The sequence below is a fragment of the Somniosus microcephalus genome, chromosome 31, assembly GCF_052327205.1.
Source record: "Somniosus microcephalus isolate GS21.2 chromosome 31, FLI_Smic_1.0, whole genome shotgun sequence".
In the NCBI taxonomy this organism is placed as follows: domain Eukaryota; kingdom Metazoa; phylum Chordata; class Chondrichthyes; order Squaliformes; family Somniosidae; genus Somniosus; species Somniosus microcephalus.
Window position 1 is genome coordinate 33,251,770 of NC_141017.1, and position 144,179 is coordinate 33,395,948.

Consider the following 144,179-nt stretch of genomic DNA (forward strand, 5'->3'; position numbering starts at 1 on the left):
GAGAGTAGTAAATCTATGGAATTTGCTACCCCAGAGAGCTGTGAAAGCTGCAACATTAAATAAATTTTAAACGGAGATAGACAGTTTCCTAGCAGATAAGGGAATTAGGGGTTACAGGGAGAGGGCAGGGAAGTGGACGTGAGGCTAGATTCGGATCGGCCATGATCCTATTGAATGGCGGAGCAGGCCCGAGGGGCCGCATGGCCTACTCCTGCTCCTACTTCTTATGTTCTTATGTTCTTATGCTGAGGGAAGGGTACAAATTGCGAAGGTGCTGCCCACAATCTTCCAGTCCTCCTTAGATACAGGGGTGGTGCCAGAGGACTGGAGGATTGCAAATGTTACACCTTTGTTCAAAAAAAGGGGAGAAGGATAAACCTGGCAATTACAGGCCAGTCAGTTTAATGTCAGTGGTGGGGAAGCTTTTAGAAACAATAATCCGGGAGCCATTTGGACAAGTGTGGACTAATAAAGGAAAGCCAGCACGGATTTGTTAAGGGCAAGTTGTGTTTGACTAACCTGACAGAGTTTTTTGACGAGGTAACAGAGCGGATGGATTAGGGCAGTACAGCTGATGATGTGTATATGGGCTTTCAAAAGTTCTGATGGCTTAACCTTCAAACAACAACTTGCATTTCTAAAGCGCCTTTCACTAGTCGAGGATGTGCCAAACTGAGTTGGGTAAATATGTCATTAAGGATGGGACGGTAAAGATAGAAATAGATGATCAAATGCTGTGTGGAACATCGTTATCTACATGTATCTGGGACAATAAAACTTAGGAGCATAACTGATAAAGTTGATTTTCTGGAAGGACGAGCTCAAATGAGCCAAAGTTCACAAGATAGGTTCTGATGAAAAAGGCCCTTTGATCCATTTGAACTCGCACTACCAGAACATCAACTTGGGCGTATGACAGATGTCGGCTTGATAATACAAGGGAGAATCAGGCTGAATATAAAAAGTGTGGCGGAGAAGTGAAAAAGGAAATAAGAGAGGTAAAGAGACAGTACGAGAATAGACTGATGGCTAACATAAAAGGGAATACAGAGGTCTTCTACAGGCGTATTAACAGTAAAAAGGTTGTCAGAGCAGTGGGGCCGATTGGGGACAAAAATTGAGATTTATTGGTGGAGGCAGAAGGCATGGCTGAGGTACTAAATGAGTATTTTGCATCGGTGTTTGCCAAGGAAGAGGACTTTGCCAAAGCTACAGTAAACGAGATGGTTGTTGGGATACTGGGTGGGATAAAAATAGATAAAGAGGAGGTAATAGAAAGCCTGGCAGTACTTAAAGTGGATAAGTCACCCAGTCCAGATGGGATGCATCCTAGGTTGCTGAAGGAAGGGTACAAATTGCGAAGGTGCTGCCCACAATCTTCCAGTCCTCCTTAGATACAGGGGTGGTGCCAGAGGACTGGAGGATTGCAAATGTTACACCCTTGTTCAAAAAAAGGGGAGAAGGATAAACCTGGCAACTACAGGCCAGTCAGTTTAATGTCAGTGGTGGGGAAGCTTCTAGAAACAATAATCCGGGAGCCACTTGGACAAGTATGGACTAATAAAGGAAAGCCAGCACGGATTTGTTAAGGGCAATAGCAAAATGCTGCAGATGCTGGAAATCCGAAATAACAACAGAAAATGCTGGAAAAACTCAGTCTGGCCAGGCAATATCCGTGGAGAGAAAATAGAGTCGACGTTTCGGGTCGAAACCCTTTTTCAAAACTGGAAAGGAAATGAAATCGATCGAAAGGCAGGGCTGGGAGAGAACAAAAGACGTGAAGAGACATTAAGAGGTATTCAAAATGAGACGAGATGGTGATAGGACTAGTGGAGACAAAAGACGGCTCTAGATTAGGTGTGAAATGAGCTGGCAGAATGGGAGACAGCTGCCATGTGGGAGAGAAAAGAAAAAAAAGCTCGAGGAACAGCACCTCATCTTTCGATTAGGCACTTTACAGCCTTCCGGACTCAATATCGAGTTCAACAATTTCAGATCATAACCTCGGCCCCCATTACATTTTTGCTTATATTTTATCCACATCTTTGTTTTGCCCTTTCCCCCCCCACTTTCTTTTTTTTCTCTCTCCCACATGACAGCTGTCTCCCATTCTGCCAGCGCATTTCACACCTAATCTAGAGCCGTCTTTTGTCTCCACTAGTCCTATCACCATCTCGTCTGGTTTTGAATACCTCTTAATGTCTCTTCACTTCTTTTGTTCTCTCCCAGCCCTGCCTTTCGATCTATTTCATTTCCTTTCCAGTTTTGAAAAAGGGTTTCGACCCGAAACGTTGACTCTATTTTCTCTCCACGGATGTTGCCTGGTCTGACTGAGTTTTTCCAGCATTTTCTGTTGTTAAGGGCAAGTTGTGTTTGACTAACCTGACAGAGTTTTTTGATGAGGTAATGGAGAGGATGGATTAGGGCAGTACAGCTGATGATGTGTATATGGACTTTCAAAAGCTCTGATGGCTTAACCTTCAAACAACAACTTGCATTTCTAAAGCACCTTTCACTAGTCGAGGATGTGCCAAACTGAGTTGGGTAAATATGTCATTAAGGATGGGACGGTAAAGATAGAAATAGATGATCAAATGCTGTGTGGAACATCGTTATCTACATGTATCAGGGACAATAAAACTTAGGAGCATAACTGATAACGTTGATTTTCTGGAAGGACGAGCTCAAATGATAGATTCTGATGAAAAAGGCCCTTTGATCCATTTGAACTCACACTACCAGAACATCAACTTGGGCGTATGACAGATGTCAGCTTGATAATACAAGGGAGAATCAGGCTGAATATAAAAAGTGCGGAGGAGAAGTGAAAAAGGAAATAAGAGAGGTAAAGAGACAGTACGAGAATAGACTGATGGCTAACATAAAAGGGAATATAGAGGTCTTCTACAGGCGTATTAACAGTAAAAGGGTTGTCAGAGCGGTGGGGCCGATTAGGGACCAAAATTGAGATCTATTGGTGGAGGCAGAAGGCATGGCTGAGGTACTAAATGAGTATTTTGCATCGGTGTTTACCAAGGAAGAGGACTTTGCCAAAGCTACAGTAAACGAGAAGGTTGTTGGGATACTGGGTGAGATAAAAATAGATAAAGAGGAGGTAATAGAAAGCCTGGCAGTACTTAAAGTGGATAAGTCACCCGGTCCGGATGGCATGCATCCTAGGTTGCTGAGGGAAGGGTACAAATTGTGAAGGTGCTGGCCACAATCCTCCAGTCCTCCTTAGATACAGGGGTGGTGCCCGAGGACTGGAGGATTGCAAATGTTACACCCTTGTTCAAAAAAAGGGGAGAAGAATAAACCCAGCAACTACAGGCCAGTCAGTTTAATGTCAGTGGTGGGGAAGCTTCTAGAAACAATAATCCGGGAGCCACTTGGACAAGTATCTCTATATATAAACCGGTAAGTCTCTCTGTCTGTCTGTCTGTCTGTCTGTCTGTCTGTCTCTCTGTCTGTCCGGCTATACAATCAAAAGTTATAGAGTGTACCTACACGTATGTTATATCGAAAGAAAGCTTATCATTAGGGGACTCTCGTAAGCATATTTACTTTTTCGTCAGACAAAAATTGTTTGGACACTATACAAAAAACGTTCAAAAATCCTCAAAAATCCACTCATTAGCGGTTGACCAATCCTACCTCTCATTAGCGTTGAGTGACATACTGCTTGACCAATCCTACAGTTCACTCACCTGATGGTTGACCAATCAGTGCATCACGGGCGGGTCCTAATCCTCCAGTCTCCCTAAACTTCGCCGCCATTTTTTCCATCCCCACAGGGACAGCATCAGCCAAACAGACCCCCACATTGCCACTCCGGGAGCTTCAGGTGAGTTTCCACACAGCGGGCGGGTCATCGGCAGCGGCCGACCGTCAACCGCACCACCCGCGGGGGAGCTCAGCTCGGGTCCGTCTCGCCCCGACAGCCCGGCCGGGCCTCAAGCGCTAGGCCCCAGACATGCAACGGGTGCGCCAACTGCAGCCGCCGGCCATCAACCGCGCGATCCCCTGGGGAGCCCAAACAGAGGGGACAGACACGGGCAGGGACACCGCGCGGCCCAAAATTTCCCTGGCAACGCCGGGCACCCCCTGTTAGTGGACTAATAAAGGAAAGCCAGCACGGATTTGTTAAGGGCAAGCTGTGTTTGACTAACCTGATAGAGTGTTTTGATGAGGTAACAGAGCGGATGGATTAGGGCAGTACAGCTGATGATGTGTATATGGACTTTCAAAAGTTCTGATGGCTTAACCTTCAAACAACAACTTGCATTTCTAAAGCACCTTTCACTAGTCGAGGATGTGCCAAACTGAGCTGGGTAAATATGTCATTAAGGATGGGACGGTAAAGATAGAAATAGATGATCAAAATGCTGTGTGGAACATCGTTATCTACATGTATCTGGGACAATAAAACTTAGGAGCATAACTGATAACGTTGATTTTCTGGAAGGATGAGCTCAAATGAGCCAAAGTTCACAAGATAGATTCTGATGAAAAAGGCCCTTTGATCCATTTGAACTCACACTACCAGAACATCAACTTGGGCGTATAACAGATGTCGGCTTGATAATACAAGGGAGAATCAGGCTGAATATAAAAAGTACGGAGGAGAAGTGCAAAAGGGATAAGAGAGGTAAAGAGACAGTACGAGAATATATTGGCGGCTAACATAAAAGGGAATACAGAGGTCTTCTACAGGCATACAGACTAATAAAGGAAAGCCAGCACGGATTTGTTAAGGGCAAGTTGTGTTTGACTAACCTGATAGAGTTTTTTGATGAGGTAACAGAGAGGATGGATTAGGGCAGTACAGCTGATGATGTGTATATGGACTTTCAAAAGTTCTGATGGCTTAACCTTCACGCAACAACTTGCATTTCTAAAGCACCTTTCACAACTCGAGGATGTGCCAAACTGCTTCACAGCCAATTACAGGAAACTTTTTTTTATCTGGCACGGACGGGACCGACGTGGTGCCGGTTCATCAAAAATTCCGGATAACCGAAAGCTATAGTAAAAGATACGGAGAGCTGAGAGCTCCGTATAAAGCAACAAACCCTGTTGCTTAGCAACAGGTTCAAAACAATGGCCACAAGTTGCAAGCGTCTCTGTAGCTTAGCAACAGCTGCAGCCACACCCTTGCACAGCAACACATGGAGGAAGGCAAGTAATAAAAGTTACCTGAACCTACTCCTGAATTTTGCCGGTTAACCGAGATTTCTGGTTATTTAGGTGCCGGTAAATCGAAAGTTTCCTGTAAGTACTTTTAGAAATGTAGTCACTTTTGTAGGTAAATGCGGCAGTCAAGTTTGCGCACAGCAAGGTCCAACAAACAGCAAAGAGATGAATGACCAGGTAATCTGTTTTTCACTGGTGCTGTTTGAGTGATGAATGAGTCATGGGATCTTTTACATCCACGTGAGTAAACTCACTTGCCCAAAGATTCACATCTAAGATTGGAAATCCCCCATGTGGTGAGTCTTGGGCTTAAACCTGTAAAGATATATCACTTTGAAGATGATAATTTAGGGACATTCCCTTAGTACCAGTGTCAATGCTGTAATTAATCAATGAGTTAGATCCAGATTGAAGTCAGTTAATCGGCAAGAGTTTGTAAATTAGCAGGAGGTGTTGAATGGTGTTTGTATGTAAGGTTGTATAAACTTTAATACGTCTATTCCTTTATCGTTCAGATATTGGATCAACATGAGAACAAAGCGAAAGTCATATCTATGGCACGAAATCCAGCATTCAATGTTAAACAAGCAGTACTCGTTAACAGAAGCAATTCATTGTTGAAAATGGTGTCAACTAAGTTTATTCTTTTTACATAAATGTGAATTACAGGTCACAATCTTGGAATGCCAGCACTATGGTGATATACCACAATGATAGGGATTGTCTTGGGATTCATTTGAAAGTACTTTTGTAAATTTACAAAATTATTGGAACAAGTCAGAGTTTTCTCGGTTCTGACTCATATCCCCCGAGGCCCCTGTACATCTGGAAACTCTGCTTCCAAATAACAAGTAGTTGCTCGTTCAGGTGATAGAAGTCCATTCCTATAATACTGTGGGAAACCCTCTTGAATTATTACATAACTTTTCAGTGTAGATTACTCCTTGGCTTCTGCCCAAGCAATGCTTCAGGACAATCTTTAAGAATAGACAATAGACTGCCATCAATGATGTTCATTATCTTTCCGAATGTCTCCCTTTTTTTTTTAATCTCCTCCTCTTCTGAAGGCGCTGTCTTTTTGCAGTTTCTGTGGCTGTGTGTGTGCCAGCAGACCTGCAGTACCTCAGCCAAGTGGCTTATCTCCATGTCTGGGCGTGTAACAGCGAGCGTCAGAAAGGTTAGTTAACCCAGTCCCGCACTCGCCTTTCAGCTGGAGCTTATCCTCAGGCCGTCTGCATCACAGGCTTGACTGGCATTTTATTGCCCATCCCTCGTTGTCCTAACTGAGTGGCTTGCTCAGTGACTTCACAGGGAAGTTAAGAGTCAACCACGTTGGGTGTGGGACTGGAGTCACATATAGGCCCAGACCCGGGTAAGGACGGCAGGTTTCCCTCCCCTAAAGGTCATTAATGAACCAGATGGGTTTTTACGATGATCTAATAGCTTTATGGTCACTTTTACTTATAATCAGCTTTTTATGTCCAGCGTATTTTTGTAACTGATTTCAAATTCTTAAACTCCCATGGTGCGATCGGATCTCACATTCATTGGAGTTTTAGTCCAGGACTTTGGATTACTGGTCCAGTAACATAACCACCACACCACCGACCCTCTGCAGTTCACAGTAATCACCGAGGCTGATATTTCTCGTCCTCCATCCTATGAACATTAAGGTGAACTTAGGGTTGCCAACCCTCCAGGGTTGGCCTGGAGTCTCCAGGAATTAAAGGATAACCCGGTGGAAAAATCATAGGGGCAATAAAAAAAATTGTGTCTTAAAAAAAAAAATTCTTTGAAAGCGTTTGTTTACTAGTTATAAAAGTATTGGACATGGAGAGAAAATGGCTGTTTGATTGACAGTCAAGAATCACCCCATGGGGTAATGAAGAGTCTATTCGCTTTTCAGTTGGCCGTACACCGCGAAAATGGACATGTTGAGTGACCGATGGCGGAAGTGTGAGGGCAGGAGATCCACCAGCAAAAACTATCCTTCAGCGAAACACAGACAAGTGCTTTGGTGGAAACAGCACAGCGTGTTGTTACCATTGTGCCACTGCAGTCACACGACTTGGTTCCCCCTGCTTGCCCTGATTTGTTGAAGGCTACATCTCCACAGGTGCCAGCAGCCCTCTGCCAAATCGCCTGTGAGGCGGCTTGAGCCCAGACAAAGAGCGGCAGCGCACTATTCGACTGCGGAGGGCATCGGAGCCTGGTTCAATTCCGTCCTCGCCCAATTTTCACACCTGTGCACTTTCCAGCGGTGGTCACTGGGCTGTGACCAGGAACGGAGACCCATTAGTTAATTTCCCAGCCCCCCCTCCGTAGCTCAAGGGCGTTTCCCCCACTGCTGCTCTCGCTGAGAGAGGCTCAGTCAGCATCGACTGGGTAGCTCACCTGGGACCTTCTGGTTTGTACAGCTTGGTAGAACACCAAGCATTTGATCACTAAGACATTGGAGGAGCTTGGAAGAGAACAGATTTCATGGTTGTGTGAGATCCGACGTTCCCGGGGGGGCGCGGAGGGGCAGTACCGGGCACTCATGGGGAGTAAGGGTCAGGAAATCACGGAGCTGCAATTTCCTGAGCCTTTTTTTGAACAAAATGTCAAATGGCAGCAATCCAGATATAAATTTACATCATTGGGAGACTGGCATTGCTCACAGTAAGTTGGAAGACATGTTGACGGAAAGGTCTTCAATTTGCTGAAGACACTGGAAATTAAAATCAGCGGTTTCTATAATGGGCGGCCGATTTGCAACGCCAGTTTTATGCCCCGGCTGGCAAGTTGAAGACTTGCCCCGTTGTTTTATAATGGCAGTGGCAGGGGGCTGGGGTGCAGGGTGCCTTATAAACAATTTAACGCACAATGTATTATTCTGTTGGGTGATTGGGCAAAAGCATGGCAGATGCAATATAACGTGGATAAATGTGAGGTTATCCACTTTGGTGGCAAAAACAGGAAGGCAGATTATTATCTGAATGGCAATAGATTGGGAGAAGGGGAAGTGCAACGAGACCTGGGCGTCCTTGTGCACCAGTCGCTGAAGGTAAGCATGCAGGTGCAGCAGGCGGTTAAGAAGGCAAATGGTATGTCGGACTTTGTAGCGAGAGGGTTTGAGTACAGGAACAAGGATGTCTTGCTGCAGTTGTACAGGGCCTTGGTGAGACCACATCTTGAGTACTGTGTGCAGTTTTGGTCGCCTTATCTGAGGAAGGACGTTCTTGCCATGGAAGGAGTTCAGCGAAGATTCACCAGGCTGATACCTGGGATGGCAGGAATGACGTATGAGGAGAGATTGAGTCGATTCGGCTTGTACTCGCTGGAGTTTAGAAGAATGAGAGGGGATCTCATTGAAACTTATAAAATTCTGACAGGACTGGACAGACTAGATGCAGGAATGATGTTCCCGATGGTCGGGGAGTCCAGAACCAGGGGTCACAGTCTAAGGATAAGGGGTAGGCCATTTAGGACAGAAATGAGGAGGAATTTCTTCACCCAGAGAGTGGTGAACCTGTGGAATTCTCTACCACAGAAGGCAGTAGAAGCCAATTCAGTAAATACATTCAAGAAGGAGTTGGATATATTTCTTAAGGCTAAAGGGATCCAGAGATATGGGGAGAAAGCAGGGACAGGGTACTGAATTTGGATGATCAGCCATGATCGCATTGAATGACGGAGCAGGCTCAAAGGGCCGAATGGCCTACTCCTGCTTCTATCTTCTATGTTTCTATGTTTCTGCTGCTAAGATGTATCCTGGTCCGTCCCCTTTAAGGTCGCAAAGTTTAATTGCTGTAAATAGGCACCCCCTGAGGGCAATTAAACGTCAATTGCTTGTGACGCTTTGAAGTGCAAAGCCCGAGGTGTAATAGACACGAGAAATATAGATCTAGATTTGGCAGGGAGAGATTTGTCACGCGCAGATGTAAAATTGTAGCCATGATAAAGGAAAATGTTTGCTTTTTCCCTTTTTGTCATTTTTTAAAATAAGTGCTTTGAAAAAAATTGACGTAATTAAAATGATGTTTTATGATTTGTTACAGGCAGGATCTTTATATCAGTTTTTTTTGGGAGCGGGGTGAGGAGATGAGGAATGCGAGCACTGGGGAATGGGACACTTTTCCACTCTGGGCACCCTGCGTCAGTAGCAGATACTCAGCACTCCTATGTCCGATACAGCAAGTCAAGGTTCAGAATAAACGTCTCTTCTCTCGTCTACTTCCCAACGTTATGCCCTTAACCCAAACCGAGAAGCAAATCCCATCCCACAGTAGTGTGAATTTCTGGCAGTTCCTACAACTGCTAACCAATACATTTTCTTTACTGGAATAGCTAGTTTAGTGCCATATTGTGGGAGCTTTGTGACATGGATTTACATCCACAAGAAGCTGAGTTACGATTGCATAGACATTCTATTTCAGACCATTGCACTCAATGGAGCTTCAATCAGCCTAGGTTCAGGGCTGGTTTGAATCTTTGATCCAATGTGACACTCTGTTACCCTGTCTCTATTTTATTGCAAACATTAAGTGCGCTGCTCTTTAAGAGCCACTGCTTTTGTGGATTTGTGATTGCCAAACGTTTCCTTGCTATCAAAGCCAGATCCCGCATTGACTTTGGATTTCTTTTTTACACACAATTTCCTCCCCTTCTTACAGTTTCCACAGCCATGGCAACACTCTGTTACCTCAGCCAAGGGGCTATTCTTCACGTGTGAACTGGGGACAGGGAGTGTCGGCAGGCTATTTGACCAACCCAAATCTATGCTCAATCAATGAACATCTGCTGCCCCAGCTCGGATCAGTTAACTTAACACCGAATGGGCGTACAACCTGGGATCTTCTGTTCTGTACGGCTCGCTCAGTATCTGTGCAGTGCATTTACTTACAAGCCATGGTGGGAACTGGAAATGTCATATCCAGTTGCTCTTGTTGGCTATTTGGGGTCTTTCCTCAATCCTCTGAGCTGTTGCTACCAGCCATGCTGCCTTATGACACCCCTCTCAGGCTCTGCATTAGTTCGGTGAAGGGCAAGTGACCTAAAGTTGTGCATAGTCGGTAGTCTTTGATGCTTGTAGGCACTCACAATGCTGATCACCATCTTTATTATTTTGCCATTATATTTGGTTCTCCTTCTACCAGACCCTCTTCATCCGCGAGTGCCCATTTCCAACAGAGGAAATTGCGACTCCGAGGAAGTGCAGAATTATTATCACTCACTCGTCTCAGCTTTGGTAACTGGCATGGTGCAAATATGTTGACCCCCAGTGACTGTATCATCATGTCAAACCATTTACAAGCTTGAATTTTCTTGCTTTGACTTGGGGACTTTGACAAATGAATTGAACAGCGTCAAACTTGCAGTGAAACTGTACAATCATGGATCATGTTTTCCATTGGGTCCAATTCTCAGTCGAACCTGTGATACTCAGAATGGTTCCACTAAAAAATAGGCTCCAAAAGAAAACGTAGTCCATTCAAAAAAAAGGTCGTATTTATTTGTTACTTCGCCTGCTATTGTGTGTTGCCCTTCCTTTCTCACTGGCTGTAAATGAGCAAATCTCATTCTATCTATGCACTCCTTCAATCTTCAGATTTCTGAGGATCTTGAAACCTTTGGTCCCAAGCCAAAAACGTTGAGCGTGTTTCTGTCCTATGAAAGGTCTACGTTTTCAAATTAGACATGCTTGGCATGGAGCATTTCAATCAGCAGATTGTTGCAAGGCACATCTCCGTTCAAGTGCTTGAGGTAGAGGTACTCCTCGGCCTGCATGCTGATGGCTCGTATCTCGGGGAGCCTCAGGAGAAGCTGTCCAAACTGGTCGGCCTGCTGCGGGAAGCACATGGTGTAGTCCATCAGAGCCCTGTTTACTTTTTCCTGGATGCTCTCGACAAAGGGGCGGTTTTCCAGGTTCTTCACATCTGTGGAAGGGAAGAAGAATTGGCGTGATAACTCAATAAACTGCATGCCGGCCCACAGCACTGACTGGGCAAACTCTTTTTAATCAATTCCTTAATGCCTGAATGATTTTTCTCCCCGGGTGTTGCTCGCTGCAGTTTCCTGGAGATTAATTCCTGGAGACGCCAAGGAACTCCTGGCGGCTTAGCAACCCTACCACATCCCAAGGGCATGAGAAACTGGCTAAAAGGAAGGAAATCTCTGGTCACGTTTTCATGGCTTACCAGGGCTGAAGAGCACCAAGAACTTCAGACAGACAAACTCGTGCCGGTCAGTCTGCAGGGAGCGAAGCTTGGCCACCAGCTCCTGCGTGCGGGTCACCAGGTTATTCAACGTGGCTCCTGATTGTGAAGCGATGGTTGAAAGATCGATCTGAGAGGAGAGGGACATTAGTTAATCACCACACACATATTGTACAGGCAGAAATGTAACAATTCTGGCCTCTTACGCATCCCCGATTTTAACCGCTCCACCATTGGTGGCCTTGCCTTCAGCTGCCTGGGCCCGAAGCTCTGGAATTCCCTCCCTAAACCTTTCCACTCTCTCTCCTCCTTTAAGACGCTCCTTAAAACCGACCTCTTTGACCAAGCTTTTGGTCACCTGCCCTAATATCTCTTTATGTGGCTCGGTGTCAAATTTTGTCTGATAATCGCTCCTGTGAAGCCCCTTGGCATATTTTATTCCGTTAAAGGCGCTATATAAATGGAAGTTGTTGTTGCTGTTGTTACAAAACTATCCTTTCCACTCTGGGAAAACTGATGCACTACCCTGCCCCTGGTACTATGCCAGTCTTTAGATTTATTCCTTACAATTAGCTGGGAAGTCATCCCATAGGCTGAAGGGAGTCGGGACAAGCCGGGAAGACGAAGCGGTCCCAAAACAGGTACGTTTATTTTACTTATTTACTTAACTGGTCATTAATCGCATTGTTATTTATGGGATCTCGCTGCATGCATTTGGCTGCTGTGGTTGTAGGGGCCAAGAGGAAGAGGAGCTCTCCTCCAAGCCCCACAGTGAAAGTGGCACCCTCCCCTGCAACCCCCATCCTTGCCACGAGACCCTTGGCGGAAGCCCAAGTGTACCGCCATGCTGGTGGGTGACCAAGGGTTGCCTGAGACCAGCAGCTGCTTCTGGCCCTTTCCGGCAGCAAGTAGGTCAGCAGCACGGTAATGCGACCCGCCTCTGAACTCGTTCTCCTGTAGGCGGGCGGGGAATTTACCTCACCGGAATGCACTGCTAGTTAAAATCTGCCCCGCTGTCTTTCGGACGAGACGTTAAACCGAGTGTCATAAATCTCATCATCGAGAAACTACCTATGAAATAACACTGGATGGCCAGCTGGTGGCGCCGTCCAAGGAGTATAAATACTCGGGCATCGGCCCCAGCTTACCAGGGACATTTTGTAAGACAAGGAACTAGTGAAGTACAACTAGATCTCCATGTTCTGAAACAAGTTGATTAAAGCCTTGCTTTATACTCAAACCAAGTGCGTAGTGAGTTTTATTACGTCACCGAGGGTGGGTGTTAAAGATCCCACAGCACTATTTCGAAGAAGAGCAGGGGAGTTAGAAACATAGAAACATAGAAGATAGGAGCAGGAGTAGGGCATTCGGCCCCTCGAGCCTGCTCCGCCATTTAATGAGATCATAGCTGATCATCCAAATTCAGTACCCTGTCCCTGCTTTCTCCCCATATCCCTTGATATCTTTAGCCTTAAGTTCTTCCAGAGTTCCAGCCAATTCTATCCCTCAATCAACATCACTAAAAAGGCAGATTAACTGGTCATTAATATCATTGTTATTTATGGGATCTTGCTGCATGCATTTGGCTGCCGTGTCCCCTACATTACGAAAGTGACTACACTTCAAAAATAACTAATTGGCTGTGAAGCACTTTGGGACATGAAAGTCTCTATATAAATGCAAGATTCAAGAAAATACGGAAAGCTGGCAATCTACGGCAAGATGAGAGTCAGCTATGCGTTAGTGTCCCATAAGGAGACATGGACCATGTGCAACAGGCACCTCAAAGCACTGGAGAGGTACCACCAACGCTGCCTCCGCAAGATCCTGCAAATCCATTGGCAGGATAAGCGCACCAACATCAGTGTTCTCGCTCAGGCCAACATCCCCAGCATCGAAGCTTTGACCACGCTCGATCAGCTCCAATGGACGGGTCACATTGTCCGCATGCCCGATACGAGACTCCCAAAACAAGCGCTCTACTCGGAGCTCTGACATGGCAAGAGAGCCCCAGGTGGGCAGAGGAAACGCTTCAAGGAGACCCTCAAAGCCTCCTTGAAAAAGTGCAACATCCCCACCGTCACCTGGGAATCCCTGGCCCAAGACTGCACAAAGTGGAGGAGAAGCATCCGGGAAGGTGCCGAACACCTCGAGTCTCTTCGCCGGGAGCAAGCGGAAGCCAAGCGCAAACAGCGGAAGGAGCGCACATCAACCCAAGCATCCCCACCCACCCGCCCCTTCAACCACCGTCTGCCCCACCTGTGACAGAGACTGTATGTCCCGCATTGGACTCATCAGTCACCTGAGAACTCATTTTTAGTGTGGAAGCAAGTCATCCTCGGTTCCGAGGGACTGCCTAAGAAGAAGGAAGGTGGAAATGGATTCAATAGTAACTTTCAAAAGGGAATTGGAAAAAATGTGCAGGGCTGTGGGAAAAGAGTAGGGTAGTGGGAGTAATTGGATAGCTCTTTCAGAGAGCCGGCACCGATATGATGGGCTGAATGGCCTCTTTTTGTGCTGTATGGTTCTATAAACAGCTTGATAGGCTGTAGTCTCTCCAACAGCGAAAGACAGCATGCTGATATACTAAACGGACAGCACTGATCTCAAAGGTTTGCAGAACTCCCCTTCCAGAGCCCTAATGTCCCTACGTAAAATCACCAGAGTTTCATCAGTTCCCTGACGAGGCACCAGAAGAAACCCCTCACAGCAGGGAAGCATATCTCTGAGGGAGGGAAAGGAAAATCAGTGGAGAATCTCATCTCACTCTCCTATCAACCAAGGTATAGAAGGAAGGCCTCAAGGCATCTGTGGGCTAAAGAATTCTGCCCTGAAGGCAAAAGGAAGAGTGCACACAGATGGAAATGAAACCAGGGGATAAAGTAGGGGAGGGGTACAAATGATTTAGAACACAAAACAAAACTAGCTGACAGAATCTGAGCAAAAAACTGTATAGCTTTCAGCTTGCTAAGAGCAAATTTCAAGACAGTTCCCCTTCCTGGACTACTCTAATAGGATGTATCCTGACCATCCTATGGCAGATGCAATATAACGTGGATAAATGTGAGGTTATCCACTTTGGTGGCAAAAACAGGAAGGCATATTATTATCTGAATGGCAATAGATTGGGAGAAGGGGAAGTGCAACGAGAACTGGGTGTCCTTGTGCACCAGTCGCTGAAGGGAAGCATGCAGGTGCAGCAGGAGGTTAAGAAGGCAAATGGTATGTTGTCCTTCGTAGCAAGAGGGTTTGAGTACAGGATGTCTTGCTGCAGTTGTACAAGGCCTTGGTGAGACCACATCGTGAGTACTGTGTGCAGTTTTGGTTGCCTTATCTGAGGAAAGATGTTCTTGCCATGGAGGGAGTGCAGCGAAGATTCACCAGGCTGATACCTGGGATGGCAGGAATGACGTATGAGGAGAGATTGGGTCGATTGGGCTTATACTCGCTGGAGTTTAGAAGAATGAGAGGGGATCTCATTGAAACTTATAAAATTCTAACAGGACTAGACAGACTAGATGCAGGAATGATGTTCCCGATGGTCGGGGAGTCCAGAACCAGGGGTCACAGTCTAAGGATAAGGGGTAAGCCATTTAGGACTGAGATGAGGAGGAATTTCTTCACCCAGAGAGTGGTGAACCTGTGGAATTCTCTACCACAGAAGGCAGTGGAGGCCAAATCATTAAATATATTCAAGAAGGAGTTAGATATATTTCTTAAGGCTAAAGGGATCAAGGGATATGGGGAGAAAGCAGGGACAGGGTACTGAATTTGAATGATCAGCCATGGTCTCATTGAATGGCGGAGCAGACTCGAGGGGCCGAATGGCCTACTCCTGCTCCTATCTTCTATGTTTCTATGTTTCTATATCAGTTGCAGAGATTTAGGAAGACGGGGTTCACGTTCGGTCATCTTATCCAACAGAAAATGACTGTGTTTTTTTGGAGGTGGGGAGTAGGTCGGGTTGCCAACCCTCCGGGATTGGCCTGGAGTCTCCAGGACTTGAAGATTAATCACCAGGACACTGCGGCGAGTGTCACCCAGGAGATAAAAATCATAGGGGGCATTTAAAAAAATCATATTCTTTCAATACTTTTGTTTATCAGTTATAAAACTGTTGGAATTGGAAAAGAAGAGGCTGTTTGACTGACTGTTCGCTTTCCAGTTGGCCGTGGGAAGGTGTTGCCCCGTGAGAATGGACATGTTGGGCGACCAATGGGGGAAGAGTGGGGGAGGGGGCAGTTGGAGGGAGGAGGTCATGTGATGGAACCTCCAGGAAGAACAATGAGGTTGTTTTTCATACAGACCCCAGCATCTGCAACATTTGACCCCTTGTGACCCCCACCTCATTGTTCTTTGATGTAATGTTTTCCTGACTGACTTGTTTGGACACCATTCACACCTTTGATTGCTGTGATTATCTCTCTGCTGAGGTGGGATAAAGGGCAGTTAGAAAGAATACCTGTAATCATCTGGCAGTGTTCTCTGACTATATATGCTGTGCCTATATGCACCTCTCCGCATCACCTGACGAAGGAGCAGCGCTCCGAAAGCTTGTGATTTCAAATAAAGCTGTTGGACTATAACATTGATAGAAACATAGAAGATAGGAGCAGGAGTAGGCCATTCGGCCCCTCGAGCCTGCTCCGCCATTCAATGCGATCATGGCTGATTTAAAATGCATTTCACTTTGCTTTTGTCTAAAGAACTCAAAACACATGAGACTGGTGGTTGTGCCCATGCTTAAAAGACGTACAGGTAGGTTTTCTTGCTCCTGCACCCGGGGCCTATTTTGATAACCTGCTTGCAGCCAAATACAGGAAAATTGGTCAGGCTCCCTTCCGGACGTGCGCTCTTCTCTGCTGCCAAAGTGATCCAATATGTCCAGATACGGGATACAAGGAAATACTAAAATAACAACAGCAAATGCTGGAAGCACTCAGCAGACCAGGCAGCATCCGTGGAGAGAGAAACAGAGTTAACGTTTCAGGTCTGTGACCCTAGTCAGAACTGGAAAAGGTTAGAGATGTAACAGGTTTTAAGCAAGTGCAGAGGCAGGGAATCTTTTTCCAGTTCTGATGAAGGTCACAGACTTTATCACAAGGAAATACTACCCCACTCTATTCTATCAGTTGGGTATATTTGGCATTACAGGAAACTTTCGATTTACCGGCACCTAAATAACCGGAAATCTCGGTTAACCGGCAAAATTCAGGAGTAGGTTTTACTTCATATTGTATTTGCCTTCTTCCATCTGTGCTGTGCAAGGGTGTGGCTGCAGCTGTTGCTAAGCTACAGAGACGCTTGAAACTTGAGGCCATTGTTCTACAGTTGTTGCTAAGCAACAGGGTTTGTTGCTTTATACGGAGCTGTCAGCTCTCCGTATCTTTTACTATAGCGTTCGGTTATCTGGAATTTTTGATGAACCGGCACCACGTCGGTCCCGTCCGTGCCGGATAAAAAAAAGTTTCCTGTATATAGAATTACATAGAATGTACAGCCCAGAAACAGGCTATTCGGCCCCACTGCTCCGTGCCGGTGTTTATGCTCCACACGAGCCTCCTCCCACCCCTCTTCATCTCTGATGCGCTATCAACAATACCAAAGACTACGAAATGGACTTTGAAGTAGGCTTTTATTGACTAAGAACTAGAGCATGCCTCTGCTAGTGAATCCATCCTAAGAGCTCCCGGGGGAAGGGTGGTGAGTCACCTTTATACCCGGGCTTAGGGGTGGAGCCAGGGGCTGAGACATGCCTAGACTTGTACAGGGGTAACAGTGGTTTACCACACAGGCATGTACAGGTTAACAGTGGTTTACCACAATCTCACCCTAGCAACATAACCTTCTATTCCTTTCTCCCTCGTGCATTTAACTAGCTTCCCCTTGAATGCATCCCTGTAAAAATATCCCAATTGCTGGAGGCTTCACCATCTACATTTTTGGGCAGGGGGAAAGGCTTCACAGACAGTAAAGAAAGAACTTGCATTTATAATACACCTTACACACTTTCCAGCACATCTCATACAGCTCCACGACCAATGAGTTGAAGTGTAGCTACTGTGGTTACATAGGCGCACAGAACCGCCAGGTTGTGCCCAGTACAATTCCACTAACAGCAATTGGATGAATGGTCAGTTAATCTGTTTCAGATGGTGTTGGTTGAAGGAAGAATGGTTAGCAGGAAACCTGGAATGTTCCTTCCTCTTCTTCATAGCATCGCTAATGCCCACTTAAGCCATAGAACAGGCTAATGGAGCCTCAGCTCAAGAAAGATGGTACCTCTGACAATGCAGCATCCTCTCAGTATTTCACTGGCAACGGTCTTGAGCCCACAACCTTGTAGCTCAGAGGCAAGAGTGCTACCCACGGAGCAAAACTGACGTAAAAGAGCAACCTCTTCTGTAACCGCACCAGCCAGCTCCAAGTAAGATTGCTCACTTAGTGCCAAATAAAACTTGTTTAAACCTTTCAGAGATTGAATGTGCGTGAAGGTTCTCCTGATCATGCTGATCGTAACTGCCGGAAAGTTGGCAGAAATACTTTTCTCTAGAAAAGAGAAGGCTAAGGAGTGACCTGATAGAGGTCTTTAAGATTATGAAAGGGTTTGATAAGGTAGACGTTGAGAAGATATTTCCATTTGTGGGGAGACCAAAACTAGGGGACCATAAGTATCATAGTCCCTAATAAATCAAATAAGGAATTCAGGAGTAATGTCTTGAGAGATTTTTCACACAGTGGTGAGAATGTGGAACTCGCTACCACAGGGAGTGGTTGAGGCGAATAACATAGATGGATTTAAGGGAAAGCTGGATAAACACATGAGGGAGAAAGGAATCGAAGGTTCTGCTGATAGGCTGAGATGAAGAGGGGTGCGAGGAGGCTCGTGTGGAGCATAAACACCTTCATAGACCAGTTGGGCCGAATGGCCTGTTTCTGTGCTGTACACTCGATGTAACGTTATGTCAACACGAGTCACATCTACCTGTTGCCCGGTCACCAGAAGGATACTTGACTCCTTCCCATGAGACACCTGTCTGTAGATATGGTCCATCACCAGAAGTTCACTCCAGCAGCTCTGGAGAAGTTTCATCTGATCGTCAACCTGTTAAAACACACGGCAAACAAAAAGCGGTCAAAATCAGTTCAGAGATCGTGGCTGGGATCCTCTGTTTCAATTTTCCTGGTGCACCTGGGAGTGTGTATCAAAAAATTGCACCTCGCCCCCAACCTGTGTCTTTCTGACCAAGCAAATGAATGAAAGGAACATCCCAAGCTGGATATGTCCAACCTCCCGATATGCCCACGCAGAATGCACCAGGGGCCCTGAAGCGGAATAGCCCAAGAGGGCTTTCCAATCAGATTAATTAGAGATGACCTTTGCAACTGTAATAATCTCCAGTCAGGTAATATGGGGGAAAACTTGGTTCGCGTTTCTTTTGGGGCGCTAACTTCGCAGGGGGCACTAAAAGTAGCGCCCTGAAAAAGTTAGTGCCCCCCACGCCTGAAATTGAATGGTAGTGCCCCAAGCAGGAGGCACTCCCCACTACTGGAAGCGCTCCCCCTCCCTCTTGGGCCGCTCCCATTGAATATCGCGGCGCTACGTGCAACAGCGCCACCCGCGTCGGCAGGTAGCGCCGCGGTACTGCAGGCCTCCCTCCCCTGATTAAAGGGGAGGGATCTAGCGCAGCGTGCACCGGGGCTCTGCTGGACCACCGGGGAGTGGGGTGCCGGGAAAAGAGCCCGGCACTCGAGAGGATGGATGAGCTGACCGATCGCGGCCAGCACCCCACAAGAGGAGGCCAGAGGGGGCAGGTGTTGGCCGGCGGTCCAAAAAAAACGGCCGCCCGGCACCTGCCCTTTAATTTGCACCGACCCGTCTGCAAAAACGCCCCCCTGACCCTGTCGGACATGGCCGAAGGGCACTACCAGCTACCGCCGTTGCTAACCTCCCACTGAATTTCACGGGAGGTGTTAGTGGCGCCGCGCCCGGGCGCTAGAGGCACTAACGGGAGGCGCAAAGCTACTGAATTTTTCCCCCATCTGTCTAAAGTCAACTGTCTTGATATCCTGGACTGTTAGTTGTTCTGCATCTTTTTCCTACAATGCTTCAGCTGAAAATACATCACCTCAATCAATACCGTTCAGCCATTAGACTAGGTCAGGCCACCGTAGAAGTAGATAGATTTCTTTCACAAAATAATGGCCCCGAATTTCCGATCGGAGGCTTCCCGCGGGCGGATGCCTCCGATCGGAAAAAAATCTGCCAACCTACCTGCTGGTTCCGTAGATCCCGAGGCTCGCGATCCTGGGCCTCTCCGGGTCCGCGCGGGCAGAGGCCCAGGTATCCCGGGGCAACCACCCCTGGGATCACGTGCGCCAGGTGAACCAATCAAAGAAGGGACTCCCCCTTCGTACATTTGACAGGTCCGTACGCACAGAACTGTCAAAAGCATGAATGGGGATCACATTTAAAAATGCACTAAAACATTAAATACATTTTTTAAATAATTACATAATTAAAATTAATTAAAATTCCATTTAATTAAATAAAAAATAAAACATTTTGGAAACTTTTTTAAATGTTTTATACGGGGCTAAAATAAACGTACCTTTTTGAAGAGTATTTTTAATTTATAAATGAGTTATCAAATTTAATTTTTCTATTTTTCAACACTCTTAATCTGGTAAAAGTAGCCCTTACATAGAAACATAGAAGATAGGAGCAGGAGTAGGCCATTCGGCCCCTCGAGACTGCTCCGCCATTCAATGCGATCATGGCTGATCATCCAAATTCAGTACCCGGTCCCTGCCTTCTCCCCATATCCCTTGATCCCTTTAGCCTTAAGAAATATATCCAACTCCTTCTTGAATATATTTAATGAATTGGCCTCTACTGCCTTCTGTGGTAGAGAATTCCACAGGTTCACCACTCTCTGGGTGAAGAAATTCCTCCTCATCTCTGTCCTAAATGGCTTACCCCTTATCCTTAGACTGTGACCCCTGGTTCTGGACTCCCCCGCCATCGGGAACATCCTTCCTGCATCTAGTCTGTCTACCAGGCTTTTACCAGGCGTAAGAATTCTATGGCCTTTCAGCGGGCGGAAGTTGTGCAAAAAGCGGAACTCTCCACCCGCGGAGACACTTTTTCCGGACAGATCGCAAGTGCCGGGTTTCAGCGTGTGCGCTTCGCCTGCCTGAAACCGACACCTGCAAGGCCCCTACGGACGCGTACACACCTCGTACGCACCCTTGGGGGGGTCGCAAAATCTGGCCCAATATTTGGGGATACAGTGGATGAATATCTTGAGACATGAGGTGTGGGGAGTGCAGCGAGGCTCGGGAGGAACGGGTGACTCTGGACCTCTGGTTCCCAAAGCTCTCCGCCACTGGGGGTTTTCCTCGCCTCGTGTCTGGGTCTGTTGTAGACTCATCGATAGAGATCGATCGCTGTGATTGGTCAACAACTCCATTAGCGCTGGATCATGGGACTCCCAGGATGGGAGAAGGTGAACTCAATGAACCTAGGTCATTTTTTGTCCAGCACGCCATATCTTCCTTAATAACCTGTTCTATCTTACAGCTGAGCCATCAAGACACTGCTTTTAGTTCTAGAATATTTTTTGGGTTATTCTATGACTATTCCATGTGGAATCTGGCTCCTGAGTAGTTTGTACATGGCTGTGTATTTCACTTCCTATCCAAGATGGAGATATCCATGCTCTGAAAGTATCCATCTGTGATCCATCTGAGAATCAGTGAAATTTACAGATAAAATGTTGCTTAATTTGAATATCGGTCAAGACTAGCATTTGAAGTATGACCCTCTGAATGGCAAACCAACAATGTATTACAAGAGCTATTGGACACATTGAAGCACACACTGGGGATAATTTGGATGTGACCCCAATCATCGGGCTGGAGGGAGCCCACAATCTGTGTTGTACTCTGTAATTTGTGCTGTACTGTGTAATCTGTGTTGTATTGTGTAATCTGTGCTGACCTGTGTAATCTGTGTTGTGCTGTGTAATCTGTGTTGTACTGTGTAATCTGTGCTGTACTGTGTAATCTGTGTAGTACTGTGTAATCTGTGCTGTCCTGTGTAATCTGTGCTGTCCTCTGTAATCTGTGCTGTACTGTGTAATCTGTGCTGTCCTCTGTAATCTGTGCTGTACTGTGTAATCTGTGTTGTACTGTGTAATCTGTGCTGTACTGTGTAATCTGTGTTGTACTCTGTAATCTGTGCTGACCTGTGTAATCTGTGTTGTACTCTGTAATCTGTGCTGTACTGTGTAATCTGTGTTGTACTCTGTAATCTGTGCTGTACTGTGTAATCTGTGTAGTACTGTGTAATCTGTGCTGTACTGTGTAATCTGTGTTGTACTCTGTAATCTGTGCTGTACTGTGTAATCTGTGCTGTACTGTGTAATCTGTGTTGTACTGTGTAATCTGTGCTGTACTGTGTAATCTGTGTTGTACTGTGTAATCTGTGCTGTACTCTGTAATCTGTGCTGTACTGTGTAATCTGTGTAGTACTGTGTAATCTGTGCTGTCCTCTGTAATCTGTGCTGTACTGTGTAATCTGTGCTGTCCTCTGTAATCTGTGCTGTACTGTGTAATCTGTGTTGTACTGTGTAATCTGTGCTGTACTGTGTAATCTGTGCTGTACTGTGTAATCTGTGTTGTACTGTGTAATCTGTGTTGTACTCTGTAATCTGTGTTGTACTGTGTAATCTGTGCTGTACTCTGTAATCTGTGTTGTCCTGTGTAATCTGTGCTGTACTCTGTAATCTGTGTTGTACTGTGTAATCTGTGCTGTACTGTGTAATCTGTGCTGTACTCTGTAATCTGTGTTGTACTGTGTAATCTGTGTTGTACTGTGTAATCTGTGCTGTACTGTGTAATCTGTGCTGTACTCTGTAATCTGTGTTGTACTGTGTAATCTGTGCTGTACTCTGTAATCTGTGTTGTACTGTGTAATCTGTGTTGTACTGTGTAATCTGTGCTGTACTGTGTAATCTGTGTTGTACTGTGTAATCTGTGTTGTACTGTGTAATCTGTGTTGTACTCTGTAATCTGTGTTGTACTGTGTAATCTGTGTTGTACTGTGTAATCTGTGTTGTACTGTGTAATCTGTGTTGTCCTCTGTAATCTGTGTTGTCCTGTGTAATCTGTGCTGTACTGTGTAATCTGTGTTGTACTGTGTAATCTGTGCTGTACTCTGTAATCTGTGTTGTACTGTGTAATCTGTGTTGTACTGTGTAATCTGTGCTGTACTCTGTAATCTGTGTTGTACTGTGTAATCTGTGCTGTACTCTGTAATCTGTGTTGTACTGTGTAATCTGTGTTGTACTGTGTAATCTGTGCTGTACTGTGTAATCTGTGTTGTACTGTGTAATCTGTGTTGTACTGTGTAATCTGTGTTGTACTCTGTAATCTGTGTTGTACTGTGTAATCTGTGTTGTACTGTGTAATCTGTGTTGTACTGTGTAATCTGTGTTGTCCTCTGTAATCTGTGTTGTCCTGTGTAATCTGTGCTGTACTGTGTAATCTGTGTTGTACTGTGTAATCTGTGCTGTACTCTGTAATCTGTGTTGTACTGTGTAATCTGTGTTGTACTGTGTAATCTGTGTTGTCCTCTGTAATCTGTGTTGTCCTGTGTAATCTGTGTTGTCCTGTGTAATCTGTGCTGTACTGTGTAATCTGTGTTGTACTGTGTAATCTGTGTTGTACTGTGTAATCTGTGCTGTACTGTGTAATCTGTGCTGTACTCTGTAATCTGTGTTGTCCTGTGTAATCTGTGCTGTACTGTGTAACCTGTGTTGTACTGTGTAATCTGTGCTGTACTCTGTAATCTGTGTTGTCCTGTGTAATCTGTGCTGTACTGTGTAATCTGTGCTGTACTGTGTAATCTGTGCTGTACTCTGTAATCTGTGTTGTACTGTGTAATCTGTGTTGTCCTGTGTAATCTGTGCTGTACTGTGTAATCTGTGTTGTACTGTGTAATCTGTGTTGTACTCTGTAATCTGTGTTGTACTGTGTAATCTGTGTTGTCCTGTGTAATCTGTGTTGTACTCTGTAATCTGTGCTGTACTGTGTAATCTGTGTTGTACTGTGTAATCTGTGTTGTACTCTGTAATCTGTGTTGTACTGTGTAATCTGTGCTGTACTCTGTAATCTGTGCTGTCCTCTGTAATCTGTGCTGTACTGTGTAATCTGTGTTGTACTGTGTAATCTGTGTTGTACTGTGTAATCTGTGCTGTACTGTGTAATCTGTGCTGTACTGTGTAATCTGTGCTGTACTGTGTAATCTGTGTTGTACTGTGTAATCTGTGTTGTACTGTGTAATCTGTGCTGTACTGTGTAATCTGTGGTGTACTGTGTAATCTGTGCTGTACTGTGTAATCTGTGCTGTACTGTGTAATCTGTGTTGTACTCTGTAATCTGTGTTGTACTGTGTAATCTGTGTTGTACTGTGTAATCTGTGTTGTACTGTGTAATCTGTGTTGTACTGTGTAATCTGTGCTGTACTGTGTAATCTGTGCTGTACTGTGTAATCTGTGTTGTACTCTGTAATCTGTGTTGTACTGTGTAATCTGTGTTGTACTGTGTAATCTGTGTTGTACTGTGTAATCTGTGTTGTACTGTGTAATCTGTGCTGTACTGTGTAATCTGTGCTGTACTGTGTAATCTGTGTTGTACTCTGTAATCTGTGTTGTACTGTGTAATCTGTGCTGTACTGTATAATCTGTGCTGTACTGTGTAATCTGTGTTGTACTGTGTAATCTGTGTTGTACTGTGTAATCTGTGCTGTACTGTGTAATCTGTGCTGTATTGTGTAATCTGTGTTGTCCTGTGTAATCTGTGCTGTACTCTGTAATCTGTGTTGTCCTGTGTAATCTGTGTTGTACTGTGTAATCTGTGTTGTACTGTATAATCTGTGTTGTACTGTGTAATCTGTGCTGTACTGTGTAATCTGTGCTGTACTCTGTAATATGTGTTGTCCTGTTTAATCTGTGCTGTACTGTGTAACCTGTGTTGTACTGTGTAATCTGTGCTGTACTCTGTAATCTGTGTTGTCCTGTGTAATCTGTGCTGTACTGTGTAATCTGTGCTGTACTGTGTAATCTGTGCTGTACTCTGTAATCTGTGTTGTACTGTGTAATCTGTGTTGTCCTGTGTAATCTGTGCTGTACTGTGTAATCTGTGTTGTACTGTGTAATCTGTGTTGTACTCTGTAATCTGTGTTGTACTGTGTAATCTGTGTTGTCCTGTGTAATCTGTGTTGTACTCTGTAATCTGTGCTGTACTGTGTAATCTGTGTTGTACTGTGTAATCTGTGTTGTACTCTGTAATCTGTGTTGTACTGTGTAATCTGTGCTGTACTCTGTAATCTGTGCTGTCCTCTGTAATCTGTGCTGTACTGTGTAATCTGTGTTGTACTGTGTAATCTGTGTTGTACTGTGTAATCTGTGCTGTACTGTGTAATCTGTGCTGTACTGTGTAATCTGTGTTGTACTGTGTAATCTGTGTTGTACTGTGTAATCTGTGCTGTACTGTGTAATCTGTGTTGTACTGTGTAATCTGTGCTGTACTGTGTAATCTGTGCTGTACTGTGTAATCTGTGTTGTACTCTGTAATCTGTGTTGTACTGTGTAATCTGTGTTGTACTGTGTAATCTGTGTTGTACTGTGTAATCTGTGTTGTACTGTGTAATCTGTGTTGTACTGTGTAATCTGTGCTGTACTGTGTAATCTGTGCTGTACTGTGTAATCTGTGTTGTACTCTGTAATCTGTGTTGTACTGTGTAATCTGTGCTGTACTGTATAATCTGTGCTGTACTGTGTAATCTGTGTTGTACTGTGTAATCTGTGTTGTACTGTGTAATCTGTGCTGTACTGTGTAATCTGTGCTGTATTGTGTAATCTGTGTTGTCCTGTGTAATCTGTGCTGTACTCTGTAATCTGTGTTGTCCTGTGTAATCTGTGTTGTACTGTGTAATCTGTGTTGTACTGTATAATCTGTGTTGTACTGTGTAATCTGTGCTGTACTGTGTAATCTGTGTTGTACTCTGTAATCTGTGCTGTACTGTGTAATCTGTGTTGTACTCTGTAATCTGTGCTGTACTCTGTAATCTGTGCTGTACTCTGTAATCTGTGCTGTACTGTATAATGTGTTGTACTGTGTAATCTGTGCTGTACTGTGTAATCTGTGTTGTACTGTGTAATCTGTGTTGTACTGTGTAATCTGTGTTGTACTGTGTAATCTGTGTTGTACTGTGTAATCTGTGCTGTACTGTGTAATCTGTGCTGTACTCTGTAATCTGTGCTGTACTCTGTAATCTGTGCTGTACTGTGTAATCTGTGTTGTCCTGTGTAATCTGTGCTGTACTCTGTAATCTGTGTTGTCCTGTGTAATCTGTGCTGTACTCTGTAATCTGTGTTGTACTGTGTAATCTGTGCTGTACTGTGTAATCTGTGTTGTACTGTGTAATCTGTGCTGTACTGTGTAATCTGTGTTGTACTGTGTAATCTGTGTTGTCCTGTGTAATCTGTGCTGTACTCTGTAATCTGTGTTGTACTGTGTAATCTGTGCTGTACTGTGTAATCTGTGTTGTCCTGTGTAATCTGTGCTGTACTCTGTAATCTGTGTTGTCCTGTGTAATCTGTGCTGTACTCTGTAATCTGTGTTGTACTGTGTAACCTGTGCTGTACTGTATAATCTGTGTTGTACTGTGTAATCTGTGCTGTACTGTGTAATCTGTGTTGTACTGTGTAATCTGTGCTGTACTCTGTAATCTGTGTTGTACTGTGTAATCTGTGCTGTCCTCTGTAATCTGTGTTGTCCTGTGTAATCTGTGCTGTACTGTGTAATCTGTGCTGTCCTCTGTAATCTGTGTTGTCCTGTGTAATCTGTGCTGTACTGTGTAATCTGTGTTGTACTGTGTAATCTGTGCTGTACTGTGTAATCTGTGTTGTACTGTGTAATCTGTGCTGTACTCTGTAATCTGTGTTGGTCAAGGGAGCTCAGAAACTATGTAAAGATTGGACAAATTCAATAAAAGGAGGAACTATCTAACAAATAAAACTACAGTTTAATTTATGTCTCTAGATTCTCCTATAACAGGAGCCACACAGCCAAGGTGACGGACATCAAGGAGTTGACGCTCGTTCAATTGAAACAAGACATGTGAAGTACGGCGGGATTTTCTCCACACCGTACGAATTTTTTATCCTTCTTCCCTGCACTTGGCCCGCTACCAACTAAACTCTCGGTGCAGCTCGCCGGATTGAGGCCTCAGGATCGGGCCAGACTGGCCGTCAGCGAGGTAAGTTACGGGTCGGTGGGAGCAAGGGGGCGGGGGATCTGTGAACGCGGAGGGCGGGGGGTTCCCCGGGACGGCAGCGACCCAGGTTGTTTTTTGCGGGCAGGCCTCTTTGGTTCCATCGCCCGTGGAACAGGTTCTGCCCGAAAATACCAATCGGTGTCCCAATTACGTCACAGGGCCCTGATTCCCCACATTAAAAGGGGGTCTGTCGCCTCGAATGGGCGGGCGCTTTGGACAGCTGCCAGTGGGGCCCCCTTTCGAAATGGATCTGGGTCCGCATCGCCGGTGTGAACGGGGACAGTGAAGCTGCCGAGCCCAATGCGAGGCCGTTACTGCCCCTGTTAACGCCAGGCAAAGGAAGTGAAAAATCGACCCCACCCTGTCAGGATACTACACCGGACTACGGGCAAATCACCACCCATTTTCCTCAAACAGTTATGGTTGGGGCAGCGCTGCTATATCTGTAGAAGCCGATATAAGTGATGAATTAGAGGTCTATTGGGTAAAGGCATTGCCCAGTGTGTTACTGAGCCCCGAGTGCTTCGAGTTAGAAGCCGCACCCCCACCACACGCACCCCCCCCCCGCCTCCACCTCGCCTCCCCCCCCCCACAACCCGGGCAGCACTAGGGGGGGGCAGCTAAAATTGGCCTCAGCCACCCACCCTGAATGAAAGAAAGATAGCAAGAGAGAAAGGCTTGCATTTCTATAGCGCCTTTCACCACCTCAGGACGTCTCAAAGCGCTTTACAGCCAATGAAGTACTTTTTGAAGTGGAGTCACTGTTGTACTGTGGGAAACGCGGCAGCCAATTTGCGCACAGCAAGATCCCACAGACAGCAACGTGATAATGACCCGGATAATCTGTTTTTAGTGATGTTGGTTGAGGGATAAATATTGGCCCCCAGGACACCGGGGTGCCTTTCATAGAAACATAGCAGGCACTCAGTGCTTGAAATTAAGGCGGGGTGGGGGAATACCAACATACGGTCACCTATCACGTTCACAATGAACTTCGTCCTCCTGCTGTTTGAAGAAAGGCTGTTTTATCACCTCTTAAAATAGGGAAGGAAGGAGTTACACACTGACGTGTTAAGCGTTTGCTCACTGGTAGCCCACAGCCTGATTTGAAGGCCTCGCTGTGAAGCCTGGTCACTCAGAGGAGGCAAGAGGTGGCAGGTGGTGGGATTGACTACCCGCAAAAAGGTCAGCGCCTCCGGGAGAGGACAAGCGAGGAGAGCAAATGATGCCTTGAAATCTTACACTTGGCTGTGTCTGAGACGGGCGGAGGGAGGGGGAGGAGAGGAGTTGTGGGGGAGCAGGATGCGATGCTGAATGATTTATTGCGGGGGTTTTTCCTGTATGACTCTCCCTGGATTTGTAAGGAAGTGAGCGCCACGTTCTGACATCAAAACACCAAAACGTCCTATCAGGAAAACGTGGGCATTTTCCTGTCATTTTCTGCTCTCAATGTGATGCGTTTCCACCATCCTGTCTGACATAATCTCTTAGATAACACATTCAGTCCATAAAAGGGACCAAAATAGTTTGGTCTGCCTGGAATGACTTATTACAGCACTGCCTGTAAACATGTCATTAATGTGCTAATGAGTAACGGATTGACAGAACTTAGTAACTGGAAAACAATTCATTAGTGACCAAATTGTAGCAAATACGAGTGTAAAAATGTTGACTGTAAATCATTCAGCATCTTGTCCTGTTTCTCCAACTCCTCTCCTCCCCCAACTTAAAGACATTCTGCTTAAAGTATCAGTTATCAAAGACAAGCTAAATGTTTAAAGAGTGTAGGCTCACTCTCCGTGATCTTCTAACGATACTTGTCAATGGGCATTGGGCTCTCTGACATACTGGACAATACATGTTACAGGAAACTTCGCGATATCCGGCACCGACGGGACCGAGCTGCTGCCGATCTATCAAAACTTCCGGATAGACCAGCGCTAATGTTGAAGGATACGGAGGTTTTCATCTCCGTATCTGACAACAAACACTGTTGCTTAGCAACAGCTTGTAAACACTCGGCCCATACCTTGGAAGCGTCTCTGAAGCTGTTGCTAAGCTACAGAGACGCTTTCCAGAGCCTGACTGTTAAAAAAATGCTAGGAGAAGAAAAAAAACCTAACCAAAACGGCTGCCGATTTCTGCCGTTAGATCGAGGTTTCCGGACATACAACCTCCGGATAAACCAAAGTTTCCTGTACTGAGCACTGGTCTGCTCTCTCTGATATACCTGACAATACACTGGGGCATGGGATTCACTGGGAACCGTGGAATTCACTGGGATCATGGGATTCACTGGGAACCGTGGAGTTCACTGGGATCATGGGATTCACTGGGATCATGGGATTCACTGGGATCCATGGGATTCACTGGGTTCGTGGATTCACTGGGACCATGGGATTCACTGGGAACCGTGGAATTCACTGGGATCGTGGGATTCACTGGGAACCGTGGGATTCACGGTGTTCATGGATTCACTGAAGACCATGGGATTCACTGGGAACTGTGGGATCATGGGATTCACTGGGAACCGTGGAGTTCACTGGGATCATGGGATTCACTGGGATCATGGGATTCACTGGGATCCATGGGATTCACTGGGTTCGTGGATTCACTGGGACCATGGGATTCACTGGGAACCGTGGAATTCACTGGGATCGTGGGATTCACTGGGAACCGTGGGATTCACGGCGTTCATGGATTCACTGAAGACCATGGGATTCACTGGGAACTGTGGGATCATGGGATTCACTGGGATCCATAGGATTCACTGGGATCATGTGATCCACTGGGATCCATGTGATTCACAGCATTCATGGATTCACTGAGGACCATGGGATTCACTGGGAACTGTGGGATCATGGGATTCACTGGGATCCATAGGATTCACTGGGATCATGCGATCCACTGGGATCCATGTGATTCACAGCATTCATGGATTCACTGTGGACCATGGGATTCACTGGGAAACGTGGGATCATGGGATTCACTGGGATCCATGGGATTCCCTGGGAACCCACAGTAATAGCGTGTCCACCTTACGGAAGTGGTTTTCAAAATAGTATTGGGGTAGTTCATCTAAAATGTATGCCTGCCTTACAATAATCTTACAGTGTGTTATGAATCTTATGATCCATGAAGAAAGTCTCAGCTGGTGGCGCCGTCCAAGGAGTATAAATACTCGGGCGTGGGCCCAGCTTTCCAGGGACATTTTGTAAAACAGGAACTAGTGAAAGATAACTAGACCTCCATGTTTTGAAACAAGTTGATTAAAGCCTTGCTTTATACTCGAACCAAGTGCGTAGTGAGTTTTATTACGTCACAGTGCATCAAACTGAGTGTTATGATAAATGTATTGAGAAATATTCATTCTCCTAAACGTGAGGTAGAACTGGGATTAACTTTCTCTTCACTAAGGTCTCCCCGAGGCCTGGAAGTCCCCGATTGTAACTTTTGCCTCGACAAACTGACTACAGGAAACTCTCTTTTAACCGGCAAAATTCAGGAGTAGGTTCAGGTAAGTTTTACTATATATTAGTGGCCGTGTAGCCGGGGTTCCTGGATCTGTGGCCGTGTAGCCGGGGTTCCTGCACCTGTGGCCGTGTATCCGGGACTCCTGCACAAGTGCCGTGTAACCGGGGCTCCTGCACAAGTGCCGTGTAACCAGGGCTCCTGCACCTGTAGCCGTGTACGGGGCTCTCGTACCTTGGTAAGTATACCTCTCTGTAATCCGGACTTTTTGATCAACCGGCACCACGCCGGTCCCGTCAGTGCCAGATAAAAAAGGAGTTTCCTGTACAACCTTGCATAGACTGTGGCCACCTGGAACTATGTTGTTCCTCCCTTTTTGTTACGGGAAAGAAGCAGTTCACATCAGTGACTGATGCCATGTGGGAGATGGCAAGAGATCTGAAGACAGATCAAAGCACTGACTGTCTGATTCAGGGCATTTACTGTTGCTAACCAGGATGTCCCTTGTCTGGGATTGTGTCAATGATGTTGTTGACAGCACTTTTTTCCCTTTGACGTTTCTGCTTGGCTTGCTCTACCGCTTCACTGTTAAAATTGTTACAGTTCGCTGCTCAACTTTTCTGGGTTCATTAATTAATTTTCCCCATCTCAAGTTGCTACCTCTCATATATCGTTCCCTCCTCAGTTTCAAGTTTCTTTTTAACTCCTATTTGCTCCCCGTCTCTCCTGAAGCTGCTGACTCAGGCTGGCTTCCTTTTCCATAGGCGATGGTCACACTCCAGTACAACGGCTAACGTGAGCCGAGAGAGTGAGTGCCAACAGACTGCTTTATCATGGGGGCATCAAAGCCAAGCTCGGTCCTGTCCTCATCGGAGTTTCACACACAAGCTCTCCAGCAGGAACCACTGTAATTCTGGCTGATTTCCAGGGGGTCACAGTCTAAGGATAAGGGGTAAGCCATTTAGGACTGAGATGAGGAGGAATTTCTTCACCCAGAGAGTGGTGAACCTGTGGAATTCTCTACCACAGAAGGCAGTTGAGGCCAATTCATTAAATATATTCAAGAAGGAGTTAGATATATTTCTTAAGGCTAAAGGGATCAGGGGGTATGGGGAGAAAGCAGGGACAGGGTACTGAATTTGGATGATCAGCCATGATCGCATTGAATGGTGGAACAGGCTCGAGGGGCCGAATGGCCTACTCCTGCTCCTATCTTCTATGTTTCTATGTTTCTTCTTCCTAGCACTGAGGCAAATTCATAGAATCATCGAATAGTACAGCACAGAAGGAGGCCATTCGGCCCATCGAGTCTGCGCCGGTTCTTTCGAAGAGCAATCCAGTTAGTCCCACTCCCCCGCTCTTTCCCCAATCCCTGCAATTTTTTTCTCCTTCAAGTATTTATCCAATTCCCTTTTGAAGGCTGCTATTGAATCTGTATCCACCGCCCTATCGGGCAGCGCGTTCCAAATCCCAACCACTCGTTGCGTAAAAATGTTTTTCCTCCTGTCGCCTCTGGTTCTTTTCCCAGTCACCTTTAATCTGGGCCCTCTCGTTATCGACCCTTCAGTCGTTGGAAACAAGTTTCTCTTTATTTACTCTGTCTAAACCCTTCATGATTTTAAACACCTCTACCAAATCTCCTCTTGGCCGTCTCTACCCTAAGGAGAACAACCCCAGCTTCTCAATTGTAGCACACTCCCTAATGCCACCAAGTTTTTTTTTGGACACTAAGGAATTCAAGGGATGTGGGGATCGGCCGGGAAAGTGGAGTTGAGGTCGAAGATCAGCCATGATATTGAATGGCGGAGCAGGCTCGAGGGGCCGCATGGCCGACTCCTGCTCAAGCTTCCCTGTAATTTGTTCTGGCCCTGCGCGGCCCCTTTAAGGGGCTGTGTGGGCCATTCAAAATACCGCGATTTTTACATTGAAAAGCCGACTGCGCGGGTTCCCTTGGAGCGTCATGCGGCCGCTAGGCTTAACGGGGACATTGCTTCTGCTCTTATTCTTATGTTCTTATATCAGCTAACTCAGCAATGATCGGGGGGGTGGCGGTGCGGAGGGGGTAAATCTGGTCCTTTCTGGCTTGTATGGCTCCACTACACGTTGGACAGCACGTTTACCAATGGAGCGAACGGAATGAATGTACTGTTTTATATCTCACTGCAGGAGCAGGTTCGCTGGAGAAATTCCTCTGATATTTTAACCCCGGACAGCGCGTGACTCGCCCTCAGTGCCGATCGCGCCCTAGGTTGCCGGCAAGCGAAAGCTCCGGGGTCAGAAGAGCCCACATGTAAGTAAAAATTAAAACATAGAAACATAGAAGCTAGGAGCAGGAGTAGGCCATTCAGCCCCTCGAGCCTGCTCCGCCATTCAATGAGATCATGGCTGATCGTCCAAATTCAGTACCCTGTCCCTGCTTTCTCCCCCTATCCCTTGATCCCTTTAGCCTTAAAAAATATATCCAACTCCTTCTTGAATATATTTAATGAATTGGCCTCTACTGCCTTCTGTGGTAGAGAATTCCACAGGTTCACCACTCTCTGGGTGAAGAAATTCCTCCTCATCTCTGTCCTAAATGGCTTACCCCTTATCCTTAGACTGTGACCCCTGGTTCTGGACTCCCCGACCATCGGGAACATCCTTCCAGCATCTAATCTGTCTAGTCCTGTTAGAATTTTATAAGGTTCGATGAGATCCCCTCTCATTCTTCTAAACTCCAGCGAGTACAAGCCCAATCGACCCAATCTCTCCTCATATGTCATTCCTGCCATCCCAGGTACCAGCCTGGTGAATCTTCGCTGCACTCCTTCCATGGCAAGAACATCCTTCCTCAGATAAGGCGACCAAAACTGCACACAATACTCCAGATGTGGTCTCACCAAGGCCCTGTACAACTGCAGCAAGACATCCTTGTTCCTGTACTCAAACCCTCTCGCTACGAAGCATCTTTATTCTTTTTTTTAAAGTTTTCTTTCTGGCCCAGGAGGTGTAAAAGTGCTCCAAAGGGCCTCCGCTGCCCCAGGCTTCCCTTCCCCTCTCCGCGCCCACGATCAGCTTGTGACTCGCCCCCTCGCCCCCGACCCCGTTCACCCCACCAGCTCATTAGCTGAGTTTGTGCTGCTGGTGGCGGTAAACTGGTGATTTATGAACTCGTGACAAGGCTGGCCACCCGCAGTGTGAGCTTCTAATACTGGCCTTCCATCACCATACATTGCTTGTGACTCATAATGTGTCACTGATCCCCCTTGATATATAAAGAAAGAACTTGCATCTCCACAGCGCTGTTCATGTCCTCAGGACATCATTTCACAGCCAATAAATTATTACTTAGTATATACATCCCATTTGGCCCAACAGCTCCACGCTTATGCTCCACACGAGCCTCCACCCACCCTAAATTTGCTTCTTGTCAGTTTGAACCTGACTCCATACATAGAATTACCTGGAACTTACAGCACAGAAACAGGCCATTCAGTCCAACTGCTCCGTGCTGGTGTTTGGTGTTTATGCTCCACACGAGTCGCCTCCCACCCTACTTCATCTAACCCCTATCAGCAAAATCTTTTATTCCTTTCTTCCTCATGTGTTTATCGAGCTTCCCCTTAAATGCATCGATACTATTCGCCTCAACCACTCCCTGTGGTAGCGAGTTCCACATTCTCACCACTCTCTGGGTAAAGAAGTTTCTCCTGAATTCCCGACTGGGTTTATTAGTGACTAACTTATATTTATGGCCCCTAGTTTTGGACTCCCCCCACAAACCCTTTCATAATCTTAAAGACCTTTATTCGGTCACCGCTCAGCCTTCCCTTTTCTGGAGAAAAGAGCCCCAGCCTGTTCAATCTTTCCTGATAGGTAGAACCTCTCAGTTCTGGTATCACCCTTGTAAATCTTTTTTGCCCCTTTTCCAGTGCCTCTGTATCCTTTTTATAATATGGAGACCAGGCTGTGCACAGTACTTCAAGTGTGGTCTAATGTTCGATACAAGTTTAACAAAACTCAATTCATTTGAAAGTGTAGTCGCTATTGTAGCCTGGGCAAACACAGCAGGAAATTTTGCACACACCAAGATCCCACAAACAGCAATGAGATGAATGACTGGTTAATCTGTTTTGGTGGTGTTGATTGATGGATAAATATAGGCCATTTCACTGCTCTTCTTCAAATAATGCCATGGGATCTTTTATACCCACCTCAGTAGGTGGGCAGGCTCTAAGTTTAATGTCTCATTAGACAGACTAGATGCAGGAAGGATGTTCCCGATGGCAGGGGGAGCCCAGAACCAGGGGTCACAGTCTAAGGATAAGGGGTAAGCCATTTCGGACTGAGATGAGGAGGAATTTCTGATGCGCCTCAATAACTTCAAGGCTCAAAGTTAACTGGATAAAACAAGGCTTTTATTAGCAAAGAAAGATGCCTGTGTCTTCACCTAGCATTCTGCTGTTCTGCTGCAAGACAAGCCTGGGCTTGTCTTAAGTAGGGCCAGGTATGGGCGGAGCCGACACACCCAATGGGGAGAAAGGGGGCGGTGCACTATATACAATACAAGGTAAAACACAGGAGCAGGCAATACAATATATGTAGTTAAATACAGAGTCTGATGAATGACATATTTCATCACAATTTCTCCACCCAGAGAGTGGTGAACCTATGGAATTCTCTACCACACAAGGCAGTGGAGGCCAATTCATTAAATATATTCAAGAAGGAGTTAGATATATTTCTTAAGGCTAAAGGGATCAAGGGATATGGGGAGAAAGCAGGGACAGGGTACTGAGTTTGGATGATTAGCCATGATCTCATTGAATGGCGGAGCAGGCTCGAGGGGCCGAATGGCCTACTCCTGCTCCTATCTTCTATGTATGTTTCATCCAGAAAACAGATGAGACTCCCTCATCCACTCCCTCTATGTCGGCCTAGATTATGTGCTCAAGTGTTGGGGTGTGGGCTTTCAACTCACAACTCAAGAGCGCTACCAACTGAGCCAAGGCTAACCTAAAACAGAATTTCAAACCTCTATTTGCTAACTCCACTCAGAACTTATTTTGTAACAAATATTCAGTAACAATCAGAAACTTGGGTAGGTGAAGCAGAAGAGAATTAGGTCATTGCCCTTTCCTTATTGTCATGTTTCTCCAATTCCTTTTCTCCCCTGTCCTCTCCTGAAGTTTCTTATTCTGGCTGGGAGGATGGTTCACTGAGCACCTGTTCCCTCTGGTACCTCAACCAAGTGGTCATTCGACACGTGCCGGCGTAGGCGGTGAGTAATGGCAAGCTAATGGGCAATGAGGGGCTTCACAGCTGAGCTTCATTCTGCCTTTCGCTCAGGATCGGCGCACGCGCACTTTCTGGAAAGCGGGTGATTGGCGAGCGATCAGATCAGGCTGCTAGCTCACCTCTCCTAGACCTGGCGGCAGGTGAGCCAATTCAGGTATCTTGGGAACAAACTGGGAATCAGATGGAGGAGTGGGCCTGTGTGCCTCAGTGCCATGAAAAGCGGACAACTTACCGGCTGGGTCAGTGGGCGAGCCTCGTCTCCTTTCCCTCACAAAAGGTACTTAGGGAGGACTTTCAGTTGCAGCTCCTGGGCTGTAACAGAGCCAGCCTGGGCCGAAGGGATTCCCTTTCCTCGGGAAAAAAAAAACCCTATCCTGTTTACTCGGATTGTCAGGACAGTTCCTGAGAACAAAAGTGCCATCGTGCAATGGTAAGCAGACGAACCTGCGAACAAAGAGCTTTCTTCCTGTTACAGAACACGTCCGCTGTTCACCCCAAGCCACAGCTGCTGCTTCCTCACTTCCAAACCAAGCAATGGTGCGCAGGCATGCAGCTTTATTATTTTGTTTTGTTAAGGGATATTGGTGTCAGGAATACAGGAAACTCTCGATTTACTGGCAAAATTCAGGAGTAGGTTCAGTTAAGTTTTTCTTCATATTAGTGGCCGTTTCTTGATTCTTGGCTGTGTAATCGGGGGTTTCTGCACTTGTTGCTAAGCAACAGGGACGCTTGATCTGTGGCCGGGGTTCTTGCAGCTGTTGCTAAGCAACAGGGAAGCCTGGATTTGTTGCTGTGTATGGAGCTCTCGTACCTTTTAACTGTAACTCTCTGTAATCCGGACTTTTTGATAAACCGGCACCATGCCGGTCCCGTCGGTGCCGGAGAAAAAAGAGTTTCCTGTACTAGGCTTGCAACAATAACAACAACAAGTTGCATTTATATAGCGCCATTCAACATCGTAAAATGTCCCAAGGTGCTTCAAAGTTTGACACCGAGCCACATAAGGATGTCTCAGGAGAGGTGACCGAAAAGCATGGTCAATGAGGGAGCTTCTAAAGAGTGTCTTAAAGGAGGAGAGAGAGGGAGCGAGGCAGAGAGGTTCAGGGAGGGAATTCCAGAGCTTAGCGTCTGAGGCAACAGAAGGCACAGCCGCCAATGGTGGGGGCGAAGAAAATCAGGGAGGCGCAAGAGGCCAGAATTGGAGGAGCGCCGAGATCTCGGAGGGTTGTAGGGGCTGGAGGAGGTCACAGCGATAGGGAGAGGCGAGGCCATGGAGACATTTGAAAACAAGAATGAGAATTTAAAGGTTTTGCAAGCCAGAAACATCGGGTGCAAAGGAGCTGGCTTCCGGGTGACACCGAATATGATGGCAGATTGTGAGACAGCCACAATCTCAAATAACATTAGATAAAAAAACAGGTGATGGTCATGTTCATTCTTTAAGAATACTTGTTATAAATTATTGCACACTTTACCTTTTTAAATCATATAGTGAAATAATGTGTGGAACTACAGAAAGTCACATTCGCCAGTTGTCCAAGACTTTAGCCAGGCGACAACATCTTAACATTGGAATCTAAATTATCTACCTCATTCTATCAGGAAATTTTCACTTTGTCACCGTATCTCTGCTTTGATGTCCTTATGTGGAGATCAAAGTAAACGTTCTGTCAATGTAATGATTCTTTGATCTTTGATCTAAAGATTATTGCTCAAGATAAAAAATCACGGGATTGGGGGTAATATTCTGGCATGGGTGGAGGATTGGCTCTCTAACAGAAAGCAGAGAGTTGGGATAAATGGTTCGTTCTCAGATTGGCAACCAGTAACTAGTGGTGTTCCGCAGGGGTCAGTGCTGGGTCCCCAACTCTTTACAATCTATATTAACGATTTGGAGGAGGGGACCGAGTGTAACATATCAAAGTTTGCAGATGATACAAAGATGGGACGGAAAGTAGTGAGTGAGGAGGACATAAAAAACCTGCAAAGGGACATAGACAGGCTAAGTAAGTGGGCAGAGATTTGGCAGATGGAATACAATACTGGAAAGTGTGAAGTTATGCACTTTGGCAGGAAAAATCATAGAGCAAGTTATTATCTTAATGGCAAGAAACTGGAAAGTACTGTAGTACAAAGGGATCTGGGGGTCCTGGTGCACGAAACTCAAAAAGTTAGTATGCAGGTGCAGCAAGTGATCAAGAAGGCCAATGGAATGTTGGCTTTTATTGCTAGGGGGTTGGAATATAAAAACAGGGAGGTATTGCTGCAGTTGTACAAGGTATTGGTGAGGCCGCACCTGGAATACTGCATACAGTTTTGGTGTCCATACTTAAGAAAAGACATACTTGCTCTCGAGTCAGTCCAAAGAAGGTTCACTCGGTTAATCCCGGGGATGAGGGGGTGGTCATATGAGGAGAGGTTGAGTAGATTGGGACTCTACTCATTGGAGTTCAGAAGAATGAGAGGCGATCTTATTGAAACATATAAGATTGTGAAGGGGCTTGATCGGGTGGATGCGGTGAGGATGTTCCCAATGATGGGTGAAACTAGAACTAGGGGGCATAATCTTAAAATAAGGGGCTGCTCATTCAAAACTGAGATGAGGAGAAACTTCTTCACTCAGAGGGTGGTAGGTTTGTGGAATTTGCTGCCCCAGAAAGCTGTGGGAGCTACATCATTAAATAAATTTAAAACAGAAATAGATAGTTTCCTAGAAGTAAAGGGAATAAAGGGTTACGGGGAGCGGGCAGGAAATTGGACATGAGTCTCGGTTCGGAATGGTCATGGCCCTGTGGGTAGTGGAGCGGGCCCAGGGGCCGTGTAGCCTTGTTCTGCTCCTACTGTGTTCTAATTCTGTTAGATTTCAGGAGATGGTTTTATTCCTGTTCCTGGCTGGGGTGGAGATCGCCTTTACAGAAGGTAAGTACTGTAGAAAATATAGGGACAGAGTGATCTCCTGGAAGAATTTCGATCGCCTAGATGGGTCGGAGAGGAATTTCCCAGATTTTTTTCTCCCAAATTGGCCATTGGGTCTTTATCTGGTTTTTCGCCTCTCCCGGGAGATCACATGGGTTCGGGTGAGTGATAGAAGATTTGAGGTTAGGATCAGATCAGCCATGATCTTATTGAATGGTGGAGCAGGCTCGAGGGGCCGATTGGCCTACTCCTGCTCCTATTTCTTATGTTCTTATGTTCTTATGTTCTTTACATGGTAAGGACAGACATTAATTAGCGTGGCCTGTTATTGGGTTATGAATACAAGGTACAGGTGTAATACAAGGTGCAAGAGTCACTTTGGTTCAAAACTCGCTCCACTGTGTCAAAGGTTGTGCGTTCAATGCCCAATCCAGGCACAGAATCTCAGCTGGCGCTTTAGTGCAGTACTGAGGGGCTGCTGCACAGTTATGTTTGTCAGCTGAGACTTTAAGCCAAGGCCCTCCTCCCTGTTCAGGTGTCGTAAATGATCCCGGGGCACTGTTGGAAGAGAAACAGCAAACTTGTCCCTCAACCAACACCATCTAAAAACAGATCAACTCGTCATTCACCTTACTGGCTGTTTCTGGGATCTTGCTGTGTGAAGACTGGCTGCTGCATTTGCCAATAAAACATCAGTGACTGCAATTCAAAAAATAATGCATTGGTTCTGAGGTGCTTTGGGACATTCTGAGGACATGAAAGGTGCTTTATAAATATATAAGTTTGTTCTTTCTGTCTTTCTTTCATTCTTTCTTTCTCTTTCTCTCCTGTTCTCTCCCTTTCTCCCTCCTCTTTTGTAGAAGCTTAGTGCCAATGACATGAGCAAAAACTACAACATAAAGTCAATGGAATAATCGCCTTCCATGCCTCTCAGAACTCCACTTACTGATATTATGAAAAAAACATGAGTGAATTGTTGCAGTAACTAACTTATCATTCACATCTGCTCAATTTTGCTGTCTCCAGGACCCTTTGTACAAATAATGGCGGTAAGTGCAGAAAAATCACTTGATTTATTACGGGATGCCTCACGCGCTCTGTCCCACGCGTTCTGTCCCACACGCTCTGTTACACGCACTCTGTCTCACGTGCTCTGTCCCACGTGCTCTGTCCCACACGCTCTGTCCCACGCGCTCTGTCCCACGCGCTCTGTCTCACGCGCTGTCACACGCGCTCTGTCCCACGCGCTGTCCCACGCGCTCTGTCCCACGCGCTCTGTCCCACGCGCTCTGTCCCACGCGCTCTGTCGCACGTGCTCTGTTACATGTGCTCAGTAACACATGCTCTATCCCACGTGCTCTGTTACACGTGCTCTGTTACACATGCTCTATCCCACGTGCTCTGTTACACGTGCTCAGTAACACATGCTCTACCCCACGTGCTCTGTTACACGTGCTCAGTAACACATGCTCTATCCCACGTGCTCTGCTACATGCGTTCTGTTACACGTGCTTGGTAACACGTGCTCGGTAACACGCGCTCGGTAACACGTGCTCTGTCACACGCGCTCGGTTACACGCGCTCGGTTACACGCGCGCGGTAACACGTGCTCGGTAACATGTGCTCTGTCACACGCGCTCGGTTACACGTGCTCGGTAACACGTGCTCTGTCACACGTGCTCTGTCACGCGCTCTGTCACATGCGCTCGGTAACACGTGCTCTCTCACGTGCTCTGTCACACGCGCTCGGTAACACGTGCTCTGTCACACACGCTCTGTCACACGCGCTCTCTCCCACGCGCTCTGTTACACGCGCTCTGTTACACGTGCTCGGTAACACGTGCTCTGTCCCACGCACTCTGTTACACGTGCTCATTAAAACACGCTCTGTCCCACGTGCTCTGTCCCATGCGCACTGTTACAAGTGCTCAAACCCACGCGCTCTGTTACACGCGCTCTGTCACACGCGCTCGGTAACAAGTGCTCTGTTACACGCGCTCTGTCACACGCGCTCAGTAACACGTGATCTGTCACATGTGCTCTGTCACACGTGCTCTCTCCCGCGCGCTCTGTTACACGCGCTCGGTAACACGTGCTCGGTAACATGTACTCTGTCACACGCGCTCTGTTACACGTGCTCTGTCACACGCGCTCTGTCACATGCGCTCTCTCCCACGCGCTCTGTTACACGCGCTCGGTAACACGTGCTCGGTAACATGTGCTCTGTCACACGTGCTCTGTTACACGTGCTCGGTAACACGTGCTCTGTCACACACGCTCTGTCACACGTGCTCTGTTACACGTGCTTGGTAACACGTGCTCTGTTACACGCGCTCTGTTACATGCGCTCGGTAACACGTGCTCGGTAACACATGCTCTGTCACACGCGCTCTGTTACACGTGCTCGGTAACACGCGCTCTGTCACACGAGCACTGCGCCTCAGCACTCGCTGAAATTATGTTTCATACACCGAGTACATCTCGCAGTCGAGGACGTTGATAAATGGCTCGAACTTCACTCTTGTGGTTTATGATGTGATCCGAACCCCTTGATGCGTTACTGAATTATAACACACCCCTGCCTGTGTACTAGCCTGGATTGAATGTGTAGCCAGGGAGAGAAGGACTGAAAATTCTTAGTCAAGATGCTGTAACCTGGGTTATGATCATTTTTGGTGAGCTATCAACATTGACTATGTGGCTACCAATTAAGGTCATAAAATTCATTCATTTCCTTGAGTATTGCATTACCTTCAGTTCCTTGAAGTAGATGCTGCTTCTGGCCCACTCCACCAAGGAGAATAAGGTTTGGTCAGCCATTTTGCACATGATTCCAAATGTGTTGAGCCTCTCGTGCTTCCCTCTGGTGGTTTGCTCCTGCTGCAGGTAATTTAAGATCTTCGCCCGGACCTGTGCCTCGTCCGGTTCGCACTTCACCAACTCCTGTATCAACTGCGGCACGGCTGCAGATGAACCGGGCCGGTAGGCCTCGACGTACGGATGGCCGAGCAACGATTCAGGGGAGCCCGGGTAGCTGGGGTCCATGTATTCCGACTTGACGTGACAGCTCGGGAAAGGGCCGCACAGCTGGTACCCTGGCATGGTGCCATGTGCCGCAATGGACATGTTGACCGGCGAAGTGCCAATCAGGTTGCTGCCGTAGTCTCCGGCCGACGGTGACAGGCTGTTGTAGCTCAAGGATAAGCATTTGGATGCTGAGTGTAGGCTTTCGCTGGCCATGGGTGCGGTCAGGTCCGTTGGTAGGCATGGCATCACGTAAGAGGTAGGATCCAGTTTAATTCCGTTGCCATGAATGAGAGCTTTCTTCTGCTGCTTCAATGCCCTGTCTTGCTTGTACAAGGGTCCAAACTTATTCCGACCACCCCGCATTCGATCCGCTCGCACAGCTGTCAAAAAACATAATAGTGGGAGACGTAAGAAAACTACTAGGCACTTGGTCTAAGCGTTAAACAAAGCTTTAATCAACTGTTTTACAACATGGAGGTCTAGTTGTGTCCTTCACTAGTTCCTGTTAAGAATGTCCTGTGCAAGCTGGGCCCGTGCCCGAGTATTTATACTCTCCCTGGACAGCGCCACCCGCAGGCCGCTCAGTTGATTCATGTCAGTGGGTTTTATAACTATTGATCAACTTGCCTGAGAGCAGGTAAACGCGAGTATTACGATTTTGTACATTGTCAGCTCAGGGCACTAATGTTTATAAAAGTTTCCAACTCTGATCTGCGTCTTTCCTTTTTCTCCCTTCCTTTTTCTCCCCGCCTCTCCCGATGACTCTGATTCCTGCTGGAGCCCAGTTCTCAAGGGACACGGTCCTCTTCGCTCCCTTCCGCCACCTCGCCCAAGAGGCCGTTGTTCTGTGTGAGCCCAGACGGTGAATGTAGTCAGGATCCTGGCGATCTCACCTCTGAGCCTGATCATGTCCTCGCCTGTCCTCCATACACACATAAAGGCTGATGCCATGATCCCAGTGGGGAGGCACAATGATAAGAAACCCAGGATGGAGAATATCAATTGTTGCAAGGGTGCGAGAGAAGGCTGGAGGCTACAGGTAATCAGGAAAACGCTTTCTTCCATCTTGTCCTAGAGGACGAGAGATGTACGAGAAGAGCCTCTAGCTACGGGTAGATTATAACATACAACATGTGTGTATTTATCTGTATGTGCAGAAGTCTAAGTGTGTGTGTGTTTTCCAAAGTTTTAAGCAGATGATGCTCTTGTACATATGAAGCCGTCCTGTGTCCCAACAAAGCCTTTGTTCCCTATTCAGCAAATTTCAATTGATATTTGTTACATTGCTCACTGTGACCAGAGGCGATCACGAGCATTTAACCAAGGCCCTGTCTATTCACTTAGTTTAGTGGGTAACTCTTAGATGGAAGTCAGTGAGAAGCGCTCTCGCCTCTGAGTCAGAAGGTCGTGGGTTCAAGTCCCCACTCCAGAGACTGCAGCAAAAAAATCTAGGCTGACACTCCCAGTGCAGTGCTGAGGGAGCGCTGCACTGTCAGAGGGGCAGTGCTGAGGGAGCGCTGCACTGTCGGAGGGGCAGTGCTGAGGGAGCGCTGCACTGTCGGAGGGGCAGTACTGAGGGAGCGCTGCACTGTCAGAGGGGCAGTGCTGAGGGAGCGCTGCACTGTCGGAGGGGCAGTACTGAGGGAGCGCTGCACTGTCGGAGGTGCCGTCTTTCGGATGAGACGTTGAACCGAGGCCCTGTTTGCTCTTTCATGTAAAAGATGCCATGGCACTATTTTGAAGAAGAGCAGGGGGAGTTCTCCCTGATGTCCTGGCTAATATTTATCCCTCAATCAACATCACTAAAAACAGATGATCTGGTCATTATTGTATTTCAGTTTGTGGGAGCTTGCTGTGCGCAAATTGGCTGCCGCGTTTCCTACATTACAACAGTGACTACACTTCAAAAGTATTTCATTGGCTGTAAAGCGCTTTGGGACGTCCTGAGGTCGTGGAAGGCGCCGTGGAAATGTAAGTCTTTTTTTTATAACCTAAAGCCGCGGTCTCCCAGTGGCTTAGCGAGTTTAGCCAGTGAGCAGCTGAACCATGCGGACAAGGACGGTCTTAGGATCGAGTCCTAGTCTCTGCTGAGTCAGCTAATCTCATCCAGAATGATGGGAAGGGATACTGCAGTTGGGCTCAGTGCCCTCTGTTAAGGAGGGGGGAACTGGCCAGACGGAGCGAGGATACAGATCAGCCACCATCTAATTGAATGGTGGAACAGGCTCAATAAGTTGGCTGGCTCCTGTTCCTGTATTCCCATTCTTGATCGCAATCCATGACCTCGGTTGAAATTGGCTGTGACATGAATCAGTCATTCATGAAAGAAAGACTTATGAAATAATACTGAGCGGCCTGCAGGTGGCGCTGTCCAGGGAGAGTATAAATACTCGGGCACGGGCCCAGCTTGCGCAGGACATTCTTATCAGGAACTAGTGAAGGACACAACTAGACCTCCATGTTGTAAAACAGTTGATTAAAGCTTTGTTTAACGCTTAGACCAAGTGCCGAGTAGTTTTTTTAAATCAGGGTGTGTGCGCTCTTCAGGGTGAGGGCAGGATTAGGCACCACTGTGACGCTCCCTCCGGTTAAACTGCCCACCAAGCTCAGTGTCTGCGCTCGCACATGATTGGTCCCCGGTTGTGCAAGTTACGGGAGGGTGATCAGTGTCCATGGATCCATTCTCCAACAAGGAGTCAGGAGGAAAGTGGCAAAAGAAGGAATGATTTAAAAAAAAACTGAAAGCACACTGCAGGGTCAATGAGCATCAGAAAGAAAAAAAAATTAACTTTTCTGATGGGACCCTTCACTGACAGACATTGCCCAGATTTCTCTTTCAGGGGCTGAATGACCTGTTGTGCATGTTCTGAGCATTTCCTGTTAAGAAAGGATATTTACCTTGTTTTCAAATCCCTCCATGGCTTCGCCACCTCCCTGTCTCTGTAATCTCCTCCAGCCCTACAACCCTCCGAGATCTCTGCACTCCTCCAATTCTGGCCTCTTGCACATCCCCAATTTTCATCGCTCCACCACTGGCGGCCGTGCCTTCAGCTGCCTGGGCCCTAAGCTCTGGAATTCCACCCCCCCCTAAACCTCTCCGCCTCTCTCTCCTCCTTTAAGACGCTCCTTAAAACCTATCTGCCCTAAGACCTCCTTATGTGGCTCGCGCCAAATTATGCCGGATAATCGCTCCTGTGAAGCGCCTTGGGACGTTTTACTAAAGTTAAAGGCGCTATAGAAAGGCAAGTTGTTGCTGTTGTGAAAGAAAATGAATATGAAATATATAATTACCTTCCAGCTTCATTCCGACACTCAAACACTTCTGGAATCGACAGTAAGGGCATCGTTTCCTTTGGGTTTTGTCAATCTGACAGTTCTGGTTTTCTACACAGGTGTAGCGTTTGTTATTCTGTACAGTCCGTTTAAAGAAGCCCTAAAATAGAAGCATACACACGGCTTCTTAATTTAGTTAATCAACAACACTTCCTCCGAGCTCTGGAGAGGCAGCTGTCCACACAAGGCATGTACCAGACTAGGAAGTGGTGCTTTGACCTTTTACTTCCAGCCTGAGGTCAGCCAGAGATTTCAACTGTTTCCGTAAGGCCATCTAGAGGAGCATTGCCGTTTTAGCTTATGATGTCATTATTCATTGAGCTTTGTGTGTATAGAGCACTGGCTTGACCCCACAGTGCACAGCCCTGCTCCCCTTTAGTACACGTAGGACATGTTGACTTTGGCGAGGGTACAGAGGAGGGTACGGCACTGCTCCGTAGTGGAATAGGGTGTTGGAGCAGCAGCCTGGATATCAGGGGACCAAATTCCACCTGAGCAAGTTGTGAATTCAATAAAGCTGGCCATTTCCGGACAGCGCCAGGAAAGAAAATGATGAGGAAAGCTGTTCGATTGCAGTAAAATCTTAACTGGTTCACTAATGTCTTAAGGGAAGGGAACCTTCCACCTCCTACCCTATCTGGCTTACAGGTAACTCCAGTCCCACAACTACATAGTTGACTCTTAATGCCTTCTGAAAGTAGACGGGGTATAAGTTTGTCTTGGGCGGTAGCCCAAAGGGGGTGATAGCGAATTGGCAGCCCATTTTGTAGTCCGCCCGATTTCCTTTCCCATTGACTTCAATTAGCTGCCAATGTGCTATCACCCACTTTGCGCTCTTGCCCCAGACGGATTTAAGCTCCAATGCGTTAGTGTCTCTGGTGAAATAGTGGGCAAAGGAATTTCAGACAAACTCGTTAAAGCGCTCATTGCTAATATCACACCTTGAGCTTTGAACTGTGATGTGCATTCCACGTAGGGAGTGAAGATCCACCAGTGAGTCACCATGAGCCACGCCTGCTGCATTGTGCGGAGACGGGCTTTATTGCTTTATGGATAACTCGAGATGTCTCTTTGAATCTTTACCAAGAAGCCATGTTTTAGTATCTGCCTCCTTGCCCCACAGTAGCTGTCTGTCAACCCTGCGTGGAGAGACCAGTTTGCACTGGTTACTTACACAGACTAATGAAGGCTGTGTCCTTTTGAACTCTAGTTATCAACGATCATTAACACCGCACAGGGAACTTAACCAGAGAAGCAGAAGACACCCCTTCATCTTTTGTTCCTTGGCCGATAATTAGGCTGCTGTTGTACAAGGTGCATTTGGAATGTTTATTCTCTTCAGAAATTCGAATGTGGTTTGAGAAAGTCACTGCCAAGAGTAACCGAGGTCCTCCTGTGTGACTGAGACCTCAACGCTGGGACATAGAGGGCTTCTGGGATCTCCATCTCTTACCATAAGCAAAACAGCCCTTTCCTCAGTAGACAATCTCAAAAATCATAGGCCTAGAAATTCGATCGCGCGGCACCCATTTATCGGGCGAAAAACAGGATGCTGCAGGACCTAATACGGCGGGCGGTACGCGCCCGCACGCAATGCGCCGACAGTGTGTCGCACGCCGTATTGGTTAGGGTGCCTTGTAGTCGTCCAGGTTGCCTGGCCAGAAACTGTGTTAAGCCCATTGCTTATGCAAATTGTGGGGGCCTAACTAATGCCCGTTTCAGGCCACTTTGTGAAATTCGTTTGTGACTGACCAGAGCACGCACTGGAGAGCAGCAGCCAAATCAGCGGTTCTTAAAGGGACAGCTAGAGGCTGCCACCCAAATTGGTAACGTTCAAGTTACCGTAATGTGGAGCCAGGAAGAGCAGGTGTCCTCCTCTTGGCCCCACATTAAAACTGCTGATGGCCACCGCTCACCACCACCACCATCCCCACTCCCGATTGCCCCTCCCCTCTCTGTGGCATGTCCCACTGGTCGCAACACAAAAGCGCCCAGATTGTGAGCAACGTTCCCTGCGAGCTGCGCTTTGTTCCGTGTGGCCTGTTTCTTTTAGAGCGTGGTCCCTTTAAATTTCAGTGGCGAGGCCAGTGAGTGGCCTGCACGGGACCTTCCCCATTACTTTGCGGCCGCACGACCGGCGCAGCTTAGAGGGAACATTGATTGTGAGGCAAATTGACTGAATTGGCAATCTCACTCGGAAAGGCCTTCAATTAAAAAATTCTCATCCTTGTTTTGAAATCCCTCCCTGGCCTCGCCCCCCCCCCTCCCTATCTCTTTCATTTCCTCTAGCCCTACAGCCCTCCCAGATCTCTGCACTCCTCAAATTCAGACTTCTTGAGCATCCACCATTGGCGGCCGTGTCTTCCGCTGCCTGGGCCCTAAGCTCTGGAATTCCCTCCCTAAACCTCTCCGCCTCTCTCTACCTCTCTCCACTCCTTTGAGACACTCCTTAAAACCTACCACTTTGACCAAACTGTCTTAATATCTCCTTATGTGGCTCAGTGTCAAATTTTGAAGGTAAGCATGCAGGTGCAGCAGGTGGTTAAGAAGGCAAATGGTATGTTGGCCTTCGTAGCGAGAGGATTCGAGTACAGGAGCAAGGATGTCTTGCGGCAGTTGTACAGGGCCTTGGTGAGACCACACCTTGAGTATTGTGTGCAGTTTTGGTTGCCTTATCTGAGGAAGGATGTTCTTGCCATGGAGGGAGTGCAGCGAAGATTCACCAGGCTGATACCTGGGATGGCAGGAATGACGTATGAGGAGAGATTGGGTCGATTGGGCTTATACTCGCTGGAGGTTAGAAGAATGAGAGGAGATCTCATTGAAACTTACAAAATTCTAAAAGGACTAGACAGACTAGATGCAGGGAGGATGTTCCCGATGATCGGGGAGTTCAGAACCAGGGGTCACAGTCTAAGGATAAGGGGTAAGCCATTTAGGACAGAGATGAGGAGGAATTTCTTCACCCAGAGAGTGGTGAACCTGTGGAATTCTCTACCACAGAAGGCAGTGGAGGCCAATTCATTAAATATATTCAAGAAGGAGTTAGATATATTTCGTAAGGCTAAAGGGATCAAGCGATATGGGGAGAAGGCAGGGACAGGGTACTGAATTTGGATGATCAGCCATGATCTCATTGAATGGCGGAGCAGGCTCGAGGGGCCAAATGGCCTACTCCTGCTCCTATCTTCTCTGTTTCTATGTTTGTTTGATAATCGCTCCTGCGAAGCAGCTTGGGACGCCTTACTATGTTGAAGGCGCTACACACATGCAAGTTGTTGTTGTTGTGAAGACCTTACTTGATACAGGGGCCGATCATTTATACATGAAGTTATTTTTGGGACGGAGCAAAGAGAGGTTAAATCCTGCCAGTATCCGTGCTGTACCTGACCTGGAACTGCTAGATACTGACACTGGATGGCAGAAGGGGAACAAGTGTTCATTTGTCAGCACTGGAACTCGTTGCTAAGATAAGTTTTGTTGAAAATCCCTTCATAATTAATGGGTATGTCTGATAAAGACTTGTCATCGATTTCTCATTACACCAAGACCCACGAGAAAGGAACATCCTGTTTATAGCGATCATTGTTTGACAGTCTTGTTTCTCTCCTCCTCCCCCCTGCCCCCCACTAACCTCTACGCTAATTTGTCGATAAGCAAATCCTGTTTAGACAGCAAAAACGCTTTACAAACTCTCTTAAGCAGATTGTTGCTGGATATGACAAAGGATGCCTCTCCCACTGGCCCCTTCCCCCCCCCCGCAAAAGAGTGATGAGTTTGTAGGGGAGCGTCCTAAATTGACAGCATTTTCACAAGAGCATAAAGAGCATCGTAAGGCAGAGAAAGGGTAGTTAATGTGTCTTAGCTAGTAATATGTTAAAAAGCTTACATAATCATTATAAATTACTATGTCAACATTTATAATGGAAACTTGTCACATTCTAATTACACCCCTTTGATGTTTTCATTTTAGAAATTTCCAGACGTCCCCTCAAAATTAAAACTGGGAAGTGTGAAACCCAATTTACTCTCCCTCTGTTGACAGATCTTCTCAGTGGTCGCTGACTGACTGGTCCCTAGAAACCAATATGTGTGGGTCTGAGCCACACAGCCAATTGAGAAATGGTCTCTGTTCCTGTAGCAGTCAGTCGTGGCTCAGTGGGCAGCACTCTCTAGGTGGGAGAGGCCAGGAGTGGACAGGCGCTGCTGGGTGCTTGATTACTGCAGGGAGTTGGAGTGAGTTTGTAAAACGTTGATGGTGGTTTTAGGGCCTTTTTGGTCCTTAAACAGCAGCCAGATGGCTGCTGAGGGGCCTGGAGTGCCGGGACGTGTTTAATCAGGGGAGAAAATTTTGGGGGAAGTGATTAAAAAAGGCCCAAAGATTTGGGCCGGGACCCCAGGAGGTTTGGAAAAGAAAACACGGCGGTGGTTCAGTGCAAGGATAAGGAGATACGAGCTTGGGATATTATCCAGGCGGCACATGAGGACTGCGGCGAGGGAAGCTGCTTTGCCTGCCAACCAAAGCCAAATATTGGGTTCGAGGTGATGGTCAGTGGCCGAGAGGAGGTGGAAAGACTTTTACTGAGTTTGAAGGTTGGAGATAAGTTCTTGGAGTTATCTCTGCTATATTCTGAAGAGGTGGTGGTTTCATTCTTAAACCTGCCGGTTTATATTGAGGATGATGTGCTAATCAAAAAGTTGGAGTTGTGGGACATTAAAATTTGCTCGGCAATAAAGAGGAGATACTATCCAGGAACGCGGGTAGCAGATGGAGCGCGTTATGTAAAGGTGTGGTTTCCAGGGGGGGTGAAGTCATCGCTGTACAGCATGAAATTCGAGACAATGGAAGGAGTGCAATACTTCCGGGTACTGCATGATAACCAGGTGAAGGTTTGTTATTATTGTCTTGGACACGACCATCTTGTAAGAAGCTGTCCAGACTTGTACTGTTAGAACTGCGGCGAGTCTGGACACATTGCTCGGAGCTGCAGGGCGGAGAGCTGTGAGGTGTGTCACAAAGGCCCCACCCACTGTGAGTGTGAGGCAGAAGGAAGCCCCTTGAGTGAGGAGGAGATGGGAGAAGGAGAAGGAGCAGGAGGTGTAAGTGGAGCGGCTGGAGGAGCGGAGCAGGCGGAGGACACAGCTGGTGAATGGAAGGAGAAAAGAGTGCAGGAAGAGGCAGAGAATTGCAGAGCAGAGAACAGGATGGAGATGGTGGAAAACACACCAAGTACAGTGGAAAAGGACAAAGACAGCAGAGGGCAGCAAGGGTCGAGGGCAGAGTCGAGCCATAATACGGCTCACTCTCCCTAAAGAATCTGGTGTCCGCAGGGGGAGAGGAGGCAGGAGTGGGGTGCAGGGTAATGTGTAAGTACTCCAAAGAAAGATGGGGAGTCAGACATCTTGGGGAGCAGGAAGACAAGGAGAGGGTGCAAGAGGCAGGAGCCTTAAAGGGGCAGGAGGACGCAAGCGGGGAGACAAAGATGCCAGAAGGGAGTAAGATAGGTGCAGATACGCCATTGTCCCAGAGAGACAAGAAATGGGGAGCAAGGGTCAGCAGTGGAGATTAGGCCGAAGGGAGTGGCACTGTTGGAGAAACCATGATAGCAACATATAAGGGAGATTATGTATCTGACGGGGAGCAGGGAAGGGAGGTTACAGAAGAGCTCGAGAGTGAGGAGTCAGAGGGGGACAGAGACATGGAAACATAGAAACATAGAAGATAGGAGTAGGTGTAGGCCATTCGGCCCCTCGAGCCTGCGCCGCCATTTAATGAGATCATGGCTGATCATCCAAATTCAGTACCCTGTTCCTGCTTTCTCCCCATATCCCTTGATCCCTTTAGCCTTAAGAAATATATCTAACTCCTTCTTGAATATATTTAATGAATTGGCCTCAACTGCCTTCTGTGGTAGAGAATTCCACAGGTTCACCACTCTCTGGGTGAAGAAATTCCTCCTCATCTCTGTCCTAAATGGCTTTCCCCTTATCCTTAGACTGTGACCCCTGGTTCTGGACTCCCCCGCCATCGGGAACATCCTTCCTGCATCTAGTCTGTCTAGTCCTGCTAGAATTTTATAAGTTTCAATGAGATCCCCTCTCATTCTTCTAAACTCCAGCGAATATAAGCCCAATCGATCCAATCTCTCCTCATACGTCATTCCTGCCATCCCAGGTATCAGTCTGGTGAATCTTCGCTGCACTCCCTCCATGGCAAGAACATCCTTCCTCAGATAAGGCGACCAAAACTGCACACAATACTCAAGGTGTGGTCTCACCAAGGCCCTGTTCAACTGCAGCAAGACATCCTTGCTCCTGTACTCAAACCCTCTCGCTATGAAGGCCAACATACCATTTGCCTTCTTAACCACCTGCTGCATCTGCATGCTTACCTTCAGCGACTGGTGAACAAGGACATCCAGGTCTCGTTGCACTTCCCCTTCTCCCAATCTATTGCTGTTCAGATAATCTGCCTTCCTGTTTTTGCCACCAAAGTGGATAACCTCGCATTTATCCACATTACACTGCATCTGCCATGCATCTGCCCAATCACCCAACCTGTCGAAATCATACTGGAGTTTCTCGGCATCCTCCTCACGGCACACACGCCCACCCAGCTTTGTGTCGTCTGCAAACCTGGAGATATTACATCTAGTTCCCTTGTCTAGATCATTAATATATATTGTGAATAGCTGGGGTCCTAGCACCGATCCCTGCGGTACCCCACTAGTCACTGCCTGCCACTCGGGAAAAGACCCGTTTATTCCAACTCTTTGCTTCCTGTCTGCCAACCAGTTCTCTATCCAAGTCAGTACCTTACCCCCAATTCCATGTACTTTAACTTTACACGCTAATCTCTTATGCGGGACCTTATCAAAAGCCTTCTGAAAGTCCAAATACACCACATCCACTGGTTCTCCCTTATCTATTCTACCAGTTACATCCTCAAAAAATTCCAGTAGATTAGTCAAGCACGATTTACCTTTTGTAAATCCATGTTGACTTTGTCCGATCCTGTCACTGTTTTCCAAGTGCTCTGCTATTACATCTTTTATAATGGACTCTAGCATTTTCACCACTACTGATGTCAGGCTTACCGGTCTATAATTCCCCGTTTTCTCTCTACCACCTTGTTTGAATAGTGGGGTAACATTAGCTACCCTCCATTCCATGGGAACTGTTCCAGAGTCTATAGAATTTTGGAAGATGACCAGCAATGCATCTACTATTTCTAGGGCCACTTCCTTAAGTACCCTAGGATGTAGATTATCAGGCCCTGGGGATTTATCGGCCTTCAATTCCATCAATTTCCCTAACAACATTTCCCTACAAATACTGATTTCATTCAGTTCCTCCCTTTCATTAGACCCTATGTTCCCTGACATCTCTGGGAGGTTATTTGTGTCCTCCTTTGTGCAGACAGAATGAAAGTATGTATTTAATTGGTCTTCCATTTCTTTGTTCCCCATTATAAATTCCCCTGATTCTGACTGCAAGGGACCTACGCTTGACTTCACCAATCTTTTTCACTTGCCATTTTCTATCCACCATCAAGCCATTAAGTAACGTTCCCCAATCCATCCAAGCCAACTCGCGCCTCATACCATCGTAGTTTCCTTTATTTAAATTCAGGACCCTAGTCTCTGAGTCAAATACTTCTCTCCATCTTAATGAAGAATTCTATCATATTATGATCGCTCCGCCCCAAGGGGCCTTGCACAACAATATTGCTAATTAATCCTTTTATCATTACATAATACCCAGTCTAAGATGGCCTGATCTCTGGTTGGTTCCTCGACATATTGGTCCAGGAAACCATCCCGTAAACACTCCAGGAATTCCTCCTCCACAGTATTGTTACTAATTTGGTTAGCCCAATCTATGTGTAGATTAAAGTCACCCATGATGACTGCTGTGCCCTTATTGCACAGTGGGGGGTGGGGTGGCATCATGTAGAAAGGGAAAGGTTAGTGAGAGGCAGAAGGAGGGAGAAGGGGCAGCTCCTCGGCCCAAACCTAAGGTAAGTAAGAGGCTGAAACTGCAGGGGAGGTTCAAACAGGAAGTGAAAAAGAGCCGGAGGCTGCAGGAGAAAGCAACAGCAGCCCGAAAAGTTGGGAAGGAGCATGAGAGGAGGGACAGGCCAGAGATTAAATAATGGGGGGATTATCAGGCACACTTTCCTTATTCGGAGCCATGATTACTGATCAATTTTTAAAGTACAATAGATTAGTATATGTTATGGGAGACAAATTAAACTTCAGGTTTTGATGTTAATACTGTATGTGGTGGAGGAATGGCTGTGCAGAGAGGCGGAATGGATTTGTATGATACAATGGAATGATCATGATGTTGTAAATGTTTTTAATGTTCAATAAATAATATATTTTTTAAAAAGTGGGTAGCGCACTCGCCTCTGAGTCAGAGGTTCGTGGGTTCAAGTCCCACTCCAGAGACTTGAGCACAAAATCTAGGCTAACACTCCCAGTGCAGTGCTGAGGGAGTGCTGCACTGTCAGAGGTGCTGCCTTTCGGATGAGACATTAAACCGAGGGCCCCGTCTGCTCTCTCAGGTGGACGTAAAAAATCCCACGGCACTATTGGAAGAAGAGCAGGGGAATTCTCCCCGGTGTCCTGGGACAATATTTATCACTTAACCAACACCTAAAAACAGATTATCTGGTCATTATCACATTGCTGTTTGTGGGAGCTTGCTGTGCGCAAATTGGCTGCTGCGTTTGCTACATTACAACAGTGACTACACTTCAAAAGTACTTCATTGGCTGTGAAGCGCTTTGGGACGTCCTGAGGTGGTGAAAGGTGCTGGAGAAATACAAGTTCTTTCGTTTCTTGTACATTCCATTGGTACTTCTCTCTAATACTTATCACCGTTAATTTACAGAAATGTAATTCCGTAATTCAAATCAGAAAGTTAAAAGCTGGGGGCGTTGAACACTGGAGAGCTCCTTACACTTGGGGCTTCTTTTCTGGTTGAGCAGGGATTGAGATCCGTCACCACTATTGTCTTGCCCAGGGTATTATTAAAGGAGAATCTGCAATGCAGATTAACACACCTACCAGTAAACCAGGTGAGGCGTTAAACCGAGCCCCTATCTACCTATTCAGGTGAATCTGAAAGATCCCCAGGCACTATTTGAAGAATGGGACTTCTCCTAGTATTCTGGCCAACATTCCACTCTCAATAAACACCAGTTTTAATTTTTTTAAAACTGATTAACCGCTCATTCTGATTTGCTGTCTGTGGGGTTAAGCTCGATGTGCATTGGTCACCTCATTTCCCGACATAGCACTGACTACACTTCAAAAGTAATTCATCAGTTAAGATGCGCTTTGGGACATCCTGAGGATTTGATAAGGTGCTATATAAATGCAAGTTTTGGCTCTCCTGCACTCTGATACATCATCAGAATTTGCATATTTTATTTGCCTTTTTGCAGAAACATTAATATATTCGTAGATTATAGCCTATCCAAAATCGAGAGAAAATTTAATTAACATAATTTATTTTCTTGCTGTATTATAGAGTAAATAAGGAGGGACTGTTTCCAGTGGTAGGAGGGTCGGTAACCAGAGGACACAGATTTAAGGTGATTGGCAAAAGAACCAGAGGCGACATGAGGAGAAATTTGTTTTACGAGTTGTTGTGATCTGGAATGCGCTGCCTGAAAGGGCGGTGGAAGCAGATTCAATAGTAACTTTCAAAAGGGAATTGGATAAATACTTGAAGGGGAAAAGATTTGCAGGACTACGGGGAAAGAGCAGGGGGAGGGGGGGAATGAGTGGGACTAATTGGAGAGCTCGTTCAAAGAGGCACGATGGGCCGAATGGCCTCCTTCTGTGCTCTATGATTCTATGATAATGATTGCTAACAACTAGCCCTCAACTTTAGCTGTAAAGAGAACAATATTTATAGGGGAAATTGCTGCTGTTTCTGTTAGGGATAGATTGTAACCTCAAGATTAATCGTGATACAGGAAACTTTTTTTTATCCGGCACCGACGGGACCGACGTGGTGCCAGTTCATCAAAAATTCTGGATAACCGAAAGCTATAGTAAAAATACGGAGCTGAGAGCTCCGTATAAAGCAACAAACCCTGTTGCTTAGCAACAGGTTCAGAACAATGGCCACAAGTTGCAAGTGTCTCTGTAGCTTAGCAACAGCTGCAGCCACACCCTTGCACAGCAACAGATGGAGGAAGGCAAGTAATAAAAGTTACCTGAACCTACTCCTGAATTTTGCCGGTTAACCGAGATTTCCGGTTATTTAGGTGCCGGTAAATCGAAAGTTTCCTGTACTTTCATGATGGAATGGTATTTTCCAATCCAAATTGCAGCAGTGCATTACATCACAAGATAATTGCGGATGAGCGAAGGCCCTTCGGCCCATCTTCATTCATCCATTCAGAAAGATCTTAATGTTCCCCCATTGTTTATATTAAATAATTCCAGTGCTTTTGCCTCTATTACGCTATCTGGAAGTCTATTCCACGTGTGGATCAATCGTTATGTGAAGAAGGATTTCCTGATATCAGTCCTAAAATGACCTTCTATTGGTTTGAACCCATGTGTCCTATATTTGCAAACTAGCCGTAAAAGCTTCCCTTGCCAGTTATAGGAGGAAGATGCAACTTTAGCACATTCTGGAAACCTCCAGGCATGTTTTGTGGGTGTCAATTACCACACAAAATGTAACAGTTGCAAAATATATATATATATATATATAGTCAAGCACAAGACATCTTGTTAGTTCTCAGTCAAAGGAACATTGTGATCTAGAAAAGCTAGAGGCTTGTTGCAAGTTCCTTCGGTATTCAAGAGGCTGAGGATTTGCTAAAAATAACTGAATAAACAGCGAGCTTTGTTACACGGAGTTCCATTCCTCACAGCTGTTTCACAAGGATGCCCTTGGAGCAATATCTCTTTTAGTGCCATTGTTTTCATAGCACCTTTCAACCAAGACGTCTCGACTCCTCTCTTGGAAGTCTTTGACGTATGCTGGGGGCATGGTTCTGTGGGCTCAATATCTCTCCCAAACGTTCATTTTTTTCATGCGTGACCCTGAACTATTCCACATCGGCATCACAGCCGATCTCAACCTTGTCCTTACCAAGTGTTGACACATTCCAACAAGTCATTGGATAGAGACCAGGAGCTGATTTCTACCCTCCTTTCTAGCCTAAGGACACTGAAGGCAGTCAACCGGGGCGGGGACGCGTGGGATTGAACTTGGGAGTTTCTGGTCTGTATGGCTCAGTACGACACCCTGTGGTATCTTTAGTTTCATCGCAAATGAAAAATCTCTGACATTGGCTTAGAACATTTCATACCTTACAACTTTCACAAGTCAGAAGGCCATAGTGGTATCCCGAGACTTTGTCTCCACAAATTGGGCATAATTCCTCATATACAGCTTCAAATGGGAACTCCATTTTAACCTGGGGATCTAGGATTCAAAGAAACAGAACGTCATTGATGTCTTCATTTTACGTAGAATGAATTCTTTCCTCTGTTGACGTCTCAGCCCTCGCTTCTTCTTCGGTCCACGCATTGTGGGCCCCACAGGGTGGTTGAAACAACTGGTATTAATGCAGCTGTAACTGGTCGATTTTGTAAAAAAAAACAAAGAGTATGGAGAAATAAATAGCTTGTAATGTCTTCACATGGCAACAAGTAATCCAATTTCTACATTCAAAATTTGAAAAATTTTGGTCACCGGTTTGCCCTTACATCTCTTTTCCTGAATTATAATAGGCAATAGTTGTTTAGATGCCGGCAGCCCTCCAATCCCCAACTATGTGGCCATTGTTCATGTATAAACCTGGACCATGATATTTGACCATGATAGTATGGCTGTTACAGCTTCCAATGATGGGTACAGTTGGCGAATGGCTATAATACTGGACTAGCAACCCAGGGATGATGAGGTCCAATGCAATCACGGCAAGTTGTGAAACTGAATTCAATAAATCTTATAATTTGTGGGCCAGCGCCAGAAAGAAAATGACCATGAAAAGCTGACAAATTGGCCTATAAACCCAAAATGGTTCACCAATGTTCATCAGGAAACCTTCTATCCCTCCCTAGTCTGGCCTACACATGACACTATGTGGTTGACTCCCAAAGCCCTCAGGGATGGCCAGGGTCACCCGCATCTCAAGGTTAAGTGGGAATAACAGCTGAGACTGATCCTAACCTCACCAGGCATAAACACGCTCACACACACACCCACAAACGTGCACACGCAAACACGCTCACACACACAAACACGCTCACACACCTAAACACAGACACATGCACACACAAATAAACACGCTCACACACACACTCACAAACGTGCACACATGCAAACACGCTCACATACACAAACACGCACACACACCTAAACACAGACACACGCACACACAAATAAACAAACACGCACACACACCTAAACACACACACACTCACACACAAATAAACAAGCTCACACACACAAACACAAATAAACACACACACACTCACACACAAATAAACAAGCTCTCACACACACACAAATAAACAAGCTCACACACAAACACGCCACAGACACAAACATGTGCACACATGCTCACTCATGCATGCACACACAAGCATGTGCAAACCCGCACAAATGCAAACATGCGCACACACGCACGCACACACACACATGCATACGCACACCTGCACACACACGTGCGCACACGTACACATTTCAACCAGAACTCTATGGCTAATCCCAAGGATTTGGAATCCCATCCTTAACCCAGGAATGCTGTAGCCAGGTGTAGCACCACCACATTTAGCCCAGTGAAAATCAGCCAATTAGAACAAGGTCTATAACTTGGGGCCTTTCTGGTCCACATGGCTCAGTGCCACAGACTGAGCCCACTGGTGACACTTGCTGTTTAACTGATGAAACTAGAGCTTAAAAGACTACCCCTTTTTCAAATAGTATTGAGTAAAGTTCATGCAACGAAAATGCTCCTTTATGTATGTTTGTTTGAGAAACATAAGTTCAGGGCTATAGTGCAGGACAGCTCCTGGAGAGAAAAAGTGAAGATATGACAGGGTAAATTCAGTGATCCCCGGCACAGGCACGATGGGCCGAATGGCCTCCTTCTGTGCTGTATTCTATGAGCTCCTCCCCAAAATCAAACCTTATGAAGAGGGAAAAATGACCGAGACAAATGGATCCCTCTAGGGGGCACGTGTTGCTCTTCACAAATATCTAGCTAAATCTCAGATGTGTCTCCAAACTCGTATGGCCAATCTGTTTTTTTCAACGACTGTGATAAGCACGAAATAGGATGGCTGCACAAGACTTGCTAGTACTTTTGAACTCAGTTATGGCAAACCTAGATACAGAGAAACCAACTGATAGTGAAAGAATGCCTGTGCTATTTCTCCCCTTTACTCAGTAACTTCTTTCAAAGCAACCAAAGCAACCAAAGATGTGCGGGTTAGGTTGATTGGCTATGATAAATTGACCCTTAGTGTTAGGGGGATTAAATACGTGGGGTTACGGGGATAGGGTGGGATATGTGTTGGTGTAGGGGTTACGGGGATCGGGTGGGATATGTGTCGGTGCAGGCTCGATGGGCCGAAATGGCCTCTATCGGCACTGTGGGGTTTCTGTGATTCTGTGAACGCTAATGACTACAATTTAAAATCAAAGTGATAATCTTCTGATATTTGGCCAGTGCAGAACAGCGCGATGTAAATGTAAACTAACACTTCTGTGCAAGGTGCTTTCCCTCTCCGCTTTTTGTACTCGACCATTTTCTTCCAGCTGCTTCTGCGACCGAAACCAATGGCTTGACGTTTTAAAAAAAAATATTTGTTCCTGGGATGTGGGGGTTGCCGGCAAGGCCAGCATTTATTGCCCGTCCCTAATTGCCCCTTGAGAAGATGGGGGTGAGCTGCCATTTCAGAGGGGCAGTTAAGAGTCAGCCACATTGCTGTGGGTCTGGAGTCACATACCGGCCAGACCGGGTAAGGGCGGCAGATTTCCTTCCCTAAAGGACATTAGTGAACCAAATGGGTTTTTACAATAATCTGATAGTTTCATGGTCACCATTACTAATTCTAACTTTTTAATTCTAGATTTAACTGAATTTAAATTTCCCAGCTGCTTTGTGGTGGGATGTTGAATTCACATCACCTGGATCATTCGGCTTCTGGATTACTAGTCCAGTAACATAACCACTATGCTACAGTGCCCTGAAGTTGCACTCTTTACTACTAGTAAGAAGCCCATTAACTAATTTATAGGAAATTCCTTTGTCCACTATTTTAACTGAGGTTTTAAGCCCTTTATTTTCAAGAGATTGAAATAGAAGATTGAGCAATTTCATACGGATGTGTTCACTTTAATATCACACAGTGTGATTTCAACATGAAATGAATGCGGGAGAACATCCCAGAAATATGGACAAGGGCGGGGAGGGAGAGGTGGCCAGCAAGCGAGAAGTGCACGGAACAAGTGGAGCAGGAGGCCAAATTCCACAGTCAAAAAGGTAGATTTTAAAACTGCAGAAGAGAGGTGAGAGGTTTACGGAAAAGATTCCTCAAGGCAGGTGTGTAGTGGGTGAAAGATCAGCATGTGCCGGTGTTGAGGAGAGAGTGGCGAATTAGCAGTAATCCAGAGTCCGTGGTAATGGAGGGTGCGAGCCGGAAGGTGAAGGATCATTTCCAACATTTCCGCCATGCACTAAATGGTGAGAAAACCATGCGCAGTGTATGTCCGCATCTCCAATATGGACTCCTAGTCAGCAAGGTGTCACACCAGCAGCTGAAATCAGGTGATCATCCCTGTGATTTTATTTTAACAGATGACATTGCTTTAATTAATCTTCCTGAAATTCCTGGTAATCTACCAGCACATGGAGGTAAATAAGAGACTTGACAGGACCGAGAAGGTAAACGCGGAACAGAGGGACGGGCACGGGTTCAAGGTCGTGAAGGGGCAAGTTTAGGACAGATACCAGGAAGTATTTCTTCATACAGAGTGTACTCGACAACTGAAACAGGTTTCCAAAAAAGGTGTTTAAGACCAAGAGACTGCACTCATTTAAGAAACAGCTCAGTGATGCAGTGGGAAGATAGTAGGGTTGATATCCTGGAAAGTTACCCGTGTGTTTTTTTTTGCGAGGTCCTCTGTTACCTGCGTCTGTTTTCACATCATGGTCTGACTTTTCCCTGTGGGTCACTCTGACCTTGATTCTTTTGCCTGCTCCTGGATCTCAGTCTGTGGATCACTCTTACTGTCACTTCACCATTCTCTGTTTCTCAGCTGACTGCACTCTCTCACTCTAAGCCTGCCCACTCTCCCACTCTCCCAGTCTGCTACGCTCTCTCCCTATCTCAGCCTGCTGACTCTCCCTGTCAGTCTGCTGCATTCTCCGTCTCCCATTCTGCTGCGCTCTCCCTGTCTCATTCTGCCACATTTTCCCCATCTGTTTATTGCACTCTCCTTCTCATTCAGCCTGCTGCTCTCTCTGTCTCTCAGCCTGCTGCACTCTCTCTGTCTCTCAGCCTGCCGCACTCTCTGTCTCTTGGCCTGCCGCACTCTCCTTCTCATTCAGCCTGCTGCTCTCTCTGTCTCTCAGCCTGCTGCTCTCTCTCTGTCTCTCGGCCTGCTACACTCTCTGTCTCTCAGCCTGCCGCACTCTCTCTGTCTCTCAGCCTGCCGCACTCTCTGTCTCTCGGCCTGCCGCACTCTCCTTCTCATTCAGCCTGCTGCTCTCTCTGTCTCTCAGCCTGCTGCTCTCTCTCTGTCTCTCAGCCTGCTGCACTCTCTGTCTCTCAGCCTGCTGCTCTCTCTGTCTCTCAGCCTACTGCACTCTCTCTGTCTCTCAGCCTGCCGCACTCTCTGTCTCTCAGCCTGCTGCACACTCCTTCTCATTCAGCCTGCTGCTCTCTCTGTCTCTCAGCCTGCTGCACTCTCTCTGTCTCTCAGCCTGCTGCACTCTCTGTCTCTCAGCCTGCCCCACTCTCCCTGTCTCGCGGCCTGCTGCACTCTCCCTGTCTCTCGGCCTGCTGCACTCTCCCTGTCCCTCGGCCTGCTGCACTCTCTGTCCCTCAGCCTGTCGCACTCTCTCTGTCCCTCAGCCTGCCGCACTCTCTCTGTCTCTCAGCCTGCTGCACTCTCTGTCTCTCGGCCTGCTGCACTCTCCCTGTCTCTCAGCCTGCTGCACTCTCTGTCTCTCAGCCTGCTGCACTCTCTGTCTCTCAGCCTGCCCTACTCTCTGTCTCTCAGCCTGCCCCACTCCCTGTCTCTCAGCCTGCCACACTCTCCCTGTCTCTCGGCCTGCTGCACTCTCTGTCTCTCAGCCTGCTGCACTCCCTGTCTCTCAGCCTGCTGCTCTCTCTCTGTCTCTCAGCCTGCTGCACTCTCTGTCTCTCAGCCTGCTGCACTCTCTGTCTCTCGGCCTGCTGCACTTTCCCTGTCTCTCAGCCTGCTGCACTCTCTGTCTCTCAGCCTGCTGCACTCTCTGTCTCTCAGCCTGCTGCACTCTCTGTCTCTCAGCCTGCCCCACTCTCTGTCTCTCAGCCTGCTGTACTCCCTGTCTCTCAGCCTGCCACACTCTCCCTGTCTCTCGGCCTGCCGCACTCTCTGTCTCTCAGCCTGCTGCTCTCTCTCTGTCTCTCAGCCTGCTGCACTCCCTGTCTCTCAGCCTGCTGCTCTCTCTCTGTCTCTCAGCCTGCTGCACTCTCTCTGTCTCTCAGCCTGCTGCACTCTCTGTCTCTCAGCCTGCTGCACTCTCTGTCCCTCAGCCTGCCGCACTCTCTCTGTCTCTCAGCCTGCTGCACTCTCTGTCTCTCAGCCTGCTGCACTCTCTGTCTCTCAGCCTGCTGCACTCTCTGTCTCTCAGCCTGCTGCACTCTCTGTCTCTCAGCCTGCTGCACTCTCTGTCTCTCGGCCTGCTGCACTCTCTCTGTCTCTCAGCCTGCTGCACTCTCTGTCTCTCAGCCTGCTGCACTCTCTGTCTCTCAGCCTGCTGCACTCTCTGTCTCTCAGCCTGCTGCACTCTCTGTCTCTTAGCTTGCCACACTCTCTGTCTCTCGGCCTGCTGCTCACTCTCTGTCTCTCAGCCTGCTGCACTCTCTGTCTCTTAGCTTGCCACACTCTCTGTCTCTCGGCCTGCTGCACTCTCTCTGTCTCTCAGCCTGCTGCACTCTCTGTCTCTCAGCCTGCTGCACTCTCTGTCTCTCAGCCTGCTGCACTCTCTGTCTCTCAGCCTGCTGCACTCTCTGTCTCTTAGCTTGCCACACTCTCTGTCTCTCGGCCTGCTGCTCTCTCTCTGTCTCTCAGCCTGCTGCACTCTCCCTGTCTCTCAGCCTGCTGCACTCTCTGTCTCTCAGCCTGCTGCTCTCTCTCTGTCTCTCAGCCTGCTGCACTCTCTGTCTCTTAGCTTGCCACACTCTCTGTCTCTTGGCCTGCTGCACTCTCTGTTGCTCAGCCTGCTGCACTCTCCGTCTGCCAGCATGCCACACTCTCCCTGTCTCTCAGCTTGCTGCCCTGTCTCTCAATCTGCTGTGCACTACCTCTTCCCTCTACCTGCTGCTCAGAGTACCTCAGACCCTCTGAGTCCTATTCTTCCCCTTTTCATTGTCTCAGGTAACTTGGTCAGTCTCTGGTTCAGAGGGAACCACCGTACCCTGCAGCCTATGGAGCTCACAGTCCAGTGCTGGTTTCTAATGCCGAATAACAATTGGGTTCAATGGCCTAGAAATTCACTATGGCCCCGCCAGCTGGCTAGCACCCAAAAGTTAGCGCTGGGCGGGAAGCCTATAGCGATCGTCAGATATTCATTGTTAGCGCCCCAATTCGGAACCGGGCGCTATACCAGGGTGTGCCCGCCTCCGCTTGGGGCGCTGACACTGAATATCAGCGCTCTTGGCGCCGCTGCGCCAGCCGCTGCGGAGCGGCAGGCTGCGGTACTGCAGGCCTCCTCCTTCTCTTAAGGGGGAGCTGCCTGCAACGGGGAGATCGCCGCTGGATAGTGCCGGCAAATGAGCCCGGCACCACGGAGAAGTGCCGGGCTCACGGAAAGCAGCCGGCAATGCCGCGGGGGGGGGGGTGGAGGAGGCCGGGGAAGGAGGTGCGGGCAGGCGGCCGCCGAAAAAGCGGCCGGCCGCACCTTCCGCTTTAAAGCGCCCCACTAAGGCAGCAGGACGGCCCCGTTTTCTGGTCGCTGTTTGCGGCCGCTTCGGAGGAGGTGGCCGCAACTAAATATGGGGATCGGGCCGGTTTCGGGGCGGAACCGGGGCACTGCGCACACCGATGACGTCATCGGTGCCGGCGCAGCGCTAACGGCTACCGCCGCCAATACCGCTGCGCTGAATATCTGCGCAAACTCATTTCTGGCGCAAAATCACTCTTTAGGCGTTAACTGGGTGCAAAGCTGGCAGCGCCTTAATGAATTTCTAGGCCAATGTGTTTAGACTCACTTTGTTGTCCTGTTTGGTTGCCTGACAGTTCTAATGTAAAAAAAAAATTCTTATCTGTGTTTTGTGCAACTTTCATCAGAGTGGTCAACAACAAGGGGGACGTATTTAAGTGGAAACACATGGGCAAAGACATTTAAACATAAGCCTATAAATTACTGTTGGCAATATCAGTCAGTGAATACTAACCCCATTTGTATCACAGTGCTCTGATATCTTAATGAAGGCGTTAACCTGTTTATTTTTTAATTTCTAGACTACCCTTACTTGGCAAGTCTGCTCACATCCCTCAGTCAGATGTTCCTCAGTCACAGCGTCACTGCGGGAAGTGGAATAGCAGCATTCAAAAGGAAATGGGATAAATACTTGAAAGGAAAAAATTTGAATGGTTATGTGGAAAGAGCGGGGGGAGAGTGGGACTAATTGGATAGCTCCACCAAAGAGCCGGCACAGGCACGATGGGCCGAATGGCCTCCTTCTGTGCTGTATCATTCTATGATTCTAAGTCCCACTGTACCCACCTGCCCTTCTTTTAAATTCTTTATATTCTCTGTTGCCCAGCCTAATTCCGGTAGGTAGAATGCTGAAGGTCTCCAATAGTCAAAGTGTGATAAAAGCAAGCCCTTGTTGAGACCCTCTTTCCTGGCTGGCATAAACCATAGAAATAAATTGAAGTTACAATACGGAAGCAGACCATTAGCCTCAACCAGTCGGTGTTGCAAGCAGTCATAGTTACATTTACCCACCCTGATCCCATATAACTCGGCATAGTTTCTGCCTCAACACCTAACGCTGGAAGTAAATTTCACATCCTCACAACTCTCTGTGTAAAGAAGTTTCTCCTGTTCTAAATCTCTTACATTTAATCTTGTATCTACGGCCCCTTGTTCTTGACCCCTCAAGTACTGGAGTCGCTCTGATTTCCATCACTCCACCATTGGCAGCCATGCCTAGGCCCTAAGCTCTGGAATTCTCCCCATCCCTCTACCTCTCTCCCCTCCTTTAAGAAGCTCTTTAAAACCTCCCTCCTTGACAAGCGTCTGTCCTAATATCTCCTTATGTGGCTCGGTGTCAAACTGCCTTTGATAATCGCTCCTGTGAAGCGCCTTGGGACGTTTACTAATGTTAAAGGCGCTATATAAATGCAAGTTGTTGTTGTTGCTTCTGCGCACGTCTGTCATATCGCCCTGTCATCTGTGTTGCTCCAACAACCAGAGCCTGTAGCGATGAGCTTTAACTCTATTGTGCACAATATTGTGGGGCAGCTTCACAAACTGAGACGGGTGTTGTTTAATGTTAGTCCTGCCCAATGCAAAAAAATAGTTTGGTAACATAACATTAAAAAAAATCCTATTTCACAATAACACCATTAAAATTACCTATACAATTTTTGTGCCTTTATTAATGTTTTACAAAGAGGCCTATGCCTCTCTCCAAAGCTTAAGATTGAGGGAGATATTCATCCCACAGCTGTCACACTGTCACCCCACACCTGAGTCTGCTAAAAGAAAGACTTACATTTCTATAGTGTCTTTCATGACCTCAGGACGTCCCAAAGTGCTTTACAGCCAATGAAGTACTTTTGAAGTGTAGTCACTGTTGTAATGTAGGAAACGCGGCAGCTAATTTGCGCACAGCAAGCTCCCAACAAACAACACTGAGATAATGACCAGATAATCTGTTTTTTTTAGTGATGTTGGTTGAGGGATAAATATTGGCCCAGGACACTGCCCAGGATAATTCCCCCTGCTCTTCTTCGAATAGTGCTGTAGGATCTTTTACGTCCACCTGAGAGAGCAGAAGGGACCTCGGTTTAACGTCTCATCGGAAAGACAGCACCTCCGACAGTGCAGCACTCCCTCAGAGTGTCAACCTGGATTATGTGCTCAAGTCTCTGCTATTCCACAAATACTGCATTTTGAGCAAGTGCATTGTGGAGAATATCTCAGCCCAGATCAATATCATTCTATCAGAATGTCTTTCTTCAGAGTGTTTATCTGTTTGTTTTTCCAAATGATTTGAAGGAAAACTGGAAGATGAATCTTTGCAACTTTTCTCAGGCAAAAGTTCCACAGACTAATAATGAGTGCTTTTTTTTAAACCTGAAATGGAGGTTGTCTCAGAGAGTGAGTGAGAGGGAAAACAGAAAGATGACATCAGCTAAGCTTCACTTTGTTTATAATTAAAATTCATGTGGAAATGACTTATGAAGTAATACTGGGCGGCCTGCTGGTGGCACTGTCCAGGGAGAGTATAAATACTCAGGCATGGGCCCAGCTTGCTCAGGACATTCTTTAACAGGAACTAGTGAAGGACACAACTAGATCTCCATGTTGAAAAACAGTTGATTAAAGTCTTGTTTAATACTCAGACCGAGTGCCTAGTAGTGTTCTTACGTCATTGTTTGTAGAGAGATAATTAGAATTGAAAAGTAAGAATTGTTTATAGTGTCAACTGTGGCTCATTGGGTAGCACGCCTTGCCTTTGAGTCAGAAGGTTGTGGGTTCAAGTACCCACTCCAGAGACTGGAGCACAAAAATCTAGGTTGACACTCCAGTGCGGTACTGAGGGAGTGCCGCACTGTCGGAGGTGCCATCTTTTGGATGAGACGTTAAACCGAGGCCCCGTCTGCTCTCTCAGGTGGGCGTAAAAGATCCCATGGCACTATTTCGAAGAAGAGCAGGGGGGAGTTAACTCCCCGGTGTCCTGGGCCAATAGCTATCCCTCAATCAACATAACTAACAGATTATCTGGACATTATCACGTTGCTGTTTGTGGGAGCTTGCTGTGCGCAACTTGGCTGCCGCGTTTCCCACATTACAACAGTGACTCCACTTCAAAAGTACTTCATTGGCTGTAAAGCGCTTTGAGACATCCTGAGGTTGTGAAAAGCGCTGTAGAAATGCAAGTCTCTTTTTATAGAAAATTGTTTCCACCAAATTATTTCAAAAAGCCTCACATTGAATCTTAAAAAGCCTTTTTCACATCTAAGAAGTTAAGGTAAAAGTTTCACGTCTGAACTAACATTTAGTGTTCTTTTCACCTGGTGTATCAGATACACAAAAACGATTATTGCGGCAGTTGTGTTTTGTTTAGGCTTAGAATTCAAAAACAATCATTATTTCTTGAAACATTAAATTATGCAGCTGTACTAGCTAATTCTTTATTCAGCTGCGGTGATTAAGGGAATACAAGAAAGAACTTGCAATTTATATAACACCTTATTACATCCTCAGGATGTCCCAAAGCATTTTTTGCAAGCAACGGATTACTTCTGAAGTGCGTTCACTGTTGTTATTTAGGCAGCCAACATGCACACAGCAAGGTCCCGCCAACAGCAAATGAATGAATGATCAGGTAATCTGTTTTTGGTGGTGTTTACTGCAGAGTACGGCTTCCTCCCCACTCCCGCAACCCCTAAAGAGTGTCCCTACTGTGCATAGCGAACGTTTGTAAATGACGGGCAGGAAAAGACCAGCTGGTTCATCAAGCCTGTCCCACACTCATGATGGCCAGAGCATCATGACTAGACTTCCTACCCCACTCGCAGGCATGTAATCTCCCGGGAGCGGCAAAAAATTCCAATAAGGGGGGGGGGGAAAGTCTGAAAGATTCCTCGCCGACCCCTTCGGGCGATTGAACCCAGTCCAGGAGATCACGCGGACTGTGCGTGTGTTCGCTGTTAACCTTCTATATGGTGCTCAGTGTGACAGTTACACAGGCCGTTCAGGGATGATGTCAGGAAGCACTTCTTTACACAAAGGGTTAGTGGAAATGGGGAACTCTCTCTGCCCCACCCCCCCACCCCAAAAAAGCTGCGGCAGCAGGGGGGTCAATTGAAAATGTCAAGACTGAGATTGATAGATTTTTGTTCGGCAAGGGTATTAAGGGCTACGGAGCCAAGGCGGGTAGATGGAGTTAAGATACAGGTTAGCCATGATCTAAATGGTTGGCGGAACAAGCTCGAGGGGCTGAATGGCCTTCTCCCTGTTTCTATGTTCCTAATTATTGGCCGCTTTATGTAGTGGACATGCGCTGAGGAGGAATTACACAAACTTGTTTCATTTATGTGAGAAGTCACACAACACCAGGTTATAGTCCAACAGCTTTATTTGAAATCACAAGCTTTCGGAGTGCTGCTCCTTCATCAGGTGAAGTGAAGAGAAGCATATAGGCGCAGTATATATATATATATATATAGACTATATATGCTGTGTCTATATGCTTCTCTTCACTTCACCTGACGAAGGAGCAACGCTCCGAAAGCTTGTGATTTCAAATAAAGCTGTTGGACTATAACCTGGTGTTGTGTGACTTCTCACATTTGTCCACCCCAGTCCAACACCGGCATCTCCACATTGTTTCATTTAGGCAGCTTCCAGGCTGGCCCCGGTACTCAGCATTCCCTCACAGCAGCACAGTTGGGGTGGGACGTTCACTGGAGTAAGCATGTGCTAATAGGTCTTTTATTTTAAAGTTCTTGAATTATTTCATCCCAATTGCTTTCCTTTTTAAAAAAGTTACTCCTGTTGCAAAAGGAAGAGGTTTATCATGAAAGCAAGTTGCGTGGTGCAAATTTGGCACACTTTCATAGTTCAAGGTACAATACGGAGGGCATGGAGTGAATGGTACTTCCAGGTACGTACAGCAAAGGTCTAACATGGGTTCTGCACGTTTAGGCGGTCTTACTCATTGACAGAGCCAAGCTCCTTCCTGGGCAGGGAGCTTGGGTCAAGTGTGGTGGAGGTGGAGTGAGGGGAATGGGGCAGAGAGTTGGACACCGAGGGTATGGTCCCTGTGGGTGTTGAGGAGGGGCGGGGTGAACAGGGTAGGGCAAGAGGTGCTGGAACTATTAATCAGTGGCCTCGGGCTCTGTTCAGCCACGACTGCGTAGGGTGAAAACTCTGGAAATATGTCCTGTATTTCCATAGCCTTGACATTACAAAGACTTTCAACTTTCATTGTTTTAGAAACAGGGAGCCACACAGAGATCAAAACACACAGCTCGATGAACAGGATACTCAGTGCCTGATCTCCGTGAACGAGGATTTCAACACGTCAAGCTGCCGGGATGATTCCGAGTCCCTCGTGACTTTGACATCCCGAGTCCCAAATATGGAAATAAAAATTGTACTTCGAGGGGAGTGGGGAGAAGGAGAGGTCTTTGACTGTTGCAGATTACAAACAGGTTGCAAGAAAGTAATCTGTAGTCACGCTGCTCCTGAAAAGTCCAAATCTGCTTTAGAGACAATATCAAAACTGGTCAGAATGCTGAGCGGCGATAATACGAAAGAGTTGGCTTTCGCAGTAACACGTATTGTCGCAGCAAGCCCATCGCTGAAGTTTGATCAAACTGTAGAGTGTGGGGAGCTCCTGTAAATATTGACACAGTCCCAGAGACACCCCCACGCCCACTCCCACCCACCACCGCACCGCCACCCCCCCCCCCACCCCCTCCCACCCCGGTCTAGCTTCTGAAAGAAAAAAAGATGCTATTGTGGCCAAAAATATGTTTCTTTTCAGTATACAGCGTAATGTGTCAGTAAGTCCGCAGATACAGCAACCTAGTGACAGACCCATCTTGCGGGCTTCCCTAAGGTCCAGAGACGTCTATTTGTAAAGTTACAATTTAAAGCTTTCCCCTCAAAGCACATCAAGGTGATGAATGAATGAATTTGGAACCATCATTGTAAAATATATTTAACAGATGAAAATTTGCAGGTAGTTTAGTTAAAAGAAAAGGAAAGGGTAATTTTACTGTACTCACTCTGTATCAACATTTGATCTGAATCCGATTGCTGAATGTACATAAAGTTGGATTCGGTGTCCAGGTTTGGCAGCATGGCAGAAACACTAAGTTCCCAGTTATACTCAAGCCCTGAGCTGTACAGTGCACTGATAACACAGAGGTGCTTTGAATCTGACTATGGTGTGTGCTCAGTCAGCGCAGCGAAACCCTCTCCACAGGAAGAGGAGGAGGGGCATGGCCACTCAATGGACTGACATGTTCACTGGCCACTCATGGGTTGTCCCATATCATCCAATGTGTTAGAGAATAAGTAACAGCAACAGGAGCTCCTTTTACTAACCTATTAACCCTGTCAGTACTTATTATGGTAATTTGCCATCAAAATTGTCCTAGTTTATTCAGCAGGGCATCCAAAGTAATCCATAAATAGGACTCCCACAATGGCACTGAATTTTTATTTTGGGAGGGGATTGCTTCACTGCAATTCAAAGAATATCGGGCTGTACGATTTCTCCACGTGCTGTGTTTTAGATGCTAGCTATGCCACTGTGTCAACCACTCCAGAGACTTGAGCACAAACACCAGGCTGACACACCCAGTGCGGTACTGAGGGAGCGCTACACTGTCGGAGGGGCAGTACCGAGGGAGCGCCGCACTGTCAGAGGGGGAGTACTGAGGGAGCGCTACACTGTCGGAGGGGCAGTACCAAGGGAGCGCCGCACTGTCAGAGGGGGAGTACTGAGGGAGCGCTACACTGTCGGAGGGGCAGTACTGAAGGAGTGCTGCACTGTCGGAGGGGCAGTACTGAGGGAGCGCCGCACTGTCAGAGGGGCAGTACTGAGGGAGTGCTGCACTGTCGGAGGGGCAGTACTGAGGGAGCGCCGCACTGTCAGAGGGGCAGTACTGAGGGAGTGCTGCACTGTCGGAGGGGCAGTACTGAAGGAGTGCTGCACTGTCGGTGGTGCCGTCTTTTGGATGAGACGTTAAACCGAGGCCCGAGGTGGACGTAAATGGTGGCAATAGTGTAAATGGGTGGGGACCCACAGTGTAAATGGGGGGGGGGGGGGAAGGAAGTGTAAATAGGGGAAACAGTGTAAATAAATAAAGTCTTGCATTTCTATCGCGCCTTTCACAACCACCGGACGTCCCAAAGCGCTTTACAGCCAATGAAGCACTTTTTGAAGTGTAGTCACTGTTGTAATGTAGGAAACGTGGCAGCCAATTTGCGCACAGCAAGCTCCCACAAACAGCAATGTGGTAATGACCAGATAATCTGTTTTAGTGATGTTGGTTGAGGGATAAATATTGGCCCCAGGAAACCGGCAATAACTCCCCTGCTGCTCTTCCAAATAGTGGCCGTGGGATCTTTTAAATCCACATGAGAAAGGGGAGACGGGGCCTCAGTTTAATGTCTCATCCGAAAGACGGCACTTCCGACAGTGCGGCGCTGGATTATTGAGCTTAAGTCTCTGGAGTGGGACTTGAACCCACAACCTTCTGACTCAGAAGCAAGGGTGCTGCCCACTGAGCCATGGCTGACACTAAATACAGTGAACATCCCATGAACGAATAAAAAAAAAATGGGGAGGCATTCCCCAAAAACGAATTCCATGACCCCAGCAGCAGAGTCACAACCCACCATTTTGGTGCAGTGCAGCTCCCGCACAGCCGGCTCATGATATTTTGAATGGGCTGCGCAGCCCCTTAAAGGGGCCGTGTGCCACAAAACATTAAAGGGAACATTGTTGCCAACTCTCCCGGATTGCCCTGGAGTCTCCAGGAGTGAAAAATTAAGCTCCTGCTGTGAGCAACACCCGGGAGAAAAATCAACAGGGGGCGTTCAAAGAAAAACAATTGCGTATTTTTTCATTTTCCATTGAACATTTTGTTCATCCAAAACACACCATGTTTGACTGGCGTGCGGGTGGAGGTGGGAGGTCATGTGATCAAACCTCCAGGAATACGTCTGACCAGAGTTGGCAACACTATGCCTTCGGCTCCTGGAACCTGGGCTGACAGGTGCAGCAGTGTAAAGGTGCCCGAGTACTTCAAAACCTGTAGTGGATTCCGACTGTAAACGACAAGATCCCGACTAACCTGGGCTGGGGTGGGTACTATCCATGTTGTCTATTGATTCCTGGCTCTGTCTGTACTGCATATTGTTCCTGACTAACATGGATTTTGTTGTGGGTAGTTCAAAGGAGGGCTGTTATCTAAAGTCTATAAACTTATCAGCGACTTTTCATTAGTTTCTGATAAGTTTATAGAACTCAGGAGATAGAATAAACATTAGAGGGGAAGGCAGCTCCATGGACAAGCACTGTGAATTTAAGGGCTCGCTCTGACATATGTGCCACTTTGCTTTATTCCTTTTCCTCCTGGAAACTATCATGTTAAATGAATCACAATTTAAAGGTTCCTCTGTGTAGCCATGTTGATTTTCCATGTGGTTGGGTAATTTGAACAGCTCCTCTGCTAGCACAGTTGATGAAGAGAGCGTGTCTCTAAGGATAAGGGGTAGGCCATTTAGGACAGAAATGAGGAGGAATTTTTTCACCCAGAGAGTGGTGAACCTGTGGCATTCTCTACCACAGAAGGCAGTAGAGGCCAATTCATTAAATATATTCAAGAAGGAGTTGGATATATTTCTTAAGGCTAAAGGGATCAAGGGATATGGGGAGAAAGCAGGGACCGGGTAATGAATTTGGATGATCAGCCATGATTGCATTGAATGGCGGAGCAGGCTCGAGGGGCCGAATGGCCTACTCCTGCTCCTATCTTCTATGTTTCTATGTGTCAAGGATGCCGTACAGACCAGAGTGAGCCCGTGCTCAGTGCCCTATGGTTATGGAGAGGACACACCAGTCCACTTGATTGGCACCCTATCCACTGGCTTAAACATCCACTTGCCCCACCGGTGTACCATGGCACAGTGTGCACTCTCTACAAGATGCACTGCGGCAACTCGCCAAGGCTTCTTAGCCAGCACCTCTTAAATCCCTGACCTCCACCACCTAGAAGGACAAGGGCAGCAGGAGCAATGGGAACACCATCACCTCTAAGTTCCCGTCCAAGTCACACACCATCCCGACTTAGACATATATCGCTCGTTCCTTCATTATCGCTGGGTCAAAATCCTGGTACTCCCTACCAATCATAGAATCAAATATTGTAAAAAACATAGTAATGAATTGTCATCATGGATTTCAAAAGGGAAAGTCTTGCTTGACCAACCTCATTGAATTTTTTGAAGAGGTAACAGAGAGAGTAGACAACGGTAATGTAGTAGATGTAATTTATCTAGATTTTCAAAAGGCCTTCGATAAGTTATCCCATAATAGACTGATGAACAAGGTCAGAGAATGCGAAGTCAGGGGGCAAGTAGCGGAATGGATAGCTAGCTTCAAGACAGAAAGCAGAGTAGGAGTAAAGGGTAGCTATTCACAGTGGCAGAAGGTGGGTAGTGGTGTTCCACAAGGATCAGTGCTGGGACCACTGTTGTTCACAATTTAGATTAACGATTTAGACTTTGGAATCAAAAACACAATTTCTAAATTTGCGGATGACACCAAATTGGGGGGGATAGTCAATACTGAGGAGGACTGCAACAAATTACAGGAGGACATTAATAAAATTGCAGAATGGGCATATAGATGGCAAATGAAGTTCAACACAGATAAATGTGAGGTATTGGCCCAGAAATTCGGGTCCCCATGGATGAGTACGCACGGGGCACTCACCCGTAGGTCGAATGGAAGTGCCGGTTTTCTGCATGCACTGCGCATGCGCGGGAAACTGGCATTTCCGTTCCTCTGAACGAAGAGGTTCAGAGATCGAACGCGCGCGCAGGAGAGGCTTAGGTTTTTTTTGCAGGTTTTCCCAGGATCGTAAGCCTGCAGGATTTAGAAGTGTAAAAAGCAGTCGCAAGGCCTGCTTTTTACAAGGTAAGTGGTCAATTAATTAAAATTAAAACATTTTTTCCACAGGTTTATTATTTTTAAATACTTTAAAGCAAGGTAAGTTTATTTTTAGCCCCGTTAGAATATAAAATTATTTTTTTCAAAAATTTAAATTGTTGTTTAAAATAGTTATTTAATGTAATTTATAGTTTATTTAAAAAGTGTGATTTAAAAAAAAAAATATTTGAAGGTTTACTGCTATTTTGGGGCCGTAGTATTTATAAGTTTTGACAGCTCTTCCTGTCAATCTTATGAATGGAGCATTCCCTCCTCCGATTGGCTGCCCATGGCCCACGTGATCCCAGGGGACGCATCGCACTAATTGCGCCCCTGGGATACGCAAGCACTGCGCGCCGGCAGCTGGGCCAGGCCCCTGGAGCGGAATTCCACGGGAGCCCAGAGCTCAACGGCTGGCGCGCAAGGTAAGTGCAGGTTGGGGGCTTACACCCGCGGGAAGCCCCCGACCTGAATTTCTGGGCCATTGCATTTTGGTAGGAAGAATAGGGAGATCACTTATTACTTGGAGGGTGCAAGTCTAGGTGGGGTAGAGGAACAAAGTGATCTCGGAGTGCAAATACACAAATCACTAAAAGTTGCGACACAGGTTAACAAGGCCATAAAAAAAGCAAACCAGGCACTAGGGTTTATTTCTAGAGGCACAGCATTGAAAAGTAGGGAAGTTATGTTAAACCCGTTTCGAACCTTGGTTAGACCACATTTAGAGTATTGCGTACAGTTCTGGTCGCCATATTATAAAAAGGATATAGAGGCACTGGAGAGAGTGCAGAGAAGATTTACAAGGACGATACCAGAAATGCGAGGGTATACCTATCAGGAAAGGATGAATAGGCTGGGTCTCTTTTCTCTTGAAAAGAGGAGGCTGAGGGGGTGACCTAATAGAGGTCTTTAAAATTATGAAAGATTTTGATAGAGTGGATACAGAGAGAGTGTTTCCACTTGTGGGGAAGAGCATAACTAGAGGCCATCAATAGAAGATAGTCACCAAAAAATCCAATAGGGAATTCAGGAGAAGCCTCTTTACCCAGAGAGTGGTGAGAATGTGGAACTCGCTACCACAGGGAGTGGTTGAAGCGAAAAGTATTGATGCATTTAAGGGGAGGCTGGACAAGCATCTGAGGGAGAAGGGAATCGAGGGTTATGCTGATAAGATGAGGAAAGACGGGAGGAGGCTCGAGTGGAGCATAAACGCCGGCATGGACTGCTTGGGCCGAATGGCCTGTTTCTGGGCCGTATATCCGATGTAATCCTATGTAATCATAGAATGGTTACAGCACAGAAGGAGGCCATTCGGCCTGTCGAGCCTGTGCTGGCTCTCTGCAAGAGCACCTCAGCTAGTCCCATTCCCCCGCCCTTTCCCTGTAGCCCTGCAATTTTTTTTCCTTCAGGTACTTATCCAATTCCCTTTTGAAAGCCGCGATTGAGCCTGCCTCCACCGCCCTCTCAGGCAGTGCATTCCAGATCCTAACCACTCGCTGCGTAAAAAAGTTTTTCCTCATGTCGCCTTTGGTTCTTCTGCCAATCACCTTAAATCTGTGTCCTCTGGTTCTCGGCCCCTCCGCCAATGGGAACAGTTTCTCTATATTCTCTGTCCAGACACCTCTATCAAATCTCCTCTCAACCTTCTCTGCTTTAAGGAGAACAACCCCAGCTTCTCCAGTCTATCCACATAACTGAAGTCCCTCATCCCTGGAATCATTCTCGTAAATCTTTTCTGCACCCTCTCTAAGGCCTTCACATCCTTCCTAAAGTGTGGTGCCCAGAATTGGACACAATACTCCAGTTGAGGCCGAATCAGTGTTTTATAAAGGTTCATCATAACTTCCCTGCTTTTGTACTCTATGCCTCTATTTATGAAGCTCAGGATCCCGTATGCTTCTTTAACCGCTTTCTCAACCTGCCCTGCCACCTTCAACGATTTGTGCACATATACCCCTAGGTCTCTCTGTTCATGCACCCTCTTTAGGATTGTACCTTTTAGTTTATATTGCCTCTTCTCGTTCTTCGTACCAAAATGTATCACTTTGCACTTTTCTGCTTTAAATTTCATCTGCCACGTGTCCCCCCATTTCACCAGTCTTCTTGAAGTCTATCACTCTCCCCCTGTTCCCTGTAATTTTTTTTAGCGGGGTGGCCACGGGGTCCCTTTAACGGGCTGCGCGCCCATTCAAAATACCATGCATGTGCGTTTTTTTCTATTTAAAATCCGGCAAGCTGGCTGTGCGGGACCTTCAGAGAGCTGCGCTTAAAGGGAACATTGCTCCCGAACTAACGGCGATGAGGGAGCACCGTCACCACACGGACTGCAGCAGTTCCAGACGAAGGTCCACCACCACCTTCTCGCGGGCAATTAAGGATGGGCAATAAATTTACTCGCTACGATAGCAAAATACTGCGGATGCTGGAATCTGAAATAACAACAGAAGACGCTGGAAAAACTCAGCAGGCCAGGCAACATCCGTGGAGAGAGAAATAGAGTCAACGTTTCAGGTCGAAGACCCTTCGTCAGAACTGAGAAAAATGCAGGAAATGAAACAGATTAAAAGGCCAGTTTGGGGGCTGGGAAATGGGGGAGGGGATGAAAGAACAAAAGGGAAGGTCTGGGAGAGGTGAGGAGACATTAAGAGATAGTCAAGACGAGACGAGATATTGATATCACAGGTAAAGAGACCAAAGATGGCTGTAGATGAAGTGTGAAATGCACTGGCAGAATGAGAGACAGCTGCCATGTGGGAGAGAAAAAAAAGGAAAAGGCACAAATTTACTCAGTGCTTTATCTAGGGTCGCCAACTCTTGGTTGGATGTATTCCAGGAGACCATCACATGACCTCCAACCGCCCCCTTCCCCACACATCCGTCATTGGCTGCCCAACATGTCCATCATTGTGACGCACTGACGGCCAATTGGAAAGTGAACAGACTCTTGGTTACCCTATTGACCTTCACCACCCCCACCATCTCCAATATTTTAATAACTAATTAACAAAAGTGTTCAAAGAAAATTAAAAAAAACAAATTGCTTCCATAATTTTTCTCCTGGGTTTTTGCTCGCCGCCGTGTCCTGGAGATTAATCGTCAGTTCCTGGAGACTCCAGGGCAACCCTGGAGGGTTGGCGACCCCCTTGCTTTATCATATGCCTCAGAAACATGTCAAAGCTCTTGATTTACAAGGAATTGCTTTGAAGTGCAGTGACTGCTGTGAGTGCGGTCCAGCAGGAGAAGTTTTTTTTTTATTCGTTTATGGGATGTGGGCGTCGCTGGTGAGGCCCAGCATTTATTGCCCATCCCCTAATTGCCCTCGAGAAGGTGGTGGTGAGCCGCCTTCTTGAACTGCTGCAGTCCGTGTGGTGAAGGTGCTCCCACAGTGCTGTTAGGGAGGGAGTTCCAGGATTTTGACCCAGCGACGATGAAGGAACGGCCGATATATTTCCAAGTCAGGATGGTGTGTGACTTGGAGGGGAACTTGGAGGTGGTGGTGTTCCCGTGCGCCTGCTGCCCTTGCAAGGATGTTAGACTTGTGTCTGTCAGTCATCAGCCAATTGTATTTTTCTGTATTTTTTAATTATCTTGCTTGTTAATTCTATTTTACGCACTAAAATGTTTCTCCAATGGTAGCATTGGACTTCCAGAATTTACGAGGTGGGGGCGGGTGATGGGCAGCAGGAATGTGTGAATATTTGTAGGTGGACCCTCCATATAGAAACATTTGCCCAGGGGTCTCCAGGGATTGAAAATTAATCTCCGGGACGCCCCTGCGAGTAAACCCGGGTTAAAGCCACTCATGTCAGCAAATGCATTGAGCATTTTGGAGACAGTAAGATCCCACAAACAGCAGTGAGCTGAATGACCACCTAATCATTATTTTAACTGCTCACCCGCCAGGATTCTGCTGAGCGAGTCGGGTTAAAATTGCCCCTTCTGATACAGGATAGCCTGAGCTAACACCCCCATTTTAAACTGCCTGAGGTCGGAACACCCCCCGTCTTTCAGATCCCTTAGTCTGAGCCTCCATTTCAAACTGTCTAACATTGGACCCCATTTAAGATCGAGTCTGAACCCCAACTTTAAACTGCCAGTATCAGCTTGGCTCAGCGGGTAGCACTCTCACTTTTGAGTCAGAAGGTTGTGGGTTCAAGTCCCACTCCAGGGACTTGAGAACAAAAAACTAGGCTGACGCTCCCAGTGCTGTGCTGAGCGAGTGCCGCACTGTCAGACGTGCCGTCTTTCGGATGAGACATTAAACCGAGGCCCCCATCTGCTCTCTCAGGTGGACATAAAAAATCCCACGGCACTATTTCGAAGAAGAGCAGGGGAGTTCTCCCCGGTGTCCTGGGGCTAATATTTATTCCTCAATCAACATCACTAAAACAGATTATCTGGTCATTATCACATTGCTGTTTGTGGGAGCTTGCTGTGCGCAAGTTGGTTGCCGCGTTTCCCTATATTACAAAAGTGACTACACTTTCAAAGTACTTCAATGGCTGTAAAGCGCTTTAGGGTGGTCGTGAAAGGCGCTATAGAAATGCAAGTCTTTCTTTGATATTGGATGCACCCACCACTAGGCCAGGTTAGGTTTTTTTCAATAAAATCTATAAACTAAGTTATGCTACTGTGTAGTTAGCTGAAGATAACAAGCCCTTATTTGCCACAGGGCTTTTACTCGGGGGATATCTACACAGAGATAGCAAGGAAATAGTGATGCAGGTCCATGGAATATGCTGCCCCAAAAAGCTGTAGAAGCTACATCATTACATAAATTTAAAATAGAAATAGACAGTTTCCTAGAAGTAAAGGGAATTAAGGGTTACGGGGAGCGGGCAGGAATTTGGACATGAGTCTAGGTTCGGACCGGTCATGGCCCTGTGGGTAGTGAAGCGGGCCCAGGGGCCGTGTAGCCTGATCCTGCTCCTATTTCATGTGTCCAATTCTGTTAGATTCAGGAGATGGTTCTGTGATAGTGGATTGGCGGTTAGGATCAGATCAGCCATGATCTTATTGAATGGCGGAGCAGGCTCGAGGGGCCGATTGGCCTACTCCTGCTCCTATTTCTTATGTTCTTATGTTCTTATGTGGCGAGATATTCTGTGCCTCTGCACACACTTGCCCCCATTTTTAGACTGACCGGTCCAAAAACATGTGAGACCCAAAAAGATTGGCTGTGTCATGCCAACACCGGCTCACAGGGAGATTTAAACATTTCTGAATAGTGATTGGCAAATTGCCTTCTGCAGTGACAGAATTTATATTATAATGCAGCATTTTGTGTTGCAAAATGGGGCAATTTTAAGTTAAAATCATCTTGTGTCACAAGCATTCGGTCATTGTGACAAAAGATGAAATATGGGTTCCCCCTTCCCTTCAAGAGAGACTTGAATTGGGATAAAGAATTGCTGGTATCAGAAATGTTGCATATGATTACAGTTCACTCTAAATACATATGTGCAATGTGTTGCAGGGAAATTCCAAACAGGTGTTTATGACCTGGGGTTGCAATCTATCCTGGTCTAGCGTTCTAGCCCAATTTAAACAATAATTAACCTTAAGAATGACTTTAACCAAGGTGTTGACGTTTGGCTAATTGGCTAATGGGAGCTTGTTTCTCCCTCATAGCCAATTTCCCACCAGCGAGTCTACCTTACTCAGGGGGGTGGGGGGTGGGCCAATCTTCCCCAGGCCGCTAACCAATATTGCTCCTTGATTGGTCAATAGACAAAGGGTTGAGATGGATGATGGCTATTTCCTTCTCGCCGCCCCCCCCAGCCCTCCCACTACTTAAAGTGCAACGTTCTGACAATGAAAGGCTCCGTATCCAGTCACCTAACTGAGAACTCACAGTGACCCAGGAGAGAACTCACTAAACTCATCAGAACTGAAGTCAATAAGATTGACCATCAGGCAGGGCTGGGCCATGAACCCACGACCTCTGGGGGGACGTGCACATAGCAACCCTTGACTTTCTGTTCCCGCTTCATGACAGCTAGAAAATGCCTGGCTCGTTAGTTGTCTTGGTCTCGTTGACAACAAACATGGCTACTCACTCGTACCAAACGATGGCTGCATCGTCGAAGCTCGCGGAAGGTCTCTGGCAAAGCTTGCCGACATACTTTCATCACTCTGAGCCACACATCACACAAAAAACAAATCCGACGGTAAATCTTCAAAAATAATCCTTTTCTGCGGGGGGGGAGGGAAGAAGAAATTCCGCTGCACCTGATAAAGTCAAAGAAAATGAACCCTTCCCTCATACATCAGACATCGTGCAAACTGGACTTTGTCCGCATTCTGATTGCTGAGATGTAGTAAATTGCAACTCCACCTAATGATAGGCTGTGTAATCAGATGAGAACTAGGCCTACTGCCTCCTGCTTAGGCCCAGTCATGAAAACTCGCCAAGTGCACATTCATTTGAGATCTGTGTGTGTGTGTGTGAAAGACAAATAGGAGATAAGGGTTGTTGACTGATAGTGAAGAGAAAAAGAAATGATTAACTCGATGATTCCAAGTATTCGGAACAACAAACGTTGCATTCTTTGGGTGAAGAAGTCTTTTCCCAATCATTTTTTTCACCAGATTCTCGAAAGAGGTTTGAAGGCAAGTGGGTTGGCTTTCGTTGGGAGTCATCGATGTTGGGGAAAGTTCACTCAGTTTCAATCGTTCCGTGATATGCCACAGTTGCGGCAATAAAAGGATGCCAGTGTTAGCCGATGTGAGATTTTAGAATTCCAGTTAGCAAGGTGGTGAGGGGGGTGGGTAGCTGTAATTGTTTACTGTAGTCGCCATGGATTGACTGTCTTAGCGGGTCACAGAGGAAATTGGCCAAAGTTTTTTGTCTATCCCAGGCGACTGCATGACTCGGAGAGGGGCGGGGGGGGGTGGGTGGGGCGGGGGAGTGAGTGAGTGGGTTGATGATCTATGTAGATTGCACCATGTTTGGATGTGACAAGCTAAATGGAATTGCTGGTTTTGTCCTGGCCTTTCTTGTATGTTCGGAAGACTTATAGAATCATAGAATGATACAGCACAGAGGGAGGCCTTTGGATCCATCGTGCCAGTACCGGCTGTTTGAAAGGGCTGTCCAATTGGTCCCACTCCCCCCCTGCTCTTTCCCCAGAGCCCTGCAAATTTTTCCACTTCAAGTAGTTATCCAATTCCTTTTTAAAGTTATTATTGAATCTGCTTCCACCGCCCTTTCAGGCAGCGCGTTCCAGATCATAACAACTCGCTGCACAAAAGACGTTACTCCTCATCTCGTCCTCTGGTCACCGACCCTCTTGCCACTGGAAACAGTTTCTCCTTATTTGCTCTATCAAAACCCTTCACTATAAAAGTTCTCACGATATGGCCAAGGAACAATTTGTAGCTCTCTCCCCCATCTGTGGCCCTCGGGAGGTTTCTGCCAATCCATCCACAGCCTATCGGGTCTCACTGGGTAGGGAAGTGCAGCATTGAACCATGACCCATGATGCTATGGAACAATGTGTTGGAGACAACCTTCGAAGCAAGATATTAGTTGGGATTGTGATTCTGAATGCCATGGTAGTGCTTTTTAATTGTTCTTGCAACGTGGGCAACACTGGCAAAGGACTATTTATTGCCCATCCTTGGTTGCCCTTTGGGCATTAACGTCCAGTGTGGGGCTGGAGTCACATGTAGACCAGACCGGGATGGGGTGGCGGGTTCCCTTCCCTTGAAGGGCATTAGTGTAGTGTCTACAGAACTTGGTACTGGACTAACAGCCTAGTGGTCGGGTAGTTCAAGTCTCACCACAGACCAATTGTGAAAGTGAATCTAGTACAGGAAACTTTGGTTTATCCGGAGGTTGTATGTCCGGAATACTCGATCTAACGGCAAAAATCAGGAGCCGTTTTCTATAAGTTTTTTTAGTTCTCGTTCTTTTTTTTTCCCAGTCAGCACTGCAAGGTCTGTAGCTATAGCAACAGCTTCAGCTAGAGACGCTTGCAGCTGCCTCTTTAGAAGCTGTTGCTAAGCAACAGTGTTTGTTGTCAGATACGGAGATGAAAACCTCCGTATGCTTCAACGTTAACTTTGTATGTCTCGCAGTTTTGATAGATCGGCAACACGCCAGTCCCGTCGGTGCTGGATATCACAAAGTTTCCTGTAATCTGTGGGCTGGCATCGGAAAATTGACTCTAAGCTGCTTCTGGACTGTTGTAGAGGCCGAACTGATTCACAAATCAGTCTGACACCCATGTCCCGGTCAGACCGAATACACGACTCTCGTCCCAGCCCGCATGGGTGACTCTCGATGCCGTCTAAATTGGCCAAGCAAGCATTCCGTTGCAAAAAAAAGGCCCACTATCCCCTCCTCAGAGAAACTAGGGATAGGCAATAAATGCGGCATTCTCATCGTCACCCACGTTCCAAGAACAAATAGAGAAGCAGTTAATGAGTAACATGATTAAATATGGCCACATTGTGATAATTTGTCTCTTTACCTGTCCCATTACCACCTCGTCTCGCCTTGAATATCTCTTAATGTCTCCTCACCTCTCACAGAACCTCCCTTTTGTTCTTTCATCCCCTCCCCCATTTCCCAGCCCCCGCAAACTTGCCTTTTAATCTGTTTCATTTCCTGCTTTTTTCTCAGTTCTGAAGAAGGGTTTCGACCTGAAACATTGACTCTGTTTCTCTCTCCACGGATGTTGCCTGGCCTGCTGAGTTTTCCTAGCGTTTTCTGTTGTTATTTCAGATTTCCAGCATCCGCAGTATTTTGCTATTGTGATAATTATGGTACTAGTTTTCCACACATATTACACTCAGATTAAAATTTGAATTGGCAAGTCTTTGCATTGCAGATAATAGCAGATTTGAAAATTCAGTCCAATTTTAGAATCATATATTTCACATAAATATGATTCATGTTCTAAACTACACCGCTGACTCGAACAAAAAGCAGCTTGAGCATTAAAAAGATGGAACTATATTTTTATGCCACAGATTGGAGGGCAGTTCTAAGGCATCCATCCCGGGTTTTTATGTGCCGGAACCATCCAGTCAGCTGGATGATCGGAGCAGGAATCGTTGAGCTGGAATGTGAGCTTGTAGCACAACAATGAGGAAGATGTAGCAATGTGCAGAGCGCACAATATAACACAGCTGTTGAACACAAGAAGCGTGTCTTTGGAGTGACGTCCCTTCCAAAGAAAACGTCGAGAGTTCCTGGTCTCCGACTGGTTCACTACCCACTGTTTTAATGAGTTCACTCTCTTGGCCGTTAATTTTAATCGTTAGGATTTTTCCCTGGCGTTAGAACATAAGAAGTAGGAGCACCCGATCAAGCCCCCTCACAATCTTATATGTTTCGATAAGATCGCCTCTCATTCTCCTGAATTCCAATGAGTATAGGCCCAACCTACTCAATCTTTCCTCATAAGTCAGCCCCCTCATCTCCGGAATCAACCGAGTGAAACTTCTCTGAACTGCCTCGAGAGCAAGTATATCTTTTCTTAAATATGGAAACCATATTAGGAGGCTGGTGAGCAGGGCTTCAGATCTGCCTTTGAGGATACTTACAAGGAATTCCATCTTCCCCAACTTCACAGCGCAATCACCGAGGTGTTGGGTAGGGCGGGGCAGTGGTTATGGTACAAAACCAGCAAACCCAACTGGTTCACTAATGTCCTTCAGAGAACGAAGCCTGCCACTGCTACTGCTTTTATTGCAAGGGGGATGGAGTATAAAAACAGGGAAGTCTTGCTGCAGTTATACAGGGTATTGGTGAGGCCACATCTGGAATACTGCGTGCAGTTTTGGTTTCCATATTTAAGGAAAGATATACTTGCTCTCGAGGTGGTTCAGAGAAGGTTCACTCGGTTGATTCCGGAGATGAGGGGGTTGACGTATGAGGAAAGGTTGAGTAGGTTGGGCCTCTACTCATTGGAATTCAGAAGAATGAGAGGCGATCTTATCGAAACATATAAGATTGTGAGGGGGCTTGATCAGGTAGATGCGGTGAGGATGTTTCCACTGATGGGTGAGACTAGAACTAGGGGGCATAATCTTAGAATAAGGGGCTGCCCTTTCAAAACTGAGATGAGGAGAAACTTCTTTACTCAGAAGGTAGTAAATCTATGGAATTTGCTACCCCAGAGAGCTGTGGAAGCTGCAACATTAAATAGATTTAAAACAGAGATAGACAGTTTCCTAGCAGATAAGGGAATTAGGGGTTACGGGGAGAGGGCAGGGAAGTGGACGTGAGTCTAGGTTCGGATCAGCCATGATCCTATTGAATGGCGGAGCAGGCCCGAGGGGCCGTATGGCCTACTCCTGCTCCTACTTCTTATGTTCTTATGTACTCAGCCTGGACTATCCCTGATCCCAGTCTATACTACGTGCTTGACTACTTAATGGCCTCTCAGCAACTAGGGATGGGCAAGAAATAAATCAATATTGCCCGCATCGCAGGAACAACTGAGAAGAATTAGACACCTGCCTCTTTTTGAATGTTGTGAAAATAGAGACAATGCCAGAAGGCAACAGTGGCATTACTGTACTCCTCTTCTCACCTCTTCCCTCTATTTTCACCTTCCTGCAATTCACTGAAACAAATGATCTGGTCATTCTCACATTGCTGTTGGCTGCCACGTTTCCTACATTACAACAGCGACCACACTTCAAAAAGTACCTCATTGGCTGTAAAGCGCTTTGGACGTCCTGAGGTCGTGAAAGACGCTGTAGAAATGCAAGTCTTTCTTTCTCTTCCATCTCTTTTCACTTTCTGCCTCTCCCTCTATTTCCTCTTTCGTTTCCCTGTTTCTCTGTTCCTCTTCCGTTCCCATCTAGTCTGCAGGGCTGCTGTACTCTTGCTTTTATATCAATGGGCCCACGAGCTAAGACACCAGCCGGGAGATCCCACTCCTGATTGAGGTGCAGTACTCCCACCTAGGCCACAGCTGAGGAGCGGACTCTGCCCAGCACAACAGCAACAACTTGCATTTATATAACGCCTTTAACATAGTAAATCGGCCCATGGCGCTTCACAGGACCGTTATCAATCAAAATTTGACATTGGGTCACATAAGTAGATATTAGGGCAGGTGACCAAAAGCTTGGTCCAAGAAGTAGCTTTTAAGGAGTGTCTTAAAGGAGGAGAGGCGGAGCGGCGGAGAGGTTTAGGAAGTAACCTACTGCCACTCACTATCTAGCCACACCAATGAAGACTGGGTGAGTTACCAGCGAGATACCCAGGGACTCAACGTGCAGCCTGAAACACTGGCTTCAGGGCAGGAGATGCCAAAGGGTCAGATTTTGAGGAAGTAACATATAGGGTGGATAAAGGTGAACCAGTGGACGTAGTGTATTTAGACTTCCAAAAGGCATTTGACAAGGTGCCACACAAAAGATTATTGCTTAAGATAAAAAATCACGGGATTGGGGGTAATATTCTGGCATGGATAGAGGATTGGCTATCTAACAGAAGGCAGAGAGTTGGGATAAATGGTTCATATTCAGACTGGCAATCAGTAACCAGTGGTGTTCCGCAGGGGTCAGTGCTGGGTCCCCAACTCTTTACAATCTATATTAACGATTTGGAGGAGGGGACCGAGTGTAACACGTCAAAGTTTGCAGATGATACTAAGATGGGAGGGAAAGTAGTGAGTGAGGAGGACATAAAAAACCTGCAAGGGGACATAGACAGGCTAAGTAAGTGGGCAGAGATTTGGCAGATGGAATACAATACTGGAAAGTGTGAGGTTATGCACTTTGGCAGGAAAAATCGTAGAGCAAGTTATTATCTTAATGGCAAGAAACTTGAAAGTACTGAAGTACAAAGGGATCTGGGGGTCCTGGTGCACGAAACTCAAAAGGTTAGTATGCAGGTGCAGCAAGTGATTAAGAAGGCCAATGGAATGTTGGCTTTCATTGCTAGGGGGATAGAATATAAAAATAGGGAGGTATTGCTTCAGTTGTACAAGGTATTGGTGAGACCGCACCTGGAATACTGCATACAGTTTTGGTGTCCATACTTAAGAAAGGACATACTTGCTCTCGAGTCAGTACAAAGAAGGTTCACTCGATTAATCCCGGGGATGAGGGGATGGACATATGAGGAGAGGTTGAGTAGATTGGGACTCTACTCATTGGAGTTCAGAAGAATGAGAGGCGATCTTATTGAAACATATAAGATTATGAAGGGGTTGGATCGGGTGGATGCAGGGAGGATGTTCCAGATGATGGGTGAAACTAGAACTAGGGGGCATAGTCTTAGAATAAGGGGCTGCTCTTTCAAAACTGAGATGAGGAGGAACTACTTCACTCAGAGGGTGGTAGGTCCATGGAATATGCTGCCCCAAAAAGCTGTCGAAGCTACATCATTACATAAATTTAAAACAGAAATAGACAGTTTCCTAGTAGAAAAGGGAATTAAGGGTTACGGGGAGCGGGCAGGAATTTGGACATGAGTCTAGGTTCGGATAGGTCATGGCCCTGTGGGTAGCGGAGCGGGCCCAGGGGCCGTGTAGCCTGATCCTGCTCCTGTTTTCGTGTGTCTAATGCTGTTAGATTCAGGAGATAGTCCTGTCATAGTGGATTGGCGGTTAGGATCAGATCAGCCATGATCTTATTGAATGGCGGAGCAGGCTCGAGGGGCCAATTGGCCTACTCCTGCTCCTATTTCTTATGTTCTTATGTTCTTATGTATTCACAAACTCGCTCGCATTGGCAAACGGTGAATCCTTTAAACAGCGATTCCTTGTTTGTTTGATGAGCACCATCTTCTCTTTGTTCGACTAAAGAGATAGCATCGATCACTGTCAATGATGCTTTAATGATTTTCTTTCTGTTAGTAACGTAACCCACACAAAAAGAAACACCAGAGCTGATTGCAGTGAAGAATGACGCACATGTGAAGAGAGGGGCTTTACTCCTCCCACTTGCGACATAACCCTAAACATTAGGAAGCAAGCTATTGCTGGGTTTGCTGGTGTCTCTCAGTCATCCCTTAAACCCATTGAGAGCTGGTCAGCATTTTGCGATCCTGTTGATATTCATTCAGTGTGCTCTGCTTTTCTCCCGAAGGTGCTGACTCTTGCTAGGACTTGGTTCCAAGGGTAAGCCAGGCAAGATGATCAAAAAGTAAAGCGAATATTAATAATTGGCTAAACGCACAAATCTGAACCTTGCACATGCTGAACCAGAGCTTGGAGATGAGATGTGCGGTATTTTGGAGTCAATGTAACGCTTTGGGAGGGAGAGGACAGTTTGGGTTGAGCTATGGCATGGCAACTCAGTACACCATGGAATAGTACCGCCACCTCCAAGTTCCCCTCCAAGTCACACACCATCCTGACTTGAAAATATATCACCGTTCCTTCCTCGTCGCTGGGTCAAAATCTTGGAACTCCCTCCCTAACAGCACTGTGGGAGCACCTTCGCCCCACGGACTGCAGCGGTTCAAGAAGGCGGCTCACCACCACCTTCTCAAGGGCAACTCGGGATGGGCAATAAATGCCGGCCTTGCCAGCGACGCCCACATCCCATAAATGAATTACAAAAAGATAGGCCCATATAAGAGCCTGCTGGTACCTCTTCCTTATGCCCATGATTTATTTATTTTTTGAACCTAAACAGTGAGCGATGGCAAGTTATTGAGCTGTGAAAGGCCTCATAATTCACGCCCGACCCTGTCCACATCTGCATCTTTCAACAAGGATCATTGAATGCCAATCAGGAATGGGAATAGATGGTTGATTTTTTCCCCCCTCTCCTAGCCCAGGGGCGCGAAGGCTGATTGTTCATACCCAAACCCAGAGAAGAGGTAATTCCACAAACCAAAGGCATTCCTGGTCCATGTGGCTTATTACCACACTGTGTGAGGCATTTATCCACTAAACCACCAGCGGGAGCATACTCCTTAACTCTTCGATGTTGTGCTTTAGAAAGAAAGACAGACTTGCATTTATATAGCACCTTTCACGACCACCGGACATGTCAAAGCGCTTTACAGCCAATGAAGTACTATTTGAAGTGGAGTCACTGTTGTAATGTAGGAAATGCAGCAGCCAATTTGCACACAGCAAGCTCCCACAAACAGCAATGTGATAATGATCAGATAATCTGTTTTTGTCCTGTTGGTTGAGGGATAAATATTGGCCAGGACACCCTTGCTCTTCTTCGATAGGATCTTATACATCCACCTGAAAGAGCAGACGGAGCTTCAGTTAAACATCTCATCCGAAAAACGGCATCTCCGACAGTGCAGCACTCCCTTAGCACTGTACTAGAATGTCAGCTGAGCTTTATGTGCTCAAGTCTCTGGAGTGGGACTTGAACCCACAACCTTCTTGACTCAGGAACAAGTGTGCTACCCACTGAGCCACAGCTGCCACTGCTCAGATGTACTTGGATAAAGTCATTGTAAAAGATGCAAGATGTTATGAATTCAGCAATCACTCCAGGACATCACTAAGTAAGGGATTCTCTTTTGACCACTTCTCAGTTTAGGTCCTTATGCTGTGTTTTAATGCTGTGATTGGCTGTACATTGTAGACACCGCCAGATTATCTGTTTCAGGTGTTGGTAGTTCAATTGCAAACTGGAAACGCTTGTCAAAATATTTAAATGTCCTGGGCCAATATTTATCCCTCAACCAACATCATTAAAAAACAGTTTGTATGGTTATTATCACATTGCTGTTTGTGGGAGCTTGCTGTGCGCAAATTGGCTGCCGCCTTTCTGACATTACAACAGTGACTCCACTTCAAAAGTACTTCATTGGCTGTAAAGTACTTTGAGACGTCCTGAGGTCGTGAAAGGAGCTGTATAAATGCACGTTCTTCCGGTAAATAATAAAAACTGTCTCTCATTCCCGTTTACGTCTGCGCCGACGCTTTTCCGTGTGGAGGGGGTGGGGGAGGGGGAGGGGAGGGGGTGGGGTGGGGGAGGGGAGGGGGTGGGGGAGGGAGGGAGGGAGACAGGGGAGGGGAGGGGAGGGAGAGGAGGGGAGGGAGAGAGGGGAGGGGAGGGAGGGATAGGACAGGGAGAGGACATGACAGGGAGAGGGGGGACACACAGGGGCAGGGAGACCAAGCGCCCCAAAATTGCCCTCGCAACGCGGGGCTCCCCAGCTAGTTTTGTTATAAATCGCCAACAGCCAACAGCTCCTCTCTATACTGGGACGGTAATACTCTAACGTTATAGTTGAAGATAATAACAGTTATTGTACTGTGAATCCAACAGTTGTTACTCTGTAGTTGCAGGAAGCCGAGTTGTTTGGCAATGCTGTGCCCTGACGTGTGATAGGAGTCAAAAGCAAACATGACATGTCCCAGGCTAATAAACAAAACAGGAATGAGTGCAATCTAACCTAAAGTATAGTATGATTTTCTAAGCACCAATGAGGTTGTTTGACGATAACTTTGTACTTTGGAATACTGCACCAGTAGAAAGGAATGGCCGGCAGCCTTATGTTAACAAATCCAAGGCCAAATTTTTTGATCAGTCGTCTGTCATTGTGTAGAAACTGTACATCTGTACCACCGGTCAATAACTCTGCTTTTACAAGGTAGATTGTCAATCCGTGCATTCCAACAGCGCCTATCCGTACATAAGGCAACTGAGTTGTGGCACCTCTCACAACTTAAAGAGTTGAAATAGTCGGACACCGCAGCAATAAAATTATGCTGTGGGATAATAGTGTATGAAAGCTTGATGCACGTGTCCAGAATTCCACTCTCTCTCTGCTCTTTTAGCAGGGGTGTTACGCCATTTATTGTAAATGGGGTCAAAGCTTCCACTAAGGACAAGGGCAGCAGGCGCACGGGGAACACCACGGCCTAGAAATTCAGTGGGCTGCGCCACCAGTTAGCGCCCAAAGAGGGCACTCAGTGGCTTTAGCGCCACTGGCCACGCCTCCCGCGATATTTAGCGGGGCGCTAATGGCGGCGTTAGCTTGTAGCGCTGCGCCGCCACCGATGATGTCATTGGTGTGCGCAGCGCCCCGCTCCCGCCCCGATCGCGATATTTGGTCGCGCCCGCCTCTGTAACGCCGGTCGCAAATCGCGACCGGTTCACTGGGCCTACCTGTGGCGGTAGTGGTGCAAATTAAGGTGGAGGTGCGGGGCGGCCATTTTTTCCGGTGGCCGCCTGCCAGCACCTCCTCGCGCCACCCTCCCCGGCCTCCTGATCCACCCCCCGGGCAGTGCCGGCTGTGTCCCAAAAGCCCGGCACTTCTCCTCGGTGTCGGGCTCTTTTGCTGGCACTCGCGATCGGCGATCGCGCTGGTGCAGGCCCCTCCCCCTTAAGAAGGGGAGGAAGGCCTGCAGTACAGCAGCGCGCCGTGCTACAGCGCAGCGATATTCAATTTGAGCGCCCCAAGCGGGACGCGGGGAGCCTCGAGCAGTGCCCCGAGTCCCTCTTGGGGCGCTCCCACTGAATATCGGGAGGGCGCAAGCGGCTCTGGCCGGAGCGCAAATTCCGGCGCCCAGGCGAGCTTGGTGCTCCAAACGCGGCGCCACCGAATTTTTAGCCCCACAAGTTCCCCTCCAAGTCACACACCATCCCGACTTGGCCGTTCCTTCATTGTCGCCGGGTCAAAATCCTGGAACTCCCTCCCTAACAGCACTGTGGGAGCACCTTCACCACATGGACTGCAGCGGTTCAAGAAGGCGGCTCACCACCACCTTCTCAAGGGCAACTAGGGACGGGCAATAAATGCTGGGCCTCGCCAGCGACGCCCACATCCCATAAGCGAATAAAAAAAAAGAATAGAGAGCGGTAACATGCACATTAATTGTTTGTGCACCATTACACCACGGCATAATTTCAAGGTATAGGGTATTAAGTTCTGTTTCTGAGGTACTTAAACATTGATGGATATCCATGTGTATTGGACAGATTGAGGAGGCTGGAATAGTCTTCTGGGTTTTCTAAAGGGGACATGCACGCCCTGAGCATATTATTAATGTAGAATTACATCTTACAGTTTCAAATGTTATTAACTTCCAATTCTCAAAGTGTTCCCTGTTGTTTTTCTCTTTAAGTTCCCCTCATTGTACCATTCGCGGTCTGTTTCAATGCTATCTCCTCAGATGTCCTCTAGGAGGCAAAGGAGCGCAGCCTGCAGAAGTCTGGCCCACTGGAAGGGCTGGATTTTTCCAACCTCGGCGGGTCTGGGGCGGCCATTGTCCGTGGCGTGTGGGGATTTGTCTCGATCCCAGCCTCCCAACAAGATTTTCCGTTGATGGGGCTTGGTAAGCCCGCCCTGCAAGGATCCCGGCCAATATATAGGAAGCGGGTCTGATGACGTCATTTGACGGGTTTCCTTAAAGGGACCATGTCCACAATCTTTTTGACAGTTGTGCTGTCAGTGATCTACAGCATTGCGGTGCTGCAAACACTGACAAGCACTGCACAGAGGTGCAGGGCTGCACCCAGGCCCTCCCATGACTCCCTCCATAAGCATATGGAGGGAGTCACAACACGCAAGGAGGTTCTCTTCCCCTCCAATGGGTGGAAGAGACCTCCCCAGGAGATCAACGCAGCCTGGTTGCACATTGCACAGGAGGACACAAACAGGGATGTCATCAGGAGGACCAGGCTGCAGTGGCACAAACCTTTCAACGATCTCAGTAGATCACAAAATGTTACTGCAAAGCCACACGCAACCTCATCCTGCTGTGCCTCTCATCACATCCCCATCACTCTGCCTTCCCTACCCTACTCCTGCACATCCTTACTCACACCAACTTACCTTGCACCTCCACCCATCCCTCTCTATCTACATTATCACTTCCCCATCTCACTAGCCACCCCTCACGCTCACCCTCATCCTTGTCCAATCATACCAACTAACAACACACAAGGTTAGGCAGTTGGGTGTTATCACCAATGTTCATGTAAAGTTTCTGTTAATGTGTTGTCAAACATTGAAATGTTTATTTTCAACACTTTGCCTTCTTGGATAGATCTGTGTGCACCTTTGGAAGTGGCTTAGTGAGTTGCAGTGAATGGTGAGACATAACCTTACCCCCCACAATGGTGATGAGTGTGAAAGGAATGGCTTGGGCATTGTAGGGATGCTTTATGGTGTTGGTGTGGGCTGGTGCCAACCTGGCGCATCATGTGGCAGCCAGGGTGTACATCATCAAGTGAAGTAAATCTGGCCATGGTGAGGCCATTCCCGGTCTCCCGAGCAGCAATGTGGTCGGGTGCTGATGCCCTGTGTCCTGTCCAGCATCAGTTGATTGCAGAGAAGGTTGGTGTTGTTGTTGGTGCTGCTGGTGTGCCCGGTGATGTTGGTGTTGGGGCTGATCGTGGTGGGATTTTGAGGACCAAAGTGATTTTTTTCAAGGGCACCGATGCTGATGGAATAGATGGCAGCTGAAGTTGAGATGACAGAAGCGATCTGTCAATGGTGAGAGAGGTTGCTCCAAGGAGATGACACTGGATAGAGAGTTTGCTCCAAACACTTCAAACCTCCGTAAAGCTAAAAAGTGTATTTCAAATCCTGAAGGCTCCAGCCTCTAAGATTGGAAATTGAACAGCTGTGAAATGGTAGCTTTTACACCACATTTGCAGCTGGCAACTATTCACAGCAATGGAGAGTCATTGAGAACCTGACACACTTACCTGACCTGATCCCCGAGCGCCAGGAACCTCGTAAAAAACATGGAAAAATTGTTAGGACCTGGTAAAATGCTGCTAAAATACCTTTATCACTTTCCCATCTCACTAACCACCCAGATAAATCTCTTTTTAGTGATGTTGGTTGAGTGATAAATATTAGCCAGGACACCCCTACTATTCTTCAAAATAGTGCCACGGGATCTTTTACATCCACCTGAGAGGGCAGACGGGGCCTCAGTTTAATGTTTCATCCGAAAGACGGCACCTCCGACAGTGCAGCACTCCCTCAGCACTGCACTGGGAGTGTCAGCCTAGATTATGTGCTCAAGTGCGGTCTGAACCCACAATCTTCTGACTCAGAGGTGAGTGTGCTACCAACTGAGTCACAGCTGACACTCAAGACCTGCGTAAATAAATTACTCCCTCTCAGTGATCATTTTAACTTGGTGAGTGGTGACCCCCCTCGTTACCGACTCCCGAACTAGCACGGTGGCATAGTGGTTAGCACTGTTGCCTCACAGCGCCAGGGACCCGGGTTCGAATCCGGCCTCGGGTGACTGTCTGTGTGGAGTTTGCACATTCTCCCCGTGTTTGCGTGGGTTTCCTCCGGGTGCTCCGGTTTCCTCCCACAGTCCAAAGATGTGCGGGTTAGGTTGATTGGCTATGATAAATTGACCCTTAGTGTTAGGGGGATTAAATACGTGGGGTTACGGGGATAGAGTGGGATATATGTTGGTGTAGGGGTTACGGGGATCGGGTGGGATATGTGTCGGTGCAGGCTCGATGGGCCGAAATGGCCTCTATCTGCATTGTGGGGTTTCTGTGGTTCTGTGGAAGTGGAGGAGTGGCAAGTCTAGTTTATTTTTCCTCGGTTCAACGTCTCCACCAAAAGGTGACGAAAGACCTCCATAGGACTTTTCTGCTTCCAGATGTTGATGGGCGTAACTACAGCGTTTTCTCATTTTATTTCAATGTCTCCTTGCACTCAGTCCCTGTTGTGAGGCTGTCTAATATACCACTGTTGCCCCTCCCTAAAAAAAGGCACCTATCCTGCGCACAATACTGCCCGTTGGTTGTCGTACACTGAACAAAGCAATTAACTCGCCACGCTAAATCACACAAGTCGGGAAAAAAAAATCAGTTGGACTCCTTGACATGAATCAGTCATTCATGAAAGAAAGACTTATGAAATAATACTGAGCGGCCTGTGGGTGGCGCTGTCCAGGGAGAGTATAAATACTCGGGCACGGGCCCAGCTTGCGCAGGACATTCTTAACAGGAACTAGTGAAGGACACAACTAGACCTCCATGTTGTAAAACAGTTGATTAAAGCTTTGTTTAAGGCTTAGACCAAGTGCCGAGTAGTTTTCTTACATCACTCCTTTTTCTGCCACTTTTGAGAATGGGGGACAGTTTTTCAAGTCACCCACAAGCACCTACCTCTTCACTGGTGGGGCATGAAGTCATGCCACCCCTCATGTGAGTCCCTTCCTGTAGCCTACGAAGCAGCAACATTGATGAAAGAGATAAAAGCTTCTCACTCAACAGGAAGCAGGACCCGGTGTATAACAAGGGAAATAAGATAACAAACTGTGGTGAAAGAGAGGTCAGTAAACATTTGGATACAACCAAATATTTTGACCGGTCCCAATATTACAACTTTCTCCCGACACATGCCTTTTGCTGAAATGTACACGAATGCAAAATTCACTACGAGACTAGTGCAACGTCTGTGCAACTCGCTTGAAAATCTATTTGTATGCATGTCTTGAAAAGGCTCTAATATTCTTTTATATTGTCTCCGTACCTGACTTACTGAGGATTCCATGGGCTTCAGCAGCTTTCTGGTATCTCATCCAAGGGGCTATTCTTCACAGTTGAGCATAGATGGTGATTGTCAACAGGCTATTAAATTTATCGAGGGCATCACAGCTGATTCTAACCCCCATGTACACCCAGCAGAGGTTACCAGGCAGAGGTATGGAAGTTTACAGCGTCGAATGAGACCCTTCAGCCCATCATGTTTGTGCTGGCTCTTTGCTGGAGCAATCCCAAACTAATCCTACTGCCATGCTCTCGCTCCCTGTAAAAAACATAGAAACATAGAAGATAGGAGCAGGAGTAGGCCATTTGGCCCCTCGAGCCTGCTCCGCCATTTAATGAGATCATGGCTGATCGTCCAAATTCAGTACCCTGTCCCTGCTTTCTCCCCATATCCCTTGATCCCTTTAGCCTCAAGAAATATATCCAACTCCTTCTTGAATATAATGAATTGGCCTCAATTGCTCTGTGGTAGAGAATTCCACAGGTTCACCACTCTCTGGGTGAAGAAATTCCTCCTCATCTCAGTCCTAAATGGCTTACCCCTTATCCTTAGACTGTGACCCCTGGTTCTGGACTCCCCCGCCATCGGGAACATCCTTCCTGCATCTAGTCTGTCTAGTCCTGTTAGAATTTTATAAGTTTCAATGAGATCCCCTCTCATTCTTCTAAACTCTAGCGAATATAAGCCTAATCGACCCAATCTCTCCTCATACGTCATTCCTGCCATCCCAGGTATCAGTCTGGTGAATCTTCGCTGCACTCTCTCCATGGCAAGAACATCCTTCCTCAGATAAGGTGACCAAAACTGCACACAATACTCAAGGTGTGGTCTCACCAAGGCCCTGTACAACTGCAGCAAGACATCCTTGCTCCTGTACTCGAACCCTCTCGCTATGAAGGCCAACATATCATTTGCTTTCTTAACCGCCTGCTGCACCTGCATGCTTACCTTCAGCGACTGGTGCACAAGGACACCAGGTCTCGTTGCACTTCCCCTTTTCCCAATCTATTGCCGTTCAGATAATAATCTGCTGTTGTGTCGGTACCTTTCTACCTAGACACAATTTAGGATTCAGAACTCAGAGATTCAAACATGAAGTGCTTTATTGGAAGGAAAGGAAGTTCTGGCAAGTTCCTGTAGTGTATGTAACCTGTGCCACCTTAAGAGGATACCTTAAGGTGATGGACTACTTTTTGATGGCTCCTGTACATTGTAGTACCGGTGGTGATCACACCGGTATATAAACCCTGCGGAGCGAAGTGTATCCCAGTTCAGCCCTGACCCTCAATCACTAAAGACCTGTTTCATTACTTCTGTAGTCTGTGTCCTGTTATTCAGCATAACTACATTTGAAAACACAGACTCAACAGTGGCGACGAGTGTGATCTTACCTAGCGGCAGTTTTGCATCAAAGGAAGCTTCGTCCTCAGAAACGGGCGTCGAACAAGGATATCCACCCTCAACATCCTGCTGGGCACTGCATCGCATGGGAGGCCATCGGGAACCCGGGTTGGTTTCTGGCCACGAAGTCAAACATCAGTGAACATCCCTTCGACGACAGCGGCGGGTAAGCCCGATCGAGCGGCACGGGGGGGGGAAGTCGGCCGAGTTGTCAGTAAGAGAAGGGGAGGGGAAACGACGAAAAGGGCGGAGAGCACGACCGCAGCCGGTGTCAGGGGCCGGACTGCAATCGGGGCAGAGACGCGCAGCAGCCAGAAAAGCGTTTATGACCACAAGGACCGCGGGAGCGGCGGGGAACAAGAGCAGCAGCGTAGGGGAAAATAAAGGACCGCTGGGAGGCGTGAACGGCAACAGCGCGGGAATCGCCATTTTGAGTCGGCGGGGGAAGAAGACAAGCGCGGGAAAAGCCGCCAAGCGCGGGAAAAGCCGCCATTTTGAAAAATAACAATAATAATAATCATATCCGAAGGAAAGGAAACTCAACAAGGATGCCAAAAACGGGTAACATCACTGCTTTTGATAACGATGTGGAAGATTGGGCCACTTATGTGGAACGCATCGAAGTTTACTGTACAACGAATGAGGTACCGGAGGATAAGAAAGCATTAACCCTATTAAACTCGATGGGTGCGAAGACGTACGGGTTATTAAGGAACCTTGTAACACCAGACAAACCGGTAGGGAAGAGTTTCGCGGATATTGTTACTATCCTGCAAGAGCATTTAAACCCCACGCCGCTGCTGATAGCGGAACGATTTAAATTCTACAAAAGAATTCAACTTAAAGAAGAAAGCAACGCTGAATTCCTAACCGAACTGCGCAAGTTATCAAAGTACTGTCAGTTCGGTACAGGACTAGCAGACGCACTGAGAGATAAGTTTGTGTGTGGGCTCCTAAGGGAAGGAACCCAGAAGCGACTGCTAGAGGAAAAGGACCTTACGCTGGACAAAGCTTTCAGCATTGCAGCATCGCACGAGGCAGCAGCACGAGGTGCTGCAGAGATACAGCAAAAGCCATTCGAATTCAGCACCAATGAAATGGCATTGGGCGCAGTAAAGTGCTATCGTTGCGGAAGGACAACGCATGACCAGAACCAGTGCTGGTTCAAAGATAAAGAATGCCGGCAATGTGGCAAACTTGGTCACATAGCGAGAGTATGCTGGTCAGGAAAGAAGACCAGCAGCAAAAAGTCGCTGCAGGAGAAGTACAAAAAAGTACACAAGGTGACAGAGAACAGTTCAGATGAACAGAAGATGGATTCAGACTCCAGCAGTAAGGAACTGGGTTGTCTAAAAATACATAATGTGGGTAACACAGCAGACCACCAAACTATCTGGGTTATGCTTCGGATAGCAGGAGTCCAAGTGAAGATGGAATTGGACACTGGATTGGCATTAACGGTCATGAATAAACAAGATTACAAAAGGTTATTCTCGCACATTCCCCTGAGGGATACGGAGATTGTATTGAAAACATACACGGGGCAAATAGTATATCCCAAAGGAAAGATAAAAGTAAATGTGGTCTACAATGGTAAAGAAAGTCAGAAAATGGACTTGTATGTGTTACCTGATGGAGGCCCGCCACTACTGGGACGGGAATGGATCCGGAGAATAAATGTGGACTGGCATTCCATACAAGCACTGACTGTAGATGCCTGTAAGGAGGACGACGTCAAACCTAAACGACTGTCCAAAATATTAGACGATGCTAAGGAGGTGTTCCAACAGGGACTGGGAACACTGAAAGGAATTACGGCAAACATCAAGGTTGAAGAACATGCAAATCCAAAATTTTTCAAAGCCAGACCGGTACCTTATGCGATACGACCTGCTGTGGAAGCAGAGCTGGAAGGGCTAGAACGTTCAGGGGTACTGTCCAAGGTGGACTGGAGCGAATGGGCCACACCCATTGTTCCTGTCATGAAGCGTTCGTTGAGCAACAAGCCGGGGGAACCTGGGAAGGTTCGCATCTGTGGCGATTTCAAGATCACTGTTAATCCGGTTCTTCACACGGTGCAATATCCGCTTCCGCGGATTGAAGATATCTTCGCTTCGCTGTCTGGCAGGAAACACTTCACCAAGATAGACCTGGCGCAGGCGTACCTACAGATGGAAGTTGATGAAGCGTCACGCCAGTATCTCACGATCAACACACATAAGGGCTTATATCGGTATAATAGACTGGTTTTTGGAGTGGCATCGGCTCCAGCGATTTGGCAAAGGGCCATGGAGCAGGTATTGCAGGGAATCCCAGGCACACAATGCTACCTGGACGACATCCTGATTACAGGAGATGACGATAAGGATCACCTCGCGAATTTGGAGCAGGTGCTCATCAGATTGAAAGAATATGGGCTCAGAGTTAATCGCCAGAAATGTGAGTTCTTTCAAAAGCGAATCTCGTACTGCGGCCACGTCATTGACCGGGAGGGGCTCCATAAGTCACCTGACAAGATCGAAGCTGTTGTGAAAGCTCCCGCTCCGGAAAATGTATCCCAGTTGAGGTCGTTCCTTGGGTTGGTTAACTATTACCACAAGTTTCTTCCAAATTTATCCACGGTGTTACACCCGCTAAACACTCTTTTGCAAATGGGAATACCATGGAAGTGGAGCGATGATTGTAAGCGGGCTTTTCAAAAGAGCAAGGCACTGATCACCTCTAAGGAAGTGTTGGCTCACTTTAACCCAACGCTGCCTATTCGCTTAGCTTGTGATGCTTCTCCATATGGTACCGGGGCAGTGCTCTCACATAAGTTTCCTAATGGCTTGGAAAGGCCAGTCGCGTTTGCATCCAGATCATTGACCTCCGCTGAGCGCAACTATGCTCAGATAGATAGGGAGGCTCTCAGCCTCGTGTGGGGAGTTAAGAAATTTAACCATTACCTGCAAGGCCAAAAGTTTATGCTGCTGACAGATCACCAGCCATTGGTTTCCATTTTCAACCCTAAGAAGGGTGTTCCGGTAATGACGGTGCAGAGGCTTCAGAGATGGTCCCTTTTCCTAGGGGCACATCAATATGATATTGAATTCAAAGGTACAAAGCAACATGGTAATGCTGATGGGCTGTCGCGCCTGCCACTACCTACAGCGGAAGAGGCACCGGCAGTTGACCCTGTCGAGATATTTCACTCGACCATCATCGAATGCTTACCAGTCACCAATGCGGGTATTGAGAGAGAGACCCGAAACGACCCGACACTGTCTCGGGTCTACGACTTGACAGTGAAGGGATGGCCAGCACATGGCGAACCACTGTTACCAGCATTCTCAGCCAGACGAGAACAGCTGTCCGTATGTCAAGGAACATTGATGTATGGAACAAGGGTGATTATTCCTCCTAAATTAAGGGAGAGAGTTCTGAAAGAATTGCATTAAGGTCATCTGGGGGGAGTCAAGATGAAAAGCCTTGCTAGGGCTTATGTGTGGTGGCCAGGTATCGAAAAACAAATAGAGGATCTGACTAAAAGCTGCTCAGGGTGCCAAAAGTTCAAAATGCACCTCCAATTGCACCGCTGCATCCGTGGGAATGGCCTTCAACCCCATGGCAACGTGTGCATATCGACTTTGCAGGTCCATTCATGGATTCCATGTTTTTGATAGCAGTAGACGCACATTCTAAATGGCCAGAAGTGATTAAGATGTCGACCACTACCTCTGAGAAGACGATCGCAGTTCTAAGAACCATATTTGCAAGGAATGGGTTGCCGGAACAAATATGTTCAGACAACGGACCACAGTTCGTGTCAGAAGAATTCCAGAAATTCATGAAAAAGAATGGGGTGAAACACTATACATCTGCCCCATATCATCCGGCTACAAATGGGTTGGCCGAGAGATTTGTACAAACGTTCAAAAAGGCGATAAAGGCCATGAGCGAAGACCATATTCCACTACAACACAAGGTGGACAATTTCCTGATGGCGTATCGAAACGCCACGCATGCAGTGACAAATCAAAGCCCTGCCATAATGTTGTATAACAGGAGGTTGCGGTCCCGGTTGGATTTGTTAAAACCCAATGTGCGAAGGGAAGTCGAAAACAAGCAATTCCAGTATGTAAATAACAAGGCCACTCGTAGTTTCGAAATAGGACAACCAGTGTTGGCCAGGGACTATAGGGATGATAAATGGCAATCCGGAACAATTCGTGCCCGACAAGGACCCTTGATGTACACGGTAGACGTTGGAGAGAACGTAATACGACGTCATGCTGACCAACTTGTGGAATCGAGAACAAGGGTCGACCCCATGTCTACGGCAGAGACACCAGTTGAAGAATTTATTGAGCCTGTAGCATCTACCTCAGACTTGAACGTACATGATGATGTTCAATCCATAGGAGATCAAAAGGATGAGTCACCCCAGCAACGAGAACCAGAGACCCCTGAAAGGCGTTATCCGGCCCGGATCAGGAGGCCTCCTCAGAGACTGAATCTTTGAACAGTTTGTGTGAAAATTGTATATATGTTATCCATGTAATGTTTAATTTGGGGTGTACACTGTTAAGCTAAAAGGGGAGGAATTGTAGTGTATGTAACCTGTACCACCTTAAGAGGATACCTTAAGGTGATGGACTACTTTTTGATGGCTCCTGTACATTGTAGTACCGGTGGTGACCACACCGGTATATAAACCCTGCGGAGCAAAGTGTATCCCAGTTCAGCCCTGACCCTCAATCACTAAAGACCTGTTTAATTACTTCTGTAGTCTGTGTCCTGTTATTCAGCATAACTACATTTGAAAACACAGACTCAACAGTTCCGAACAAAGAGAGCTAAACTTAACCGAGAGAATACCCAACCATTTATCTCCTGTGACAGCGCCACCACAGGTGGGAGGAGAACACACAATAGAACACACAATACATAACATCTGCCTTCCTGTTTTTGCCACCGAAGTGGATAACCTCGCATTTATCCACATTATACTGCATTTGCCATGCATCTGCCCAATCACCCAACCTGTCCAAAAAGAAAGACTTGCATTTATACAGGGCTTTTCCTGATGTCCCAGAGCGCTTTACAGCCAATGAAGTACTTTTTGAAGTGTAGCCACTGTTGTAATGTAGGAAACGCGGCAGCCAATTGTGCGCACAGCAAGCTCCCTCAAACAACAATGTGATAATGAGCAGTTAATCTGTTTTTCAGTGATGTTGATTGAGGGATAAATATTGGCCCTGGGATACCAGGGAGAACTCCCCAGCTCTTCTTTGAAATATGGGGTCTTTTACGTCCACCTGAGAGAGCAGAGATCTCAGCTCTTCTGAAGAAATTTCTCCCTCTCAGTGATAATTTTAACATGGTGAGTGGTGACTCTCGTTACCGACTTCCTAACTAGAGGAAGTGGAGGAGTGGCAAGTCTAGTTTATTTTTCCTCTTCCTGACCCAGGGCCATTGAAGCTACTTGCACAGCTACTGGGGTCAGCTAACTCAGCACGGACCTGGAATTGAACCACGGGACCTTCTGGCCTTTGTTACCTCTAGACTTGACTATTCCAACGCTCTCCTGGCCAGTGTCCCATCTTCCACCCTCCATAAACATGAGCTGACCCAAAACTCTGCTGCCCCGTGTCCTAACTCACAACAAGTCCTGTTCACCCCCTGTGCCCGCTGACCTACACTGGCTCCCAGTCCAGCAATGCCTCCAATTTAAAATTCTCATCCTTGTTTTCAACACACTCCATGACCTCGCCCCCTCCATATCTCTGTAACCTCCTCCGGCCCTGCAACCATTCCGAGATCTCTGCGCTCCTCCAATTCTGGCCTCTTGAGCATCTGCGATTTTAATCGCTCCACCATTGGCGGCCGTGCCTTCAGCTGCCTAGACCCTTATCTCCGGAATCCCTCCCTAAATCTCTTCGTCTCTCTCTACTTCTCTTTCCTCCTTTGAGACGCTCCTTAAAACCTCTTTGACCTAACTTTTGGTCGCCTGTCCTACGATCGTCTTACGAGGCTCGGTGTCAAATTTTGTTTGATAATCGCTCCTGTGAAGCGCCTTGGGACATTTTACTACGTTAAAGGCGCTATATAAATGCAGGTTTTTGTTGTTGTTGTATAGCTTAGTGTGATGCTGGACGATGTCTTTACCCAGTCTACCAGGAGAGCTTTATCTTGCTGGGTACAAGATAATTGTGTCGACACTCTATTAGCTTTTCCTAATCACCCACTACAACAATAGACACCTTTCACCATTGTGAGCCAATTGGCTGGTTAGCGTTAACTATTGTTGTCTTGATTGACCTTTGGCTGAATGGGTGAATAATTGTTTGGAAACAAGAACAATCACCGTGAGCAAACAATTGATTATTCATGGCTGTTAATACTGGAATTCTGGCAGCAGCAATGCAAGGGGCAAGAGATAAATATACGTTGGAAACTAGATTGATTCCTGAGATGAGAGGGTTGACCTATGAGGAGAGGTTGAGTAGAATGGGTCTTTCTTCTCTGGAGTTCAGAAGAATGAGGTGATCTCATTGAAACATATAAATTTTTTAGAGTGCTTGACAGGGTAGATGCTGAGAAGCTCTTTCCCCCTGGCTGGGGAGTCTGGAACCAGGGGTCATTGGCCCAGAAATTCGGGTCGGGGGCTTCCCGCGGGTTCAAGCCCCCGACCTACACTTACCTTGCGCGCCGGCAGTTGAGCTCTGGGCTCCCGTGGAATTCCTCTCTGGGGCCTGGCCCAGAGGCCGGCGCGCTGTGCTTGCGTGTCCCAGGGGCGTAGTTAGTGCGCTGCGTCCCCTGGGATCACGTGAGCCATGGGCAGCCAATCGGAGGAGGGAAAAGCCCATTCATAAGATTGACTGAAAGACCTGTCAAAACGTATGAATGCTGAGGGCCCAAAACAGTAGATAACCTTCAAATAATGTTTTTTTTAAATCACACTTTTTAAATAAACTATAAATCACATTAAATAACTATTTGAAACAATAATTTAAATTTTTGAAAAAAATAATTTTATAAAAAAACAGGGCTAAAAATAAACTTGCCTTGCTTTAAAGTATTTAAAAATAATAAACCTGTGGAAAAAATGTTTTAATTTTAATTAATTGACCACTTACCTTTTAAAATGCAGTCCTTACGCCTGGTTTTTACATTTCTAAAATCTAAAGACTTACCCTCACGGAAAAACCTGTAAAAAAACGTAAGTTCAAAGCGCACGCGCAGACTCCCGCGTGCACGCGTTAGACCTCTGAACCCCTTCGTTCAAAGGATCGGAAGTGCCGGTTTCCCGCGCATGCGCAGTGCATGCAAGAAACCGGCAGTTCCATCGGGTCCAAGCGTGAGTACCCCGTGTGTACTCACGCGTTGGGACCCGAATTTCTGGGCCATAGTCTCAGGATAAGGGGTCGGCCATTTAGGACTGAGATGAGGAGAAATTTCTTCACTCAGGGGGTTGTGAAACTTTGGAATTCTCTACCACAGAGGGTTGTGGAGGCTCAGACGTTGAGCATATTCAAGGCTGGGATGGATAGATTTTTGGATATTAAGGGAATCAAGGGATATGGGGATAGAATGTGAAAGTGGAGTTGAGGTAGAAGATTAGCCATGATCTCATTGAATGGCGGAGCAGGCTGGAGGGGCCGAATGGCCGACTCCTGCTCCCATTTCCTATATTCTTATAAATTAGAGATGTTGTAACACCATATTCTACATTAACCCATTTGGTTGACCAGGAATCTGGTTGCGTTGACAGAGTAGGAAGTGCATGGGAAGGATGTCCACGTCCCTGAATCCTAATACTCTACTCCAGTTGCTGGAAGCTTGATTTTAATCAGGGGCACGTGTGAAGAGCTGGAGCTCGGCCTCTCTCTGACTGACTGACTGTCGAGAATCAAAGTGGAGCAGCAGGCCGTTGGTCCTACGGTCAAGCTGTGCTCGAACGTCAATCCACTCACCAACACGTTTTGATTCAGGCTTTTGGCTTTAACCTCCTGAGTTTCCTTTGGGAAATATCTGGCCTCCTCAAACCTGGTTCCCAATGGTCAGAGGGTGAAAATCCCCATAAAGTGGGAGGAAAACAGAGCCATTCTGTACTTGGTGGAAAGGAACCCTGAACAACCCTGAAGGCATATGGGATACTTGCCTTCATTAGCTAAGGCATAGAATATAAGAGCAGGGAGGTTATGATGGAGCTGTACAAAATGCTAGTTAGGCCACAGCTGGAATACTGTGTGCAGTTCTGGTCGCCACACTATAGGAGGGATATGATTGCATTGGAGAGGGTGCAGAGGAGATTCACCAGGATGTTACATGGGCTGGAGCGCTTTAGCTATGAAGAGAGACTGGACAGGCTGTGGTTGTTTTCCTTAGAGCAGAGAAGGCTGAGGGGGGACCTGATTGAGGTGTACAAAATGATGAGGGGCATAGATAGGTAGATAGAAAGGAACTTTTCCCCTTAGTAGAGGGGTCAATAACCAAGAGGAATAGTTTCAAGGTAAGGGGCAGGAGGTTTAGAGGGGATTTGAGAAAAAACTTTTTCACCCAGAGGGTGGTTGGAATCTGGAACTCACTGCCTGAGAGGGTGGTAGAGGCAGGAACCCTCACAACATTCAAGAAGCATTTAGATGAGCACTTGAAACGCCATAGCATACAAGGCTACGGACCAAGTGCTGGAAAATGGGATTAGAATAGACAGGGCTTGATGGCCGGCGCGGACACGAAGGGTCGAAGGGCCTCTTTCTGTGCTGTATAACTCTATGACGCTAACCTTTATGCTGCCAAGACTCCACCTCACCCCACCCCGTTAGATGGTCAATCCATCACCAAAAATACCCTTGCCTTTGGTTACTGTAGTTTCCAGATCCAGAGGGCGATTGCTCGCTGATGCTCTGCAGTTTTGGAGATAAGTAATGGAGGCCCTGATGTGCTGGGGGACATTTTGCATTATGCCGTGCTGAAGACTTGTGCTCCAGAACTAGCCGTGCTTCTAGCCAAGATGTTCCAGTACAGCTACAACACTGGCATCTACCCGACAATGTGGAAAACTGCCCAGGTATGTCCTGTCTACAAAAAGCAGGACAAATCCAATCTGGCCAATTATCGCCCCATCAGTCTACTCTCAATCATCAGCTAAATGATGGAAGGTGTTATCGACAATGCTATCAAGCGGCACTTACTCACCAATAACCTGCTCACCGAAGCTCAGTTTGGGTTCCGCCAGGACCATTTGGCTCCAGACCTCATTACAGTCTTGGTCCAAACATGGAAAAAAGAGCTGAATTCCAGAGGTGAGGTGAGAGTGACTGACCTTGACAGCATTTGACCGAGTGTGGCATCAAGGAGCCCTAGTAAAATTGAAGTCAATAGGAATCACGGGAAAGACTCTCCACTGGCCGGAGTCATACCGAGCACAAAGGAAGATGGTTGTGGTTGTTGGAGGCCAATTATCTCAGCCCCAGGACATCGCTGCAGGAGTTCTTCAGGGCAGTGTCCTAGGACCAACCATCTTCAGCTGCTTCATCAAAAACCTTTCCTCCATCATAAGGTCAGAAGTGGGGATGTTCACTGATGATTGCAGTGTTCAGTTCCATTCGCAATTCCTCAGATAATGAAGCAGTCTATGCCCGCATTCAGCAAGACCTGGACGACATTGAGGCTTGGGATGATAAGTGACAAGTAACATTTGCACCACACAAGCAATGACTATCTCCAACAAGACAGCGTCTAACCACTGCCCTTTGGCATTCAATGGCATTACCATCGCCGAATCCCCCAACATCAATATCCTGGGGGGTCACCACTTAACTGGATCAGCCACTTAAATACTGTGGCAACAAGAGCAGGTCAGAGGCTGGGTATTCTGTGGCGAGTGCCTCACCTCTTGACTCCCCAAAGCCTTTCCACCATGTAAAAGGCACAAGTCAGGAGTGTGATGGAATACTCTCCACTTGCCTGGATGAGTGCAGCTCCAACAACACTCAAGAAGCTTGACATCATCCAGGACAAAGCAGCCCAATTGATTGGCACCCCATCCACCACCTTAAACATTCACTCCCTCCACCACCGGCGTACCGTGGCTGCAGTGTGCACCATCTACAAGATGCACTGCAGCAACTCACCAAGGCTTCTTCGGCAGCACCTCCCAAACCCGCGACCTCTACCACCTAGAAGGACAAGGGCAGCAGGCGCATGGGAACACCACCACCTCCAAGTTCCCCTCCAAGTCACACACCATCCTGACTTGGAAATATATCGGCCGATCCTTCATCGTCGCTGGGTCAAAATCCTGGAACTCCCTCCCTAACAGCACTGTGGGAGTACCTTCACCACACGGGACTGCAGCGGTTCAAGAAGGCGGCTCACCACCACCTTCTCAAGGGCAACTAGGGATGGGCAATAAATGCTGGCTTTGCCAGTGACGCCCACATCCCAGGAACGAATATTAAAAAAATGATGTGCATAATGTGCCATTTTTAAATGATGCCCCTTCTGCAGGTTTCTCGCCCTCCTCTCTTGAGGCAGTAGACTCATGCTGAGAATCTTCAGCCCTCCAACCCTCCGAGATCTCTGCACTCCTCCAATTCTGCCCTCTTGAGCATCCCCGGTTTTAATCGCTCAACCATTGGCGGCCGTGCTTTCAGCTGCCGAGGCCCTAAGCTCTGGAATTCCCTCCCTAAACCTCTCCGCCTCTCTCTCCTCCTGTAAGATGCTCCTTAAAACCGACCTCTTTGACCAAGCTTTTGGTCACCTGTCCTAATATCTCCATATGTGGCTCAGTGTCAAATTCTGTCTGATAATCGCTCCTGTGAAGCGCCTTGGGGCGTTTGACTACGTTAAAGGCGCGACATAAATGCAACTTCTTGTTGAGAATCTTCTCCTATTCCTTTGGATGCTCTCCCCTATCTTTATCCACGTGCTCAAAGCCTTTAAAAAATATATATACTGTATTTGTAAATTTTGCGCTCATCCAGGTGAGGGATGTTAGTTTGACATTTGTACTATTTCTCACAACTCTTACCCTGTGGCCTATCTGAGTGAACTTTAATCCCAACTGGTAGTGATTGTTTCTTGTAAGTCATTCTCAGGTTGTCACTGACAAGGCCGGCACTTATTGCCCAGCCCCCGGTTGCCCCGAGAAGGTGGTGGTTGCCCTTTTTCTTGAACACTACTGGGCCTCTTCGGGGGCAGTTAAGAGTCAACCAAACATTGGCACATCCGGACATCTAATCCATCAGGCCTTGAAAACGTGCTAAAAGTAGGACACTCTGTCATGGAAGACGTAAAATTGCATTTGAAGCATAAATTCCTTTTAGATGACAAGATAGAGGCAGATGAGGGAGGCCCTTCGGCCTGTCCTAGCTCACCCAACCAGCAAATATCTACAAGCCCCTCAAAACAGTGTCCAACAAATGAGTCCAGGGGCGTGGCCTCCATTACGTTACAGAACATATTAATTCCTGCTTTTGATGGCGGATTCCCCAATTCTGGCACTTGCCATGAGGAGAGGAGCTCGCAGGACCTCTGTTTTCTACCCGCTCATTTAAGTGTCGGTGCAAAAAAAAAAAGCACAGTTTTGTTTTTTTTTGCAGCCCGTGCCGTTTTGTCACTTTTACACTCCCGCTTGACCACAGACCACATCCTGCAGCGAATCAGGGCGGGCGGAGTAGGGCAGGGAGGGGGGTTTAAGCAACGCGGAGTTGTAGTTTGTCACTCCTCCTTTTATCAGCCGTGAGGACGGTGCGTGCAGACACGGTTATCAGGGAGGATTCGGGGCAGACAATCAGGGTCAGCAAAGCGACGTCTTCTGTAATCTTCAACTGAAGCAAGTACGCAATATTGATATGAGCATAATAATAGCCCGTGTCCTTGAACTTAATTTGTAACTAAGTGGTGCTTTCTGAGCAATGTGAAGGTTCTGCTTGGGGCTGGACTATCAGGCGTGAGCAATTTTTAAATATTTTTTTTCTCCTTTTTCTCTTTTTGAGTGTTTGTGCGAGAGAATTCAACACTTATTCCTTCAGAGACCCTAGCCCCGATTTTAACTTGGGGCTCGGGGGGGCCGAGGGGAACAGACAAGAGCGTCAGGACCTCGGTAACCTGAGGACCCGGGGAGATTTTAACTATCAGGCCTCGTCTGCCTAGGCCCCGCTCAGTCTGCCTAGGCCCCGCTCAGTCTGCCTAGGCCCCGCTCAGTCTGCCTAGGCCCCGCTCAGTCTGCCTAGGCCCCGCTCAGTCTGCCTAGGCCCCGCTCAGTCTGCCTAGGCCCCGCTCAGTCTGCCTAGGCCGGCCTCTGTCGGGCAGGGGTGGGACGTTGGGCAGTTAGGAAGCCACTCTGCCAGGGTCCCAGCGAAGGCCGCCAACCTTCCAGGATTGGCCTGGGGTCTCCAGGAATTGAAGATTAATCTCCTGGACACGGCAGCGAGAAAACCAAGGGAAGAGAAAAAATCACCAAGGCACGAATTGTGGGGCTTTTTCATTTTCTTTGAACGCTTCTGTTTATTAGTTACAAAAATATTGGAGATGAGGAAAAATAAAGGCGGCTTGACTGACAGCCAAGAATCATTCAGTTGGGTAATGAAGAGTCCTTGCACTTTCTGCTTGGCCGTGGGAAGGCGGGGCGGCGCGAGGATGGACCAATGGCGGAAGTGTGGGGGGAAAGGTCATGTGGTGAAACCTCCAGGGATACATTCAACCAGATTGACGACCCGAAAGCCCAAAGGATCGCTCCCCGGCACACAGGTCAGTGGTTGGGAGGGAGTACGGAAGGCCGGGGAAGGGCGTGTAAGCCCGGGTCAGGGGGTAGGCCCTAATCTTTCCCCGAGGGGCCCAGAGGAGAACACCTGCTCTTCCTTCCCCCCACAAGGAAAGGCAAGAAAAGAAAACTCACTTACCTTCTGGCTCCGGCTCCTCTTTCCGCTCGTAGTATTGGCGAGGAAGCCACAATGGCCTCTTCTGCTCAAAGAAAGAAAGACTTGCATTTATATAGCGCCTTTCACGACCACCGGATGTCCCAAAGCGCTTTACAGCCAATGAAGTACTTTTTGAAGTGTGGTCACGCAGCAGCCAATTTGCGCACAGCAAGCTCCCACAAACATCAATGTGATAATGACCAGATCATCTGTTTTAGATGTTGATTGAGGGATAAATATTGGCCCGGGCACCACTCCCTTACTCTCCTTCGAAATATTGCCACGGGATCTTTTACGTTCACCTGAGAGAGCAGACGGGACCTCGATTTTAACATCTCTTCCAAGCAACGGCACCTCCGACAGCGCAGCACTCCCCCAGCACTGCACTGGGAGTGTCAGCCTGGATTTATGTGCTAAAGTCCCTGGAGTGGGACTTGAACCTGCAACCTTCTGACTCAGAGGCGAGAGCGCTGCCCACTGAGCCACGGGCTGACAAGGCTCAGGCCTCGAGTTAAAAATCGCAGTCGGTCCTCGAGATCAGAGGGAGTAATTCCCACCGGTCTTATTAACAGTGCGCAAGCCTGGTTTCTGCTGGGCTGTGAGGGTTAAGCACTTGCTGTTCAATGCACCAGTCTAAAGCTCAGAACAGCACCCTTACTGACACCAGTGTGCCATTTTTCCATCCCCACATCAGCTGTCCCACACTGCTAATTTTGTACCAATTATTGCCCAATGAGGTGCGGTTTTGTAGAAACTGGCTAAACTTATTTCATATAGAACCCTTACAGCCAACAGAGAGAGGAAACCTTCATCGCAACAGAGATTGGCTTGGCTTTGAGTTCAGTTCCTAGATGCAAAAGGCTGAACCGAGTGCAAAAAAGGAACTGTTATTTATAAGGCCATACCGCATCTCTCAGGAAATCCCAAAATGCTTCAAGTGCAAGGTGTCAGCCGCGACTCAGTGGGTGGCGCTCTCTCGTCTCTGAGGTCAGGAGGTTGTGGCTTCAAGTCTCCCGCTCAATGAGACTTGAGCACAAAATCTAGGCTGACACTCTAGTGCAGTGCCGAGGGGGAGTGCTGCACTGTCAGAGAGTGCCGTCTGTTGGATCAGACGTTTAAGCTGAGGTCTCGTCTGCCCTCTCAGGTGGGCATTAAAGATCCCGTGGTACTAAACATAAGAACATAAGAAGTAGGAGCAGGAGTAGGCCATACGGCCCCTCGGGCCTTCTCCACCATTCAATAGGATCATGGCTGATCCGAACCTAGACTCACGTCCACTTCCCTGCCCTCTCCCCGTAACCCCTAATTCCCTTATCAGCTAGGAAACTGTCTATCTCCGTTTTAAATTTATTTAATGTCGCAGCTTCCACAGCTCTCTGAGGTAGCAAATTCCATAGATTTACTACCCTCTGAGTGAAGAAGTTTCTCCTCATCTCAGTTTTGAAAGGGCAGCCCCTTATTCTAAGATTATGCCCCCTAGTTCTAGTCTCACCCATCAGTGGAAACATCCTCACCGCATCCACCCGATCAAGCCCCCTCACAATCTTATATGTTTCGATAAGATCGCCTCTCATTCTTCTGAATTCCAATGAGTAGAGGCCCAACCTGCTCAACCTTTCCTCATAAGTCAACCCCCTCATCTCCGGAATCAACCGAGTGAACCTTCTCTGAACTGCCTTGAGAGCAAGTATATCTTTTCTTAAATATGGAAACCAAAACTGTACGCAGTATTCCAGGTGTAGCCTCACCAGTACCCTGTATAACTGAAGCAAGACTTCCCTGCTTTTATACTCCATCCCTTTTGCAATAAAAGCCAAGATTCCATTGGCCTTCCTGATCACCTGCTGTACCTGCATACTAACCTTTTGTGTTTCATGCACCAGGACCCCCAGATCCCTTTGTACTGTAGCACTTTGCAGTTCCTCTCCATTTAGATAATAACTTGCTCTTTGATTTTTTCTGCCAAAGAAGGGGAGTTCTTCTCGGTGTCTTGGCCAATATTTATAGAGGAAACTATTTTTTATCCGGCACCAACTGGACCAGCGTGGTGCCGGTTTATCAAAAAGTCCGTATTACAGAGAGGTATAGTAAAGGTACGAGAGCTCTGTACACAGCAACAAATCCAGGCTTCCCTGTTGCTTAGCAACAGGTGCAGGAACTCCGACCACAAGATCCAAGCGTCCCTGTTGCTTAGCAACCGGTGCAGGAACTCCGACCACAAGATCCAAGCGTCCCTGTTGCTTAGCAACCGGTGCAGGAACTCCGACCACAAGATCCAAGCGTCCCTGTTACTTAGCAACAGGTGCAGGAACCCCGGTTACACAGCCACAGATCCAGGAACAGGCCACTAATATGAAGTAAAACTTACCTGAACCTACTCCTGAATTTTGCCGGTTAACAGAGATTTCCGGTTATTTAGGTGCCGGCAAATCGAGAGTTTCCTGTACCTCTATCTGCATCACTAAAACAGATGATCTAGTCATTTATCTCATTGCTGTTTGTGGGAGCTTGCTGTGCACAAAATGGCTGCTGCGTTTCCTGCATTACAACAGAGACTACACTTCAAAACGTACTTCATTGGCTGTAAAGCACGTCCTGAGGCTGTGTCTACTGGGACTAAGTATAGAAATGGCTAAACTCTTTTCAGGCGCTATATAAAGGCAAGTTATTTTTTTTCCTTTTTAAATTGTAGCATCTCAAGTCATGAAACCAGCATTCTCGCCACTCTGTGATCACGTGATTCAGGCAGTCACTGCACTGTGTGATCTAGCCCTTGATGTCCAGGTCATGCTGTCAGTTTTAAAGGAAAAATCGATTCATATTGGCCTTGTCTCTTCCTAGGATTTGGCAGGGTTGCCGTCATAAAGAGATCAGGTACCCCCACAGGCATTTGGCACAAGGCCCACAGTTATCTGGATTTTTGTGGATTCAGGTAAGCCCATGGCTGGCATCGGAGAGAAGGGACTTATTCCATTAGAGATGAAAAAAACCCAGAAAGTGCTGTGAACATTCAGCAGGTCCGTCAGCATCTGAAAAGACACAAAGGTGCAGGTTAGAACCAAGGTCGAAGATGTGAAAGGGCAGCGTGCCACCCCATTGGAACTGGCCCCCATTTACCTCTTTTTACGGCCTGTTTGTGGGAGCTTGCTGTGCACAAAATGGCTGCCGCGTTTCCTGCATTACAACAGAGACTACACTTCAAAACGTACTTAATTGGCTGTAAAGCACTTTGAGACGTCCTGAGGCTGTGTCTACTTGGACTAAGTATAGAAATGGCTAAACTCATTTCAGGCGCTATATAAAGGCAAGTTATTTTTTTCCTTTTTAAATTGTAGCATCTCAAGTCGTGAAACCAGCATTCTCGCCACTCTGTGATCACGTGATTTACTTTGTGCCTTACCACATCAGAAAGCACTTCACACAATGTGGGGGTTACCTTCACCGCATGGACTGCAGCGGTTCGGGAAGAAAGCTCACCACCACCACCTTCGCCAGGAGCAACTAGGGAGGTCCAATAAATGCCTGCCTTGCCTGCGAGGCCCACATCCCGAGAATTACATAGGATATGCGGCACAGCAACAGCAGTTTTTCCACGGCAGCAATCACAAAATGATTTTTGTTTCTTTCTATCTCAGAGCTTCTCCTCTCCCACACAGTTTTTTTCCCCCTCTATTCTCTCTCCTCCGCTCAAGGCAGCGGGGATTCCAACGGGTCTCCTGATCGGCTAATCTTTGCCCGGTCTACTGAATTTCCACAATGGGTTGTACACGTAACCGATGCCACGTGGGGCACTTACCCATGAAGCCACTGGGGGAGCTGTGACTACTTTTCATTTTTTTTCACCCCGCTTATTTTCTTGCCGGTTTTCTTCCCCCGCCCCCCTCCTTGTCCCGCGAAGGCCTTGAGTCCAAGGTGCAGCCTGCCTTTCTGTATCTCTGTATCTCACGCGTGTGAGCCTGGACAATGAGCGTTGGAAGGGTTTCAGATCATAGAATCAAAGACGGATGCAGCAGAGAAGGCGGCCATTCGGCCCATCGTGCCTCTGCCGGCTCTTTGAAAGAGCTCTCCAATTAGTCCCACTCCTCCCCGGCTCCTTCCCCACAGCCCTGCAACTTATTTCCCCTCAAGTATTTATCCAATTCCCTTCATGTCGCCCCTTCTTTTCCCAATCACCTTAAATCTGTGCCACTGGAAACATTTTCTTACTTATTCAAAATCCTTCATGATTTTGAACCCCTCTGTTAAATCTGTTCTTCCTTTTCTCTGCTCTAAGGAGGACAACCAGCCTGGGGGGGCATTGCCCAGCCCTCTGCTCACCCAATGTCCACACTCCAGCACTGGGTGGCTATCAAGAGCGACAACATCGGCTTCTGTTCTTCTCCCTAACTCGGGAGAGCAGCGGCCCTGGCTGAGCTCAGTGAACTCAGCACAGACCTGGGAGCTTGCTGGTCTTATGGATCGGCTGCTCGTCCACCATGGGGAGCATCACTTCCGATCTTGACTTCATCTCATTGGCCCTTTTATTCAAGGTCACCGGGCAGTGGTCATGGTACATAGAAACATAGAAGATAGGAGCAGGAGTAGGCCATTCAGCCCTTCGAGCCTGCTCCGCCATTCAACGAGATCATGGCTGATCATCCAAACCCAAGCACCCGGTCCCTACACCGACAGCCATCCCACCCAAGCCCTATCCCCGTAACCCCACGTATTTAATCCCCCCTAACACTAAGGGCCAATTTTTATCATGGCCAATCAACCTAACCCGCACATCTTTGGACTGTGGGAGGAAACCGGAGCACCCGGAGGAAACCCACGCAAACACGGGGAGAATGTGCAAACTCCACACAGACAGTCACCCGAGGCCGGATTTGAACCCGAGTCCCTGGCGCTGTGAGGCAACAGTGCTAACCACTATGCCACCCTGCTGCCACTATGCCACTATGCCACCGTGCTACCATAGTAGTTCACAACACACACACACACAGATAGGGAGGCCGTGCAACCCATCGTGTCTGTGCCGGCTCTTAGCAAGAGCAATCCAAACCTATTGCCACTGCCCTGCTCTTCCCCACCCCCCCATAGCCCTGTATCTTCCTCTACTTCAAATGGTTATCCACTCTTCCTTTAAAAGATGCAATGGTCAATGCCTTAACCATTCCGCGTGGCAAAGCATTTCATGCTCTAATTAAGAAATTCCCCCCAACCTCTCACCGTTCTGTTAGTGACGATTCTGAATTGATGCCGGACCCCCTCATCACTGACTCCCCAGCCAGAGGAAATAATCTTCCCCAATTCACTGGGGCGGCCTCAAGCCGGAGTGTTGTGGACATTTCTGGGCACCGCACTTCAGGAGAGACGTAAAGGCCTTAGAAAAGGTCCAGAGGAGGTTTACCAGGGATGAGGGACTTGAGTGATGAGGAGAGGTTGGCAAAGTCAGGACTGTTCTCCTTGGAACAGAGAAGGTTAAGGGGTGGCCTAACAGAAGTGTTCAAGATGATGAGAGGTTTCGATAAGAGTAGAGAGAGAAAAACTGGCGAGTGGGTCAATAACCAAAAGTCATAGATTTAAAATAATTGGCAAAAGATCTCGAGGGAAGAAGAGGAGAATTTTTTTCACTCGGAGAGTTGTCGGGATCTGGAACGCTCGACCTGAAAAGGTGGTGGAAGCTGATTCCATCAATAACTTTAAAAGGGAGTTGGATGGGTTCTTGAGGAGGAGGAACTCACAGGGTTACGGACAAAGAGCGGGGATGTGGGACTCAGCACGACTGCTCTTTCAAAGAGCCGGCACAGGCACGACGGGCCCAATGGCCTCCTTCTGTGCTGTAAGTTTCGATGAATCTATGATGCTATTTACGCTTCATTATTTAAAAGAAAACGCTATTAAATCTCCTCTTAGCCTTCTCTGCTCCAGTGGAAATTGTCCCAGTGTCTTGAGACTCTCCTGATAACGCTAGCTTCCCGTCCCTGGTCAATCTATGTTGTACACCCTCTACCTTTTCTATAATAAAGCACCCAAAAACTGCGCACAGTACTCTAAGCGTGGCCATTGTCACAAGTCTAATATTTATCTGAAGATCACTGCGTATCATCACCGTGCTCACAATCAGCCATGGATTAAGCATCTTGGTACACCTTAAGAACCTGCTGTACATGGTGTCAAGAAAAGATCCCTCTGTGTCCTCTCACACCATTGCCTTGTAAAAATATATTATTGCCCCTTCTGTCCTTATTATTCAAGCTTCTATGTAAAAAGCTCCATCTGTGATTTGCAGCAGAAACTGCGACGGATTTTCCCTCTCCTTTAAGCAACGACGCTGACTTAAGAAAACTACTAGGCACTTGGTCTAAGCGTTAAACAAAGCTTTAATCAACTGTTTCACAACATGGAGGTCTAGTTGTGTCCTTCACTAGTTCCTGTTAAGAATGTCCTGCGCAAGCTGGGTCCGTGCCCGAGTATTTATACTCTCCCTGGACAGCGCCACCCGCAGGCCGCTCAGTATTATTTCATAAGTCTTTCTTTCATGAATGACTGATTTATGTTGGACGCCGAGGTCAATTTTTAATTGTTGCTCTGGTTGAAATCAGTGTATTTTTGCTCAGGCTGGCAATGGAACCTAGGAACGTCCAGTCTTTACGGCTTGTTACTACACCGGATAGTCCCTTCACCCACCGAGGTCTCAGGGGAGCCCCGAGAGGTTTGCTGAGCACAGAAATGATATTACTGTGTTAACCTCCTTTTGGGGTAATATTTTCAACTTCACACTCCAGGTGAGGAGCCTTTCTCACTGAGAAGCATATATCGGACATGCGGACGATTTATTTAAGAGCCGCGCACCGTGCGTGTCCAAAGTTCCAGCAGGTGCTCCAGGTGGGGTGAGGCTTTTTGTTGAGAGAGTGTGTAGTCAGAAAATGATCCCTCATATTGGCACTTTTGAATCACCCACTAGAACGAAAGATACCTTTCTCCATTGAGGTCCTTAGTTTGAATATTTATCATTTGGTTGACCATTGTTCGAACTTGTGAATAATTATTTAGGGAAACAGGAACAATCACCGTGGACAAACAATTGATTATTCATGGCTGTTAATACTGGAATGACGGCAGTAACAACACAAGGAGGAAGAGATAAATATATGTTAGAAATTAGAGGTCTTCATAATAGAGTCTAGGGTCCATTTGTGGGACACTTCTCCTCACCTATAGCCTCTCTTGGCTTCCATTCATAGTCCGCTTGGCTGTGGAATCTTTAAAGAGCTTGGGGGGAAAATTAAATCACACCCCCTTTGGGGCGCTAACTTCGCCAGGTAGCACCCCGAAAAAATTAGCGCCCCCCGCGGCTGATTTTCCCAGGTAGCGCTCCGAGAGGGAGGAGGGACGCTACTGGAAGCATCCCATGTCCCTCTTGGGGCACTGAGAGGCAATATCGCGGCATCACGTGCTGCAGCACATCGCGCCGAAGTGCTACAGGCCTTCCTCCCCTTATTAAAGGGGAGGGGCCTGGCGCAGCGCGTCCCGACGCCCAGCTGGGCCACCAGGGATCGGGAGTGCTGGCAAACGAGCCCAGCACGCAAGAGGGGTGCCGGGCTCACGGAGAGCAGCCGGCACCCCGCGGTGGGGGCGGTGGGGGGGGGCTTCACGGGGGCCAGGGACAGCAACGGGGGCAGGTGCTGGCAAGCGGACAGCAACAAAAATGGCCGCCCGCCACCTCTCCTTTAACTAGCGCCGCCCCAGCCACAGGTAGGCCCCCCCTGACCCCGGCGGACATAGCGTCCGGCGGTAAGTCGGGGGGTGCTACCAAAGATGGCGGCTGGGGCGCGAGCGTGGCGCTGCGCACGCCGATGACATCATCACCCTCTTAGGGTGCTAACGGGAGGCGCAAAGCAACCGAATTTCCCACCCCCCTAGAATTGAGCACAATTGGCTTTTATACCTTTGCTTTTTGTGTCTCTACATTACAACTACACTTCATTGGTTGGAAATCATGTTGGGAAGTCCTGAGGTCGTGAAAGGCACTGCAAGTACTTGCTTTTATTCAACATAAGACAAGTGGGTGCTAATAAGAGACCAACAAGTGATAGGGCCCCAGTAGATGGAGCTACTTAATTTTGGTCTCACCGCATTTTTTTTTCTCTTTCTACGGCCCTTTGTTTGACTGTTGTCCACAGCAGTATGATCAGAACCAAGAGCGCATCACGTGGAGAGTCAGAGACACAGAGCTGCGACCCATCACTCCACGGGTTTACTGCATTGGAGCCTTCTTCAAGGCATTGGTTGGGGTTGTGGCCTTTGACCAAGAGTTGGTGAGTAGCACTTATTAACAACGAGGTGGCTTCAAGGAGTGTCGAAACGCTAAATCCGGAATGTGACTGCAAATTAAACTGTGATAGTAAGACAAGGCTGGACAGGCGGGGGCTCGCTTCTCTAGAAAAGAGACGGCTGAGGGGTGACCTGATGGAGGTCTTTAAAATTATGAAAGGGTAGATGTGAAGAAGATGTTTCCACTTGTGGGAAGACTAAAACTAGGGGCCATCAATATAAGATAGTCACTAATAAATCCAATGGGGAATTCAGGAGAAACTTCTTTACCCAGAGAGTGGTGAGAATGTGGAACTCGCTACCACAGGGAGTGGTTGAGGTGAATAGTATCGATACATTTAAGGGGAAGCTGGATAAACACATGCGGGAGAAAGGAATAGAAGGTTATGTTGATGGAGTGAGATGAAGAAAGGTGGGAGGAGACTCGTGTGGAGCATAAACACCGGCACGGACCAGTTGGGCCGAATGGCCTGTTTCTGTGCTGTACATTCGATGTAATTCTATGTAAGGAGTCGGGTTCAAACTGCCAAAAGGCAAATTTAGGACTGATTATAGGAAGACCTTTTCCACAAAGAGTCACGAATACAGGAAATGGAGTTCTGGGCTAATGGATTAAAAACCATGGAATCATTTAAGAAGTAATTGGGTGTTGAGGGGTGTGGGACTTTCTAAATCGGAGCTAAGATGGGCCAAAGGGGTCTTCCTTGTCCATATTTACTTAATGAAACGATCTCGCTAGGCAACTGGGCTGGGCTTATATCACAGAACTGCTTGAAGACACAACTGTTGGACAGTTTGTGTCCACCGAACCTCTTCCATTAACTGGAGAAACCGGTACAGACCGACGGCTGGAAAACTGTATCACCGGTCCGTATAGCCCAGGAAAGACGGTACCAGAGGCAGTGTTGCCAAGGTGCCGCTGGCTCAGTTTGGAATCGTTTACCTAAATGATACTGGCAAAACCAAAGCTGGCACTGGAAGCAACACAGCGCGATAACTGGGGTAAGAAAAGAAAACAGAAACATGGTTGAGCTGCACTCATAACACGCAGGAACATGGTCCAGAAACCCGAGGAACATAGGAACAGGAGTAAGGCCCTCAAGCCTGTTCCGCCATTCAATCAGATCATGGCTGATCTGTATTTTAACTCCACCTACCCGCCCAGGTTCTGTAACCCTTAATAACCTCGCCCAACAAAAAAAATCTATCACAGAACACAGAACACAGAAACCCCACAGTGCAGATAGAGGCCATTTCGGCCCATCGAGCCTGCACCGACACATATCCCACCCAATCCCCGTAACCCCTACACCAACACATATCCCACCCTATCCCCATAACCCCACGTATTTAATCCCCCTAACACTAAGGGTCAATTTATCATAGCCAAACATCCTAACCCGCACATCTTTGGACTAGCAATAAGAAATATTAAATACATCTACTCTGTGTACACATGTGAATTATCCATTCGGTCATACTTGTGGTAACAGTTGTCCTACTCTACTGCTGTTTAAGACCTATCCTCTGTGTAACTGTAATGAATAACAGGGGCTCACATACCTGGCTTGTCAGTACCACCAAGTGGCTGTGTTGAGTATTGCAACTCTATGCTGGCTTGCCCAATCTCGGGCCTTTCTGAACATTGTATTAGTAAAATCTACAAGATTATTTTTTAAAGGTGTTCGACTTTAAAGACAACATAAGAACTTCTAGGAATAGGAAGAGGCTACTAAGGCCAACAAGCGCAGCTCTTTCTGATGGATAAGCAATATCTTTCTTTTTATTCGTTCATGGGATGTGGGCGTCGCTGGCAAGGCCAGCATTTATTGCCCATCCCTAGTTGCCCCTTGAGAAGGTGGTGGTGAGCCGCCTTCTTGAACCGCTGCAGTCCGTGTGGTGAAGGTGCTCCCACAGTGCTGTTAGGGAGGGAGTTCCAGGATTTTGACCCAGCGACAATGAAGGAACGGACGATATATTTCCAAGTCGGGATGGTGTGTGACTTGGAGGGGAACTTGGAGGTGGTGGTGTTCCCATGCGCCTGCTGCCCTTGTCCTTCTAGGTGGAAGAGGTCGCGGGTTAGGGAGGCGCTGTCGAAGAAGCCTTGGCGAGTTGCTGCAGTGCATCCTGTAGATGGTACACACTGCAGCCACGGTGCGCTGGTGGTGGAGGGAGTGAATGTTTAAGGTGGTGGATGGTGTAATGTATGTACCTTTAGGGGGGGAACTACTTTCTACAGCTCATGTATACTGTAGTACCGGCAGTGACCACACCTGTATATGACGCTGAGTAGTAATCTGTTGTTTCAGTTGCAGTTTGAACCACGTTGAGTAAACACCTGTTGTACCGTTCTCTGCAGTCCTTTTCTTATTATTACACGGACGTAACAGTGGCGACGAGCAAGTTCGAACCTACCTGCAACTCTGCATCACCTCCCAGGGATTCGCTCCTGGAGAACAGTGGAAGAAGGTCGAGTCCAGAAGCACGGGCGTCGACCACGGGCAACCGCCCAGTCATCCAGCGGAGATTTGAGCATCGCAGGGGAGGCTGTCGAGAGCCAGGCTTGACTTTCCAGTCACGGTGGTCCAGCGAAACGGGCTGGCAACAGGTACTGCGCAGACCCTTCCCGGACAGCGGCGGCTAGAGCCCGACCGAGCGGCACAGAAAAAGGCCGAGCAGCGTCGACGGGGGAGAGAGTGAGGGCAGAGCGCACAGGGCGCAGCTGGTGTTCAGGACCGAGCAGCGTCAACGGGGGAGAGAGGCGAGAGAGAGCAGAGCGCAGCCGGTGGTCAAGGGCCGAGCAGCGTCAACGGGGGAGAGAGGCGTGCAGGAAAACGCGAGGCGCTGCCATTGCCACGAGGACCGCAGAGAGCGGCGTTGGCAGCAGCGCAGGAGCAGTGCACGAAACCCACAGGGCGTCGCCATTTGCCACGAGGACCGCCGAGAGCGGCGTTGGCAGCAGCGCGGGAGACGCCATTCTAAGCCGCAGCGGGGAAGAAAGGAAAGCGCGGGAGATGCCATTTTAAGCCAGTCTACCCACACCCAGGGGTGCCGAGGAGTGGCAGTGTCACAGCGTTCGACGATGGGGTCGAGGATTGGACGACGTGTGTCGGGCGCATGGGGGTGTACTGCGGGGCGAATGAGGTGCCAGATGACGGGAGGGCGCTGGTGTTGTTGAATTCGGTGGGTGCGGGAACGTGTGGCTTGCTGCGAGGCCTGGTGACCCCAGAGAGGCCAGTGGAGGGGGATTTTGGGAGCATGGTGTCGATCCTACGGGACCGCTTGAACCACACACCGCAGCTGGTGGCAGAGGGATTTAAGTTTCGCGGGAGGAGCCAGCGTGGGGATGGGGGTAGTGCTGGGTATTTGACGGAGCTGCGCGGGCTGTTGAGGCACTGCCAGTTTGGAGCGGGACTGGCGGATGCTTTGGGGGACGGGTTTGTGTGTGGGCTTCGGGGTGAAGGAGCCCAGAAGCGGCTTCTGTCGGAAAAGGATCTTGCGCTGGACAGGGCTTTCAGCATTGCGGTGTCGCGCGGGGCAGCGGCGCAGGGCGCTGCAGGGGTGCAGCGGAGACCGCAAGGGTGTGGCACGGATGGGGTGTCGTGCGGAGTGGTGAGGTGCTGTCGCTGCGGCGGAACGGCACGTGGCCATGGTGATTGCTGGTTCGGGGACGGGGTGTGCAGACGGTGTGGAAGGGTGGGACACATGGCAGGGGTCTGCAGGTCGGGAGGGAGGACCAGCGGCAAGAAATCTCCGCGGGAGAAGTATGAGAGGGTACATGGGGTGGCGGAGAGTAGTTCGGATGAACAGAAGAGTGGTGCGGACTCCGGAAGCGGGGAGCTGGGTTGTCTACATGGTGTGGTCAGGATGGAGGATCACCGAACTATCTGGGTCGCACTCGGGATGGCGGGAGTCCGGGTGAAGGTGGAGCTGGACACGGAATCGACCCTGACGGTCGTGGACCGAGGGGACTGCGGGCGGCTATTCTCGCATATGCCTTTGAGAGATACAGGGATTGTCTTGGGGACGTACACGGGGCGAAGGGTCTGCCCCGGGAGAGAAGTGAGGGTGAACGTTGTATGTGGCGGCGGGTGGCACCAGGAGTGGACCTGTGTGTGTTGCCAGATGGAGGACCACCACTGCTGGGACGTGGATGGATCCGGAGGATGCGGCTGGATTGGCGTTCCATGCAGGCACTGACTGTGGATGCCGGGGAGGATGGCGACGTCGCACCTGGACGACTGTCAAGGATGCTGGCTGGCGCACGGGAGGTGTTCCAGCGGGGACTCGGAGCGCTGGGGGCATGGCAGCGACGATCAGAGTGGAGGGAAATGCAAGCCCAAGGTTTTTTAAGGCCAGGCCGGTGCCTTATGCGATCCGCCCAGCCGTCGAGGCAGGGCTGGGGGGTTTGGAGCATTCGGGAGTGCTGTCCAGGGTGGACTGGAGCGAGTGGGCTACACCCGTCGTTCCTGTGGTGGGGAGGTCGTTGAGTAGTGCGCCTGGGGAACCGGGGAGGGTTCGCATCTGTGGGGACTTTGGGGTGGCGGTGGGCCCGGTCCTTCACACTGTGCGGTGTCTGCTTCCGCAGATTGGGGATGTTTTCGCCTCGCTGTCTGGAGGGAGGCGCTTCACTGGGATTGGTCTGGCCCAGGCGTACCTGCGGGTGGAGGTGGAGGAGGCCTCGAAGCGGTACCTCGCGATCAGCGCTCATGGAGGTCTCTGCCGATGCAGCCGGCTGGTGTTCGGGGTGGCGTCGGCTCGGCTGTTTGGCAGAGGGCAGTGGAGCAGGTCCTGCGTGGGATTCCAGGGACCCGGTGTTGTTTGGACGGCGTCCTGGTCGTGGGCGAGGATGGCGATGGCCGCCTCGCCGGCCTGGAGCGGGTGCTCGCTGGATTGGGGGAGTGTGGGCTCCGATCTGGTCACCACAAATGCGAGTTTTTCCAGGGGCAGATCTCGTGTTGTGGCCATGTTGTTGTTGGAGGGGGGTTGCATGGGTCCCCTGGTGGGATTGGGGCAGTGGTCAGGGCTCCAGCGCCGGAAGGTGTGTCGCGGCTGGGGTCGTTCCTCGAGCTGGTGAACAGCTGCCGTGGGTTCTTGCCGAATTAGTCTGCCGTGCTGCACCCGCTGAGCACCCTACTGCGGACGGGGGTGCCATGGAAGTGGAGTGACGAATGTGGGCGGGCTTTCCGGGGGAGCGGGGCATTGATCACATCGGGGGAGGTGTTGGCTCATTTCAGCCTGGCACTGCCGATTCGGTTGACGTGTGATGCGTCGCCCTGTGGCGTTGGAGCGGTGCTGTCGCACGGGTTCCCGGACGGCTCGGAGAGGCCAGTGGCCTTTGCGTCTCGGTCACTGGCCTCGGCCGAGCGTGACTACGCCCAGATTGACAGGGAGGCCCTCAGCCTGGTGTGGGGAGTGGGGGGGTTCGGTCGCTGTCTGCGTGGGCAGAGGTTCGCCTTGCTGGCTTACCGCCGGCCACTTGTCTCCATCTTTGGTCCGGGGAGGGGCATTCCGGTGATGACTGCGCAACGGCTGCGGAGATGGTCCCTTTTTCTGGGGGCGCACCAGTGTGGGGTCGGGTGTGGGGGCGCGAGGCGGCATGGAGGTGCTGGTGGGCTATCGCGCCTGCCACTGCCTGCTGCGGAGGGGGCGCCAGCGGTGGATCCTGTCAAGGTGTTTCGTTCGACTGGTTGAGTGCTTGCCGGTGGCTGGCGCTGGTGTGGAGAAGGGGACCCGAGGTGGCCCGACACTGTCTCGGGTGTGTGGTTTGACGGTGGAGGGATGGCCAGCACATGGCGACTCACTGTTGCCAGCGTTCTCATCCGGAGGAGAGCGGCTGTCGGTGTGCCGGGGGACCTTGATGTGTGGATCCCGAGTGGTGGTTCCACCCAGGTTGGGGGAGGGAGTGCTCGGTGGGCTTCGCGGGGGTCGTCTGGGAGAGGTGAATGTGGGAGGCCTTGCTAGGGCTTGTGTGTGGTGGCCGGGGATCGATCGGCGGGTCGAGGACCTGACAGAGAGCTGCTCGGGATGCCAGAGGGTCCAAGATGCACCACCACATGCCCCTCTGCACCCATGGGAGTGGCCCTCATCTCCATGGCAACGGGTGCATGTTGATTTTGCTGGTCCATTCATGGACTCAGTGTTTTTGGTGGCTGTGGATGCGCACTCGAGATGGCCTGAGGTGATCGGGGTGTCCTCCACCACCACGGAGAGGGCTATTGCAGTCCTGCAGACCATTTTTGCCAGGAACGGCTTGCCAGAGCAGATTTGCTCTGATAGTGGACCGCAGTTTGTGTCCGAAGAGTTTCGAGGGTTTATGAAGGGGAATGGGGTGGGGCATTGCACGTCCACCCCGTATCATCCAGCCACAAATGGATTGGCTGAGAGGTTCGTACAAACCTTTGGGAGAGCAGTAAAGGCCATGTGCGATGACGACATTCCGCTGCAGCATCGGGTGGACGGTTTCCTGTTAGCCTACAGAAATGCAACACATGCAGTCACCGGCCGGGCCCTGGCCATGATGTTCTTTGGCCGAGGGTTGGGATCTCGTCTGGATTTGCTCGGACCGGGGGTGCCGTGGGGGGGTGTTGGGAGTGAGCAGTTCCAGCACATCGGTGGGAGGCCGACGGGGGGCTTCGGTGTGGGGCAGCCAGTCTTGGCCCGTGGCTGCCGAGCGGAGAGGTGGCAGCCGGGAGCGATGTGCGCACAGCCGGGGCCACTGGTGTGCACGGTGGACGTTGGGGAGAGCATCGTGAGATGCCATGCTGACCAGATCCTAGAGTCACAGGAACGAGTCAACCCCATGCCTCGCCCATACGTACCTGGTGATGAACCCAACGCACAGGTAGCATCTACCCCAGAAACAGCAGCATCGGAAGCTGATGAACCAACCGACGACAGGGGGCCAGAATCGCCTCCGCACCAAGAGCAAGACACTCAGGAAAGGCGCTATCCAGAAAGGATCAGGAGGCCTCCCCAAGGACTGAATTTGTGAATAGACTGTTTTCAGCTAATGTTGCATGTTAAAAGTGTTGATTGTAATTAGTTTGATATTTAATTGTTAAATGAGTGTTATGGTACTGTTAATCTAAAAGGGGAGGAATTGTAATGTATGTACCTTTAGGGGGGAACTACTTTCTACAGCTCATGTATACTGTAATACCGGCAGTGACCACACCTGTAGATGACGCTGAGTAGTAATCTGTTGTTTCAGTTGCAGTTTGAACCACGTTGAGTAAACACCTGTTGTACTGTTCTCTGCAGTCCTTTTCTTATTATTACACGGACGTAACAGATGGGGTGCCAATCAAGCAGGCTGCTTTGTCCTGGATGGTGTCGAGCTTCTTGAGTGTTGTTGGAGCTGCACTCATCCAGGCAAGTGGAGACTATTCCATCACACTCCTGACTTGTGCCTTGTAGATGGTGGAAAGGCTTTAGGGAGTCAGCGCACCTTCTCACCAGATCTCTCAACCCCTTCTCTCTCCTAAATCACACCTAATCAATTCTGCCCGGCTTTCATTCAGACCTAAGATGTAGGTGAATGAAGAAACATTAGCATTCTTTTTAATGGCATGAATCTTTCAATCTTGAAGTAAGTTTTATGAGTACGATAGCAAAATACTGCAGATGCTGGAAATCTGAAATAACAACAGAAAATGCTGGAAAAACATTGGGGAGACCAAACGCAGATTGGGTGACCGCTTTGCGGAACACCTCCGTTCAGTCCGTAAGGGTGACCCCGAGCTTCCGGTCGCCTGTCATTTAAATTCACCGCTCCATTCCCACTCAGACCTCACTGTCCTCGGCCTCTTGTATTGTTCCACGGAAGCTCAACGTAAATTCGAGGAACAGCACCTCATCTTCCGATTAGGCACTTTGCAGCCTTCCGGACTCAATATCGAGTTCAACAATTTCAGATCATAACCTCGGCCCCTATTACATTTTTACTTATATTTTTTTCCACCTCTTTGTTTTGGGTCTTCCCTTCCCCCCCGCTTTCCTTTTTTTTCTCTCTCCCACATGGCAGCTCTGTCTCATCCTGCCAGTACACTTCACACCTAATCTCAGCCGTCTTTTGTCTCCACTGGCCTATTACCATCTCGTCTGGTTTTGAATACCTCTTAATGTCTCTTCACTTCTTTTGTTCTATCGCAGCCCTGCCTTCGATCTATTTCATTTCCTTTCCAGTTTTGAAAAAGGGTTTCAACCCGAAACGTCGACTCTAATTCTCTCCACGGATGTTGCCTGGCCTGCTGAGATTTTCCAGCATTTTCTGTTGTTATTTAAGTTTTATGAGTGCCCTGCTCAGCAAGGTACCTCGAGGGCTCCAGTGCCTATTGGACAATCATGAGCGCACTGTCCACACATGCTAATCCGATACATGATAATAGGTGCCGAGGTATGTCACCATGAATTGGGAAGTTTAGGCTTTTGGTCTCCATGGGCTGTGCATTTCCTTAGTGTAGCTCCCACTAGCCTCTGGGTCAGAAGTTGGTGGATTCATGTCTCACTCCAGAGACTTGAGCCGTAATCTAGGCTGACACTCCCAGTGCAGTACTGAGGGAGTGCTGCACTGTCAGAGGTGCCGTCTTTCGGATGCAATACTAAGTCTGCTCTCTCAGGTGGATGTAAAAGACCCCGCGGCACTATTCGAAGAAGAGCAGGGGGGCGTTCTGGGCCCAGTATTTATCCCTCAACCAACATCACTAAAACAGATGATCCGGTCATTATCACATTGCTGTTTGTGGGAGCTTGCTGTGTGCAAATTGGCTGCTACGTTTCCTACATTACAACAGTGACTGCTCTTCAAAAATTGGCTGTATAGCGCTTTGGGACGTCCTGAGGTTGCGAAAGGTGCTATAGAAATGCAAGTCTTTCTTTTAGCAGGGAGGACAGGCATGTGACCCATCAGAAGTGTCAGAATGCTGCACTGTGCTGGTTGCTGAGAGAGCTTTTACTAGTACTGGTTCTTGGGGGACCCTTTACTAGCGCTGCATGTGACCACTCCTTGAGAGGTGCTTCGCTGGTGCTGCACTGAGCCAGTTCCAAGGAGGTTCCTCACTATTATGGCATTGAGCCCCTTGCTGCACTTGCTACAGGACCCTCTGCTAATGCTGCCACTCCAACAGGTTACTCATTTGGTCAGTGTGAAAGTAGAGTGATTAGAATACGGGCTTCTACTGTATACGCAACGTTCATCAATTGTGTGACTAGTGGGGCACCGCAAAGTTTTCAGCCGTGGGGAAATGGTTTTCGTCCATGCCTTTGTCACCTCCACACGTGACTATTCCAATGCTTTTCTGACTAGCCTCCCATCCTCCGCCCTCTGGGATCTACAGCTCATCCATAATCAAATCAAATCAAATCAACTTTTATTGTCATTGTTAGTGCACAAGTGTAGTACAATGAAATGTAGGCTTGCGGCTCCCGAGAGTGTACATTTGGATTAAGACATTTAAACATTCAACATACATTTGGCTTGTAGTATATTAACATAAACATAACCATAATAAAGTGCATTGGCAGATGTGCAGGCTTTAGAGTTTATTTGTGGAGTTCAGTAGGATGACAGCCCTGGGAAAGAAGCTGTTCCTAAATCTGGTCGTACGGGTGCGAATGCATCTGTAGCGTCTCCCAGATGGCAGGAGGGCGAACAGACTGTGGCTGGGGTGGGTAGGGTCTTTGATGATGGACCGTGACCTCCGTAGACAGCGTTTCTGGTAGATGTGCTCTATGGTCGGTAGCCGGGTGCCGGTAATGCGTTGGGCAGTTTTGACTACCCGCTGCAGGGCTTTCCGGTCATAGTAGCTGCCTGTATCCTATCCTGTGCCATGTCCCGCTCACCTATCTCCCCTGTCCTTACTGACCGACATTGGCCCTTCAGTGCCTCCAATTTTAAAAAATCGCTTCCTGGTGTTTAAATCCTTTTATGGCCTCATCGGTTGCAATCTCTGTGGCCTCCTCCAGCCCCTACACCACCCCCAGCCCCCCTCCCCCCCACCCCACACAAGCTCTCCGCTCCTCTGACTCGCCTTACCATCGTCCCACCATTGGCGGCCATCCCTTCAGCCATCTTGACCCCATTCTTGCCAATTCCCTCCCTAAACCTCTCCACCTCCTTCTCCTTCTATAAGAAGCTCCTTAATACCCACCTCTTTAGCCCCTCTGAATATCTCGTTCTTTAGCTTACACCTTCTAGGAAGTGTCTTGGGATGCTTTTCTACGTTAAAGGCCCTATATAAATGCAAGTTGTTATATCACATGAAGAATAATGAATATTTGGGATTCAGTCAATGTGCTCTGGTGACTAGACCTTAAGAGTTAAACGTAATGTCCTCTGAAACCTAAGATGGGGTTATAACAATCTGTATTCGCCTTTCCACCTCCGTAACATCACCCGTCTCCGCCCCCGCCTCAGCTCATCCGCTGCTGAAACCCTCATCCATGCCTTTGTTACCCCCAGACTCGACTATTCCAACACACTCCTGGCTGGCCTCCCACATTCCACCCTACGTAAACTTGAGGTCATCCAAAACTCGGCTGCCCGTGTCCTAACTCGCACCAAGTCCTGTTCACCCATCACCCCTGTGCTCGCTGACCTATATTGGCTCCCGGTTAAGCAGCGTCTCGATTTCAAAATTCTCATCCTTGTTTTCAAATCCCTCCATGGCCCTCGCCCCCTCCCTATCTCTGTAATCTCCTTCAGCCCCACAACCCCCCAAGATATCTGCGCTCCTCTAATTCTGCCCTCTTGAGCATCCCTGATTATAATCGCTCCACCATTGGCGGCCGTGCCTTCAGCTGCCTGGAGTCCTAAGCTCTGGAATTCCCTCCCTAAACCTCTCCACCTCTCTCTCCTCCTTTAAGACGCTCCTTAAAACCTACCTCTTTGACCAAGCTTTTGGTTGCCTGCCCTAATTTATCCTTATGTGTCTCGGTGTCAAATTTTTTGTCTTAAAATATTCCTGTGCCGCGCCTTGGGACGTTTTACTATGTTGAAGGCACTATACAAATACAAGTTGTTGTTGTTGTTGTATAGTTGATTATTATTCTATTTTAAAACTGAAGATCACGTAACTTCCAATCGACATTCTTTGTATAAAAAAATGCCGATTAAAAATGGTTACTGTAAAGTCTGTGTGTTATATGGCGAATTAATACACAGACTACAAGAGTAACTTTAACAGGACTTTACTATACGAAGGTCAGGGCGAATCTGCCCAATAAATCCTTACACAGCACTTATATACCGGTGTGGTCACCACCGGTATTACAGTATACAGTAGCCAAGATAAAGTAGTGCAACCCTTAAAATAGTTCTCTTAAAGGTGGAACGTTACATACACTACAATCCTCCCTTTTTAGGTTAACAGTATATATATATTTCCATTAATATAACATCATAACATATATACAACTTTATGTAAAACAGTTCACAGATTCAGTCTCTCTGGAGGCTTCCTGACTCTGTCCGGATAACGCCTCGGTGGTGTAGTAGTTTTCGGTGGTGTAGTAGGATTCTTCTGGCAAGGTCGATTCTGCTTGAAGGACAGTGTCAGGTTCATCTGATTCCAGTATTACCGGATCGGAGGTAGATGCTCTGGGTATCTCTGCTTCAACATTAGGCGTATAGAGTTGTGGAGTAGGTTGGCCCTTTGTGGATGACTCTATGATCTGGTCAACATGGCGCCTTATTATGCTTTCACCAATGTCCACGGTATACATCAGCGGTCCTAGCCTTTTTCCAATAGTTCCAGGCTGCCATTTCTCGGTACGGTAGTCCTGGGCCAAAACTTGTTCACCTATCTGGAAGGTTCTAGTTGGCCTTTCATTCATGCCCTGAAATTGCCGGTTCTCTACGTCCCTTCTGACGTTTGGCTTAATCAAATCCAGCCGGCATCTTAGTCTTCTATTGAAAAACATCATGGCGGGAGTTTGGTTTGTGACCGCATGTGTTGCATTCCTGCACACCAACAAGAAGTTATCTACCTTATGTTGTAGATTTATGTCTTCATTACCCATGGCCTTTATGGCCTTCTTGAAGGTCTGGACAAACCTTTCAGCTAATCCATTGGTGGCGGGATGGTATGGGGCGGACGTGTAGTGCTTAACCCCATTGCTTTTTAAGAACTTCCTGAATTCTTCGGACACAAATTGCGGTCCATTATCAGAACAGATCTGTTCCGGCAGCCCATTCCTGGCAAATATGGTCCTTAATACTGTGATGGTTTTTTCCGTGGTGGTGGAGGACATCTTTATTACCTCTGGCCATTTGGAGTGTGCATCCACCGCGATTAAAAACATTGAGTCCATAAATGGACCAGCAAAGTCGATATGTACCCTTTGCCATGGAGATGAGGGCCACTCCCATGGATGCAGAGGAGCTTGTGGTGGGGCGTTTTGGACCTTCTGGCATCCTAGACAGCTCTTGGTTATTTCTTCGATGTCTCCATCAATACCTGGCCACCACACAAATGCTCTGGCTAGGTTCTTCATTTTCACTCCACCCAGATGCCCCTCGTGAAGCTCCTTTAGCACTTTATGCTGGAGTTTGGGTGGAATCACCACTCTAGATCCACACATCAAGGTTCCTCGGCACACTGACAGCTGTTCTCTTCTTTGCGAAAATGCTGGCAACATTGGTTCGCCATGTGCTGGCCATCCCTCCACCGTTAAATCGTAGACTCGTGAGAGAGTCGGGTCATTTCTTGTTTCCTTTTCGATCATAGAATTTGTTACTGGTAGACATTCCACTATGGTTGAGTGGAACATCTCCACTGGGTCCACTGTAGTCGCCTCTTCTACCACTGGCAATGGTAGGCGCGATAACCCATCAGCATTTCCATGCTGTTTGGACCTTTTGTATTCAATGTCATATTGGTGTGCCCCTAGTAAAACGGACCACCTCTGTAGCCTTTGCGCTGTCATCGTGGAAACGGCCTTGTTAGGGTTGAATATGGATACCAATGGCTGGTGGTCTGTCAGCAATGTAAACTTCTTGCCCTGCAGGTAATGATTGAATTTCTTTACTCCCCACACAAGGCTGAGAGCCTCCCTATCTATCTGAGCATAATTGCGCTCAGCGGAGGTCAATGATCGGGATGCAAATGCGACTGGCCTTTCTGAGCCATTTGGCAACTTGTGTGAGAGTACTGCTCCAATACCATAAGGGGAAGCATCACAAGCTAGACGAAGAGGTAGCGTTGGATTGAAGTGAGCCAACACTTCCTCAGAGGTGATCAATGCCTTGCTTTTGTGAAAGGCCTTCTTACAGTCCTCGCTCCACTTCCATGGTACTTCTTTCCGCAACAGAGCATTCAGCGGGTGCAACACCGTGGATAGATTTGGCAGAAACTTATGGTAATAGTTAATCAACCCCAGAAACGATCTCAACTGTGATACATTTTCCGGAGCGGGGGCCTTCACGACAGCTTCGATCTTTTCAGGTGACTTGTGCAGCCCCTCTTGGTCAATGATATGACCACAGTACGAGATCCGTTTCTGGAAGAACTCACATTTCTGGCGGTTAGCTCGAAGGCCATATTCCTTCAACCTGGTGAGCACCAGTTTCAAATTTGTGAGGTGTTCCTCCTCGTCCTCTCCCGTAATCAGGATATCGTCCAAGTAACACTGCGTGCTTGGAATACCCTGTAAGACCTGCTCCATGGCCCTCTGCCAAATTGCTGGAGCCGAAGCCACTCCAAAAACCAGTCTATTATATCGATACAAGCCTCTGTGCGTGTTGATTGTGAGATACTGGCGCGACTCTTCCTCGACTTCCATCTGTAAGTATGCTTGCGCCAGGTCTATCTTGGTGAAGTGTTTCCCGCCAGACAATGAAGCAAAGATATCCTCAATCCGCGGAAGCGGGTATTGTACCGTGTGAAGCACCGGATTAACTGTGATCTTGAAGTCTCCGCAGATGCGGACCTTTCCCGGTCCCCCTGGCTTGTTACTCGACGAAGGCTTCATGACGGGAACAATGGGCGTGGCCCACTCACTCCAGTCCACCTTAGACAGTACCCCTGAACGTTCAAGCTCTTCCAGTTCTGCCTCCACAGCAGGTCGTATCGCGTAAGGTACCGATCTGGCTTTGAAAAATTTTGGGCTTGCATGTTCTGCAATCTTGATTTTTGCCTTAATTCCTCTCAGTATTCCCAGTCCCTGCTGGAATACCTCTTTAGCCTCGTCCAATATTCTGGACAATCGTTCAGGTTTGACATCTTTCTTTCCGGAATCTACCGTCATTGTGTTTAGGGAGTGCCAGTCTATCTTTATTTTCCTGATCCACTCCCGCCCCAGAAGTGGTGGACCTCCCTCGGGTAGTACATATATGTCCATTCCTTGGTGTTCTTTGCCCTTGTGTCTCACCTTGACTTTTATCTTTCTGATGGGGTATACTTTATGCCCCGTGTATGTCTGCAATACTATCTCCGTATCCCGTAGGGGAATATGTTTGAATAACTTTTTGTAATCTTACTTATTCATGACCGTCAACGCCGATCCGGTGTCCACTTCCATCTTCACTTGGACTTTTGCAATCTGTAGTGTGACCCAGATAGTTTGTCGGTCAGTTTCCTTACTCACATTGTGAATCCTCAGACTACCCAGTTCCTTGCTGTTGGAGTCTGAATCCGAATTCTGTTCATCTGAACTCTTCCCAGTCACCTTATGTACCTTTCTGTACTTCTTCTGCGGTGACTTATTGTTGCTGGTCTTCTTTCCTGACCGGCATACTTTAGCTATGTGACCAAGCTTGCCACATTTTCTACATTCCTGGTTTTTAAACCAGCATTGGTTCTGGTCGTGTGTTGTCTTCCCACAACGATAACATTTCGTTGTACCCGAAGTCATTTGATCCACGCTGAGTCCATTGTCTTCAGCTGCATTTCCGCCGTGCCTCTCGCTGCGGCTTCGTGCGATGCTGCAATAAGGACAGCCTTATCAAGTGTAAGATCGTTCTCTTCGAGCAGTCGCTTTTGTGTTTCTTCCTTCGACATCCCACACACGAACTTGTCTCTCAGTGCCTCTGTCAGATTTTCCCCAAACTGACAGTATTTTGCTAGCCTACGCAGTTCAACCAAGTACTCCGCGTTGCTTTCCTCTTTTAGTTGCGTTCTCACGTAAAATTTAGATCGTTCCGCTAACATCAGCGGTGTGGGGTTCAAATGATCCTTCAGGACAGCAACAATATTAGCGAAAGACTGATCCGCCGGTTTAGCTGGTGATAGAAGATGCTTCAATAACCCGTATGTCTTCGCACCCATTGAGTTTAGTAAGGTTAGAGCTTTATCATAATTTGCTATCTTATTGACCTTACAATATATCTCGATGCGTTCTACATACGTGGCCCAATCTTCCACATCGGAATCGAAATTGTTGATGTTACCACGCTTAGGCATCTTCACAATCTTTCTGAGAACAACAACAAAATTTTTCTTTACTTTTTAATTTTTTTTTTCAAAAATGGCGGTTTCCCGCGCTTATCTTCTTCCCCGCCTCCGAGGATGGCGGTTTCCCGCGCTTGTCTTCCTCTGGCGGGGGGTAAGCTTTGCCCTCGGGCGACGACCGCTGGCTTTCGGGTTTCGCAGCCTGCGCGCCGGCTTCAGTTTATTCTGAAGCTCTCCCGCTCGCTCGGGCTCTGTCTCTCCCTCAGCGGCTTTCAATCGCGCCTCCCCAGCCCTCTCGCAGTCCGGTCCTTTCCTCCCCCGGCTGCGGCTGAGTTCTCCGCGGTTTTATTAATTTATTTCTTCCCGCGCCTTACGATCCCGGTCGCAGCGCCTCGCGGCCTCGGTAGCTGCCCGGCCTTTTTCGCCGGTCGCGGTCGAGCTGTCTCCCGACGCTGTTGCATCTCCCAGCCCGCTTGTAGCCCGGTCTCTCACACCAGCTGCGTTCCCGCTTGTAGCCCGGTCTCCGTGCCCTACGCTGCCCCAGTCTCAGCGTCTCTGGCCCCGACTTCTGTCCGGCTCCTTTCCCCCCGACCGTGGTCGAGTTCACCGCCCTTATCCTCCGTTTCTTTTTATTTCCCCCCTACTCACAGTCAACGTGGCCGACTTGCTTCTCGTGGCTGATCGGCTCACTCACCACCGTGACAGAAGGGACGATCACTGCCTGTTGCTGATGGAAGGCTTCGTGTCTGAATTCTTCCTTCTTCCTTGCTCTGCAGACTCGAGTCTTCTTTCAGCAGAACGACGAGGGCGGATGCCTCTTCTCGACGCTCGTTAACTGCTTCGGATGTATCGCTGCCGCAGGGTAAGATCGAACTCGTCGCCACTGTAAAGTCTGTGTGTTATATGGTGAATTAATACACAGACTACAAGAGTAACTTTAACAGGACTTTACTATACGAAGGTCAGGGCGAATCTGCCCAATAAATCCTTACACAGCACTTATATACCGGTGTGGTCACCACCGGTATTACAGTATACAGTAGCCAAGATAAAGTAGTGCAACCCTTAAAATAGTTCTCTTAAAGGTGGAACGTTACATACACTACAGTTACCAAACAGAAAAGGGAATTGTCATTTTTCCTTATCTTTGCTTTTTATATTATTTTGTCTGCAATGGAAAGTTCCAGCGACAGACACCCACAAAGATTGCAGAAACCCTTCCGAGTGGGAGGCTCCCAGTCTCGGCCTGATTTCTGCTTCTCTTTAAATGATCGCTGTCTTATGTTTTCTTGATGCACAGGGAACGTACTGACCCAGCTGAGCTCCAAACAGGATTAAAAAGTCATCGGATATCCACGCAATTCAGCAGACATCCCATTTAAGTTCTGTAATTCGAAACACTGAAGATTTAAAGATCTTCTTTCCAGCGTTTAGTTGTTGTAATCTCAAGCCAGTGAAATGGAATTTTAAATCCATGCCAATGAAAGCTAAGGGGGCATAAATATAGGCCAGCAGAATCATAGTATTTGATTCCCTAAAGATTGAGAAAAAAAAATCCCAGAATCCGATGTACTAAAATGGAATTAAAGAAAGAAAAACTTGTATTTCTATAGCGCCTTGCACCATATCAGGGCGTCCCATAAGTCGGCCATTCGGCCCCTCGAGCCTGCTCCGCCATTCAATAAGATCATGGCTGATCTGATCTTGGCCTCAACTCCACTTTCCCGCTCTCTCCCCATACCCCTCGACTCCCCTGTAGTTCAAATGTCTGTCAATCTCCGCCTTGAATACATTCAACGACTCCGCCTCCACAGCTCTCTGGGGTAGAGAATTCCAAAGATTCACGACCCTCAGAGAAGAAATTCCTCCTCATCTCTGTCTTAAATGGGTGACCCCTTATTCTGAGACTATGCCCCCTAGTTCTCGATTCCCCCACGAGGGGAAACATCCTCTCAGCATCTACCCTGTCAAGCCCCTTCAGAATCTTATACATTTCAATAAGATCCCCTCTAATTCTTCTAAACTCCAATGAGTATAGGCCCAACCTGCTCAACCTTTCCTCATAAGACAACCCCTTCATCTCCGGAATCAATCTCGTGAACCTTCTCTGAACTGCCTCCAATGCAAGTATATCCCTCCTTAAATAAGGAGACCAAAACTGTACGCAGTACTCCAGGTGTGGTCTCACCAACGCCCTGTAAAGTTGCATCAAAACTTCCCTACTTTTATATTCCATACCCCTTGCAATAAAGCGCTTTACAGCCAATGAGGTACTTTTTGAAATGTGGTCACTGTTGTAATGTAGGAAACGCGGCAGCCAGTTAGGTTTAGTTGCAAGCCATTGGCTGTGATTGTCGGGACTCTTGTATGTCATAGGCAAGGTCACTGGTTTTCACACAAAATGAGTATTTGATTAAGTCAGTCACCACTGATTAACCAGCGACCCTCATTCTATTACCAATGAACCGCACCATTCCCTGGTGCAGCTAGATGGTACTGTTGCTGTTATAATCAGGATTTAATCAGGCTGCAGTTCAGAATGAGGAAACGCTTAACTGATTTACTTACTGCCTTGTTTAGGTGATAGGGAGCAATATAAACAAAGATGTCGCCCCCCCCCAACAAGGACAGGTTTTGTACCATGAATTTAAAGGCACCCCACGATGTGAACATAACCTGGAATCTGAGCACTTTTCCCAACAGGCTCCAAATTTGTGTGGTGGGTATTTTAATTTTGCAGATGCCATCGTACAGACAAATCGAACAACTGTCCGAGTAAAAGACGCGCTGTGTCTCTGTTGCCCCAGCCGAGGGTCTGATTGACAGTAATGGGCTATCTTGGGAGTTTAAGCAGGGGGACCTTAATTAAGCTGCAATCTACCATTCCAAAATTCTGTGACGCGATCACAAATTATGTCATAACGTGACCATGTATCAGAGCAAAATCTTTAGAGGGAAATCTTTTTTACGCAGCGAGTGGTGAGGATCTGGAACGCACGGCCTGAGAGGGTGGTGGAGGCAAACTCAATCACGGCTTTCAAAAGGGAGTTGGATAAGTACCTGAAGGAAAAAAAATTTGCAGGGTGTAAGGGGTTTTCTCCGATACCGGTCCCCCGTTACAAACAGTTCTTGGACGTCAGGATTTATAAGAACAAAATACACACGGCCCAGGGTTTTGGCTCAACCTTTGATTCATTCGTTTATTGAACGCACAGACACACAATTACCTCCCCAGTATAAATCCCTACGATTTATATCAGGCTAACAGCCCCAAAATACAAACCCCTACGCAAGGGTCATTTGCATCGACACAATATAACACAGTTAAACCCGTCCGCGATTTGACTGTTACATATAAAGTTACCCAGACTCAATCACAAAGCCCTTATTGTGATCTGACTGAAACTCACAAACTCACTCAGACTCAATCATAAAAAGCCCCCTCTATGATTTGACTGAAACATACAATCGCCGCTCCCGATCGGCCGTCTCTTGGAGTTGGGTGTCGGCCCGAATCTTTCTGTTCGCTGCTCTGCCGTTGGCTTCCCACACCACTGTCTTCGAAGTGACCTTACTTCAAACCAAAACCAACTTGCAGAACTGACACACATTTCCTGGCCTCCTCCTGAGCATACGATGGCCGTTTCAAAATGTGTGAATTGTCCCTCGTATTGTCCATTGATTAGAGATAACTTTCTGACAATGCAACCTTCCCAAAGTGACTGCATAGGTGAAGTTGTTGGTTTCTGTTAGCATTCGTGTTCAAAAGGTTCGAGGCCCAGCCCATTGTCTAGGCCTGCACTGATACTAGTTATTCGGGGGCCATGGTCTAAGGTGAACAATGTAACCCCTTAAGGTACATGAATATGCGAATGTTCTTGTTCAGATTTTAGATTGTCGGTGATCCAGTCGTAGTTTCGGCTGCAATGTTTGAATTAACCCTTTATTGCCGAGCCCTTTTTCGCGGGCTCTGCAGTTCTGGGTTTTTATATTTCATAGTCCAATATTTTTACCGTTGTGGGGGGAGGAATCGATCCTACAAGGGCTACGGGGAAAGGGCGGGGGAGTGGGACTGGCTGAGGTGCTCTTGCAGAGAGCCGGCACGGGCTCGACGGGCCGAATGGCCTCCTACTGTGCTGCAACCGTTCTATGATTCTATGATTCAATCATTGAGCAGCGTAAGTACTGGCGGTGACATGAATCAGTCATTCATGAAAGAAAGACGTATGAAATAATACTGAGGGGCCTGCGGGTGGCGCTGTCCAGGGAGAGTATAAATACTCGGGCATGGGCCCAGCTTGCGCAGGACATTCTTAACAGGAACTAGTGAAGGACACAACTAGACCTCCATGTTGTAAAACAGTTGATTAACGCTTTGTTTAACGCTTAGACCAAGTGCCTAGTAGTTTTTTACATCAGGAGGCATTACAGCTGACCGTGCGTCTGTACCGGCCAGTGTCACGGCTCACAGCATTCGAGCAGACTGGGAAGTGCAGCCTATCTGAAAACTCTTGCATTAACGGAGCCAGTAACAACATGGCAACGTGACGTGACGAAGGTTTCAAACGCTGACATTGCATAAATTTTGGCCTGCATCTTTGTTTTGGATTTATGCTAAGCATTTCTGAGGAACTTATGAAAATCAATCATGCAACTGAATTTCAAAATATTTTGCAGTCCTGCCCTATTCTTCAGGTCAGTTTTTTGACAGTCACCAACACTGGCAGACAAATTGACATTTGCTTTTTTTCTCAGGGTTCCAGTCTGATTAGCTGATAGGGAGCGATGTGGGTGGTTCAATAATTTCTAATGGGTCAGACGACAGGAAAGGTCTGCTATTATTATGTTTCTGACGCGCTTTAGTTGTTAAAATCAGCTTCAGTCTATTTTTAGGGCTTTGCTACAAAAAAAAAGCAGAATTCGAATGATTTGTCAATCAACACGGAATTAAATTGAAATAAAAACAACCTTGCCAGCTCAGATACAGGATAATCTTGTTACGTGCGGTCGGGATGATCAAAATGTTTCCATGATGAGACACTCTGGGTGTCAGCCGTTCCACAACTGCAGGACGCCCCACAGCGCTTCACAGCCAATGAAGTACTTTTTGAAGTGGAGTCACTGTTGTAATGTGGGAATCGCGGCAGCCTATTTGTGCAAAACAAGCTCGCACAAACAGCAATGTGATAATGACCAGATCATCTGTTTTTAGTGATATTGTTTGATGGATAAATATTGGCCCCAGGACACCGGGGAGAACTCCCCCTGCTCTTCTTCAAATACATAGAATTACGTAGAATTTACAGCACACAGGCCATTCGGCCCAACTGGTCCGTGCCGGTGTTTATGCTCCACACGAGCCTCCTCCCGCCCCTCTTCATCTCACCCCATCAGCATCTCCTTCTATTCCTTTCTCCCTCATGTACTTATCGAGCTTCCCCTTAAATGCATCAATGCTATTTGCCTCAACCACTCCCTGTGGTAGCGAGTTCCACATTCTCACCACTCTCTGGGTAAAGAAGTTTCTCCTCAATTCCCGATTGGATTTACTAGTGACTGTCTTATATTGACGGACCCTAGTTCTGGTCTCCCCTGACAAGTGGAAACATCTTCTCTACGTTTACCCTATCGAACCGCTTCATAATTTTAAAGACCTCTATCAGGTCACCCCTCAGCCTTCTCTTTTCTAGAGAAATAAGCCCCAGCCTGTTCAGTTTTTCCTGCTAGTTATACCCTCTTAGTTCTGGTATCACCCTTGTAAATCTTTTTTGCACCTTCTCCAGTGCCTCTATATCCTTTCTATAATAGTGGCCGTGGGATCTTTTACATCCACCTGAGAGGGCAGCCGGGGTTCGGACAGTGCGGCGCTCCGAGCCTCAGTACTGTTGACAATCGTTCTAAACCAGTTGAACGTCAGCCAGCTATCTGTCAAACAGCTGAAAAAAACCCAGCCCTTTAACAATGCACACTGTTGTTAAGTTGTGTAACAGCTGACAGCAGATTTGGTATATTGCGAAAAAAAAACTGTTTCCATGGCGACGGTGGCATTGTTTAAATCAACATTCCTTGGGGGCATGTTTGGTGCTGAGATATGCAAAACAAATTGGCAGAAGGAATGAAAACTGGCCTAGAGGAGGTCCCGATCCCTGCACCAGTATGAGCAAACTGATACCAGGGCTTATGCAGGCACTGAATGAGCACCTTCTGTGTTGTATCGTTCTAAGTCCCAACGCCATAGGTGGACATTCCCAGAACACTGACTGCTGGCAACACCTGTGCCGAATGCTCATTCACGCCTAATGGGCAGCAATTAATGTTCACTCTGAGCCGCGCAGCCACGCAGCAATGGGAAAGGTCCCGCGCAGGCCGCTCACCGGCTTCTCCACCGTAAATACCGGGCATGCGCGGAAATTTAAAGGGACCCCACATACTAAAAGCAACAGACCGCACAGAAACAAAGCGCAGCTTGCAGTGATCTAGGTTTTGCAACGTTGTCTCTGCAGAACACTGACATATCACACTCCTCACTGTAACACCGACATATCACACTCCTCACTGTAACACCGACATATCACACTCCTCACTGTAACACCGACATATCACACTCCTCACTGTAACACCGACATATCACACTCCTCACTGTAACACCGACATATCACACTCCTCACTGTAACACCGACATATCACACTCCTCACTGAAACACCGACATATCACACTCCTCACTGTAACACCGACATATCACACTCCTCACTGAAACACCGACATATCACACTCCTCACTGTAACACCGACATATCACACTCCTCACTGTAACACCGACATATCACACTCCTCACTGTAACACCGACATATCACACTCCTCACTGTAACACCGACATATCACACTCCTCACTGTAACACCGACATATCACACTCCTCACTGTAACACCGACATATCACACTCCTCACTGTAACACCGACATATCACACTCCTCACTGTAACACCGACATATCACACTCCTCACTGTAACACCGACATATCACACTCCTCACTGTAACACCGACATATCACACTCCTCACTGTAACACCGACATATCGCACTCCTCACTGTAACACCGACATATCACACTCCTCACTGTAACACCGACATATCGCACTTCTCACTGTAACACCGACATATCGCACTCCTCACTGTAACACCGACATATCGCACTCCTCACTGTAACACTGACATATCACACTCCTCACTGAAACACCGACTTATCACACTCCTCACTGTAACACCGACATATCACACTCCTCACTGAAACACCGACATATCACACTCCTCACTGTAACACCGACATATCACACTCCTCACTGTAACACCGACATATCACACTCCTCACTGTAACACCGACATATCACACTCCTCACTGTAACACCGACATATCACACTCCTCACTGTAACACCGACATATCACACTCCTCACTGTAACACCGACATATCACACTCCTCACTGTAACACCGACATATCACACTCCTCACTGTAACACCGACATATCACACTCCTCACTGTAACACCGACATATCACACTCCTCACTGTAACACCGACATATCACACTCCTCACTGTAACACCGCCATATCACACTCCTCACTGTAACACCGACATATCACAGTCCTCACTGCAACACCGACATATCACACTCCTCACTGTAACACCGACATATCACACTCCTCACTGTAACACCGACATATCACACTCCTCACTGTAACACCGACATATCACACTCCTCACTGTAACACCGACATATCACAGTCCTCACTGCAACACCGACATATCACACTCCTTACTGTAACACCGACATATCACACTCCTCACTGTAACACCGACATATCACACTCCTCACTGTAACACTGACATATCACACTCCTCACTGTAACACCGACATATCACACTCCTCACTGTAACACCGACATATCACACTCCTCACTGTAACACCGACATATCACACTCCTCACTGTAACACTTTTTCAAGGAGGCTTTGAGGGTGTCCTTGAAGTGTTTCCTCTGCCCACCAGGGGCTCTCTTGCCGTGTCGGAGCTCCGAGTAGAGTGCTTGTTTTGGGAGTCTCGTATTGGGCATGCGGACGAGGTGACCCATCCATTGGAGCTGATCGAGCGTGGTCAAAGCTTCGATGCTGGTGATGTTGGCCTGAGCGAGAACACTGACATTGGTGCGCCTATCCTGCCAATGGATTTGCAGGATTTTGCGGAGGCAGTGTTGGTGGTACCTCTCCAGTGCTTTGAGGTGCCTGCTGTACATGGTCCATGTCTCTGAGGCATACAGCAGGGCGGCTATCAGTACTGCCCTGTAGACCATGAGCTTGGTGCCGGGTTTGAGGTCCTGGTCTTCAAACACTCTCTTCCTCAGGCGACCGAAGGCTGCACTGGCACACTAAAGGCAGTGCTGGACTTCGTCATCGACGTCTGCCCTGGTTGACAGTAGGCTCCCGAGGTATGGAAAGTGGTCCACGTTGTCCAAAGATAATTGAGGGGCAGTACTGTGTGGCAGGGGCAGGTTGGTAGAGGGCCTTTGTCTTACGGATGTTTGGTGTAAGGCCCATGCTCCCGTACGCTTCGGTGAAGGTGTTGACAAGTGAGCGCAGACACAAGCATCGTCTGCATACTGTAATTCGACGACAGAGGATGAGGCGACCTTGGATCTGGACTGGAGGCGACGGAGGTTGAACAGTTTCCCGTTTGTTCTGTAAATGAGCTCCACTCCAGCGGGGAGCTTACTGAGGGTGAGATGGAGCATTGCAGCAAGGAAGATCGAGAAGAGCGTTGGTGCGATGACACAGCCTTGCTTGACCCCGGTCCGTACGTGAATTGGGTCTGTGGTGGAACCGTTGGTCAGGATCACGGCTTGCAAGTTTAAGGTCACTCTTGAGGGAGGGGTCGGTCTGTAGCCCCATGCTTAAAGAAAGCAGCTTTGTTCTCCTTTGCAAGTGGAGAAATACTGGTGAATTCTTTAACTCTTTCGCCCGCCACTTAAAACATTACCTCACTGGTGACTGACAACAACATCAACAGCAACTTACATTTATATAGCACCTTTAATGTAGTAAAACGTCCCAAGGTGCTTCACAGGAGATACATCAAACAAAACTTGACACCGAGCCACATAAAAGGATATTAGGGCAGAGGTAGGTTTTAAGGAGCGTCTTAAAGGAGGAAAGAGAGGTAGCAAGGCGGAGAAGTTTAGGCAGGGAATTGTAGGTAGGTGAACCCGCACCTTCCCTCTTACACTCTAATTCCAGAATGCGACCTGAACCCGTCCGGGTGGGGAAAAATGGTCAAGGCTCACGACTCAGCACAACTCCGTATTCTTTTAACTGTTTATTGTACTACGGATAAGATACAAATGTCAATGCACTGTTCCCTTTAACTTCAAACAGTACTCACATACACACACATCTTCCTATCCACCACACCCCCAGCCTTTCAGCATTCCGTAGGGACCGCTCCCTCCGCAACACCCTGGTCCACTCCTCAATTACTCCCCAACACACCTTCCCCTCCCCACGGTACCTTCCCGTGCAAGGAGATGCAACACCTGCCCTTTTACCTCCTCCCTTCCCACTGTCCAGGGCCCCAAACACCCCTTCCAGGTGAAACAGCGATTTACTTGTACTTCTTGCAATCTAGTATACTGTATTCGCTGCTCACGATGCGGTCTCCTCTACATTGGGGAGACCGAACGCAGATTGGGCAACCGCTTTGCGGAACACCTCCGTTCAGTCCGTAAGGGTGACCCCGAGCTTCCGGTCGCCTGTCACTTTAATTCTCCGCTTCACTCCCACTCTGATCTCTCTGTCCTCGGCCTATTACATTGTTCTAATGAAGCTCAACGTAAGCTCGAGGAACAGCGCCTCATCTTTCGATTAGGCACTTTACAGCCTTCTGGACTCAACATAGAGTTCAACAATTTCAGACCATAATCTCAGCCACTATGTTTTCTCTCTCTCTCACGTGGCAGCTGTCGATCATTCTGCCATCGCCATTTACACCTCATCTAGAGCCATCTTTTGTTTCTTAACTTGTCCCGTTACCATCTCCTTTTGCCTTGCACCATCATCCCTTTTCCCTTTTAATCTCTCCTGCCTTCCAGCCTATCACAGACCTTCCCTTTTGTTCTTTCCCCCCCTCCCCCCTCTCCCTGCCCCACACTTGCTTAAAAATCTGTTACTTCTCCAACTTTTTCCAGTTCTGACGAAGGGCCATCGACCTGAAACGTTAACTCTGTTTCTCTCTCCACGGATGCTGCCTGACCTGCTGAGCGGTTCCAGCATTTCCTGTTGTTGTTTCACTATTTCCTTTAACTCTCTTTAATTTCAAACACCACTCACCCCAGCGATCACTCGGAGGAGTATGTTTCCATCTGTATGAGTGATCAAAGCCGGCCGCAGTTCCCTTGCAAGTTGGCGAAGTTTGTCCCGAAATGCACTCTTTTTATGATACAAAGATCATACCCGTGACACTTGACTGACCCAACTCCCCCCCTTAGCTTGTACCAACTTAATCTTGTCTGTTTCTGCGAATCTATAGAGTGCTTGGTTTGATCACTTCTCCATCCTGGGTCAGTGAATAGTCCATTATCACACAAAGGTGTTTTGATGGGGAAAAGTTCCGGGCTTATCAGCATTCCGAAAGGTTGGTGAATGTGTTCTTCTAAACTCTAGAGAATGTAGGCCTAGTCTCCTCATAGGACAATCCCCCCATCCCAGGAACCAGTCTGGTGAACCTTCGGTGCACTCCCTCTATGGCAAGTATATCCTTCCTTAGGTAAGGAGACCAAAACTGTACACAATACTCCAGGTGTGGTCTCACCAGGGCCCTATATAATTGCAGTAAGACGTCTTTACTCTTATATTCAAATCCTCTTGTAATAAAGGCCAACATACCATTTGCTTCCCTAATTGCTTGCTGTACCTGCATGTTAACTTTCAGTGATTCGTGTACAAGGACACCCAGATCCCTCTGAACACCAACATTTCCCAATCTCTCACCATTTAAAAAATACTCTGCTTTTCTATTTTTCCTACCAAAGTAGATAACTTCACATTTCTCCACATTATATTCCATTTGCCATGTTCTTGCCCACTCACTTAGCCTGTCTATATCCCCTTGAAGCCTCCTTGCATCCTCCTCACAACTTACATTCCCACCCAGCTTTGTATCATCAGCAAACTTGGATTTATTACATTTGGTCCCCTCATTCAAATCATTGATGTAGATTGTGAATAGCTGGGGCCCAAGCACTGATCCTTGCGGTACCCCTCTAGTTACAGACTGCCAACCCGAAAATGACCTGTTTATTCCTATTCTGTTTCCTGTCCATTAACCAATCCTCAATCCATGCTAGTATATTGCCACCAATCCCATGAGCCCTAATTTTGTTTAATAACTTCTTATGTGGCACCTTATCGAAAACCTTCTGTAAATCCAAATACACCACATCCCCCTTATCTATTCTGCAAGTTACAACCTCAAAAAACTCTAACAGATTTGCCAAACAGGATTTCCCTTTCATAAACCCATGTTGACTCTGCCCAATCCTATTATTATTTTCTAAGTGCCCTGTTACTACGTCCTTAATAATAAATTCTAGCATTTTCCCTACTACTGAGGTCAGGCTAACTGGTCTGTAGTTCCCGTTTTCTCTCTCCCTCCTTTCTTAAATAGTGGGGTTGCATTTGCCACCTTCCAGTCCGCAGGAACCATTCTAGAATCTATGGAATTTTGGAAAATGGCAACCAATGCATCCACTATCTCTCTAGCCGCCTCTTTCAAAACCCTAGGATGTAGGCCATCAGGTCCAGCTCCTCCACCACCGGCGCACCGTGGCTGCAGTGTGCGCTATCTACAGGATGCGCTGTAGCAACTCACCAAGGCTTCTTCGAAAGCACCTCCGACTACCCAGAAGGACATGGGCAAGGTCAGATACATGGGAACTCCACCACCTCCAAGTTCCCCTCCAGGTCACACACCGTTCTGACTTGGACTTGTACCCCCACCCCCCGCTGTTCCTTCACCATCGGCGGCCTAAAATCTTGGAACACCTTACCTAACAACCTTCACCGCACGGACCGCAGAGGTTTATGAAGAAGGGAAACTAAGAGTTGGGCAATAAAGGCCGGCCTTGCCAGCGACGCCCACACCTCAAGAAAAACCCATGCCATTGTCCCAGCTTCACATGACTGAACGAAAGTAGATTATTTTAAACATACAAGTTAATCTACCCACCACAGTAGTCAGAGCCTGAAGTACAAACTGGAGCTTTATCCTTTGTCTTCATGTTGGAGAAACCGGATGGTACAGTTCTCATCAGTCATTACGGATTTGAAAGGGACTTGAAATCTGAGGCTTGGAAGGTTGCCTGATACTGCAATTTACATCGCTGCACCGCAGACTGAATCCAGGCCAAGCTCAAGGGAGGAATGCCTCCTCTCTCTGCCTTGCTTCAAGGCTCCTTTCATACAATGAGCTTGGGCAGGGTCAACCCAACTTCTAGTGAGCCTTGAGCGCAAAACTGTCAATAAACTGGAATAAAAGCGGCAATCTCACTCAGAGTGCCCATAGCAACAGTCACGCTGGTAATTGGAGTTACCTAATCAATGGCTTCAGGTATTTAAAAAAAAACTTGGATTGGAGCCTAACACATCAGTTGCTCTTCTAGTATCTCTGTGTCTGGCGTCATTTATCAGCTTTTTGGACAAGTTGGGTGATTGGGCAGATGCATGGCAGATGCAGTATAATGTGGATAAATGCGAGGTT

The 144,179-nt window shown here is 47.7% G+C and overlaps 1 protein-coding gene across 2 annotated transcripts; it reads right to left on the reverse strand.

The window, feature by feature from the left end:
• Positions 1 to 5,817: 5,817 nt before the first annotated feature.
• On the reverse strand, positions 5,818 to 79,173 carry LOC147097722 (nuclear receptor subfamily 5 group A member 2-like). Of its 2 annotated transcripts, none has more exons than XM_085971760.1 (7): positions 78,995 to 79,173; positions 56,105 to 56,220; positions 44,719 to 44,860; positions 41,152 to 41,807; positions 18,376 to 18,495; positions 11,373 to 11,520; positions 5,818 to 11,111 (listed from the first exon to the last, which is right to left on the reverse strand). In XM_085971760.1, exons 1-7 carry the CDS (start codon positions 79,050 to 79,052, stop codon positions 10,867 to 10,869), a joined length of 1,485 nt encoding a protein of 494 aa, XP_085827886.1. In that variant the 5' UTR covers positions 79,053 to 79,173; the 3' UTR covers positions 5,818 to 10,866. The 2 variants fall into 2 exon arrangements, with proteins under 2 accessions (XP_085827886.1, XP_085827885.1); XM_085971759.1 differs by lacking the exon at positions 78,995 to 79,173 and adding an exon at positions 68,992 to 69,157.
• Between the last annotated feature and the right edge of the window lie 65,006 nt (positions 79,174 to 144,179).

Excerpts from the sequence above, each read along its gene's own strand:
- LOC147097722 (XM_085971759.1), bottom strand. The coding sequence starts at position 69,067 with ATGCTGCCAAACCTGGACACCGAATCCAACTTTATGTACATTCAGCAA. Across the intron at positions 18,496-41,151 it reads TCTACTTCAAGGAACTGAAG|GTTGACGATCAGATGAAACT; the intron begins GTAATGCAATAC and ends GTGTTTTAACAG. Across the intron at positions 11,521-18,375 it reads TTCTGGTGACCGGGCAACAG|ATCGATCTTTCAACCATCGC; the intron begins GTAGATGTGACT and ends CTCTCCTCTCAG.